Source organism: Oryzias latipes, chromosome 5 (genome assembly GCF_002234675.1).
Source record: "Oryzias latipes chromosome 5, ASM223467v1".
In the NCBI taxonomy this organism is placed as follows: domain Eukaryota; kingdom Metazoa; phylum Chordata; class Actinopteri; order Beloniformes; family Adrianichthyidae; genus Oryzias; species Oryzias latipes.
This window is the reverse complement of record NC_019863.2, coordinates 11,325,183-11,466,694: the sequence shown is the minus strand read 5'-3', so window position 1 is coordinate 11,466,694 and position 141,512 is coordinate 11,325,183. Positions and strand designations below refer to the sequence as shown.

Sequence of the window (141,512 nt, the reverse complement as noted above, 5' to 3'; positions counted from 1 at the left end):
CAGACAATGAAAATCTCAATGTTCCATGATGTAACCCTTGTGCTATTCTAGGCACTTTCACATTGGGAGTTGGGTCATCTAGACCCACTAGACAGTGCGCTGAACCTTTATTCTTCAATGATTTGTGATCTTCACTGGTGTCCATGGATTACATGAAATCTTTCCACCTTTATCCATCTTTGTCATGGTAGGGAGAACAGGTCAATGTGAGGGTGGGGTCATCTAAGATAGCACAAGGGTTTTAATGAAAGCCCCACGGCTGAAGTCCTTCTCTCGGTTTGATGGATTTTATTTGTAATATGTTGGCTACCGGAAAGGAGGAAAACAGAGCGTTTTACTCTGATGAGATGCAGCCAAGTTGACCAGCATAGACGTGTATGTTAACTGAGTTAATGTCATTAAGTGGCGCAGTATCCTCGTACACTGGAGAATAAACTGCCGTTAACAAAACAGAAGAAAAAAAACATTGGTAGCTCTTGTGTAGTCCATTGCAGGATGATGCAGTCCTCCTTAACACTTAATCTACTCTTTCATTTCCTTTGTTGTGTCAAAGTGCAACTTCAAATTATCCTTCCATAAAGACATTTTATGATTGGAAACTCTAAATAAGGTAATGTAAACATTGTTTTATTTACCTTTACATCCCATTAGGCATTCCGTTTAAAGCCCCTGCTCTGCTTTGTGCGGAGTAAGAAAGTGCACAAAAGTGCCTATGCAAATAATGACTGTTGTTCAGCACATTTAACGGAGTCCCACTAAAACTAAAAATGGACTTTGAAAGAACAAGAGCACTTAAGTTTGAATAAAATCCTGCTAATTTAAGCCTCTTGCAGCTGCGTCCATAAAAGCAGAGTGGCTGGGTTAAAAGTGGAATTACTCCTGCATGTAAATGACTGGGACCGGTTTGTGTGCTCTGTGAATGCAGTCGATGTGGCGGCCTTCGCCCCACACAGAGCTCCATTCAGAGCATTCAATTGACCACGTCATTTGTAAATGAATGCGTGTGCCAAACAGCAGATACAGGATGTGCACATGCTGTATTTTATTGCCGTTTATGATGCTGTTTTGATGGAATATGCAAAAAAATCATGTTTTTGTCAAATCTCATCTACTGAAACAGGTTTGACATAACAAAAGCTCACCTGTCCTGGACTCTGTTAAGAGAGGCAGTCCCATGTTTATCCATTTCTAGCTTGAGTGTTCAAAAGGACATTTTACAAGTGCGGAAGTAATGCAGCTGCTCACTCCTATAAAAATGAGTGTACCAATGCACATACAGACCAACTCTGACAACTACTGTTCCCACTACATGGGCTTTGGGACCCCCTTTTCCAGGGGATACAGTGGCATTTCCAGGTTAGCTGAAATACATCTTTGAAGCGTGTCCTGCGTTTGCTTTAGGGCCTCCTCATATATTCGACATCCTGGTAACGCCTCATTAGGAGGCATCTGGGTTACATTCTGAGCAGATTTCAGACTCACATCCACTGGCTCCTCTCCATAAAACACGTAAACCGGATTTATTGTTTATTTACTTGTGGATTCTAAGTTAATCCATAGACGTTTAAACAAAGGCAAAACAGAGAAAGGTCCCTGTCTTTCTAATGTTCCAAAGATCAGTCCTCTGAGAAGGAATGTAAACAAACTGGGGGGAAAACTGCTTCAAACTGTTTTTTTTTTTTTTTGGTAAAACAATCTCAGCCTTTATCCTGCAGCTGACATTGATCTGCACAATATGAGCATGAAAAAGGAAACGAAGCGCTGATTAGAAAGGCTGAGGTTGGGGGTTCAAACACCAGGCGCTTTTGAGCTGTCAGAATCTAACGATTTATGTTTGATCAATTGGATGTTATCAGTCATTTTAGTTGTGCATTCTCCAACTCTGTTCACAGCAGAAGGTGTTCGTAGACCCGCGTGACGTCTTTGTTATGGCAACCTCAACGTTTTGCTCGGTCAACATTGGCCTAAATATGTAAACAGACTGGAAGTGTGCTTGGAGAGGAGGGGGAAAAAACGAAAAGTTTTAAAAAAATTACAAACCTGGTGGTTCAGCAACACTAAATCCAAACAGTAAATAGCAGAAGTGACTAAAAGCGTTCTCTCTGTGCTGCATTTGAATTATGAACCTTTAGGACTTGCATTTGTGCCATTCACATGTTACATTTAAAAACCGTGCCTTACTGCAAACACAAAGGTGTGGTAGTAAAAGAAGGCAGGCTGATTTCCTTTTTAAAGCCCCCCATGACAATTTTTCTCAGGAAAACATTCCCAGTTGTGTTTTAATTATGATTATGAAGTTTTTAACCAAAATCCCACAACCTAAATGTCTTAAAAAGCCATATTTTATGTCTATCTGAAGCCTCCGTTTCCAAAATCTCCTCTACATAGGCGTGGCCGTTGGTGCTGAGCTGAGTAGCCCCGCCTTTGATCCCACTGCTTAGAATGACATTATAATTTAGGCTACATTGCACTGGTTGTGGCTCAGAACTGATTTGGTGCTAGCGCATGAAAATGATTGAATTCACTTGCACAGCAAATAAAATGAAATGCCAGAAAGAAAGTGTGTATTCACACATAATTTTCCAAATATGTGCAGCCAGTGTGGAAGTTTTTTCTTGGACCCAGAGGAAAGGTTAAGTTGACATTTGTTCTCTTTCAAAAAGGAAAATGCCACACGTACATGTCAAAAACTCAAAAATCATGCTTTTCATCGTAGGGGGACTTTAATGCAAAGCTGGTAGACATCTGAGCAGCTAACAGAAGGTTTAGCAGAAGCACTTCATGCTTGGGATCAGTCAGTACACTAAAGTGTAAATATGACTGTGCTTTACAGAAGTGATGATGACGTGTTGCAGAACTGTTGGCAGGATGGAAAGGTATTTGTTCCCTAGAAGGAATCAATTACAAGGGAAGAACACCATCACAATGCGTGGTTCAAAGCTGCAACAGCTTCAGGGGAACAAATCATTCCTGAATTCCTCCTATTTTCACAGGCCACTGATCTCTAAAGCTAAATGCAGTCATGTGTTTTTGCAGATCTCTAATGAAATAACAGCTGATGGAAGAGAAAAGCCATTCATGACAAAATGGCAATGTTCACTTTTTCGTTTAAAAATGAAGCAAATATAACTTTGACCTGGTTCTAGTACTAAGAAACAATCAGATGCTGCAAAAACTTAAATATCTGATATTCCAGGAGTTTTCAAACTGTTCACATGCAGATAAAATATCTGATTCCTAGTTTAAAGCAAGATCCAGCATTTCTGTGTTAGGAAAGCTGGATTGTTCCAAACATGCACAAGTTTCATGAAATAAAAACACTTTAATAATTAAAGCTAAAGCCCAAGAAATATGAAATAACGTTTAAATCTTTGAAAAACAGAGTTTACTGACATTTTTGTAATAAATATTAAAATATCAACTGTGGAAGGATACATTAGGTTTAAATATAGGAATATTCCTAGTTTTGGAAGACTAAAAGACAAAACAAATTATAAATACAATAAATACAATATTTTTCCAAAGAATTTTCTATTTTATCTGAAACATTAATAAGAGAAATTTAAAAAGAAATTGTTTTTAAAGATACAACCACATTGTGAACATTTGATAGTAAATTAGGTCATAAAGGATTGATTTCTGTTTAGAAATATTTGTTAATCAAAGAGAGCGTGCCTGGTTTCACATTTTCTGATCTGTTCTCCTTTAGCATGTCTACGAACTGTTTTAGGGAAGTAATGAAATGAAAAAAAGTCTAGTTAGAGAGTATTTATAGCTCCTCTGACTTCTGAGAAACTGCAAGGATGGACCAAGATTTCCTCAGATATTTGAAGCTGCTGGAACTTGATGAGGTTCAAACATTATAATTGCAGAAAACACATGAGTGTTTAAAATTAAAAAGGCTAAAAAAAAAAGGCTTTCTTGGCCTCTGTGCACATTTTAAGAATGTGTTAAACATGTCATAAAAAAAGAAAATGTACTGGCAGACTAGATATAGAAGTGCAACCGTCTATTAAATTCACGCGTTCCTGAATGTGTGGATCTGTAGATCGGATAAATCAGGTTCAGATAAGATCATCGACTAAGTTACGCTGCCTTAAAAACTCTGCTGTTCCCTTTTAATCTCTACAGGGGGGGCTCTTTTGAGTGTTGTTGATAAACCGTTACACAATCTAAGCCCGCACTCACCTGGCTCAGATCTGCTGCTGGGGTTGGAGGGGGGTGTTTAAAGCAGGACACAGTTGGATTTCTTTTTTGCCTTCTTTTTTTCCACGGGCGTTTTCCTATTTATCTGCCTTACCAGGTCATAGAAGATCTAGAGCGTCAAACAAACAAGGACATGTTCAAGCATTCCAATTCATCTAGAAAGCATGGTGGAAAAATTACACTGAAGAAAAACTCTAGGCTGGGGGAAAATTCTAACAATCCCTACATTTCCTTTGACTTGTAAAAATGTAGACAAAAGCATTACTACAGTAATAACAGGGATATAAAAACAAAATATTTGGGGCTATAGAGGGAGGAAAAGCAAGGGAATCTGTAATTTAGTCCATCCATGATTTAAGGACTTTAATTAAAAAATAAAAAAAAGGTGATTGCAACAACTCCTGAAGCATTTGCCTGCTTTTCAATGATTTGGACCTCCAGGTTCGTGCTTTTAAGTGGACTCACATCAAGGACGTTGATCTTTGACTTAGCAGATGACTCTAAAAAGGCACAGTTGTTCCACTGTCTGGCCAGGTTCTGGCCCTGCTCCTTCCCCACCACACGCTCATCTTCTAAGTCACACTTGTTCCCTACCAGGATCATCGGCACCTGCAACAACAAAAAAAACAGTAGAAAACAGGCAAGACTGCATGTTAATCTTTTTTTTTTTACTTTGTTAGCCTAAAAACTATCGGTGCACTGAACTGTTTCAGCAAACAGAGAGTGTTTCAAGCACATTACATCATCTTCACTGAAGGTTGTTTGGATTGCATTAATCTAACATAGGTAAACCCAAGTCTTTCATCGGATTGTTATGACATTATGGGTTTTTCATAGTTACTCTGTTCTGCATGTGTTAGTCCAGGCTCTCATCCAACATATGCTAAGCATGAAAACAGCCCAAACATCCATCTGTGACTGCAGTTCAAGGCAAAAGACCACATGTTATGGGACGACTTAAATCCTGAAAGTAGTTTACCATTTAATGATAAAACTTTACTAGTCGATAACTGACTAAACACCCACAACAACGTCATCCATGTTAATCTTCATTTAACCCTGACTAGTGCAGAAAAAAGCCCCGCTCCAACCTGGATGGGAGCAGACTTTGCTAAAGCTTCTTTAGCACTTAGAGAAAATAGAACTGGCAGGTCTGTGTCACAAGGGAGACCCATTTTCCCAGAGGGTCAAAGGTTTCCCTTTTTCAGCTGTCTTACACTTTAAAGTCTTAAAAAATATTCTAATGAAGAAAAAAGAAAAAACAGAATGAATAAAAACAATTATAATGTATTCCAGGTATGCATGAGGATCAATAAGGGATTCAAAAATGAAGAAAAAAAGAAAACCATATCTGCTTTAACCCCGAATCAACTCATCACAATACAAATTTCCACAATCATTTTAATATTATGGAACAAAAACAGGGAGTGGCATACCCAGCTGTGCAAAGGACAGAACACAAACTTTTCCTATTTTGTTTAGGCATTCTTAAATGTCAGACAGAAAGCTGAATACATGAAGTGATGAAGAGGCCTCCATAAGATTTGAAGGTGAAACTGCTGCACAGAATCTTTCAAGTCTTGTCTTTTTATCAAAGCTAACAAGTCACTGTTCAAACTTTTCACCTTAGAATGAGATTCTGTCGACGTGACATTCAATCACATACATTCCACACAAATGGAAAACCTTTTTTTTTTTTTTTACAGCTTTCAGCCATCCAAAAGACATACGTAGCTACATGCAACTGGAAACTGAACAAGTTTAGACTGATCTGCCACATGCTTCCTCCAGGACAGCAAAGGGGCTTTCTATCCATCCTATCAACTCCAATGGTGTGACAAAAGGCAGACAGTTAGAGAAGGCTTATAAAATGTAAAATTACCAGCTGACTAATCAAAAATGACCAGAAACTGCTGAGAAAACTTTGGTTTGTCTTTAATAGAGACGTTTCTAAAGAAAGCTGACAGAGTGCTGATCTGTGGTTACTGGATCTCTTTAAACAGACAGCACTTCTCCTTTTGTTTATTAACACGTTTACAGTAAGAAGCAGGACAAATAAAAAGGTGGAGCAGGACGGAAACCTTTAGTCCAGTTTAGGGCTTCCCTATTACAATCTGCAAACACAGAGCAGTGAGGGTTGTCGGGATGCGTCTCATCCTGTCTGCCGTTTCCTGACTAACTATCTTGGGAGAATGCTGGCTCGTAGGAAGTCATGGCGGCCCCGCCCAGCCGGGATAACATTGCTTTCCTTCCTGAATGTTCTCCAACATTTCAGCTGTATTCCATGCTTCAGCTGCTCAGTGGAATTAGATGATGGTGTGTGATTGTGCAGTGTGTGACATTTTTGTGTGTTTAACAGTTTAGTTTACTTGGGAAATGTGAGGAGGGGGGGTAAAAGAAGCGAGGCATCAATGTTTGTCACAGTTCACAAGACGTTTCCATTTTTGCCACTGGCCTCCAACAAACAAACAATTACCTAATGGAAACTTTTACAGCACAACAGCCATCAATAAAATATCAGCCAGGAGAAATCTATTTGTGGTTGGCCTCCAGTAGAAAAAAAACATGAATTTACGCTCAGAAAGTCGCATCTTTATTACCTTCTTCTCTTCCAGAAGTTATATCTAGGATTGTCTTGTTGATTAAAAAAACACTTGTTTTTTTGTTAAGCGATTACTGTCTTTGAGACAAAAAAAGCATAGAATACATTTCTAGAAAAGTTTTCTCTCTGCATTCCTGCATTTGAGAATCGTGACAGGAAACAGACGTGTATACAGTGAGCCTACAGAGGTGCCTGCTTGATGTTTGATATCCAAACAATCCTTCACTGAACTGCTGAGCAACACTTCTGTATGGGCTGCTAGCAAAGCAATGGAGTGCACTGCAAGCACGAGCACTCAGCCAAGCCGGGACAAGAAACAAGGATGGAAAGACAGGAATGCAGAGATGGGGGAAAAATAAGGTTTGTCAGCAGGACATAAGGAAGCATTACCGTAATTAAAGAATCCCCATTTTCATTAGATTGAATTAAAATGTCATTTACATTTAGGAGGAGGTCCCACAAAAATGCACAACATCAAAGTATAGAATGAGTAACGAGCCATTTTGTCTGAGTGACTCACAAACACAGAGATAATACAATGATGGACACGGGCAGAAATAGCAAAGTCATAGGATCTCTTACATAAGAACTGTGGAAGGAAGTAAAGGAAGAAGGATTTTTAATGCTGATTATTATTATTTTTACTCCCAATGCCGTCCGTCAGGAGACACATATGGTGGTGTGGGCAAATAAAAAAAATAAAACCTGAATGATCTGTTTTAACTTTGCAATGGTCTAGAGACTAAACCCAAATAAGCAATGGGTCTTTACAGATGATTAAAAGAAAATATGCTTAGAAATTCCTCTGGTAGAGCATTCCTGCTAAGACAAAAACAAATGTTCCAGCTGTTTTAGGTGTATTCCCAATTCACGTCCGAGTGGAAAGCTGACAGAGCAGCCAGACAAGCAAAACTGTTGAAAATAAAGTCTTTTTAATAATAACAGAAAAGAACATGTTTTGGTAGAAAAGGTAAATGAAATGCTTTCTTGCACGCCATGGATCCTCCAGCCCACATGTTAGCTTGAGGCCAATGTTGGTTTGTTAACCACAAAGACCGTAATGAAGCACCACAGCTTTACAACCTAGGGTGCTTTTGATGAGCTGAAGCTTTCCTTGCACATCATCCCTGACAGTCCAATCACCCAAACAGAGAGCCAGACCACAGTGAGGCCACAACGAAGACCATAAAAACTGGGCAAGAGCTGGAGAGGCCATTAAAAAATAAACAAACAAAGATGAGAACTAGCAAAGATGCGGTACGAAAGGAGCCAGGAGGACAGAAAGAGTGGAGCAAAACTCAGCCAAGAGAAAAGTTATACTGACGGCTAAAAGGGAAGAGGAAAACGAAGTTAGGAAAGGAAAGGGTAGGGGTTACGGTAACATTCAATCCCTTCAAAGATCGCCAAAAAAGGGCATCTTAGATCCTGCTGACGCATGATCTGCTCCTCCAAAAAGGAGGAAGAAAGTTAGTTGATAGCTACTGAAACAAACATTTGGAAAATACAGAGATGACAGCTGGTTTTCCAAAAATAACATTGCCATAGTTCTGCTTTATTTGAAATTAGGAGCTTACTCAGATGTCACAAGTCAACTGGAGGATATTTTCAAAAGGGACCATCAGGGTTTGTACTTTGTTGAACAATGAACAAAAAAAGCAAACCAAAAATAAGAAGCATCTTATTTAGAGCTGATGCTTAAGAGGAGTACATTTGTTTTCATTGTTGGAAAACTCAAAGTCAATTTACAACTCCTGCCTCACTCTCCAGCATTATGCTGGGTTCAGACTGAATGTGGCTTTTGCATCAAATTGACCTTCTCCCTCTCTGTTTGGCCATGCAGCAAATTTGCTCTTATGGTGTGTAAAAAAGTGTGTTTATAAATCACACAGAAATTCACTTTAGGTCAATATGCATGTGGAAGGAGCTACTGCTATACGTTTTGAAGTGCCTCATTGCTACATTATGGAAGGCATGGATGATGTTGAAAGAGTAGCTTGGATTTATTTGTTTTGGACAGCTTTGCAAATGTGCCAGCAAGCATGTCCCTAAGCTTGGGTTCATGAGATCATTCAACGAAGGTCTCAGTACGTGAGTTTCGCCATGTAGGAGCTGTATCTGAATGACTGACACAACTGTACTTCTCTAAGCCCAGTTTGACGATTTGTCCATGGAAGGAATAAAGTAAAAGAAGAACCTTTTTATTCTTGTCTCAAATATCAATAAAAATAAGAAAAAACATGAAGTTTGGGAGGAGTACAAATAGCAGCGTTGAGCGTCTCCACCATGTCGGTTTCTGACTGATCACAACAACACGTCACTGCCCAGTTTTTTTAAAGCAGAGTTCTTGATTGGTTGACGTGACATAAATATTCCCAAATGTTCAGGTAAAAATTTTTTAACATGCTGGAATTCCACTGCACGACTGTTGCTAAGTTTACATTGACTTAACATTGAAACCAGCCGCCCCCACTCAGTGTAAATGCGGCATAAGATAATGAGAAAACCAACTGGTATACAAAGTAAATTTGTGATTAATGTATCTAAATAATGTTAACAACACTACAATAATCAATACCAAATATTTCAAATGCCTGCTAATTCTGACAAAGTCAGCAGGATACTGGAGGTTATTTTGAGCTGATTGGGAGGAGTTATAAAAGTATGGCAAGTACCCCCCATGAAGAGTACACTCACATCCTCTGTGTCCTTTACTCGAAGAATCTGTTCTCTAAGGTCTTGAAGGTCGTTGAAGGTGGACTGTGCTGTGATGGAGTATACGAGGGCAAAGCCTTGGCCATTTTTCATGTACAAGTCTCTCATCGCTGTGAACTGTTCCTACATTTGAAAAGAAAAAAACAAAGAGGAAGAATTAATTCTGACAATTTCCTTATTGTGTATAAACTCTGGTTATTGCCTGTGTTGGTATCTTGAAACTTGAGATTTGACATTTTGTTTGAGACTTAAGAGATCAAACAAAAATCTATTATATATCCTCCAAATATTATGTAGTACTAATAAAAAGGCTCATCTTGCATGAGTACAGCAGGGGAGGTTTAGTGCCCACTGCACCCAGATGAATAAAAAGGGTAAACAGCAACACTTGGATCATGTTTAAATTCACTTTGTTAGGAGATTATAAGATTTGAGAAAGTTTATTTTCTCTGACATTTTCTGACGTCTGAAAGTGTTTGATAAATGCATTCAGGAGTATGTGAAGAAGAGGGAATATTTACAGAGATGTCAATGAGGTCAGGTTTACTTACTGTGCCGGCTGTATCAAGAATTTCAAGCATACATTGCTGCCCGTCTACCTCCACTTGCTGAAAAGAGGAAAACAAGTGAACATGAAAATATGGCAACAATTCAAACTGTTCACTGTTCAAATGAAATTCAGAAAACTCTAAAAGTCAGTAAAGAATTAAATGAGTGGGATAAACCAGATTATTTTCTAAAAGAAAGCATCGGCAGACAGCTTAATAGCATTTACATCCCATGAGGACACACTCACCTTTCTGTACGAGTCTTCTATTGTAGGGTCATATTTTTCCACAAAGATTCCCTGCACAAACTGAACTGTCTGCAAGAGAAGGCACAGACAAAATCTACCATCAAACAAACATGCAGGTGCCATGTCTGCTGGTACAAACAACAATTCAAGGATTTCTTTAACAAGTCAGGACCTGGAATCAGGAAGCTTGGGGATATATATGGCTGACATTCCTTAAAAAAGGGGAACAAATTGGTAACAATAGCAGCGTTTTAGTGTCTGGTACGACTATAAGTTAATATGAAAGATCATGTATAAACAGTCCTTTCTTAAAAGCACAGTCCTCTGAAGCAAACGTACACATAGGTGTTCTAAATTCATCTGACAGCACCTTAATCCTACTAGCTCAGGGGATAAGCCACACTCTGACACCTGGTAAGTAATTAAAGTAGGGCATCTCTAAGTTTTAGACACATGTCATCTTTAAAGACCTGATTTCAATAACAGCTAGACAATTAATATTCCTGTCATTTGTCCCATGATAACTACAGAACAATCTGAATGTTTTCTTAAGCTGCCTCACTGTATGTTGCTAAGGATACATCAACAAAGATTGCACTGTTAAAAAATGGATTATGAATGTTTTACTCAAAAGTAGAAAGAGACAAAAGAAGGTATATCAATACAAGGTTTTTTAAAAGGATAAAGTAGTTGTTTGGATAAAGGAGTTTCAAATTTGCTAATAGAGCTTTTCCCCCTCGCATTCTGTTTCCAAATATTTGTATTGTCATGCAGAAATTAGTTGTGATACATATTAAACTAGATCAATAAGGCCTCAACTAACATTTTCTTTATATGGTAGTTTATTCAGTTTGAGCGCTGTTTTCTGAACACTGTTCAGCAAGTTGCCAAAACTTCAAATGTTTTGTTGGTTATCCTTCTGGTTATTGTTAGGAAATTAAAACTTAGCTCATGTAGCGATCACTATTTTTGTACCAGAGTTTTTACCAAGAGTTTCCAAGCCTAAAGTTTCAGCAGAACCTCTTGGTGAATATAGATGCATGTGTCCATTTACTTGCAGGAGTCGTTTCTAACGTGTCCACATTCATTTAAACACATACAATTCGTCACATAATTGTAAAAATAAATTTCATAAAAACAACACAATCACATAAACATGTTAACTGGATAACTATAGCAGGCTGGAAGGGTGATCACGAGGGCATACTCACCAGAGCAGACTTGCCCACACCGCCAGAGCCTAACACAACAAGCTTGTATTCACGCATGGTGGGATTGCTTCACTGGACAGCCCAACAATCTGTATGAAAAACAAGGGCGAAATAAAGGAAAATGTGAAAAAAAGGATGAGCTGTTTTAATCATGAAAAATTGTTGTTCCTGCTCAACACAGAAAGGGAATGTCTTGAAGATTTACTGCTAAAAAAAAAAGAAGGATCGCACTCATTTTTAGAAGTAATGAACAAGAGGAGCACAACAATGGAGGGAACACCCATAAGAGGAGCTGCTGCTGGGTGGAGGAGGTGAAGAGTATGTGACCCTTCTCTAACACAAACCAGCTGTTGTGAATGGGAGTAAAAAAGGATGTGATGGGAGAACTATAAAAGAATTTGGCAAATATTCCTTTAAATGACACAATCATCTGATGTTCTCACTTTGAAACACACCCTGCTGTCAGAATTCTTAGTCATTGAGTTCTGGTGTTTAGAATAGACCAAGATGGTGTTTGCCTCTTTCTTAATGAAAGGAAAACAGATGGAGGAAGTGAAAACCCTAGCAGAATTGGGAAATCTACCCTTTTGAGACATTTAGAGACTTAAAACTTATGGGAACTTTACAGTGAAAAGACATATTAGTACTAGTCAAATAGATCCCTTCAAACTAAACTACCGTACACAAGAAACGTGGAGCTTAAGGCTTATTCACAACTGCCCGTATGACTAAATACTGTGTGCAAAAAATGGGCAAACCACCATGTGTAGGTGTACCCAGGTGGCCCACACAAAAATAGCAAAGTCATAAGAGCGCTTGGTGAGCCTGTAGAGCCAAAATGTTCATTCAGATTGTTTTCAACAAGAACAGGTCATAGTGAACCCTTTTACAACATGAAAGGGTACGGTAAGTAAAAGTTAAGTAGGTGAGACACAGGCATGGCATACAAATTTTTAATTTCTTGTCCTACAGGCACCTGCGTATCAACTGAACATGCACATTCACGCAGTCAGTAAGGGGCCAGTACTTGCGTCTTACTAACAACTAGAATGTGGCATAAGGGCACTGTACGGCAGCATTACTTGTATGTCACAAGTGCAAATGACTCATTCACGATGCACTAACCAAATGACCCCCCATAACCCTTGTGCCATCTTATGGGGTCCAGATGACCCCATTGACGTGTTCTCCCTACCATGACAAAGGTGAATAAAGCTGAAGAAGATTACATGTAATCCATGGACACCAGTGAAGATCACAAATCTTTGAAGAAAAAGGGTTCAGCGCACTGTCTTGTGGGGTCCAGATGACCCCACTCCCACCGTTAAAGTGCCTAAGATAGAACAAGGGTTATAGTGGCCATACAAGCCTAAAGGAGTCTGCTAGACATCTGCATTCCTCTTAACAACCCAAAAACCCGCAGCACATGTACAGGTCAACCCCTCATACAGGTGCATGTGACTAAGGCATTACTGGTGCTGACAAAAAGGAATGAACTTGTCAAACGTTTGATACTTTTTCCAGTTTCAAACATTAAATCACAGTATCAGCAAGAAACCTTTAAACAACATATGTGATGTCGCACTATGAGTGAGCCACAACGGCAAACCATTCTACATTTATCCTGTCATGAGTACAAGTTTCAACTATTTATATACTGTTGAAATTTGAAGACCATAAGCTAAAGTTATAACAACTCACAGTCCAGCAACGGGTATAGACTAGTGCTTTGATTAATGGATTAAAAAAAACAAATCACTTTCATTGAGGCTGTATTAATAGATTAATCATTTTAATTTGAAATCAGTTCCCAAGTCTGACCATGTTGCCTCTACCGATAAATCAACCCTTTTTGGAAGCTATTAAAAATGAATCATCAGCTATTTAGAAACAAACATAATTCCGTTCAAGGCTGCATTTTTTTATGGTATACTCCATTGGTCTCCTCAGGAGGATGTTCAAAATACCTACAACCAAAAATATCACTAATCTTAAATAAAAGTTTACACAAATTTAAATGCATAGAAAAGAAGAACAAGACTGGATGAATGTTGTGCTAAGATACATCAAGCTCAGCATCTCAAGATTGTGCACAGTCACGTGTCAACCATGCAAAGTCCCTTTCCGTTTTAGCTTAGAATTAACTTGTCAGTTTTCTACATTAGCCACAAAGGCTGTGGATGGCCAATGGCTGACTGGAGACTCCAAAAGCACACTTTAAAAAGAAGCAGATGACAAAAATGCTCCTAAGGTTACTACAGAGGACACACTGCTCTGTCAAATTCCAAATGGTAATTGTTTTAATATGGATGCTTTATTTAATAAACGTCATTGACACATATGGAGTTCAGTGGCATTGTTTATACCAGTAGTACAAATGTAAAAATTTAAAGAAAACCCTTTGCATTAAAAAAAAAAAAAAAATTTTATCGCCTTTGAGACAGAAATACGTTTATATTTCTGTATAAACTACTTCCTTGCATCTATAGAAATGTGATATTTTCTTAATGATGCAGAAGGGTTGCGGGAATTTTTAAGGTTTAAGCTAAACCAACAAATGTGATAAATTTTGTTTTGAATGAGCAGAAAACCTCAACTATATAACCAAAAGAGGAACTGATAGAAGTGGATCTAGTCGTATAGAAGTGCATACATCAGAATGTAGCAGAGAGCAGGGAGCTTCTGGCCCACCGATTGTAGCGCCGTCACTGCTACAGGGTTTTTCCAAGGCCATCTTTTCATCTGCTCCCCATTTACAACAATACCAATCAAGTAATACTCAGCAATGCAATTTTAAGTTTAAATTTCTTTATATATGTCCTTTATCATGAGAAAAATGCCACAAGAACATGTTTAAAAACACACACAAAAAAAACACAATTTCCATTGGACTGGGTCTTTAAGATGTTACCCTCTGGTAACAAACTTCCATGCTGGGTGAATGAGTGTTCATCCAGCAGAATTGTATGGCCACTGTGCTGTACTTTCTCATCTGCCTGTCAAGAGACTCGCACCATACAAAAACATGCACAAAGCCATTTAAGGACATCAGACTTTACAGCCAAACCACTCTCTCACTTCACTGCACTCAACTACACACTGTCATTTCAAACAAAACAAACACACTGCTACCATTCCACAGCTGGCGTAGTAACACTAGCAAATAAGGAGTGAGGGAAAGCCATGTGACACCGAAAACGTGCTCCCACATGACACCAATGCATCACTCAATGTCTGAAACCAAAGGTCTCCATCTAAGGTTGGATATTGGATAAGGTGGACCTATTGGCAAGACAGCAGCACATTTCTATGTCAAAAACGAAGTAAAACATTTATTAAAGAAAAAACAAGAGGCTTTACAACTCAAGTCCAAACTTCAGGATCTGTCATTTCCTGCTGCCCTGAAAATAATGACAGCAACTGACTCAGCAGCAAGGGATAACTGACAGCGGCCCTCCAAATCAACCAAAACATGCAGATGATGGAAATGCACACATCCGTCTGTCAAAGGAGCTGCAATGATACCAGCTCTTGTATCTATGTAGACCCAGATGCCAAGAAGCAAAGAGTCACACATTACAAGGGCTGCGGTTCACCCTTTTTCAAACAATCAGGCTACAAATGTCTTAAAGACTCAAAGAGATGAAGATAGTATTGGTGGTCACCACCAACCGATTCTTCAAAACAGAAAAAGAAAAGAATTTATAGTTTAAAAAACTCAAGACATAACACAACAATAGCTACACTAATAAACTTTACATTTGTTTTCTTTATTACATTTTTTTTTACATTTAATCTCTTTATAAAACTCATTTTGCCATAACTAACACATTTCCCATATTCTGTTGCACAATGGTATAGGGGAAAAAAGCCTTTGAGTTGAATTAATTAGTCTGAAGCACTGAACTTAACCATCTGTAATTTACTATAATTACTGCCATAGCGCACTTGTAAACTTCCCCAGGAAATTAGGACTTTACAAGCCTGTAAAATACAGCATTACCAACAAAACTTAAGAAAACCTAGCAGATAGCATCAATATATTTTGAAATAATTGCTTTTTGAAGCTATTTCTAATTTTTTAATCGGAGGGAAAAGCTGAGATTTACTGTATTGCAACATATTGTTTAAAAAAAAATGCAGATTTTTTTCAAAGTCTTCATTAAAATCAGATAGTAACGTTCACCTTTTAGCCATGCACTACAACCTCTTTTTAAATTCCAGGTAATGTGCAATCCCGCTTAGTCAATGTAAAACTGCAGCTACAGACCAAAAAAGCTTGGCTGTGAGTAACATATGACAAAGACTTGCAACTGACAAACACTTTGTCAGCCAAAGTGTCTGTCATTTGGGCTTTGACCTGTAACCACATCCTCTTTCCAAAAGCACAAGAAGACTTCATGCTGATAGGATGGAAAAGGAGTCACTAATAACTAAAATAGCCCCCTCCAGACTCTGTTCCTGTTCTACTCCTAACAGCAGACTGGGTTGCTTTGAAGAGAAGGGGAATGTCGAAGGGGGATGGGGTGTTAATAACCTATATTTCATCTTCAGAACGTTAAGTGTAAAGACACTGAGCAGGTGATTATAGCAATGTGCCACATCAGCTTAAAAGACGGTGGGAAATGACCAGCTTTTTGATGAATTTTCAGTCAGCTTGACTTGAGCCAATTTGTGTTAACCATTTAATAATGAAAAACAAACTAAGTCTTAAGAGAGGACGAGAGAAAGTTATTTGTGCTTTTTGGTGTGATTCTACTTAATTTGCTTAAGGCAGAAACATATGCTTATCACTTCAGGTCTTGTTAAGTCCCGGCAATCTGTGACCCAGTACTCAGGCGGCAGCCAAATCAAAGTCGATGTGTAATCGTTCCAACATTTTTAAAACGTGATTCAAATTCAGAGTAGGTCTTAATCCTATTTATAGTTAAACCAATAGAATAACACAGTCCGTAATCCAGACATTTGAGAGTACATCTGCTCACAAACAATCCTGACCAAACCCGGCATCCACTCTAAATACCGTTATGAAGCTAGTTAGCAAATACCGCTAACTAGCTAGCTTAACTGCCAGCTACGGGCGAGCGACACTTCTCGGTACCGTTAGCTGCGGCTCGTTAGCTGCCGTGCTAACTAGCCGACACATTCCTCTCCTCGACGCCTCGCCAAAACATAGCCAGCGCGTCAGAAACATATTACAACCTAGCTCTTTTAATATTCACCTCGTCAAGTAAACACCAAAGGCTTTAAATCACGTCGACGTGTGAAATTTCACGGGGAATCCTCACCCTGTAGCTAACGTTACCTGCCCTTCCGCCTGGCCTTGACTAAACGGGAGTGCACACACCGCTTTTTTTAGTTTGAGGGCAATTCTTCTCATTTACTAGATAAACGATGCGCGTGGTGTGACCCCTGTTGCGCGCGCTCACCACCGCTCACACGTCCGCGCGGCGCCCGCCTCACAAACGACTGTTTTGAGCACCTTTAGCATGCAGTAAAGTTTGGCGTTGCACTCACCGTCTGTGGCTCGCTGTCTCTCGCTGCTCCGCAAGTGTCACTTGGTTAGTTCGCCTCCGGCAGCGTCTGTACGCAGTGGACGTCACTGACTGTTTCTCATTTTTCTTAAAAGGGCATGACACGCGGGACACATCATTTGCATGGCAGAGGGCTGCGCCGAAAAGAAGCGGGTCACCATCCGAATAACCGTCCACCACACCAGTGACAAGGACGTTTTATTATTACTTTAATTTAGAAATTCCCTGAGCCCAAAATAAACAATTTTTTAAACAACACATGACCCACCCCTTTTATTTTTCATTTTTACTGTTAATGTTATTGGCTGTACGTTTTTTAAGGTTGTATTTATATACTAGTTTCTCATGTAGGGTTATTCATTCCTTTATAAAATCTCGTATTTGTGATGTGTTTTTTTTAAATAAAATATTACAGTTAATACTACTTTTTAATGGGTCACAGCCATGAAAATGTATTTACTGTTGCACTAAATGGAATTGTACAGGTAAAAACAAACCCTACATTATAAACTCATGAAGCACCTTAATATTTATAAATGTTTTTAATCACATTTTATTAGGGGTTTAACGATTCATCTGAACGATTCGATTGTGTTTCTTGCAAGATAATCAAGTGTAAATTAAATGTGTACAAACATTGTACCACACTGTACGTCATGTCGCTAAGTGTTTCCACACATTTGACTGGAATGATGGCTCAATTATTTTTTGTGGCCATCAATTTGATTTTAAATCGATTTTATATTGGTTTAAGTTGATTTCATGAACACCTTGCCTCAGACAGATCGAGCTGTTGGATTGTAGGAACATAAATAGAATACTCACTTAAAAAATGATTTTTTTCTCTCCCTTATATTTTATATATCTGGGCTTTGAAATCTGATGATCCATTGAAGTCCCCAACAGACACACAGGGCAAACAATTGCTTTAAGCAAAAACCAAACAGCTGACATGCCACAGAAGTTGCGTGGTCCTGCACTGCAGAATGGATAGCTTTAATGGTGTGTGATACTAACACTGGAGAATGTGGGTGGAAAGCCACTCTTGGTGTTCTCCAAATCTTAAAGAGAAAGCTACAAGATGTGGAGGCTTTAAAACCCAAGTCCCTCTAGTGGAGAAGCACGTTACAGAACAAGACTGTAAAATAAAACCAATTCCTCTTCCTGACTATTTTATTACATAATCCTAAACAGAACAGTAATGCCACATTCATTAATCTCCAGACACACTTTCCATTGTATTTTTTATTTACCATAGAACAATCTGTTACACAGATTTTAAACAATATGCATCAATCCCTTGCTTGAGTTTTACTTTTTATTGTTACCTGCCTGAATCTGCCGCCGTCATTAGCTCCAACCCCCCCACCATCTGTATGTTAAATGTAGAAATCCCTGTTTCATAGAATATGATTTAACTCTATAAATAAATAAATCATTTTAAAACAAACTGGTGCTCTAGGAATGGCAATGTATCGGGCAGACGTCTGCCTCTAGAACTCTTGGGTAAAAAAAAAAATCAAATAAAAGGCCAGGCAAGTGTTGACGGCCAGCACAAGCGTGACTCATGACCAGAAAACGAGGACTATATGTGGTAAGGAGCAGAACGCTTTTACTTTATATACACATAGTAATTCATCACCTATAACTCACAGATTCTTCCAAGATTGAATACTCAGACTGTTGCTTAGGTTTGGACTATGACTGCAGAGTTTGAACCTCATAAGCCCACAAATATCTCAAAACCCTTAAGTCAGTCGTGTCTGTTCTGAGCCGGCGTGGGGTGTCACCGATGCACACGACAAGGCTGAGAATGGCTAAAGGCAGATGTGCACGTTTCTTGAGGGGGAAAATGGAGATGAATTGCATCCACCACATCTCTGATGTAGTCAGATGGTAAACTTGTTTCTCGAGTGCGATGTGATCGGTAGTCTGCACCTCCACTCCTTCACAATAACTTCAGCAAGGAATTCCAAAAGGCCTAGTGGATCATGGGATGTGGTGTCCTTTCACTGGTATTGTCTGTAGTCTCCAAAGGGAGGGGAAGGCATTGGGGCGGGGCCGGGTTCCTCCGCAAACTGAGGTCCTGAAGATGATAGACAGTCAAACACTTAAAAACAGATCTTAAATTATAATAAGATGGTTATTTTAATTGTAGTAAATCATAGAAAATATTTTTTTTTAAGAAATCATCATGTAAAGCAAATGTTTATTTTGACAATAGATTAAAATAATCGACTTCCTTTTATTATTAAAGTTGAAAACCCAATCCCCAAAAATCAAATCAAAAAGACACTTATACAATCAAAACCATAATCAGCTATTTTTTCAGTTTTTTATTTTGCTCTTTAATGTTAACATGAGAATAAAACAAAAAGGTTCGATGGAAAAATGTAAACGTGATAATTTTGTCATTTCAAAATAAAATACACGTTTGTTTTTTTTTATTTGGCTCCACTAAAACAAAGTTACCCATTCTATCTGAGATGTATTATTTGCAGTCCATATCTTTATGTGATTGGCACCTGACTGTTTTTGCAGGAAGCAGCAGGTAACGGTGTGACTAATGCTCCTGGAGTAAACAAGCATGTCAGCCCTGAGGCTCTCAGAGATTAAGCTGCTGCAGCTTTTTTTTTTTTCTACACGTCACCTTTAACCTACAGTCGCTACATTTGATGACTCACTATTCTGTCCAAAAAACAAAAAAAAAAACAACCAAACATTGCCCGTTTGTGTTTGTTTGAGGATGTTTCATCAACCATAAAGTTGGTCAAATTGATTTATAGATTCAGTTTGAATAAAAGAGGACAGCTTCTTGCTGAAGCAGTCATCGTGACTTTGATAACGGTGTGTCTGCATCAGAAACATCACTCACCAGTTGGGATTTGTGAAGAGGCAAACCTTGTAAGCAAGATTCCAGCGCCCTCTATCAATGCCAGCAGAATCCCACCCATAGCAGCAGAGCCAACCATTGCTACAGGCCCATCTACAGAGAAACACACACGTCGCAGCCCACGTCACAAAAATATACAAAAATGGGGAAGTTCTGGTAAAGCTAAATGAAATGCAGCTCTGAAAGCTCAAACACTTGACTTATTCTGACATGATTACTGGCATTATACTTTCCAAATAAAGCTGCAGGCTGCACTTGTGCAGCATCAGCTAACTGAAAAGCACACAACAAAATCGATGATAAGAAAAATTATCGACGATAAGAAAAATTGTTCCACAATAGTTTACTAGGAGCTGTACAGATCTTCTGGATAAAACCAATGTCTTAATTACTTTAAGTTTCTAAAAATGTAAGAAGTCCCTGGAGGTCACATAGTAGTACCGTTAGCGAGAGAATTAGATAAGTTCTGTCCTCACAGAACCCAAAAGTGGAGCTCTGATCAGACAAAAGCCTTTGCAAACAGTAGTGCACACACATCTCACAATTTAAACATCTTAAAAAAGCCGCTGAGAGAAGCCAAAAAAGGAAATTCAAAAGAAACGCAAAGTGGAATGTAACTTTTACAGACCGTTTAAAATAGACGGTCTCTTTCTTGCATTATGTGATGACAGATGGGCCACATATGCTTCTAGAAAACATTTACTAAAGTTTAATAGTTTATTAGATGTAATGCCAGTTTTTTTAAAAATACGTTTCTGTGTGGATTTAGCCACAGTCTACATACAGCACAGAGGACCTCCACCAGTACGTTCCTGTTCATGTGCAAACATGGAATTTCACCAAAGTAAAATGATTCTGGTGTGTCTGACCACCTAGATAGCATTCAATGATTTGAATTGGTGCCAATGTTATATAGTTACTGAAATTCTGTATCACTACATGAGCTCCAAGTTAGATCAAGGCAAAATTTCACCTGAAGTTCTGTCTATTTTCAAAAGGGGAAATTTGTACTTACTTCTTGCAGCGAGAATAGCACCAGTCATGGCACCACTTGTTATTGAATTCCAGGGGTCTTCTTTCCCTCTTACTTTTACTAAACCACAGTCAATCATGGAAAAAAGGCCTCCCCACACCGCAAAGCTACCTGCAACACACACCCACAAATAATTACCAACTAGTAACCATCAGTCATCTTTTTTGACAGTATAGCAGAAAATGTTATAAACCCGTTTATGAATATAACCTTGCAAAAAAAAAAAAGACAACCAAAAGTTTAAACACAGTAATGGTTAACAAGCAACGTAAACCAATGAAGATTTGACCTTTTGGTGAAGTTGACATGACTCAAGGGTATTGTTGTTTACATGGTAAACAACCTGCTACCAGAACAGCAGAATAACCCCATCAAAGTCCCACTCCGATCATTTCTTGATCTATTGTAAAAGTGTCCCCAGTGGACTTTTTACTTATAATTATGCAGATTTGAGCAAAAAAAATAAAAGAACATGTCATTTTCTAGGACATAATTTTTGCAGAACAGCAGGAGTTCATTAAAAATTCACCTCCAAGTTCTGCTGGCAGAGTAAGTCCATCCCCACATCCCATCATCCATCCATTTATAGGCTTTCCTGCTAGCTTACAGTCCCTCACAACCCCAACCTAAAATTACCGCTGCAACTAAAATGGCAAGCAATATTGGAGTTTTCCAGCCGTACAGTTTTGAGCCAGATGCCTTTAATCACACCTACAAGCTTTTTCCAACAACATTTTTGCGTCTGCGCCTGATTCACAAAGATTTCGATGTAGAAATACTCAAAATAGAATTTTGAGCCTAATTTTCTTTATATATCCTCCATCTTGGAGAAAGAAGAAAAGAAAAAAAAACACAACACGCATTGTTGTTGTCGATAGCTTAGCTTTTGTTCTATTGGCACTACGCAGGAGGAAAGACAATCACCTGACCGGACCGGGATCGCTCAGTGGAAATGAGACATAAGTGTCGGCACATGTGGAATTTTTTTTGTCTTACCTCCCAGTTGCGGGGCTCTGGTCTTAATGGCAGTTAAACTACCCCTCATCCTGTGGCTCATTCCCTACAAAAAAGACCAGCACAAACAGATTTAAAAAGTGTGAAGAGCAGATAAACACTATAACACCCATCTCGCTGGAAAATATTTAAAGCTTCCTTGAGCGAGTCATTGAACCAGAAGGCCAAGGCTTTCAAAACACTGGCTCTGCCACTACAGGTAGGAGAAAGATAATCACAGCAAACCCATGTGACGGCACACACGTACAGTTCAAATGTCCAAACTGAACTTACCGAGGGTGCGTTTCTGAAGCCCTTTACCGCCTGGAATATCCCTCCTCCAATAGCTCCCATGGTGAATGCTCCACCACAGTCATCCACAATCCTCCAGGGGCTAAAAAACAAAAAACACAGACAAAGCTTAACCTCATGCTGTACTCATGGAGTGCCAGACAACAGACTACAGAACCTAATACGAGTATTTTTAAAATAAACAGCAGGTATTTGTTCGTTAATGAGTTCCAAATATATGGGGGGGGGGGGGGGGGGGGACAAAAACGAATAAATGCATCAAACTTGAGAGAAAAACAAGTCCACAGTAGACATCAATAATTTAGACTTTTTTATTGTCATAACTGGTTAAGAACTAAATGAAACAACTTAAAACTTGAATTGATTTAATTCTGTCTGTGTGTTGGGGTTGGGGAGTGCATCTGCATGCCAGTAAGCTAGCCCAAGATTTACAACGTCTAATTCTAGGAACTTTAGACATTGTTTCATGCATGGACCAAATACCTCAACACCCAGGTCTTAATACCACTGAGACCTTCAGGATGTGCTACAGGAGACTTCATTACAGTCATGCCTATTATCCAAAATGAAACATATTGCAGACCATTAAAACAATGCCAAGAGGAAATAACATGCTATATGTAGAGGACACAGTGCAACTGTGTGTTAAAGAAAAGCTCAAAACCGTCCAAAAAGATATATTTTGTGGAAATCAAGCAAAATTGCATCAAGTTCCATTGTTTTGTCACATCCTAGTTAAATGAGGTGGGAAAAAGACAACTGGTCATGGATCAGCCAAAATATAACAACTTAGTGTCACACTAATGGCAGTAAGGCCTAAGATGGGTTTTTACAGTCCACCTATAGTTAACACAATTTTACGTAGATATGATGGTTTTTTTTAAGTTGATTACAGGATGTCGAAACAAGTGTTTGGGGAATCTAGTAAAACCGATCACTCACAGGTTCGGGTTGACAGCAGTCAGAGTTACAACAACACGGGTCTCATAACAAGTTATACAAATTTTCTCTGAACAACAATGGTGATGTTGGCTTTTTGGTACTTGATGCAATCCGTGTTCTATTTAGTGCAAAGTCAACTACTGTTTTCAGTGAAGTCAGTAGAGTTACATGTGGACGAAATAGCCGACAAGGTCACCAACGTGATTTCACGACCATGCCGGTATGTCGTTAGCGTCAAGCTACCCATAGATTTCAAGGGAGAAATTAGCATTTCGGCTAACACCACTAACTAGCATGCAAGGTTAAGGACTGATAAAGTCATTACAACTGGTGATCAGAATAGGTACTCAAAGTTAAGGAACAAACATGTCTTGTTTTTTAACCAGACAATTAAGGTGATTTAAAAATAAATAAATAAATAAAAAACTCACCACGGCTCTCTCGCATATTCCTCCATTTTGTTCTTTCACCGTGTTCCCCTGAGCGTCCTGACGTAACCTCTTCTTCTTGACGTCACAGAACGTAAACCAATAGTTGAAAGTAATGAGTACCGCCATCTATCGAGCAGACGTGTGGTTGCAGTTTTCTGTATACATTTTTTCCGCTTTTTTTGGTTATTTATAATTCCAGGGAAATAGAAGACAAAAATAAATAACTTACAAAATCTCCAGTTAATCTGTCACTCGTGGACAAACAAATGCCTCACTATTTTTAAGTAAATACTTCTTAATATAAAATGTTTACGTAGTTAAAAATTATAAAAATTTGATAATATGTGTTTGCTTTTGTTTTTTAATAAAAATCTATACTTAATTTTTCACATAATTTATTTATATTAGCTGATCTATTAGCCAATCCTTGGGTGGTTGATGTGGTTTGTGACAATGCTAACATTTATAAATGTGACTGCAGACAGAGTATGAATGATTGTAGAAATTAGTCACAACATCAGAAACATCACAGGTTGGATTTAAAACATGAAGAAGAAGAAAACACTTTGCTGGTGGGAGTAGGATCCTTTCTGAAAATACTCACCAACCCTAACCCTATACATCAAGTGTCCGGGTGTACTCTGTGAGAGCTCAACTACTGAAATGTCAGCTACTTAAAGGCTTTGGAATTGTTTGCCAAAACAAAAAAACAGCCACATGTAGTTCAGAGCAACCAAAAGCTAAACTAAAATAATACACCCAAGATCACACATTGAAAAGCATTTGATTCTTTCAAAGATTAAAACCTTTTCAGACATTCAAGATATTTTACCAGGTTTTAAGTTGTTTGAACTTATTTTTGCTATACACATTCTCAGGAAGAGCAGAGATACAGAAATAAAGAAATAAGTATTAAAATGAATCCAAACTCTTTTGCTCCCTACTCTCGACAAGAGAAAAAACTTGTTTCAAGACTCAAAAAATCTCTAATTACAGTGTCATTTTTGGCTCAATTTTAAAGATTTTATTTTAGAGTTCAATAAATGTTAGACTGGCATTCAGTGTCCTTGTTTTGGAAACTGAGAATTTGATTTACATTCAAACAATTAGAGCTAAATTTTATGAGGATTTGTTCTAAAATGAGTCATTTCTACTTTTTAACTATTTTTTGTCACTGTAATCAAAATGAAATAGAATTAGGTTTATAAAAACTGAAAAAATTAAATCCATTTGCTTAGAACTAGCAAAAAATACTTATTATCGGACCGTACGATATTATTATAAGTTACTCTCTCGAAGTATGCTTATTTTTCTCTTTTTGAATGCTTATGTGGAACAGCTTGTTTCTAGATTTTAACATCTTATAAGTATAAATTACTTGCTGGAGACAATTTTACTAGTTTTTAGTGGTTTTCTTCTCAAGAATAGTGCTCTTTCTGTCTTTTTAGGCTACTTATTTTTGCAGTGCATGAAACTTAATCACTGAAAAGCATCATCTGGGTTCTTTTCCTCCTTTAAATGATATTTTTTACAAAACAGCTTCGATTCTTTTTTCCTCTTTTTTCCCCCCTGGTAAATACCACTGGTGGTCGGGGAGCTGCAGCAGTGCAGAGAGACGGCTGGCATGAAGCCCATTATTAGAAATAGGAAAGGAATGACTTGCAGAGTGAGCTTTCATTGAGAAATGACCAAATATGGGCATTTCATGTGTAAGGACTGAGTTTGGAGACACAACCTGGCCTGCAGCCAGTGCAGCTCCCCTCTCCTCTGTTTCAGGATGACGGCTACCTCGCATGTAGAAACCAACCGTTTCCAAACCGCTTGTGATTTGTTGTCAGCAACAGAAAGAATGCTGCTGTGGATTCAAAGGAGTGGGTCATTTGTACCCAGTGACTGCATCACGTTCTTAATCCAGAAAGGAGGATGATGAATACTTTAAAAATCGAATCTTCTTTTCAAAAAACAGAAATAACTAACTGTAGTCATCTGGTTAAAAAACTCAAAAATGCTTCACAAGAAAGTAAGAGATTCAAGCTTTCCAGCTTAATATTGTCTAAGCCGGTCTCAGGACAGGCTGGGATGCTTGGAGAAACAGAACTCCTCGATATCCAGACAGGACAGGGCGGTATTGTGTACAAAAGAGAGGCGAATGAAGCAGTTCTTGACGTGAAAACGAGCCAAACGAACGCGGACACAGGCCTTCATGCTCCTTGCAGTCACGTCAGACTCTTTTATTTTGGACAATCTGATAAACACAGGTGTGATAAGGCAGGTGTACAACCCTTCGAGTCCCTCTCATCCCAGTTTTTAATGACACGGCACTATAATGAGGAGGATGGTCTTCAAATGTCCCACCCAACTTAAGACACAAAGCGGAATTAGCATCCAGATAAAAACATCAAACAGTTAAGCTGAAACAGCTCTGAATAAAATATCATATCAGACACTAAAGGGCAGTAGTTTGCTGTTTAAAACGGCATTCTGTCATCCGTTCAGGCTGTTTGAAAGCAGATTCTGTGAATCACAATCAAAGGGATAGTTGAATTTTTTTGTAAACACTTTTTGTTTTTTCTGAAATTCTGACATTTGCATTGCAGAGTCAAAATAAAATGCTTCCTCACCAATAAATAAGAAATGATCAAATTAACATTATTAAAGCTAATGATTTGAACTGAAGCTTGTCACACAGTCAGGTGATTAAAGTCAATCGGTTCTATGATCAGCTTAGAATCTTTTAGTGCAAAAAATAAAAAGCCTCAGAAAAGACACAGACAGCCGAACCTCGTGTCACGCAGGACCCCACACCCCCCATTCTCCCAAGAGTCCTTTTGGTCCAGTTTTTGAGGGGAGAACTCAGAAGGAGGGCGGGTCATCCGACCATCTCCTTCTCGTCCTGTCCGTCGCATTGTTCAGCTCTCCAGCCAGCTGCAGGAATGTGGAGTTTATCGACTTATAAAAAACAAAAAACTTCAGAGTGAGATGTCTGTTCTCCTTCAGAGTTATTTCAGCCACTTTGGCACTGGCACCTGCACAGAAAATCAAACATGGAGGGTTTGAAAAGCAGCTTCAGCTCTCTGGAAAGAAAAATTCTCCTGCCTCTGCTTACCTTCTTAAGATGCTTGATGTTGGTTCCTCGGATGGAGGCCAGCAGTTGGTCCCTTGAGCTCCTGCCTGAATGGCCTCCGTCCATCATGGGAGGTGGAGGAGGTGGGGGCCCACCCCCAGGAGGAGGTGGAGGAGGAGGTGGTGGTGGAGCTGGACCCCTGGCTCCTTTTCTTGGAGTTAACTTTGGTGAAGGCATAGGAGAATGGATGGGAGATGGTTTGGGAGAGGACTTCGGGGAGCTCCTCAGAGATCCTCCACCTCCAATGATCTTGGGCACCTCCAGCGCCCCCTTCTTCTCGCCGTTGCCCTGAGCCTGCTTCTGCTCCTGCAGGCGCCTCTGCCTCTGTCGGTCCATGTTGCGACTCAGGATGTTGGTCATGGTCATCCTGGGTCCCTGTAACTCAAAGTGGTAGCCCAGCTTGAGCAGAGTGGTGTTTTCTTTGAGGATCTTGACCATCTCCATCTCCGTCTTCCCCCCGCAGATGTGGCGCTGGTTCTGAAAGCGGAGCTCGGTCAGCGTGGAGTTGTGCTGCAGTGACTGGATGAGAGAGAGGATGCCTTTGCCAGTGAGATGGTTGGAGTCCAGGTTGATGCTGGTGATGGTCTTGTTGCGGCGCAGCATGCCGGCGATGGCGTACGCCACGTGGTCATCTGCACGGCAGTTGGCAAGCGCAAAGATCTTGACTTGGGTGTTGTCGTGCAGAGCCTCCGTGAACTCCATCAGCGTTTTGGCCTTGATGACCTCAGAGTTGTTGACATTGAGCTCGGTCAGGGAGGGGTCGTTGCTTCGAACCTGCTGCATCAGTTCATCGAACATGCTTGAGTCTTCGTCCTCTTCCTCCTCTTGCTTCACCTTTGGGCTGTTCTTTATCGCACACTCACCAGGTTTCTCCTTCTCCTCAGCTTTTCCACCCCTGCCTCCTCCGCCGTCTGCTTTCCTCCTCATGTTGGTCTTTGGAGCTTCCTCTTCTCCATCATCTCTATGGTTACTCATGAATTCCCCATCCACACAATTCGGTTCCACCTGCAGCTCGTCCTTCACAGATGGTTGGCGCTGGAGTTGGTTTCTGACTTCTGCATCATTTTCTTCTGCTTTTGGATTCTTGCTCCCCTGGGTCTCCCTTTCCGGTGGCTTGCTCTGCTTCTCAACCATTTTTGAGACAAGCCCCTGAGTTCTGATGCTCTCGGATCTTCTCTCTTTCTCTCTTCCCGCGTCCTTCTCGCTTTTCTCTCGAAGCTTCGAGATAATGTCCTTGGTTTTGCTGTCATCTCTTTTCCTGAGGTCATCCCTCCTGTCCTTTTCTTTGCCGTCTTCCTTTTTCTCCTGCAACTTGGAGACCATGTCCTTCGTTTTGCTGCCTGTGCTCTCCCTGTTTTCTGTCCTGCTTCTTAACCTGCTGTCTTCGTGTTTCCCTTTTTCCTTTTCCGCGTCCTCGTTCACAGAGCTCTCTCTGCTCTCCCTTCTCCTGCTTCGACTCGAGCTCCAGCTGAGCTCCTCTTTATAAGCGTCTGCACCTTTTCTGTTGTTGTTTTCTGTTTTGTTGGAGACGCTGGGCTGTCTCCTCACTCCTGCTTTTGTGTCTCCGTTCTCCTCCTGGCTGAGGCCCATTTTCCTCAGGTATTCCTGCTTCCGGCTCTCTCTTCTTAGGTCCCTCTACAGGAAGACAAAGTGGGAATTGTCACAGATGAAAAGACCTTCATTTATCCAGGATTATTTACTTGAAAACCCTCCTCCCAAGGAGATTTGTGTTTATCCCAGTGGTTGACAAATGTGTATTTCTTCCCTGTAAGGATTCACAGCATCAGGCTTTGAGTGGCCTGAGTGTTTGCAGACAGCAGACGGACCAGCGATGCCGTCTTAAAAGCGCAGGAAAAGATTTGCGGCGAGTAGCTTTCTAAGTGTTTGATTTGTGCTTCTCCATCTGTTTGACAGTGCAAGGCCGTGGCCCCGGCAGATGTATCCTTAAAAGGCAGCCGGCGTGGGAGCGATCAGCCGAGGAATTCCATTAGGCCAGGATTAAGACGACTTCTGCTCCATCCTCTGGAGTGCGTCGCTTTGAACTCACAAACTCTGAGCTGAGGGCATCTCATAGCTTTTGAGTAGATTAAAATGATGATTGAAATGACCCTGTGAGTTTCTGATAAACTGTTTTTGTGTGGAGCATCCAGGAGAAAGAGGTGGAAGTAAAACCCCTCAGTGGGGAAAGTACAGATTCAGTAACTCTGGAGGATTGCTGCGCTTTAATCTGATGCAATGTGGGAGCAGGAGGGCATAGATGCATTCATGTATACATTCAGAGAGATGAGGTCTTGTTCACCGACATAAGAAGCTCGAATGGAAAGTTTTTCACTCACCTCAGACGACTTCTCCCTCTGACTGAGCTTCCCTCCGCCGTCCCTGACGTCGCCGCTCGGATGCGGCTGTGCAGCCTGGCAGTCACCTGGGACGGGGATCTTCCCATCCTCCAGGTTGACGTCCGGTACATTCTTCAAGTCCTTATTCAGCTCCAAAATTTCCTCAGGGGAGAGGGTGGACAGCAGATTGTCCAGGTCCGGATCCTCGCTGACCTGACGGCCGGTTTGGGTCAGGCCCTTCACTTTTCGCCTGGACATGTGTAAGCTGGACGTGAAACTGAATCCAGGATCTGAAGGACTTTCTGGTGGAATGGATTGAGATTTCAGATACGCAGAGGCTGAGCCGTCCTGCAGTGTCCCATCAACGCAGAAGCATCAGAGATATCAATCCCGGAGCAAAAGGCTTTGAACTCACAGATTTGAAGTGAGGGGTACCAGTGACGAACTGGAAGAGGCTGGTTTCATCAAAGAGCGCTGTGAGGCTGGGACATTCCTGGAAATCCTGTTAAAGTGCATGTCCATATTTAGTTCAGGGTCTGTGCTCCTTTCATGGTAATGGGAAGGGCTGAAGTTTATAAAGCAGACATCCCATTACCTAATTTATGTTTACAGAAGAGACTGCTCATAATTTATTTTATGGATCTTTTTAAAAATGTTCCCTAGTCTAATAAAAAATTACTTTTGTGAACCTTTTTTTTTTTGGATAAAAAACCTAAAGAAACTCTTAAAAAAAGAAGTTAAAAATGAGTTGGAAAGCTCATTTAGGTGGAAACAGAAAAACTAGAACAGAAACATTTCTACTACAACATCTATTCAGGGTGAAGGAACAAAACCAGCATTAAAAGGTAAAACCAAAACATTTTCAATATGGAAGCGATTTGGAAAGTAGAAGTCACAATCATTGAAAAAAAATTAGTAATTTTTTTTAACGGAAACATTGATTAACAACCAAATAAATGTATGTACGTAAAAACAACAAAAAAAAAAAATCAAAATTAGTTTAAAGTTGTGACTTTTTTAGAAACTGTTACAGACTGCTTTGAAAACTTGTTTTACTTTGGAGGAAAAAAAAGATTAGGCTCTAAAATCATTTCTAGTCCCTGAATGGCATCAGTTTATTTATTTAACAAATAAACTTCTGCAAATCAAAGTTTTTCAATCAGTTCTATTTAAAAAGCTGGGTACATTTAAAATATGCCGATATGGAAGAATAAACATTTCATGACTGCAGCGGCTGCATTTGTTATCATTTGCATCAATTTTCTACTTTAAAAAGTTTTCTGTGCTGCTGAGAATGTTGCTTCCAATTTTACCAGTTTACAAAATGTTCCCAATAAAATGCAAATTTTTAAATAAATCTATTAAGAAAATGAGGGAAATTCTGAGGATCAGACTTTAAATAAATGGCTTCTAAAGAATGAAGTCCAGTCTTCACATTGCCATCCATTACCTACGGTGGTCGAGAGGTGCAAGACACGTTCACAGCAAATCCCAGTACAAATGAACAAATACTGAAACACAACAGTAAACGTGTCTAGCACCTCTCGACCACCGTAATTACCTGCTTTAGCTTTTTAAATACCAACTTCTTCCTTTTATAAAAATTCTGTTGTTGAAAGTTTTCCATTTGTCTCTTTTACTGACACCAACAGACTAAAAGCATTGACATTAAAATGTTTTCCTTCCACAGCATAACACCAAGTTCATTCATTTGATGTATATTAAAAACAAACATACTTGTATTTATGTAACTGAAACAAATCAGTTGCTTAAGAATTGCATTATATTAAAAGATTATTGAAAGATAAAAATGATTAAACTACAAAGAAAAGAATTCCTGCTCATCTCTTTAGCTTAATATTACATTACTCATTTAAAATTAGAAAAATATCCAAACTAATCTGGTAATATTTAAATTCTAATATTTAATAATATTACATTTCGAATCATATTTAATATCTAAGATTTTTTTGAACAGCAAAATTTCCAATATAGACCATTTTAATTAAAATATATACTATTTTAATTTTTTTAAATATATTTTTACTGTCCATTTGTATTTTGTGTGGCCAGAAACAGGCTCTTCACAGCGACATCTAGTGGTCAAATTTATAGAAGGCGCTTTTAAGTTTTACAACTTAAAAGCGCCATTTGGTCCATTTCCTTACTAACCAAAACACACGCAAAGCCCCACATAAAAACACTTTTTTTCAGTTTTTATGGCCATTCATTTATAAAATGTAGCTTTTGAATAATGCTAGTAAATTAGTGATAGCTGTGTTTTATTTGTCTGTACATGACAAATTTAACTTTTGATATCAGCACAGACGTTCCTGTTAAAATAAAAGTCCCCTCTTGTCAATAAGATCCTCCTTCTGCAGCAGATTTACTTGAATTTAAAAGTCCAGTCAAACATTTTGACTTTGATGTGCCTTCATCTATTTTTCCCCCTTTCATTGTGGAACATAAATATGACAATTTATGTTAATGCAATTATATGCTGTCAGAGTATTTGCCTCTAAACAGCAACTAAACTCTGTAGTTCAGCAGTAGATATCAATATGAGCTTTAATCTTATTCTAAAAATCCAATCTGACAATAAATTCAACTTTTTACTGTATTATTTTTCATTTATCTGACATGTTAAAAATCTACACACAAATCTTAATGACCTAAAACAAATGAACCTAAACTACAAAGTCATTTTTCACATCTGCAGCAGTTTTTCTCAAAAACCAAAGAGTCATACTAAAGGGATAAAAGAGCCACAACTGGATCTGGAGCCCAAATTTCATGTGTTTACTTGCAAGAGACTAAACAAACAAATAAATAAAGAGCACACAAAAGTTGTATTTTACATCCAAAAATTAGACTTTATGTTAATACAAATATTACACCCCCTTCACCCAGCATATATTAAAATGTCATATCATCCATATGACAACAGACAACAGCCACATGCAGACAAACGTTCCTCTAGATCTCCCTAAACCATCTTTTAAAGGTGGTTTAAGCAAACGTCGGTGAGCAAATCTACATCTGAAAACTTCATATTGTATGTTTGTGTTATTCTTGTGCGTTACAAAGTCTGCATCCGTGTCTAAACAGTCATCCTGTGCAGGGTTTGACCTGATAAGAACATCACGTTTCATCAAACTCATGCAATGTTTTGCTGGAACACAAACTGCAGCGGTAGGTTTCTCAGCCAACACTCTCCCCGATCACATGGATCATTGAAACCTGACTAAACCTAAGGTTACGGCTCAGAACATTTGGAAACAAAAGCATTTTCATTTAGGTTTTCGGCTAAAAGAAAGCTTTGAGATGGAAGGAAATCCATTTAGGGGCTTTCTTTTATAGGAAATCAAAGATGATGGGCTAAATGACGGTAATAGAGAAAAACGTACTATTTTTTCAAATGCTCCGCTTCACTATTGCATTTTGGGGGGGGGAGGGGGGGGGTTCTAAACAGCAAAGAAAAGTGTCAAAGTGTTTGCATAGGGAGCTGGATTTAGCTTTCCATTAACTTGTTGGTATAAAGACAGCAGAACTTGGTCTCTGTCCTGCACAAAGACCAAAACTGGCTTTTTTTCATGAGACAATTTCCTTTGATTAATGAAGGATTAAGACACATTTATAGTCAATTATTTCCCATGTTAGAGGTTCTAGTGGCTTCTTTTCAGAATTCTAAAATTGGGAAAGAAAAAAATTGAAGGGATTCAAAGTTCCTGGAGTTAAAATAGTAAACGTCTGCACTTAAATCTCACCCATCTGCTTCACGTCCATGTAATTGTCGGGTACATGTTACCTTTGAACCATTGTGCCTTCGATGATTTGTCAACAACTATGTTTGTATTGCATTTGTATCTAAAACTGAATCCATCTCAGCGATTCTTCAAACAAACACTGAGATGAGCAGTCAGTGGAAAGCAACGGGAATGGATTTCTGAGAAACGTCAAAGAATCCTGGGAAGTCTCCAACTGTGCTGAATTTAGGATTTGTAGCTTAGTCGATACGGAGAGAAATCCTTCACAGTAAGAATAAATAAATACTCAGTAGGAGGACGTCAAAACATGTTACAGAACAATACACATTGTTACAGCATCATCAACGGAAGAAAGGATTTACAAAAAATTCAAAAGTTCATCTATTTTTTTCTTAAATAGTTATTGTAAGAAGAGACGTTTTCTTTTCATTATTCAGAAAGTCCTACAACTTCTCCTTTGACCTCGGTGAGCGACAAGAGACGAGCCTAAAGCGGCGCACGGCCAACATGAAAGTTGGATTGTAGTGTTGAGACTAGTTCCTAAAGAATGTGAGAAGGAGCAGAAGACAACAGGAGACCGGCAGGAGGAGGCTGAAGGTGAAAAGGGAGCCAGCACGAGTTCAATGAGTGATTACAGCTTTTCACCTAAACAACTTCAAAATACTGGGGAAAAAAAAAATCAAAAAATGGCTTTAATTTGGTCTGAAAATGTGAATTACGTAACCATAAATGGTCATATAAGGTAAATTTGTTATACAGGGAGGTGAGAAAAACACTTTTGGTCAATTCTGTCAGGTTACTACCCATCAGTGTTAAGTTTGTGTTTTTTAAGGGTAACAGAAATAGTTTATTCTGCCTTAAAAACACCCTCCTAATTATTATTGAACTGTTGCTTCCGTCTATTCCATTTATATTTGAATTATGACCTTTATTGTTCTACTTTTATTTGTTTTTTTTGCTTTAATCAGATCTTTAAGTTTTCTGCAGGTGTATGCTTTTATTTTGAAGGATTGTGGTTATACAAAGCCTCAAAAAAAAATCATGCAGTTATTTAGATCAAAAGGGATTCAGTTGAAATTGAATTATTTGTTTCTATACTCTCTAAATATGTGCTATACTCTATAAAGCTGATGAGAAATGCTTTAAAAAAGTAGAGCGGAGTGCAGGCGGAAATGTCCTCATGTTGATCGTCTGTCTTTTAAGCTCAGAGAAATGTCTCAACTTAATGGGTTAGCAATAGAAAAACCCCTAAATATGGATCCGAAATGACCTGGAATGTTGCCACTAGTTCTTAAAAATGACTTCAAATTGAATAGGAGTCCAGAAGAAATGTTCTTTACTTCAAATATATATATATTGACCGGTTGTCTTTTTACATGGCAGCCTGTCACTGAGATGAGCGAGTCAAAAGTAGAATGATCAAGATGTAAATCCTCCTTAAAAGATGATGTAGCGCCTGCTGCCAAACACGTCAGAGCGGCAGGAGAGAATCTGATCTACAGCGATCACGAGGGAAAGTAGGACAAAGCTGGAAAACATCAAGAAAACGAAACAGAACAACAGAACAAACCTTAAAGTGCTTTCTGTTCTCCTCTGCAGGAAAACCTTTGCTAGTCGAGCTGTAGCTTTTATTAGAGTGTTAGACTGCGTGGAGGAGCGTGGCTGCCGTCTGAATTCCTTTTTTTTTTTTTTGGAACAGTCTTTTGCTTCAGACGAGCCGTTTCTCCAACGCCGTCCGTCTTGAGAGGAGCCCATCAGTGGCCGGGATACTGAGGTGGAGAGTAAGGGGGTGGAGCTGGGGGAAGAAAACACAAGTGTCAAAAACATGTGCACTAACTCCCAAATCAAAGGTTTTTTATTTCTTATTTATAATCAGCAACTATTTAGCAGCTTGGATCAGTCAGATTCACTGTCAAATCAAACAGATAAAGACCCACTCCCATGAAAATGGTGTTTCTAGCATCTTCTTGTGCCGTTTTTCAGACGATGGAGGACATAAGAGAACATTTAGCTTTAAATTGTATTTCTGAGTTATTCTTTATTCAAATCACCGTGAATCAGGTGCAGTTGAACGAATGATATTTGAAAAGGCTTGCAGGTGTGACGAAGGGGCTACGATCAGAGGCTAAAGGCTCTCCACTCCATTCTGATGCATCCACTTAGACAGATAGATCCATGTTCGTCTCTGTTTTCCTCCTCTGAGCTGAATGTCTGAATGGAAACTGTACAGCTGGATAGCTCCAATATTGATCACCATTTTTGCTGCCACAGTACTGTTTGGTTGGGGGTGTGAGGGGCTGGAAGCTAGTGTAAACGGATGGGTGATGGGAAGGGGGGGGGCGAGCTTGATCGATGTCAACAGTCCCGCCCACAACTCAGAGGTGAATTTCTAATAAACTCCTGCCGCTCTGCAGAAACCATTAGCTAGAAAAGGACACAGACTTTTTAAAATTGTGGCTAAAATCTGCAAAATTATAATTATAAAATAGATCAAAGATGATCAGAGTGGGACTTTAACCCTGCAGGACAATCCCATTTCAGTTTTTCATTGTTAACACTTCCTGGAACTTTTAAAATACTATGATTAAACTTTCTCCAGCTACGAGTGAACAAAGCCTCTCCTAACTCCGCTCCATCCGTCACAGGAATCAAAGCCCGCACAGATTTCATCGCTACTCTACAAACACAAGTTGTTAACCTCAAACCCAAAGTTGTGCTGCTTTTACCCTGACTGTAGGAGGGGTCCAGCGGTTGGGGCGGGTATAGCCCTGGTTGCATCACAGGGTACTGTGGGGGCATTCCCGGATACTGCGGTGCCATGGGATAACCCAGGTGTGGATACTCCGACGGTCCCAGCGGCTTTCCATAAGCGTCATACATGTGCTCCACGGGATAGCTGGCCATGGGGATCTGCTGTGCTGCTGGTCAAAGAAAAGTGACCATCAGAATTCAGAATCCTCATCTAATAGTAACTACCCCCCCCCCATAAGGAGCTGAAGTCTCACCATCATAGGGCGTCCTGCCCCTCTGCTGCCTCCTCTGGTAGAGGTAACAGCAGGAACACATGAAGCAGCAGACCATCGCCGCAATGACGGCCACGAAGAGGAGGACGGAGGACGCAATGCCGGCCAAAGTGGTGGGGCTGAGCAGTCAGAAAGAGAAGAGCGGAGGAATCAGGTTCCAGAAATTTGTACTTCACACTTTGAAAAAGTAGCTGTGTGCCCAAACTGCCTCAGTTTTATGACAGATGAACTCATGTGAGAGTGCAGAAATCATTACTATTGTTGGTCAATATGTGAGAACTTTTGTTTTTAAATCATATTAGGAGAATTCAACTGTCACGTATTTACTGTAGGACTTTCACAGTATCTCTAAGTATGAATGATCATGATGATCTGATGTTAAATGAAAAAAAAAAACAACTAGTCCTGCACAATTAATCGGAAATTTATCGTTATCGCGATTTCTAGCTGTGCAATATCCATATCGCAAAAGTCAGCGAAAATCCCAATAAATGGTAAACCTTAAATGTGCTAAAACAAACTTATGGCAACTTGAACTATTCAATGAATTGAATAAATCCCTTTATGCATTTGACCAATCAGATGGAGCCCTTCACATTGTTGACCAATCAGGATGGAGCTTTTATGTTAGATGTGACCCGCCTAATTAGACGAGGGTCATTTGGAGAATAATTTAAGGTATTTTGACTCTTATTTAAATAAACTTTTGCAGTGAAATGGAAATGTTTTTGTTGTTTTTGCTACTTGTTCATTTATCTCAAGTCACATCGTCATCACAGTATCAGTTTTCCTGATATCGTGCAGCCCTAAAAACGACTGTGCTGGAGCGTCTGCTCCTACCTGAACTGAAAGAGCATGCAGCGTTTCTGCACCCTTTCTGTGATCATTTTGGAGGCGTCCAGGCAGCAGTAGCGCCGCTGACAGTTGCCACAGCAGAAGGTGATGAGAGGGCAGTCGAAGCCGTTGTGCCAGGTGCCGTTTTTGTCCACATACCACAGACAATCCTCGTTCCCGCCCACTGTAGAACAAGAGCAAAACTGTCTCCACAACGGCAACGAGAAAATGTGATAGATGTTCAGGACGAGTCAAAAAGACCCGTTCTGGAACTAAATCCTTTTTGCTCTTGTGAGAGTTGAACTTTAGACGTTAACCTTTAATACAAGAGCAGACATTAGTGACAAAATGAGACGCCTGCATGGAGAACTTGATGGACCATCATGGTCCCTCTGAAAACAAGAAAGGCTTTCCAAGACAAATACATTTGATCTACAATAAAATTGGATTGAAATTTGATCTATTTTTCAACCTTCAAATCAAAACTAATATATATTTGAAACGAAAACCCACTTTTACAAAACTAGCTATGCTATAGTCCAACTCCAATCTCTTCTAAAAGCCTTCCCAGTGGTCTTTTGATGACGGTTAAGCTGTTTTTAGCTTCAATTCAAAATCTGCCATTTTCTAAGACACTGTTTCTGCAGAGCAGCAGGAATTTTTAAGAAATTTGGCGTGGATTAAGCCCACCCCCCCTTCCCATCATACATCTGCTAACGTGATCCCCTGCTAGCTTGCAGCCCCTAAAGCTAACATTAGCGGTGCAACAAAAATGGTGAGCAGTATCAGAGCTATATCCAGCCGTCCAGTTTAGAGCCAGATGTCAGCTCAGACGAGGGAAAAACAAAGACAAACATGGATCTATTTGTCTACAAGTGGATGCTTCAGTATGGAGATAAAAGGGGAGATTGTGGCTTGCCGTAGTAGTTTCTACGTCACACATACGCTTTTCATCTGCTCACGATTTACCACGATTTAAATTAAGACATACTTTGAAATGCAATTTTAAGTTTAATTGTGTTTATCCTCCACAATAAGAAAAAGGCTACAAGTACATGTTAAAAACACCAAAAACAGCATTTTCATTGGAATGGGTCTTTAACTAAACAAAGATCGAATTTGCAATACAATTGTGATTTTTTTGCATTGAAAACTCACCAACACGAAATTTTACCGAAAAGAATTACCGGTACTTAAAATGATGATCAATTTGAGGATTTGATGAATCAAATTAATATACATGTTCCAGGTTTTGTTCAGTAGCTATCCTTATCTCTGATAATCGACTAAAATGTATTTCATAAAGTAGCTTTCCTATCTTCATTACAATAAAAAAGAAAACATGTTTCATTCCATATTTTCAACTGAAAAACTGAACTTTCTGGTCCTGGTGGGAAAAACAGTTCAGATACTGACGTTTCTGGAGGGAAAAACATACAGAAAGCCTTTCATTAGGTTCAAAAGACCACACACACACACACACATATACACACACACACACACACACACACACACACCCACACACACACACACACACACACACACACACACACACACACACACACACACACACACACACACACACACACACACGACTGTGTTCTGCAACCCACACATTATGGTGACATTTAATTACAGCATCATGGGCTCAACAGTCTGAGCTCAGCCTGTCTCACCAAACCTGGAACTGCTAAATACTGAAAAAGAATGTTTTGTTTTAAAATCATCATTACTGAAAAGGATTTATGATAAGATCAATCATTGTGCAGAAATAATCGACATAGAAATAGCTAGAAAATAATGTTTTCTTGAACTCGCATGACTTTAGTTTACACAGAAATGTTTTAAATGTATTAGAATGACCATAACATAAGCACCAACATGCACATCCACAGGGTTGTTAATGTATCTAAAGTTTACATAAAAGGTATCAAACTCGTCATTTAGAGAAAAGGGAGAAAAATATGAACATTTGTTGAAATGTGTTTTCATTACAAAAGCTTAGCATATAAGTGTTATATATGCTAAGCCCTAACTAAGCACCCCCACAGGTTCGACTTCATATTTTTTGGGAAACAAACAAACATGACAGTTTCACAGATTGTCAACTCCAGCATAATTTTAAATAAATTAGGTAATTCACATAAAATAAATATGACCATATCCTTTAAGAGTAAAATGCTATAATTTTTAAAAATGACTTTTTTCGGATTATCAGTCATTTAGCGAATGTAGTACCGTTAACCAATGACCGGTCTAAAATTAACAACTACAGGCTAGCAGGATATGGAGGATAAACCGAGGCTAAACCCATACCAATTATTTCACAAACCAAGCTAAAGCCGAGCTAACGACGGCAGAGAAGCCCCGCAGTCCAAATGTTAACAGTGGCGGCGGCGCGGCCTGGATCTATTATAGAGGAGCTGGCTATAATCTTACCCGGCGTTGCGCAGAGGACGATAGCGAACAGCGCCAAAGTCGGCCAAATAAATTGCATATTTCCTCCTGAAAAGGCGAGTTCCATCCTAAATCTGAAAGAGTCGTGTTCTGCTCGACTTAACTGTTGAAATGAGAGCGCTTTTTTGCACGAAACCGCGCAACAATCGAGGCTAACACTCGTCCTCGCGCATCCTCTGTTTGGTTGGTGAAACGAGAGAGCTGGGGCGCGCGAGCTGGCAGAGCTACTCAACCCCCTCCCCTCGCTGAAATGACACATCGCGAATGGCCGATAGTGACGCTGCTGCCTTCAGGTACCGCTTTAAATTCACGGAAAATCTAATGTATTCATTTAAAGAAAAAAAAAATCAAACCACATAGACATCGTAAAATGAACTTATTTAATGTCTTTGACAACGATGGTGCCAAGTGTCTCAGAATAATAGGCTTAACTGCAGTCAAAATACTGATAAAGTTTGCAGCTGAAATAAGGTTTATTTTCCATGCAGTCGTAACGAACAAAGGACGAGTGGTTAAAAAAGTTTTGTGAAACATTAATGTTGTTAATGTTTTGTGAAGCATTAACACATCTTAATCTTCTGCCCTGACAGACTAGTTCTGGGCAATCAAACGAGTGTGGTATCGGGTTTACCCTAACTTTAACCCTCACCTTAAATGTGTAAAACTCAAAAAGTGAAAAAGTAAAAATTCTCAACAAAAACTTCAAATGAATGCTGGATTCCCTATCAAATATGTCAAATAAAAAGGTTTGAACGCACAGAGCCGTCCAATAATCTCCTAGCCCATGAGTTTAGAGATATTTGTAGAAGCCCTTTTAGTGGAGACAGCTGAATGCCAGTGTTATTTACTTAGCAACTAAAAATAAAGTTTTGGGCCACATACATACACTAATATCCGATAACACTGAGCTACGTCAAGACAAAACAGGTTGCAGTAAAATTCAAGCATTTAAAGGATCCGAGCCTCTGGATCAGGCATTAAACTCAACTACTTGTAATTTTTTCCTGTAAATTGTGTAAACAGTTTGTGTGCTTCGTATTCAGTGGGAATCCAGTCAAATAAGTGATGATCACTACTTTGATTCTTTCAACTGAAAATAGCAGAGTTTGTATATATTTTCATTTATTAAAGATGCTGTATTTTGTGGACACAAGAAAAAAAAACAATCTAGAAATCCATCTGTTACCCTTTAGGGACCTTTATTTAGAAAATGGTTGATCCTAAATAATAATGGGCTATAAGAACACGGTAAAGCTATGAATTACCATGGTAACTGTGCACTTTCCTACCCACCTCACGGACGACAGCTGGTTTGGGGAGCATTTCTTGTCAGAACCAGCGTTGTCTCTTTAATGTAAGGCCGCAGATGATTCTTTTGCTCTCAAACTGTTTCTCGTTTGCTGGCATTCAAGATTAAAGTCTCTTGGTTCAGATTTTGATGTTCCGTTTCGCATAGTTTGTACAGAAACACACAAAAGACGAGCAAAATACAAACAAGACACGATAGAACCGTCCCTTTTCATCTTATTGGTTCCCCTGCTTTCTTCTGGTGAGGTTTTCATCCATTCATCCAGTTTGAATCAGCTCTGAAACTGAAACGTCTGATCGTCTTCAGGCAGAGACAGGTGCCGTCTCACTGTGGAACCTCCCGTCTGGCATACAAAATAACCAGGAATTCATGAGTACGTGTTTTTCCCCACTGTCAGCGCTCTTCCTCTGTCTTTTTGCCATTTTGTAGATTCATCAAGAGCATAAAGTGATGGCATTGGAGGAACATTTTATGATGCAGGATGAAGGTTGAGTTGGAAGCGGCGGGCGGCGGGCTAGAGGCCTATAGACTGCAGGGTCTGTCTCTCAGCGTTGTTGAGGTGGCTTGAGAACACGCTGTAACATGGCTGCTGGGCAAACTGTGTCAGGAAGTCTGTCAGGTAAGCCTGAGAGGGACAGAGAGGCCAAAGTCAAAATAAGGTTATAATTGTAGAAGCTGGAAATGAAAAATGAAAAGATGTAGTGAATGAGACAAATCTACCAGCTCCAGCAGCTCTTTTATAATCCACCAAATTACTGAATCATCTCTGGTGGGTTTTTTTGTTTGGAACATAAACTAATGCATTTATGTGTTCTGTACCATTTCAAAAACTCTCAAACTAAAACTAGGAAAATATACTACGAGACATTGACTGATCAAATTAAAAGTTCAGGGCATTTACCTGTAGATCAACCTGATATATGGGGTCTTTTAACGCATCTGGGTCGTCTTCCTCATCGTCTTCATAATAGTCATCATCTGTACAATGAAAAATAAACAAGATGATAAAGTGTTGTTACATACAGGGGAAGATAATGCCGAAGCTATCTTCACACCGCACTCTGTAAAGCAGCTTCAAGAGGCCACATTCAATGACAAGTCTATGTAAATGCCTTTTGATCTTCTGTTTTCAAATCTCTTGTATCTATGCGTACCTTTTCATTCACAGAAGTGCCAACTGTTTTAAAATCAATTATAGAGGAGAATTTAATAATGGCGGTTTGAATCCAGGCAGGATTCTATGACATCAAGTCTTTCATACATCGGAATGGAGCTGTGAAAGAAAGCCTGGAGCCAGGTTTGCATTTAGCACCAAGCCTCTTCCAACTGTAGGTGGCGGACATGCGCTAGTGAACAGTAGAAAAAGAAACAGAAGCCCCTCCATGGTTGTCCAGTGTGAACACTATGGGCCTCAAGAATGCACTTTAAGCGTGTTCTTGAATGTGCATCAAATGCCTGGTGTGTCTGTAGCTTTAGACTCTATGGCGGAGTGACTGTACCATATCTGTTAGATGCAATAAGATCAGACAGCAGCTGACCAGCCAGTCCTTCATCCTCGTCATCATCCTCACCCTCTTCGTCGTCTTGTTCTTCCCACATACCACTGGAATCTGAAATAAGCAGTTAGCAGCTTATTCAATTATCAGTCATTTCTGATAGAAAAGGTCAAATCCTTGGGTCAGGGCAGCCAAAATCGAAACTTTTCTTCCTAACCTTGACTCCAGTCTGTTGCATTGAACCGGCTGGCGTTCGCCTCCACCACAGTTGACAGCTCATTGATGATCAGTTTAAAGATCTTTACAAGCAAAGGAATGTTGGTCCAGCGCTCTGGGTCTATTCAAAACAAACACATGGTGAGGACAATAAAAACACAGAAGAGATTGAAACCCCAAATTCCTTGTAAATGTAGACTTTCAAATGCTGCAAACACAATGTAAATTTGTGACTAGGGATGTCGCACTCAGCTTTTTTTCGGCCCCAATACGAGTCCGAGTCATTTGATGACGATTGAGTAGCAATGCGATACTTTTGAAACACATACCAAAAACTTAAACGTTTGATAAACTGATCCAGCTTGTGCCCTGTTTTTATCTTATTCGCCACCTTTTATCATTTAACATGATCGGGGCTGATTTCCGACCACATGGTCAGATTGGCACATCCCCAAAGGTGACTTGTATTAAAGTTCTCCTATGTCAGCAGAGCTCAACAATGTGGATTCATGTAAACAGTTAAGTAAAGCCTCAAAAAGAAATAGTTTCATCCATGATTACAATTTAGCCTGATAAAAAAGACCACATTTTCCTCCAAAATGCCTTTACAGGCACCCAAGTCATTTATCAGATGGAGAAGCGGGACTCATCCCTCCAGAAAAAAAGTGTCTGCTCTGCTCTCAGCTCCAGTTGTGACTCTACTCTACTGCGCAATGCGCCTGGTGACGTGTGGTTTGGATGCAGCTGCTCGGCCACAGAAAATCCTTCCATGAATCTTTCTTCACGCTGTTCTTCAGCAGCTCTAAATGGCCATAAAAAGCTTTGATCAATGGAGCAAGAATGTTAGCCTTCCTTGTGCACCTCAGGATCCACTGACCCCACTGTCAGTTTGTAAGGCCTACCGCTTCATGGCAGAGTGGCTGATGTTTCCTACAGCGTCCACAATGTTTTCACACAGTTAGCTGTGGAGTACTTGGAAGACTCTTGACAATTCTCAGCTGGATTTGTGGTACAGTTTGTGACCCATCACAGTATTACACTGGAGTTTACTGAGCTCCTGAGAGTGACCCTTCTTTCACAAGTGTCTGTAGAAGGAGATTTTTTTATACAAGTAGCCATGAAAGAGAATAGAACTCCTGAATTTTCCAGACATTTGCTCTTCAGGAAAACTAGACTTGCAATGTTTGCTGCTCATTCAGGTAACTTCTTCAGATCTGAAGTTCTCTAGATCAACATTTAGAGTCCAGTTGCTCATGGGATATCATGTACTGGATGACTGACCATTGACAGATAAATCCTGAACTAAATTACTTAAATGGATGAGTACATACTTCTGTAAACGTAGTGCATGTGGTTCAGTTAGTAATGGTTCTAGTCTATGGTCAGATTCTGCACTTTCCTTTTGAAAGTCTAAATTACATTTAGTATGATTTGGAAAACTCAGCATCTTACTCTTGGCAGATTTGGAGCGCGTGCGGATGCCGTCATCAGGGTTGTAGATCTCTTCTCCCTTCACCGCCATGTCTTGGAGACGCTTGTCGTCAGTATTAAGACCGTGTTGCAGCAGCTTGCACAGAGCTACACAGCTGTGAGGGATTACAAGAAGCAGACATCAACATTTGGAGGCGCCTCTGTCCTTTAAACCGCTCATGGTTCTGGCTGAATGACAAATATTTCTGGTGGTTGGTAACACAAAGAGAAGGAAAGACAAATTGGAAAGAAAAATGGGCTGACCTGACTTTGCCCTCATACTGTCCGTAAAAAAGATGCTGCCGGCTCATCCACTCCGTCATGACAAACTCCAGGGCAGGTTTTCCTGTAGGCCCAGGCAGACTGCATAAAAACTCTAGCAGAGGTTCCAGCTGAGAGTGAACCAGATGGGCAAAGACCATGATTAGAGACTGCAGAGAGGGATGAGAAAGAAGATCCAGGGAAGCAAGTTAGACAGAGGAGAAGACTAACATTCTGACTGCAGCCCACCTGCTTCAATCTGTACCTGCATGACGGTCGGAGTCTCAGCTTGTTGCATTTTACTCAGGACGGCTCTGAGGATCTGGTCCAGCTGGTCCCCCAGCTCCGTTCCAGCCTGGGAGATGAGCGTTGACACCAACCGTCCTACGAAGGCGGCCGTGAACTCGGAGGAGCGGGGGTCCAGCAGCTGGTTGATCACCTGCATGACGTACCAGAGGCCGCTGTTTCCCTGCTCGTCCCTCCACTGGGCTATCTGCTCCAGGCTAACAGACACGTACGCCCGCAGGCACTCTCCTCCATTCTGGAAGAAACAAAAGGCTCTAGTTCACATGATTTTCAATATCGATCCAAGAAAGTCTAGCATCAACCCTCAGTAGTCTCTGAGATTGCCGGTGAGTTTGCCGATCACATCACCGGTTTACAATGACGTAGGAATGACACCAACAACCCCCTTTAGTAAGGTTTTCATTTAAGATCTAACATGAAGGTTTGAAAAATGTTTTTAGCTTTAAAGATTTTGGTTTAAAAAAACAATTACGACACAATTGTAAATCGTCTTAGAATAAATCCTTGGAAAAATGTTATTGGAGCTTCTTTTTTTAAAAGACAGTCTTCACATAGTTTTGTCTTTGCTTGGTTTTTGGACTTTGAAATGTATTTTCTTTGACTCTACATGTTTGATCTTTATTATAAAACAGAAAAACAGTTTTATACCAATTTTGGGGATTTTTGCAGTTAAAAAAACATTCAGTTATCAGAATTGATGATTTTGTACAGTTTGAGGTTAATTGTGGAATAATTGTGTAAAATAATAAAAAAACATCAGTAAAAAAAAGAAGCTGGGTTTGGACAAAAACAACAGCATTCAAGTAATGCCATGAAAATGGTTTTAAGAGATAAATAAACAGATCAAATTGTAAAGTCGAAAAAAAAACATTTAAAAAGGCCCCAGACAACTTAGGGTTAACTGGTGTGCTGCATATGAATTAGCGGGTAGGTGTGGTTCAAATTGAAACTTGACATCTCTCATATTTGTGAATGTCACCATATTGTAACAAAACGAGGACAAACAAGCCTGACAGTTGTTAGATCCCACCCAGTAAGGCCACACTTCCTCTGAGAATTTGACGGAACCCTGTCAATCATCTCTGATTGTTCATTTCTTTGGATACAACTTCCAATCAAAAAGAAAAGAAAGTTTGTGTCATCAAAACAAACTGTTCTAAAATTCTATTTATCAAAAACATGCCTGTACAGTGAGGCTTATTTGGTAAACAGACTGAGCATCAGTTTATTTCAAATGGACAGCAATTTTAGCCATTTTCAAGGACATAGTTTCTGTAGAGCGGCAGGAGATCATCCGAAATTCACCTCGAAGTTGTGGACTGTTAGTGTAGAAGTAAGCCTCCACTAATTTCCCATTATCCCTTCCTTTTACAATCTCTCCCGCTAGTTTACGTTTTTCTCAACCCCAACCTAACATTACCGCTGTAACAAAATTGGTGCACAGTATTGGAGCTATCCAGCTGTACAGTTTAGATCAGATGTCAGCTCAGATGAGGAAAACAAAGACGGACATGGATCTATTTGTCTGCAAGTGAATGCATCAGAATGGAGCAGAGCAGAGAGCTTGCGGAGTGTAGTTTGTACCTAACAATTACAAACCTTTTCAAACTGCTTTTTTTTCTCTCTGCTCTTGATTCACAGCATTTTGAATCAAGAAAATTAACAGTTTTAATCCAAATTTGCTACATATAAATACATTTAAAGAGAGAGAAATGTAACGAGAACAAAAAAAAAAACAGGGTTTTCATTTCAGTGGGTCTAAAGTGTGTCTCACCTGCATTATTGTGTTGTCGTCTGTGCGTAAAGTGCACTGCGCTACCACAGGAAAGGCCTGACACACCAACATCTCAGACAGCGGCGGTTTTGTGTTTCGAACCACTGTAGTCAAAATATCTATGGAGGTCTGGAGAGAAGAGCACAGACAGAGACGAATGAGTTCTGAGTGATTTTATTTTGAAAATCAGACACCCCATGTAGATAAAAAAACAAGTGAATGGATTTATGGACAAGACCCTCTATGTGGCCCTTGAGGGCTCCCCTCCATTTAACAATGTTATTTGCTTAAAATGATGGAGAGATGGTTTGAAACTGTCTGTGGAACTAAAGATAATACTACATAACAGAAAGAAATGTTTCTTTCTCAGGATCTGACAAACAATGTGGATCAAGGGAAGGGTGTGTGACACTTGAAACTCATTTCTTACAGCGCACAGTCCAGTGGGGATCTTGTCAGGAGGAGCCTGCATGATGCTGACCAGGGTTGGTATGAGCCGCATCTGCATGGGGCCCTGGCAGCCTTCAATCTGCGCCAGCTCTTTAAAAATGTCCTGAGCTGAAGAAGCCACCACAGGGTCTGAGGAGGAGAGATAGAACACCATCAGAGAAAGCGCGGATCAAAAATGAGGCACTCAAATGTCGGAAAGGTAAACAAACCATTATTATATTTAAGGAAGATAGCAATGGTGAGGGGGCAAATCTTGTTCTCAGCACTGGTGGTGAAGGCTGGGTCCACAGTGCAGACGATGCACAGAGTCTCCATGACCAGTGTGAGCACCTCTGAGCTGAACTGGGCGGCCAGCTGGACCAGACCCTCCAGGATGCTGGGCAGGAAGGGCTGAAGTATGTGTGTGCTTTCTGAGAGCTTCAGCTGGTCACAGTATCTGAGGGGGGAACAGGTCATCTTAGCTATTGGAATGATCAAATCGAGACCATCCTTTCTACAATATAGCTCTTACTCTAAGGCTAAAATATCATTTCTAGTTTACTTGGGTGATACAGTCTAAAGAAGTAAAAATAATGCATTTAAAAAGCCCCATGAGCAGCCTACCCCCATATGGCGCGGACTGCGGAGATGCGGACGGATGGAGGCTGACTGTCGTGAAGGCCGCTGACAGTGGCCTGGAGGAACTGCTGGATGAGTTCAGGAGTCATGGCGGCTGTGAAGCGGCTGGCGGCCCACAGAGCTCGGCCGAGGAGGAATGGGGATGCAGCTGCAAACACGAAACGGAACAACATCTGTGTATTTTAACAAATTTCATGAATGAGCTCAGGCAAAAAAAAGTCAAACTTTTGGAAAAAAAAAATATGTTAAAAATTAACCTTAAAAACAACCACAATTTACGTTTAATATTTCAATCGTTGTTCAAACTTAACTGAGAAAAACAGCCCTTTTTACAGTTTTCTTCTCAATCTAAACCAAGGTGGGCCAACCCCGACCCGGGGGCCATATGCTGCCCTTAAATTATTTAATCTGGCCCGCCAAACTGGAATAAATTATATTGATAATCCTTAATAATATTTTATTTTCATTTTAGATGGTGCACTACAAATACACTGACCTTTTATCAGGTGCAGAAAATATTCTGGTGTTGGAAAATTGGTCCATGTGTTTTTAAGTCTGACAGTCATTTTCTCCATAATTCCAACAGCACACCAATGGAAAATTCCTTTAAATTTACTTTTTTTTTCTTCCAGAGGAACATCAACCGATCGGTGCAAATGGTACTAAAATAAGAACGATAGCCTCAGTTCTGAAATTAAAAACTCCAAAATGTTCTGTTTGAAAATATACTGATTATTTTTCAATCAAAATTAAAGCATGTTTTTGTCCAGATTATAGTTATTTCTTCCTTTTATGAGGTGGATTACAAAAACCCTCCACGCATCAGCTCCTGGGCCGACCTTTCGTTAAATAGTTGGCCACCAGTGATCTCACCTCTGCAAAGTGCAGCTCATTACTGCAGAGTACAGTATAGATGGCATTTGGGAACACAACCCAGATTTGCTCTTAAATAACTTTTCAACCTTTAGTTGTTTTCTAACCGTGGATGAGGCCTCCCACTGTTGTGGTGAAAATGACTTGTGAGATCATTGAAATCTGCTCATCTACTGCAAACCGCTAATGTAGCAGCCGTGGGTCACGATCTAAAAACGTCCCTGCAGGTTTGTGCAACAACATGCCAGAAAAATCCAGAGGACTCAAACTTACACGGCAAGTTCAGATCAGACAAGATGACACCAGCCAGAAATCCGTGCATGTCAAACTGGACGCGGCCGTTCTTTACATTCTCCGTTATGATGGTCTTGACAGAGCCCAGAGCCAACATACACGCTTCGTGAATCTTCCACCTAGTATTGTGACAAACATGCATATACGAGATATTTATCAAATTCTTCTTTGAGTCAAAACAGGAGGTCAGAGTCTGTCCTCACCAGTGCTCATTGCCAGTGTTTTTGGCCTGCTCCGCCTCCTGCAGGTGTCTGGTTGCAGCCGCGGCGAGTGCTGCTGCACTCTCATTCTGAAACTCTGCAGCCACAGTCTGCAGTTGAAATGGTTAGCATCATTACACAGAAAGACAGGAGTCTTTAGTTTTAACAAAACCAAATAGTTTTAACAAAACCAAAGTACTTTCTAATGTCCAAACCGAAGAACTCACCAGCAGCAGGTCCTGAGCGGAGATCCTGACAGAATAAGAAAGGCTGTCATCATCTTCATCTTCTACAAACTGCTGAGGATTTGCCGTCCACACTTTGATCTAAAGACAGAGCAAACCAGCAAAATGAAACATTCCAGGATGTTTGACAGATTCCTTAAGCCGGATCTAGATTTGACTCACCTGGTCTTCTGTGATCTGCATGTATAAGATGATGTAGTAGATGAGTTCGGGCAGCGCTTTCTTCACCGTGCTTTTAAACTTTTTTTTCTCCAGTAGTGTGTGGACAAAGTCGAAGATGCTGAAGACCAGATTCTCAAAGCCCAAGACCTCACCTGGAGAAAGCAAGCATCCAAGACGGCTGTGGCCACACAGACTTTGGTTCCCAAACGTTTCATTGAAGATTCTGCTCACCATCTGAGTCAATGGGGTCATCCACTTCCTCTGTGTAGTTGACTTCTGTTCTAACATAGGTGAGCGACCGCTAAGGAAAATCTCATTTTAGTTGTAACTTTTTTTAAGTATAAAGACTCATTCCAATGAAAAAAAGTGTTTTTGGCATTCTTAATATGTCTTTGTAGCATTTTTCTCATGATGGAAGAAAGACATATATAAAGAAAATTAGGATTAAAGCCAAATTTGTGAATATTTCTTTATTCAAATCGTGGTAAACTGGGAGCAGACCAAAAAAAAGCCTTTTGCGGGAGCAACAATTGGATCCATGTATGTCCTCATTTTCCTCGTCTGAGCTGAGATCTGGTTCAAAACTGTACGGCTGGATGGCTACAATATTTCTCGTCATTTTTGTTGAAGCTGTAATGTTAGGTTGGGGTTGTGAGGACATGTTAGCTAGCGGGAGAGAGTGTAAGATAGTGATGATGAAAAATCATCACGGGCCGTCAGTACCGCCCGCAATTCAGAGGCGAACTTCTAATGAGTTCCTACTGCTATCCTGGAACTATGTCACAGAAAACAACAGATTTCTTTGATTTTGGCTAAAAACAGCAACATTCAGAACACGAACAAACACAAGGACACTTCTGAAATTTGGTTGTGCATGTAACATGTCACAATGACAATAAAGCCTATTCTATTCTATTCTCGTACTTAAAAGACCACTGGGAAAACTTTTACAATAAATCAAAATCTAATTGAATTGGGAATTTAAGCTGATCATAGAAGTTTCACCAATAATGTAACAAATGTGCAGCTTTTTTGGTGAACACTGTGCAAAAATGTATAGTAAAATTTTAAAAAAGAAAGCTTTTTTATTTTCCCAATCTCATAGATATTTGAATGAAGGCTCAGAGACTGATATTTAGGAAAGGAACCTTCAGGTTAAACTACAATATAAAATAGTGACTGCAAAAGCAGCCCTAAAGTGAGTCAGTAAGCCATACAGACATTGTTAGGATATAAAGCTGCACTTTCAGTCAGTGTATCCCACACGATGGGCAATATCTGCTGCATGGAGAACACCATGGGTTTGGGGAAGTTCTTCACCAATGCTGTAACTGCCTGTAGAACCAAACAGGAAAGTCATTGGGTCACATTTTGCCATGGTAACCCCCATTTATCTAGATTAGTGTACAGTACAGACCAAAGGTTTGGACACACCTTCTCATTCAAATGAATGGGATGTTGTGTCCAAACTTTTGGTCTGTACTGTAAATTGCTTAAAAAGTTCCCATTTATCCTCAAAGGTTTTTGTTTTTTCTTATTTAGTTCATAAAACTTCCAACCTTCAGAACCTCCATCTTAAGGCCACTGTCAGAAGAGGGTCCATCAGGCATCCGCAGAGCCTGCACAAACGCTTCTGTAAACTGCTGGACCACTGGGAAGATCAATGCTTTGGCTGCACCCTGAACACAGATGACACGGTTATCCAATCAAACAACCAACTTGAAAGCATCTCTATGACTGTCTTATCTCTGTATGTTTTTAAATAAATAGCTCTATTACCCAGCTCCTAAAAACTGATTTCATCTTTCAGGTGGAAACGTTTACCTCACCTTTTCAAGCTCTTCAATAGCACAGATGAGGTTGGCACAAATGGTGAAAATCTCCACTGCTCTGGCGCGAGTCCGAATACTGTAAACCTGCAAAGCATCAGGATATGAAGGATTTCAAAGAAAGCACAGTGTTTGGATACAAAACTCCATGGTATTTTTAAAAAAATGTTATTACAGTATTCCCTCATTTACTGTGAGGGTTTGAAAAAAAATGCAATAGGTGAAGTCTGCAAAGTAAGACTAGGCTTTATAGATGCTTTAAGGCTGTGAAACCCCTCACTGCATACTTTGTAAACAACCTTTCTCAGACATTTTGATACTTTTCTCTATTGTTTATGTGAATTAAGCAAATTGAATACATTCTGTACAGGAGACACAGCAGGGAGGAGGTCGACTGACAATGGTCTACAGCCAATCAGGACACAGAAAACGGTTCAAAGTGACAACAACAAAAAAGAATTGGAAAACTGCACAGACAAAAAAAACAAAAAAAAATAAAAAATCAGTGAAACAGCAAGACAGGAAAAGTTGAACCGTGATATGGTGAGGGAACACTGTAATGGAAAAAAGCTTCATGTGCTATGCTATAACTAGCAGAAGTGTAGTTGTGGCGCACCTCTGCCATGGTAAAGATCTTGTACATCTCAGGTAAGATGACCGGAGCCACAAGAGGCATCTGTGTATCGGTCACCTCTCGAGTAAACTCTGCACAAGAACACAACAAAGACACGGTTTCCACCTCTGTGGGTGAACTTTGAAAAGCCCTCCAATGCAAAAACATCCATGCAGCGTTTAAATGTCATCCACGTTTGTGAAAAGAAGAAACAATAAGTGGATGTATTAAAGGGCCTATACCATGCAAAAACAATGTTTTGATCCATTCATGATCCGTTCAGGAATCTGTGTGCCAAAGATGATATATGATCATATACATGGATATTGTTTATTGTAAAAAGCATGGTATAGGCCCTTTAATTCAACAGGAGTGCACTTAAACCTCAATTTAACAATTTAACCAGGACTCAAGCTGAAAAAGGGAACTGAAAACAGACTGTATAAACAGAAAAGCTGCTACTATGTCAACCAGCATAAAAGAATCCTTTTTGTTTTGACTAAGTGGAGAAATTTGGGTGCATAATGCCAATGTGCTGAAGCACGTGTGGATTTAAGCACTATTTCTAGGTGAGGCAGGAAGCAGCAAATAATACATTCAGAAAAAGAAACCAGTCAGGTTTAAGAGCTCTTTGCAGTCCAGTTTATGCTTTTAGTTGCAGTTTGTTGTAAGTTTCATAGCTTACATCATATTCTGACAAACCTGTGAGGACCCTCATGGCACCATGTACTGCACTGACATCTCCACTGATCAGCATCTCCATCAGCAGGGTGAAGAGCTGAGGCCACGCCTCGGGCCAGTCCCAGTGGGCGATGGCTGAAACGGCGTACGCCACGCTGGAGCGCACTTTGCTAATGGACTCCCGCAAACCGCTCGGTAGCAGCTCCCTGATGGCAGCCTTAGCCTGCAGGGATACAAGGACAGCTGACTTCAGATCCATCAAGATCCAGTTCAAAGGTCTGAACAATCATCCAAATGAACAGACATTTCTATTCATTTTCCCATAAGCTACATCAGGAGATACTGCAAATCATAAGAAGCACTATCGTCTCATGTAGACTAGCTCTATGCCCAAATAGGCAAACACAACAAATGTCCCTTCTTACTGAATCCACACAGAAGCAGATCATGGTTCTCTCAACCAGTTTCTTCTTTTAAGAGTTAGTGCTTTGCATTCATGAGGAAAAACCTGTAGCCAGGTGTATGAACTTAGTTCTGGACTCTTAACATCCAGGACAAAAAAGTTTAAAAAGAAACCAGATAGACCAACAGAAAAGATGTGAGTTTGATTTTTTAGACTTTCCTACTAACTGAATGATGATGGAAGAAGGAGGTTCATGATCAGGGATATTTGACTTTGCCGCTACCAGGTCCTGATTCAATACTCTTGTAACACACTAAAAAAAATGAACAAACATAAAAGATAGATTTTTCAATTTATTTTATCATTTAACACTTAAAAAATTCACATCTGTAAAGTAGCTTGAACAATCAAGTAAAAAAAATAGTACAACTATGTGTTGTTACTTTTTTTTGGCATATTCCTCCGGGGGTTGCCACGACGAATCACATTTCATTGCACAGGTGGTTTGATGCCCTTCCTGACACAACCCTGTATTTTATCCGGGCTGGAGACCAGCATCCAGACTTGGGACCCCCTTATGACTGCATAGTTAAGCAGGGTTAAGAAGGGTCTTGTCCAAGGATCCACACCGGAGGAAGCTCATCAACCCTGGTAAACAAACCCTGGTTTCCCATGCACCAGTCCTACACCCAGCCAACCTAAATCCCTCCTAACCCACCTAAAATAGTGCAACTATCAAGTAGAAAATGGTTAACTATTAACTAGTAAAAATTAGCGATAAATAGTCTTGCGAGAAGGTTTGGTGACTGTAGCATTATGGTCTTTTGTGATTAATTATGATCAATATTTACTTGAAAAATTCTTAAAAATGAAAGAAGAAGATTTTGTCCTAAAATCTTTTCAGCAGTAGGACAATAAGGCTATACGGTAATTATTCACGAGAGAAACTTTGGTGAATGTGGCTTTAGGATCTTCAGAACAATTGAACATTTTTGATCAGATGTGATTCATAACCTAAAAACAAAAAAAAAACAATGACTTTCATCCAAAATTGATGTTGTAGCAAGAATGTGATGGTGAATTTTCAAGACTAGCTCATATCAGTGTAACCGTTTAACAGTTTCTTTTGTTTTTGACAGATTATGATGTTTTTTGATCATCTTTTCCTTTATAAAATAAATATCCTGTCGCCCATTTATCAAGTACTCGGGATACAACTTTCAACTCCGATCACGTCTAAAACTATGTGATCAGGACCGATTTCGGATCAGGACATCCCTGTGCACTAGTGTAAGCCGTCGTTCGTCCATCGTAATCGATGAGGACCATCTTAGATCATCTGGGTCAGGGAACGTGGGTGCGCAGATGGCTAGTCAGTCCTATCTGCGCACGAAAGGTTCTGGGACAGTGAGGGCAGGGAATGGAGGCTGATGTTTGGGGATTAGCCGCACGGGCCTTCCTCACTTGGCGCTGCAGTTGAGCCGCAGCTGTCCTGTTTGCTTCGCACCATTTTGCGCCTGTTTGGACTTGGGAGCGCCAGGTGTTTTTGTTCATGGCATCATTTTCAAAGCAGGCAGGGTTCAGGTTGAAGGCTTTCAGGGAATATTTAAGAGTGTCCTTGAACCGTTTCTTGGGACATCCCACAACAGTTCACCATACAGGAGTCTCTTTGGCAGCCGGTGGTCTGGCATGCGGACGACGTGGCCAGCCCAACGTAATTGATACTGCATCAGGATGGTATGGATGCTGGGCAGGCCGGCACGGGCAAGGACTTCAGTATCAGGGACCTTGTCTTGCCACCTGATGGCCTGGAGGCGTCTGAGGCATGAGGTGTGGAAATGGTTCAGCTTCCTGGCGTAGCGCTGGTACACTGTCCAGGTCTCGCAGGCATACAGTAGCGTAGGGAGGACGATGGCACGGTACACCTTCAGCTTGGTGGCCAAGCTGATGCCTCTTCTGTTCCAGACATTCCAGTGTGCTTACACTAGTGTAAGCACACTGGATGAAAAACACTGAAATGGACCAACAGAGGAGGACGTTTGCAGACTTTCCTACAAACTGTTTGATAATGTAAGAGGGGTGCTCATGATTTCCATCCAGCCATTTTTGAGAGTTCTTCATGGATATAGAAGTTTTTAACAACAATATGTTCGATTTTGAATTTGGGATAAATGTACACTAACTTTCAAGTCTGATTTCACAATCTGAACACTCAGTGTGGAAGGTTCTGACGTACATTCGAGTACAGAAGGAATTTCAGAAGCATCTGCACATTGTGTTTAGTTTTGAGGACCGTCAGTCTTATAATTTTTAATACAAATAAAAAGGTTCAAAAGCAGCTGAAGTCAGTATGGACGGCTTACCTGGTCTGTAGTTTCTGGAGGCCTGAACTTCTCTGACTGGGAACACCAGTGAGTCTCAACATACTGTTTCAGGATGACTGAGGCCAACTGCAAGCAGATGAACATGTGACAGGGGTAATCAGAGCCACATGGTTTTGTATCCAGGACTGGAGGACCTGCTTTGTTTCTCAGAAATGTACTTTCTGCTCACCTGGCGGATGGCGAGCGCTCCCTGAGGATCCACTGTCAGCTCTGCCAGATGGACGCCAAACTCTAAAGAATATCGACAGCACAGAAAATCAACATCTTAAAGGGCCTATATCATGCAAAAATCAACTTTTTGAGCTGTTAAGTGTATTATAACGTTAATGCCTCACAAAAAACAACCCAAAGCAGTATTTTTGATCCATTCACGCATTTCTGAGAATTCCTCTAAAAACTTCTCTGAGCATCAGCATCACCCAATCCATGAAAACAAGCGGGTTCTCACATTGTGACGTAGATAAGTGAAGAACAGCCCCTTCCAGGAAGAGTCTGTGCTGCCAGCACCACCCCCAGGTCAACACAAACACACTTTCTTCACTGGGCTAGCAGTGTTCGGCAAAAACACTTTGCTTTTATAGACACAATATGCACATCCATCTTTGCAGAAGTTCGGATGATGTTTGTTTTTGTGGGAGAAACTCAGACACGCTGCAGACGCCGACTATAGGTTGATGTCATAAAATGGGCGGAACCCACAAGCAGTGAAAGGCGGGGCCTCAGAGATGAGTCGTCTTACTTCTGGGTAAGAAAATGAGCTAGGAAAATAAATATTTTATTAAAAAATGCTTCTTTAGGTAATATATGATCATATATATGGATATAGTTTACTCCAAAAAGAGTAAACTATATCTCTTATATATGCAAGGAAAGCAAGATAAAGGCACTTTTTTTGTGTTCTTGTGGCATTTTTTTTATAATGGAGGACATATATTAAGAAAGTTGATCTCAAATTGCATGTATGAATTTTTCTATATTCATATCGTAAATCAGGACTATGGAGTGAGTTTTTGTGCCATTTCTACAAGCGCAACATCACTGTTTAAAAATGTTGTGTGCTCAAAAAATTATTTTGCACTTGAAACAGAGAAAAGCACTTGAAACTCAAAAAATACATGCAAACAAAACAATTTGACTCCTGAAACCTAAACAAACGTTTTGCACAAGAGAAATGATCTCTCTTCTGCACTCGAAACAGAGCAGGGCACAAATGCTGCCACAAAAGCAAACTACTGTACATGTATTTTTCTGTTTTAACTTCAAAATACTTTTTTCAGCACACAAGATTTTTAAAGTTTTACCCACAAAACAGTGAGTGTTGCGGTTGGCATCATGGCACAAACATCCCTCCTTACCAGGAGCAGACAAGTAAAAAATGCAATCTTAAAAGGAGCGTATTTGTGAGTGACATAGAAAACACACTGGGTGGGCCACAAGCTCCCAACTCTCAGCAACTGGGAGGGGAAGGGGGGCGGGGTTGCTATATGCCAACAGTCCCGCCCACAACTCAGAGCCAAATTTCTACTAAAGTGCTGCCGCTCTGCAGAAACTATGTCCTGGAAACCGTCTCAGGTTTTTTTGATTTTTGCATAATTAAAAGACCACGGGAACTGCTTTTGCAAAGCATGATTGAAGTGGGTCAATGATGAGACTGAGCCTACATATTTTTGGATATTATAATTAACAGGGGAAGTGCCAAAGATGAAAAAAAACTAGCATGAGTAGCATAAACGGCAGCTTTAACTGTCAAGTTGGGTCATATTCACTTCATAGGATCTATAAAGCCATAACAGTAACAAAAATGGCATGTGTTGATTTCTTTTACTCTTCTGAGAGTCAGCACGCCACAATCAGAGATAACATTAAAATATTTTGGCTAACAGCTATCAATGAACCGGCTGCAAGGCAAGCGGACTCATGCCAGTCGAGAGCAGCAAGCAGGCACAATGTGAGACGGATAACTCTGGATCAGCAGCAACCTCAGTTCTGTCCCTCCAACTGGGTTTTACCAAAAGTGACATCAGGCATCCGAAGACAATGTTAGTGCTGACAGTTCTGCAGAGCAGCTGCCTTAGAGAGGGGCCTGTGGAAAGGGCAGCCGGGACAATAAAAAGTCAGAGGCGGGGCCTGAGCTCCACTCACTGTATTCATTAACTACAGTTGAACTACGACGAGGATCAGGGCAACAATAAAAGAAGAAAAATAAAGATGTGAGAATAAAGTTGTAAAAGTATGAGGAAAAAAGTCAAATATTGTCAAGATTAAAGTTGGAATTTCTCCCAAATATGAGTGACTTTGTCTTCTAAAGAGGCCCAGTTTCCTGTGTGTCCTTAAACTTGTATTGGTTTTTATTTTTTGTTGTTTATATTTTTCTCAGTAAACAGTCTTGCCTCATAAATTTATTAGCTTAATCTAGAAAATTTAAACTTCTGAAGTAACTACTTTGGTAAAATACTTTTCTCTTGCAATTTTACAACTTTATTTTTGTAAAATCTTTACTTTATTCTTATAATTTTACAAAAAAATTTTTTATAAATCGTTGACTTTTTTGACTACTCTCATAATTGTATGACTTCATTCTCGTATATTGTTTACTTTAATCTCATAAATGTATTTATTCATTTAATGGTGACCCAAATACTCTGTCATACTATACTACTAGAAAGTATGTTCCCAATAATAACTCATTTGAGTCACTTCTACTTAATGTGTTCAGGTACTTATCGATGCTAAGTGCTTCTTAAAAGGGAAAACATTGAATTAAATCTGTTATGATTTTAAAGTTTTGAAACTGAAGCACAGAGAACATTCATGTCTTCCCCCCCTGGAGTGTTGCTGATGCAGGAAGCTGCCAGCCCGTTAGGCGGGATCTTCTGGACGAGCCCGGGGTGACGAGGAGCGGGAAAGATGTCAGCGTAACCATGGCGACGAGAAAATTAAGCATGGAGTACTGGAATGACAGCATTTTCAGCCTATTTTTAATGTAAAAATATATAAATATAGTCATTAAGGTCGAGACGATTATGCATTCCGATACACAATCGGCCGTTAAGTGTGTGCGTGAGTTTCTCTCTTTTTAAAGTAGCATTGGCAAAAAGGACGTTACTACTTCAGCAGGTTTTAGGAAACGTAGTAAACAGTTCACCGGGCTGCAGCAGCAGCGCCGGGTTCCACGCATTTTCCCATCCATGTGCTTATCAATTGACCACGGCACGTCCAACACAGAGTGACGCGGTGAACAACATTTTCCTCAAAGTTCGAGCAAAGAAAAAAAGAGCTTAAAAACTGGAGTTTTAACGACTAACGCAATAGTCACCAACTTGTGAAAATGTGGCCTAACGTTAGCTAAACTGACACGGGGGAAGTTCCCCTGCTAACACTTTAGCTGTTAGCTCTGGACCAGTTTCTTTCCCAGATGACAGCAGCTGTCCGTCGGTTGCTAATCTGTGCGGAGGCGCGTGCCATTAGCCGACACCGCGAGACTGGTAATGATCGGACACCGCCGGCCACTCACCTTCCGTCACTTCCAACACTTTGATCTGCTCCTCCGCTGCGGTGCGCACTTCTTGAACCGGTGACAGGATAGCTGTCAGCGTCTCCATCAGAGCCTCCTTCAGCCCTTGCTGGACAGGACCGGCAACCGGACCGGCACGAGCATTCTCCGCCGCACTCATGCCTATCGATGTTGTAGAATCAGTCCACCTGTAGAGGAGCAGAGATCTACAGCCTCACGGAGGTGCAGCGCGCCAATGCATAGAAAAACGGGGGCGGGGTTTAGGGAGAGGAAGCGCGTTCAGTTCACTCCTCCGGCCTGGTTCGAGCCATGTGGGTATTTGGTTGTTGTTTTCTAACTCTCGCTCCCCCTAGTGGAGGGGAGGACATTATTACAACTCGTCTTTCAAATATTACAGTGAGTAATCTTTATACACTGACCAAAAATATAAACGCAACAATGTTGTTATTGCTCCCATTTTTTATGGTATGAACTCAAAGATGTGAAACATTTTCCACATACACAAAATAACCAGTTCTCTGAAATATTGTTCACAAATCTGTCTAAATCTGTGATAGTGAGCACTTCTCCTTTACCAAGACAATCCATCCCACCTCGCAGGTGTGCCATATCAAGATGCTGATTAGACAGCATGAAAATTGCACAGGTGTGCCTTAGACTGGCCACAAGAAAAGGCCACTCTGAAATCTTCAGTTTTGTTTTATTGAGGGGGTCAGGGGACCCAGTCAGTATTTGGTGTGACCACCATTTGCCTCATGAAGTGTGATACATCTCCTTCGCATAGAGTTGATCAGGTTGTCTATTGTGGCCTGTGGAATGTTGGTCCACTCTTCTTCAATGGCTGTGCGAAGTTGCTGGATATTGGCGGGAACTGGAACACGCTGTCGTATTCGCTGATCCAGAGCATCCCAAACCTGCTCAATGGGTGACATGTCCGGTGAGTATGCTGGCCATGCAAGAACTGGGATGTTTTCAGCTTCCAAGAATTGTGTACAGATCCTTGCAACATGGGGCTGTGCATTATCATGCTGCAACATGAGGTGATGTTGGATGTACGGCACAACAATGGGCCCCATCATCTCGTCACGGTATCTCTGTGCATTCAAAATGCAATGCAATGAAATGCACCTGTGTTCTTCGCCCATAACATATGCCTGCCCATACCATAACCCCACCACCACCATGGGCTACTCGATCCACAACATTGACATCAGAAAACCGCTCACCCACACGACTCCACACACGCTGTCTGCCATCTGCCCTGAACAGTGTAAACCAGGATTCATCCGTGAAGAGAACACCTCTCCAACGTGCCAGACGCCATCGCATGTGAGCATTTGCCCACTCAAGTCGGTTACGACGACGAACTGGAGTGAGGTCGAGACCTCGATGAGGACGACGAGCATGCAGATGAGCTTAGCTTATGCAAACCGATTGCATAATCGACAGCAGCTGTCCGAGTGGCTGGTCTCAGACGATCTTGGAGGTGGACATGCTGGATGTGGAGGTCTTGGGCTGGTGTGGTTACACGTGGTCTGCGGTTGTGAGGCCGGTTGGATGCGCTGCCAAATTCTCGGAAACACCTTTGGAGACGGCTTATGGTGGAGAAATGGACATTCAATTCCCTAGCAACAGCTCTGGTAGACATTCCTGCTATCAGCATGCCAATTGCACGCTCCCTCCAAACTTGCGACATCTGTGGCATTGTGTATGTTTTGTGTATGTGGAAAATGTTTCACATCTTTGAGTTCATACCATAAAAAATGGGAGCAATAACAAAAGTGTTGCGTTTATATTTTTGGTCAGTGTAGATTCTTTAGCAGAACAATCAACTGGAAAATATTTTTTAAACTGTTCTTGCATATTTACATACCCAGAATTTTCACAAAAGAAGAAGTTAAATGGTTGAGCCCACTGCAGATTTTTTCAAATTTATGTGTAGGCCTATGTAGTTACTTAAGGTTTAAACTTTCTGGAGTTATTTTTAACCACTTGGCCATTCTCATGGTTTTAAAGCTGTCTTGCATTGTATTTAGGTCTGCAATTTTTCCATACATATTTGTAAATGTGACTGAACACGATAAACTATTATTGTAAGGAAATCTAAAATCAGATAACTACCCTACCAGATTAAAAAAATACATCAGATTATCCCGGATTACTTGAAAATTTAGGTTACTTAGGAACTCAAACAATGATCATATTTTTGCTGTGTATGTAAGGCAAGCTCAATGTAGCTCTTCAGGAACAACAAAGTCTTTAAGTTGCACGGCATATGAAACAATCGTCCTATAGTATCACATTCCAGCATAGGAATCAGCATCAGTACATAAAGTCGCGATGCAATAAAAAAAAAAAACTAACCAAAAAAAAAGCGTGATTCATTACCCAATCCTACAGTTTCAACAGTAAAACATTTTTTAAATATTATTTTAAAAAATGACTTGTCTATTTTTAATCTGAATAGCAACATTACTCATTTCAGCCCAATTCTATCATTTATACAGTGAATTTAGAGCTAGCAACCTCTAAGTGCACTGTTAAATCAAAGCTATTGTTTGTAACCTTTAATGCATTTGACACATTAAACTGTGCAGAACCTGAAGATTATCCACTTGTCAAATAACATTTTACAACAAAATAGTGTGTGTTTTGGAGGAAACAGAACGTACTATTGCTGAGAGAAGAATTACAAACATATTATTGCTTGGATAGTGCAGCTCTGTAGTGAGTCGGCTGTAAATCCCACTGTTTCTGTATTTACCATAAGATTTTTAAAGAAAATTTCTGAGTGCAGTGTCCTGTACAAACACGAGAGAAAAAAAACCATTTTCAAGCAAAAATGGAGGGCTGCAGACAGAAATATTTAGTTCAACATTCTGCACAGGGCAGAAGTTGTTTCCTAAAACACAAATCTGTGGGAAAGGCACCGCATATGTCCTTGGTAAAGCCTCAAAGACAAAAGCTGTAATCGACAGGTGTCAAAACAGACCTGATGATGATTTATTTGTTTAGCTGGAAAAAAAACAAAAAAGCTGCATTTTTGAACATGGTCAGCTGGAAAACAAGGTGTGTGATGATTAAAATGCAATCTTAGTTTGTTTCTATATGTTTTTTCTTTTTATAAAAAAAAGTGCATCATTTGCTTTTGGGAAGCTTTTTGCTCCCAGGAACTGAATACTTATGATAATCAATGTAAAAATTGTCTAAATTATGATATGAAAATACTTGGAAGTATCCAAACCACTGAGTTAAATTAGCTCTAAAAGGCATTTAATAAGTTTATATTGTAGCATATGTAGCATATGTAATGTCTCTAGCAGTGCTGATGCAGACGGTCCAATGGGTCTGCAAAGAAACACTAACACAATAATTTTCTCTTTGTAAACAAAAATAATTTGGTTTATGTAAAAAAAACTTTGTTTTGCAACTGGATGTTTGGCTCTGATAAAAGAGTTTAAGCTCAATAATAAAGATGCCTTAACACCCACCACTTTGCACCCAGAACTGCCACCTTTAAAAACATTTGAGGCAGGAAACAAAGAAAATCTGGTTGCAATTATGTGCATAACCTAAAAATGGGTGTTTGTATATTTGACTTCACAGTATCAAGGTGGCATTAAAAAAAATTATAAAAATCAGGGTAGAGTCAAAGCAAAAGGAGTTATTCAAAAAACTAACAAATGTGTGAAAACTGGTAACCAAGCAACAGACAAAACCCCCTGCCCGACCTGACCCGACCCGACTGGACGCTCCTCTGGGCTTGTGGTAGAGGGTCTGACCGTCCTCCGTCCAGCTGTACAGCACAGTGAATCATAACTCGCAAATTAGCTCCTTTTTCTTTTTTTTTTACAAGTACAGTCATGATCAAGGCACAAGGATCTTCTACAAGTTTTTTTTCTTTTCAGTAAAGTTGTACAAAATAATACATTTTACAGTCTGTACAAGAATAATAGTCCAGCAGTAAAAGAAAGAGACATACTCAAAGCCAGGGAAGGAGGTTGTGAGTGGGAGAAGTGGGAGACAAAGACACAAGGTAAGGACAGACGGGACCGATGTGATGAGGGCTGGAGTATCTGTGTTGGTGTTTCTGCTCAAAACGCTGCATTCAGTCGGTTTGTCTTTGACTTCATGCTTCCTCTTTTTGCTAAGCTTTTATTTATTGTGTTAAATGAAAAAAAAAACGTACACTTATTTTTCATATGTCGGCTTGCGGACAGACAGCTGGGAGGAGGGCGGGGATGAGCATCTTTAGTTATTTGTAAGCATGAGTGTGTTAAAGTGGAGTATAAATGGTGCACAAAGGCAGATCACACAGTGTACATTGACAAACAACATGAGATAAAAACTAACAAAAACATAAAAGTTGAACTGCATCATAACAGGAATATATAATTTATACATGTGTGTATATATATATATATATATGTATATATATATCTATATATATATATACACATATATGTTTATATATATATATATAGATAGATAGAGAGATAGATAGATTAAATTTTTTTGCACTGCATGTAGTTCACTGGTGAGCATGAATCAATGCATTTGTTTGATATTTTCCTTTTTTTTTAAATGTTGGTAATATCTGCAGTTAAGCCTTGACTGGTTTTCCTTAAGAGCCATGCGACTTAACGCAGGCGCGCAAACGTCCACAGTCCCTTAGTGAACTAGTCTCTTTGTTTGTAACCAGGAACAACAGCCCTCTTTGTTGCGGTGTACCACCCAGCATGTCCGTTGTTTGTGCCTTTTCTAAAGGAAAACAACAAAAAAAAACAAGACATCTCTCTCTCTCAGAAAATATTGTACTGTCCCTCTAAAAACTGTTATAGTGGGGAAGTGGTTTAAAAATGATGGTGTTTACGACTGCTTTAGTAAAAGATATGCAGAGGTCCGGCAGTCCTATTCCACAGTATTTTTGCGAGTGTATATTTCCTCCACACTGAAGATTCCAGTCGAAACCCCTCTCACTGGGTCAGTGTCAGTCCAAACAGACTGTTGTTGTTGCTCAAACTAAGACAGAAAAGCAAGTTTCCTCTTTACTCTTTGTTCGACGTTGTGTTGCAGGGAAAGCTGTATTTGTGTTTGAGAGGAGAGCGGCTGGTCTCTTGCTTCCTCGTGTTGCGGTGACATGGTAGAACTGGAGGGTGAAGTGGGTCAACCAGTCACGGTAGAGGGGCTTCTGCTTGATCGGTGGGTACATCAGCAGGACACATCACAAGAGCTCGTACTGCCGTAGGTGCATTCTCTGTATGATGTCCCGACAGTCATTGAAGACACGCCGGATGTTTTCCGTGTCGACTGCGCAGGTGAAATGAGGGTAACAGTAGTGTCTTCCATCCCCACTGGCTGTGCTGATCCTCTGAAAAAAAAGATAAAACCTGGTCAAGATTTGTTTACACAACACTGCTTTCTTAACGAGCCCAAACTGTAAATTTGTGATATCTGTGAAGATTTTTTTTACATTCAGTTTATTTATGCATAAAAGGACATGTGTCCATGTCTACTTTTGTATGCAGCATTCTGCAGTATTACTATGAAACACTAGATGATAGTCTAGGATCTTTTGGATACATTTGTAAATGTATCAGCATTTTTTTCTGGAATTTTTGTCTCTGAAAATCATAGAGAGTGTTATTTGGTCATTGTTTTATTTCATAAATAGTGTTATTTATTTTATTAATAGGATAATTAATGAATGAAACTTTATTCATACAGCACTTTCCAACTCCTTGAAGGTACCAAAGGGCTTCACAATAAAAAAGAGATCTAAAATGGGAACAAAAGTTTTAAACTAAAACAAAAAAGAATATTCTGTTTTAGAATATAATTTTCAATCCAAATGTTTCATCTACATTCCATGTTATATCATTCTGACTCCACGCATCTGCTCCTGGTCTGGCCCTTCTATCGAATTTTAGGACCCAATGTGGCCCGCCAGTTAAAACAATTGTCATCCCCTGGTCTACGATGTACCCGAAGAAATATTCCAACTTTTACTCCTTTTATTATTAGTCGGAACCATCTTTTATTCAGAAAAATTTTTTACTTTGAAAAATCGGTTGCTAAATCAGTCCAGTAGGAGAAAAAACAACAGCTGCGTATTCTTGTCTGTCTGTCTGTCTGTCTGTCTGTCTGTCTGTCTGTCTGTCTGTCTGTCTGTCTGTCTGTCTGTCTGTCTGTCTGTCTGTCATTTTGACTTCAAGCCTGATCATGTTTGAACAAAAAAAGATTCTCTTTAATTGGAGGATGTAGACGAGTTTAGTGTTTATTTTTTATTAATGCTGGGAGTTAGTTTCACTTGTGTGGGGTCAGTGAGCTAAAGAGTTAAAAATAAAACTACAAATAAAAAGCATTAAAGCAACAAGCTAAAAAAACAGAGTCAACATGCCACTCATGGTAAAAAAGAAAGACATGGTGAATCTCCATCAACAAATACCAAATCTGTGGTTATTTCTACATTAAATCTCTACATTTCTACATTTACTTAGTAAAAACATAAAGAGAGCCAAAGAAAATCAGAAAAGAGAAAAGTAAAATTCAAAATCTTTTGTTAGTACAAAGCTTTTAGGTTAAAAATCTAAAGTAGAACTTTCAGAGACAAGTGGAGGAAGAGCAAAGCTACCCGTTGGAAAAGTTAGGGTTTTTATTAAGTCAAAAATGAAAATAGGAACCTGATCAAATCCAAACAGGTAAGAGAAGCTTTACCTGCTGGGATTTGATCTTTGTACACACCAGAAACTCATCCCGTATGAAGTACTTGGCCCTGGTAACTCGTGGGTCCTCTCCTGGTTCTGGTATTGCTGTTGGACACGAACAAAACAAAAATTAATTTTCGCTGACAAACAATCATTGAAGTCATTGAAACAAAGTTGTTGTTTTTTTAAATCCCTCCATCCATCCATCTTCCTCCGCTTATCATGGACCGGGTTGCGGGCATTGTCTAAGAAAAGATGCCCAGACTTCCATCTTCCCGCCCACTTCCTCCAGCTCCTCTGTGGAGACCCCGAGGCGTTCCCCAGGCCAGGGGAGAGACGTAGTCTCTCCAGCGTGTCCTGGGTCCTCCCCGGGGCCTCCACCCAGTGGGACATGCCCAGAACACCTCCCCAGGGAGGCGTCCAGGAGGCATTCGGACTAGATCCCGAGCCACCTCATCTGGCTTCTCTCGATTTTTTTTAAATACATAATGAAAATAAAATTATAATTTTCTTTTCTTTTTGAGTGATGTCTGCAAATAGTAATAATTGAATTTTGGGGGGAAAACAACTCAACAGAAATAAATGGTTACATGGTAGGAAAAAAAAACATGTAAAAAAGCAAAGATGAAAAACACAGGATTGTTTTTGTAGTTAATAACATAAATTGTAATCTGATCCTGAAATGAACGTCTTACTCTGGAAAAGTTTCTGGAGTGGAGTTGGTCTTACCATCGTCAGGTGTAGTGTATCGTGAAAACTCTGGAAAATACTCCTCAATTTTGGACTTCCCCGCCAACACCTTCTCTGCTAGTAAGTCTTGTTTGTTCAGGAAAAGGATTACAGAAATGGTCCGTAGCCACCTACAGACAGAGATCAATGAGCTCAAGTGTCTTTAACCGCCGATCTACGTCTTAAAACAAGCACCAGATGAAAAACTTCACACAGATTTGAACAAACAAATCTGTTGAATACCCCATGGATTTTAAATTCCTGAATTAATTTATAGGACATGTATGAGATGGTAGTATGTTCGGCTTGGAGAAAGAGGATTCATTGTTCTGAAATCCTTTTTTAAAAAGTCACGCTTATTCAATATTCTTACCATTGCAGCTAAAGTTGGTTCAAAATAAAACTATATTCCTTTTTCAACACTGCTTTAGCTTGCTAGGTGAGTTTGTTGTGTATTTTTCCGGGTTATGTTTAGCTGTAAACCTGATATCCTGGTGGTAAAAAGGAACAAACTTTTATTTTGATCAAGTATTTTAAGGTATGCATGATTCTGACTTGTAGGATTATGATAATGAGAATTTCTGGACTTTTTAGGCCAATAATTGTTCAAAATACATTTAGATTTTCACTTGGTAAAAAATTGTTTCAAAATGGGAACTAATAACACAATTAGACACAAAAAAAAAGCAGTATAACCTGAAAATGTGAATCTTAAATGTTTTTTTATACCAATTCTATGCTTCAGTTTCTTTATAAAGAACAGAGCAGAGAAACTTGGAATTAAGGACATTTATATTTAATCAACTTTCCCCACATTTTGAATATTTAAGTTTTTGTGTCAACAGCACAAAAGTTGTCTTAATTTATAGTCTTTTAAAGGAGTTTTTCCTTACCAAGAAGGATGGTTTAAGGGCAGGGATGCCCAGTTTAGTTTAGTTTAGTCATATCTATTGGATTCTAAGACCACTATATAAACCCCATTGAAATGACTATTGGTGTAATATTGGGCTATATAAATAAAATTGAATTAAAAAAACAATTCTTTCAAAATAAAAAAATAAAAAAGGGCTTTGATAGGCATGTGCTTCAGCCCAGTCCCTTATGCTTAATGTTAATTATCATTTAAAAGTAGTCAAAGGTACCATCTGAAGAACATGAACTTAAACAACAACAAAAAAAACTAAAATAATACTGACCTGTTGTTCCAAATGTTCTTGAAAAGATTGAGGGCTTCCTGTAGTCTGTTTGTCTGATTGTCTTCTCTGATCACCATGTTGTAGCTGCTACTCGCCACCACAAAGATGATCGCCGTCACATCTGTACCACCAAGAAAAAGCAGGAAAAAAAAGGATCAGCACAGCAAACAAACCACAAGCTCCTGTTCACATGCTTTCAGTTACTAAAGTAAAGCAACATCCAACCGTTAAAACACTGGATCCATTTTCGACGTTCGTCTCTCTGACCTCCAACATCAAACATACTGCAGAAACACGCAAAGGCAGAAAGGATTTCAAAGGAATGACAAAATGTCTGAGGAGCCAAACGGTATTTCATGATAATGGAGAAATAATTAATATTTTCTGACAAGAAAACTTCCAACTAAGTTACTACTTACTGGAAATTAACTTTGTCTATTTGAAATTTCGTCTCGAAGATCCCAGATGTCAGTACTCTGCATCTCAAGAGGTCCTGAAGTGGAGAAGGAAAGAGAGAGCAAAACTGTGAGACAATGTGATGAAGCTATGACTCCAAGTGATCATTTCAGTTTGTTATTATTCCAACATGGCTCCTTAACTATCTGCACTATGTCATTTTTTTGATGTGGTGGTTTAATAAATGTCCCTTTTTTTTCTTATGTGGCTCAGGTCCATCAGCGAGGTCAGATGCGAACATCTGTGGACACTTTCAGGTACCACAGGCTTCCTGTGTGTATAAAGTGTGAGAACTTATCCATCTCATGACATGAGTGACAAGTGGACTAAAACAAAAGGCTGTCTTTGCAGGAAGGTTTAAGGGAAGCAGATGTTGCCACGTTTAGGAGGATGTTGTTGAAGAGTCTCCTCTGGCTCAGCATGCGGCTCAGCATGGACGACAGGGTTTGGATCCTTTCTCCTACTTCTACTTTAGGAGCGTTTTGAAGTTAATGTAGACTGTAAAAACTCTTTCCATGCTGACAAATACAAAAAAGGCGCTCATTTTGAGCACGGATGTACTTATTGCAGATGATGGCACAGGACTTTCCTGCTGCTGCCTCCATCACAAAGAACCGGTCACAGGCCGTGTTCTTCTGTCACTGAATGATTATGGTCCAGAACCAATGACACCATTCTAGATGGGTTTGCTTAGAACTGTGGGAGATGACATTTCTCATGCTTGTTCTTTTGTCGCAATCATTTTTAAATGACATGACTTGTTTAACTGTCAGAAAATGAACTACAGTTGTCAGAACTGAATGCTTTTTAAATATTTAACAATCGTATCTCCATTTGTTTGAAGTGGGCAGATCTCCGTCTTACATTTCTATGAGAGTGGACACCTGAATAATTGCTTGATGGAGTTTGCTTCTTTTAACATCTTTGACACTCTAAATAAAAACAGTCTTAAACGCTGCAACTTTTCATCTGTCGTGCTTTGTTTTGTTTTTTTAAACCACTGGCGTGCACCCCTGCTTACCAGACACGTTTTCTGCATGTGTCCCATCATACATTTAGTTTTCCTTGTATGGAGCGAGTGAAAGAAACATTAAGGTTAAAATAGCTTTTGTTGAGTGTGTGTTGAGAGCCTCACCTGATCCGTGGGCGTGTAGTCGTTTTGTCTGACCACATCAATTCTGTCTAAAAAGCTGCAAACAGAACACACAGTTCAGATCACAGCGGCCTTAACTGAACAGTTTACAGAATGTTTTTTATTTTTTTTATTTAAAGTTTGCAATAAACACATATAACTTCTATAAAAACATTTGGAATGGTTTCCTCTAGATGTAGTTAAGCAACAAACTCTGCATTTAGCATAGAATGGATGTAATAACGGGGACAGGGCACCTGGAATGGCCACAAGAGGGAGCGTGTTTTAATTCTATGTGAGATCAGAGGCAGCCAGTCTGAGTCATCAGCAGCCGTTTGCTCTGTCAGACCAGAGGAGCCTCGTCAATGGAGCCGCTGTAGTAGTACTTGCACAGGAGGAAAGTGTGTTGTCTTTGTCTGCATGTGCCTCTGTGTGTGTGTGTGTGTGTGTGTGTGTGTGTGTGTGTGTGTGTAGGTGAGTTGGTGGGGGGTGGGGGGCTCCAATACATTCAAATCTATGCCCACCCAGTGCATATTTATGGTTCTGCTGAATCCAGGGATGGAGTTCTCCAGAAAGGATGAGGGTTTGAGAGTCACCTGCTGAGTCTGTCTGAACTTCGATCAACTTGTTTCTACTTCTATCCATTCAACATCCCTCCTTTAGCATGGGGGACCAAATGACCCTTTTTTTAAGGGAACAACATGTACTTAAAACAGAATAAAAACAGGAAAACCTGTCGGGATCTTGTCTTCCAGCATTTACCTAAATGTCAACAACAAAAAAATGCCAAAAGAGTCCAATTTCATAGATAGAATTAATAATACAATAATAAAACCATAAACTGACATTGATTTTCGGTGGAAAACTAGAAAAGCTTCAGGACGGTCCAGAAAAATGACTTACTTCAGAACACTTTATTCTCCTTTTTCTCCATTTAGCGATATTATGAGGAAACTTCCCAACATCCATTTTCTGTTACAAAAAGTCTAACTTTTGGACCGATTTTAATGGGAACAATTGATTAAATGTGCGCGCCTTGTATTTAATGTTTTCAGGCCTCAACACTCTTGACTTGCACAAAGTACTGTACATGCCAATGGAAATAAGAGCTAGATTTGACAGAAAATGTGTCTGCTGAGGGACTTGAATCAATAAATAAAGGAAGGCTACAAAGGCCGATGTGTTCATTTCCCATTCCTGCCAGATCAGAGTCCTGTGGTTGCCGTCGACGGCTGACTGTTTGCCCTCCGTTCTTACAACAGGAATGACAGGATGCCTGTTTGAAGCTGCCTCTTGAGAACAGGTATGTAGCCGCCCGCTCCCTCTTCTGAGATAACTAGGAATGTGGCAAGCCGGGGTGAAATGTGACAAGAGGACTGAAGGTAACACACTGAAAAGAGCAGGTGGGGGGTTCAGGATTGCCGAGGTCGACAGCTTGCAGGTCTGACGGAAGAAGACTGCAAGCGCGAGGCGGAAAAATAAGGAAAACAGAAAGCAAATTGCTCTGCATCAATGCAAACTGAGACAGATACTCATATTAAACACACATGGAGGCTATTAAGCAGCAAACCGGTAAGGTACCATTAGCTCTCTGCAGGGTTCAAGTGGCTCAGCTGTTCCCACGCCATAGAGCCTTTGCTGTGCCAGCACACCCACAGCACTCCGAGGAGAGCCGCTCGGAGCCAAACCACCTCACTTCCACTGCGCACACCCGGCCAGCCTCTAACTTTGTCCTCCCTCAACATTCCCCGCGCAAAGCTCCCAAAAATATAAATAATCTGCATGTGACAGGCGCCGAAACCCATGCAGCCCCAGCGCTCACACGCTGAACATGGCTGCCACCGAAGGCCAAACTCCGGTCTGAGGCGCTGACACACCCAGCGCAAACACACGGCACCATTTTTAGCAGTTCTCCCTATTAATAGGAGAAGGGCCAATTATAACCGTCAAACAGAATAATAGTAGCTGCCCCAGTAACAGAGAGGTCCGCGGGGTTGCGGGGAGCCGAGTTTAACCTGCCAGGGTTATTCTGGGCCAACAGACGGCCTGACTTCAACGGGGAAAAACACACAAGACAAAAAAAAGAAGATTATATACAAAAAGATAAAGGGCTACATGTTTTCCATGGTTTTTGCTGATTTGTAGGTAGGGAGGAGAATCACAGAAAACACTAAAAATAAATCTAGTATGTAAAAATGGCTATAAATGTTCCATTTTTCCTAATTTAGGTTTTCTACTATTATTAGACTCTAAGCAGAGGGGTTTATCTTTAAGATCTGAATTGTTTGTCATAATTGGGAAGAATTTATTGATGATAAAAAGTACTTTTATTGTTTCAATTTGAAATAGATTAGATTAGATTTGCTTTATTATCATCGTCCGTTGTACAACGAACGATGATAATAAAGTAAATCTATCAAATCAAAGAACTTTTTTTCATTAATAAGTTCTTCCCACTTATGATAAATAATTCCCTGTCAAAATTGCTTATTATGATCTAAATCTTTAAAAAAATGCTTTAACAGTTTTATTTTGATGTTAACAATGACCTAATATAAATGAAAAAATAAGTTGGAAGAATATTTACATAGAATAGAAAGGAGAAACCTTTTAAAGACTTTCTTACACTTAGACATTGAAATTTGATTAATAGAAATGTAAAAGATTATAAATAAAGAAATACAAAACTACTTTTTAGATTTTTTTAGAAACTCTTGATGATTTTCACTTTGAATAGGCTGCTGTAAAAATATTAAAACATCCAGTGAATGTGGAATAAATATTTCTTTCCATAAACTAAGATCCCAAAAGTGCAAATATTTCAAAAGAAGCAACAGCTGATCAACCTATAACAGCCCTGTAATACAAGCATCGTGTTAAAGTTGTTATAGTATTAGGACAAAGGATTACTCAGATTATGGGCTTGTGTGGATCTTCTGCTCAACATGGGATTAAGCGACTTTGAGTAAATGTTTTGACTTTTCGAGTTTGCACATAAAACAATTCCAAATACTCTAAATACTTTTTTTTAACTTGTTTAACCACTAAGACCATGAAAATTATCATTTAAATAAACATTTTTCCATAGGATACTTTTCATTGCCTTAATTTAAAATATTGAAAGAAAGAAACAGTCAGGATTTATCACCTGCGATCATTTTAGACTCTTTTTTCCCCCCCCCGTAAGCATGCTTTTTGACTTTTAAACGTCTCTCGGGGTTTGTGATTCCACGGAGCGCCTACACAAAACATCTGGAAAGTTTTGCTCTGCATCCAAGCAGTTCTTGTATTCGGCTGTATGACACACAGGCGGGCGAACGCGCACAAACAGATCAGCCGGCAAAGTATCTAAAAAGTCCAGCTCTTTGCCTCTGCAGAGGACCGCTTTGATTAAAAAAAAAATCACAAAATTACACTTTTAAAGGAAACAGAGGAGCTTCAATTTACTTTTAATGCTATTTTCAATGTCCTTAAATTCACTTTTTAACATTTTGCCTTCAAGTTATCTTGTATTTATTCTGTATTTTATAATAATTATTTACCGTTTTTAAGAGATAAAAATACTTCAGCAAAAACGTGTTTTATTTACTTGACATTTTGCGATTTTTATGAAATTCACACATTTGTTTGGTCAAACTAAAAGGATAAAAATTAGAGATAGTTATGTAATAGACTAAAAAAAGAGTCCTAAACATTGAGGTTCTTACAATTTTGTAATGCCAAAAACTGCTTAATTTATATTGTTTATAGTTAAAGTTAAAGAAAATAATTGCTATAGTTTTAAAATGTTCAAAATAGTCAAATACATAGATATATTCAGAATGGAAATATTTTAAATTTACATTTAAGAGTGTGTTACAAGCTGCAACAGTCTCAGAACCTGAGCCAAACAACAGAATAAATAAAATGGTTTTAAGCCACCCTACATAAAAAAAATAAAATAAATAAAAGCTAAAATAGTCAGAGAAGGGTCCTGGAGCCTGAGGATGGACAGTACGGTCTGCAGAGGGGAGCTGATCATGGAGTTCTGCAGCTTCTTTGTTCGTTGACGCTTCGGCCTGTGAGCCGACAGAGCTGAAAGCTTTAGCAGCCAATCCGTCTTCGCGCGCACACACACACACACACACACACACACACACACACACACACACACACACACACACACACACGGGGGGGGGGGAAGAAAAGAGAGAGAAGGCTATGTCTGACATTACAGCGCTGCTCCAAAAATAGCTCCCTGGCGCCCTGGCCTCCAGTTTGGTTGTCATGGTGACAGAACCACAGGCGCTATAAATAGACAATCGGTTCCAAATCTTGTGCTACTGGAGAGAGGCCAGAAAGAGGGAGAGACGGAGTGAGAGGGAAAAAAGAAAGAATGACAAGAAAGGCAGGAGAGAAAGAGCGATAGGAAAGGAGTTGAAACATGCAAAGCAACAAAGAGACACTTAGAAAGCCATGCAGGGAATGAAGTGGGTTAGAAAAAAGCAGAGGAGAAAAAGCTAAACCACTGAGAAGAGAGAAAAGGCAACAACAACAAAAAAAAGACAAAAGAGAACAATTAACATATTGTAGGTTTTGAGAAAGAAAGAAAAAACAGCAGGAGAAAGAAAGGCATGAAAAATGACAAGAAAAAGAACAGCAGTAAAATGCAAGATGGACGAAAGAATATAGCTATAAAAATAAAGCTATTTATTACAAAAAATGAAGAAGATACATGCAAAACTTCAGATGTTTACAAACTGAAATGCTCAAATTAAAGAAAAACTACTAATGAAGGACAAAGTGCTACAAAATTATTTACGTTTTAAAACAACAAAAAGGAAAAAAATGATATAACACTAACAAACATGATAAATAGATTTTTGAAAAAGATAGAAAAACATGATGTTTCCAAAAAGACCAGAGTAAAAAGAGGAAACCTATAAGTGGGCCAAAGGAAAAGAATCCAGGAAAAATACTAACATACATACATACATACCTACATACATGCATGCATAAAATACAGGTTATTTACTGAAAATGAGCAGATTCAAATCCTCCTCATGAACCTGGAGTTTCCTAAAGCAATTGCCTCCGAGCTGACAAACACAACTTTAATAAGATCAAAGCAACTTTGCTGTTTGCACGTCCCTTCATCTCGCCTCAACATCAGCTCCTCGTTCCCTCCCAGCTCACATGAGTCAGAGTCTCAGCCATTTTCTGCCCTCGCCTGAACACCACCGAGCAGACGCAGGTAAAATGAGGGGTGTCCACTGCCCAGCCTCAAAAACAAAAACCAGCAGATAACAAATACAGCCCTTTAGCTAAAATCACAACTGGGAAACATTAGCTCGGTCATAAAGTTTACTTGTTAGGGCACATTTCCCTCCTCACTTTCTCAAATAATTAAACTTTTCCCTAAGCATCCAGGTAAAAGGGAACCCCTATTTATCCAGATTATTCCAATATTGATAAAAACGTAAGGAAGCCGATGAACTCCCAGTATATTAAAAACAAACACTGAAAAATAAAAGTCTGTTACGGTTTACTTAAAATATATTCTCCTTTTTTAAATTAATATATTGTCATTGATAAAAACATTGATAAAAAGGTGTATTATTATTATTATTATTATCATTATTAAAATTTTTATTTTTATGTGTGTTTTGAGTTTTTTTTAAACTCTTTAGGCTTTTTTTCATTTATTTATTTAAAGTGAGTAAAAATATTTGACAAAAAAAAAGAATACCGGTAATCAAAAAAAAATCTAGTACTTATCTTAAAAAAAAAAACTAAATGCCAGTGCAAATACATTGTATAAAGTCCATTTAAGTATTCTAGCTTTATAACTGCTGGCAAAGTAAAAACGTTATCTTAAAATGCTATAATTTAAACTATAATAGATTATAACATGCTATAATCTATTAAACTATAATAGATTATAACATGCTATAATCTATTAAACTATAATAGATTATAACATGCTATAATCTATTATAGTTTCGTTAAGATGAACAATGTTCCTCTAAAAAAGATATTTTTCAATTAAACATTTATTTTAACACAATTTTCTTTTTTAAATGATGCTGACTAAAGAGTGACAGAAAAAGCAAACTAGCCTCTAAATAGGTAACCATCATAATATTGATGTAAAGCATTTCTTTATTGAACAAAACACGATTTTTCAATCATTTTACATTTAAAGTCAAATATAACTATTTTTGTTTGTCGAAAGAAGCATAGGTTATTGTCTAAACAACTTTTACACACATTTATGCTACAGTGCTTGGGAATCAAACCCTAAATCTATATAATGTTTGCAAAAGTCATTACTGTAAAATCAGATAGTAAATGTCTGACCAAATGTATCGTACATGTAAATATTTTTATATAAGTTGAAAATAGCTAACTAAGGAAAAGAGTAGCTTATTAAAAAAGAACTCATTAGGTATTATGTTATGTACCATGTTTTGAATCTATGAGAAATAATATTCTTTTCTTTTTTTCCCACAAAGATGAGATGTAAGCATTTTTATCTTAAGCAGTTATTGGCTGAAATTATTATCTTTTTTTAATCTTAAAGAAACTATAACCTCAAAGTGATTGTACAAAACAAACACATTTCTGAACAAGCTACTACTTTTTGAGGTTTCAACTTCTTGAAGCTCGTTTTTATCGAAAATAGTTACAAACATGAGCCTTTATGGAGGACAAAACGTAAAAAAATAGTTGTTTTTTTCTGATTTGTTTTTAATTTAAATTTTTACAGATAAAAACGCAGACTCATCAGGCTCCGTAGAGGGTTTTTTTTTTGTCCCGTCCACAGAAAAGGCAACTAAAGTTAAACCATCCAAGGACAGAAACCATTCCCGCTAACCTCATCCGTATAAATCGACAGGAAGTGTCTCTAAACAACAACAACAGCACCACAAAGGAAGATGACTGAGCAAAAAAATATATATACATATATCCAGGGAAGCTTGTGCGACTTCTTCTTCATCTCACACAGACAACAGAGCATCATCGCCCGGCCAACTTCTTCTTCCTCTTTTTAGAATGTTTTTAACACGCCATGAACACAATGATGTAATTTAAGCATTAAAATAACGAGTGGCTGAGAGAGCGGTGCCCCCACCCACCCTCCACCCTTGTGCCGATCCAGGGTTGACATTTTCATTTAATGCCAACAACCTTTATCAATAATGCTGAAGCCGTCTCCCTCCTCTAACATACTCGCTCATTCTTTCTCCTTCTGCAGACTGCCGGGTTTATAAATAGCTCTCCTCTCTCTTTTTCTCTGCTTCTACGTTTACATAAGCGCACTGAGGGGGGAGGGGAGCACTTCCGGTCTGGCCACCCAGCCCAGCATCTGATCCATAACACTGGGACTGCTGGGGTTGGTGGAGGAGAAGCCAGTTCTCACAAAGTCGGGGGGAATCATCTGCCTCCATTTCCGTCGTTTCTGGAATTCGATCTGTTGAGACACCTCTACTGTACAAAGTATCCCGCAACACAACATCGATGACAACTGCTAGCTACGACAGGTGTGAAAGTCAAAGTGAATCTGGGTTTATGTCGGAAATGTGGTGCACCCTTTTTCAAAGTTCATTCTTCCAACATTGAAGAACTCAGATTTTAGTCCTCTAAACTTTTATTTGGCACCAGGTGAATCTGAGAAAGTCAGAGGGATCTTCAATCCATGACATCCCAGCTGATTTCAAACCTGGAAACTAGGGCTGCCCGATGTAAAGCAACTCGCGATGTGCAATATTAGTAATCAAAAGTGTGATGACGATATGACCTGCAATACATGAACAAATAGCAAAATACAAAGCAACTAATTAGGGGTGTAACGATTTATTTATATATAACGATTCGATTGTGTTGGGTCTAAACTAAACCAACACTTCTCAACTATATTTGAGCAGGAAGAAAGGGCACGGACTCACTTGAAATCTTATCTCGAGAGAGACAGCAGACAGGAACACACTCATGCAATTCTCAGTTTGCTCTGTCTGACACCTCGTTTTTATTCAAAGTCAGGGTGTTTCCCTACATACAGATGCTTCTAAAAAGGGGGGGGGGGGACAATGCAGCCCACACAGGTCAAGAAACTAATCTAAACCAACATCTTAAAAGAAACATTTGCTGGCTGAAATCCTGATGACAACACATCATCGATTTCCTGGCAACACATATAGATTCATAGAAGAGCCACGACATAAGTGGACAAAGCTTAGAAATAGACAATGCTTAGGAACAATAAAGAGCACCTTTCACGTCGCAGAGGACGGTTGGTCACACTTGTCCTCTCACACACTAGCCACACATCCACCACCAACACCAAACCGACCATCATGGCTGGATCCTTCTATCCCAGAGTAGTATCCACCATATCATTTATTTTCATATACCTAAACGCGTCAATCAAGACAGCCTTGATCTATTATCATATTTCTATTGTTGCGTTAAATCAAATGATTTTCGACGTAGTGCACACATTACTATCATAGGTATGTATTGTGTAGATGTGTCTATTGCTCGTTATCTGCATGTGCTCTTCAGGAAGCGATGGTGCAGCTGCCTTTAAATGCAGATACCAGATCATACCATGTATCAGTCTGATGTGATGGGGAGCTGTCCCGGTTTGTTCTGGGAGTATATTGTGCTGTATTTTGTAGTTTTGATCAAACCTCCTACAGTATAAACCTTGAATAAATGAATCTGAGTATTCACAGATTTGTTTTTTAGAGAAACTTTTAAAGTCCAGTTACCCTAAGAACAGAATCATGAGATAACTTGACCTGAATGACAGAGAAACCTTCACAAACATTCAGGAATCAACAAGTTTCTGCTGGTGTCCCTAGGTGGTTTATATGAATATGAGTAAAAGTCTCAAACTGAGAAAGAATGTTCTTACTGTAACATTACGCTTACATGTAAAATTCTCAGAACACGCACATTGACCTTTATAAACGTAAGTGCTCACTTCAGTTTAGCGTTAAAATATGTGCAGTGGGGAAAAACGTATTTCACAGCCAACCATTATACAAGTTGTCCCACAAGTGAACAGTCTGTAATGTTCATTGAGACAGAAGGATAAAAAAGTATTTAGCTCCTACAAACAAATAAGAATCGTGTCCTTCACAGACCTGTAGGTTCTTTTCTTAAGAAGCTCCTCTATCTTTCACTTGTAACCTGTATTAATGTCTTTGGACTGGTTATCTGTATAAAAGACACCTGTCCACACCCTTAAACAATCAGACCTCTCCACCAATACCAAGACCAGAGAGCTGCCTGAAGCTTCACACCACCCTCTGCAACACACGTTCAAGAACCCACTTCCAACGGCAAGTCTGAGTAGATGTCATAAATCCGTGTTTTAGGCGTCTGCATCCAAAACTCTCGTATTCACGCGGAGCTACGCACATTTTAAGCCCTTTTTCAGCCTCTAAGTACAAAATGCACGGCCACTGAGCATGCATTGCAGGTTAAAAACCAGGTCGAACTTTGAATAATCAGAGATTCTGATTTAGCAGTGATGTATGGAGCACGTCCCTTTTGATTCATGGAAGTACCAGTCGTTTGAAAATGGATCATGGAGGAGAAATGAATAGTTGTGATTTGTGGCCAGCTGGAATTAATTATATGACATCAAGTCTTTCATATCGACATAGAGCTGTGAAAGAAAAAATCCGGAAAAAGAATCGCGACATTTTACACCAAGTCTCTTGCAACTGCAGGTAGCAAACATGCACTTGTAAATAGTAGGAGAGGAAGAAGAAGCCCCTCCCTGCTTGTCCAGTGTGAATACCATGGGCTAAAAAAGCATACATGCCCAGTGTGAGCGTAGCTTAATGGAAACCAGGGACAAGTCTCCAGACCTCAATTCAAAATCCAGAACATCACAGTTCTTGTGTAGATCAGCATGGAAGAATGGATCAAAATAGCAGCTACAGTGTGGGCAAACCTGCTGAAGGCCTACAGGAAACACTTGACCTCTGTCATTGACGACCAGGGTTACAATGCAAAATATTGACATGAACTTTTGCTTTGACCCAATACCCATTTTCTTCACCATTAAAAAACATAATTCTTTAAAAATCAAATAATGCGATTTCCTGGATTTCCTATAATGAACATTACAGAGCTTTCTCATCTTTGTTGGACAACTTGCAGGATGTGTGATTGACAAATACTTTATTGCTCTGTTATAAATATTACAGACTTAACTGAAAAGTTTAGTAATATCAGCAAACCCAACAATCCTTTTTAAAAAGTTCCTAGAAAAACAACCAAACTCATCCACCAGTCCAAAATAATTTATGACAGTTGTCTTTTCTAGATCAAAAACTTTTCTCACAGTGGGAACGTTTCTAGAACCGCCAGATGAGCTGAGTTGAGTCTTAGGGGATGACTTGGTATAATGTTACCACCATTATCACTACAGAAACACTAGAAATTTTAAGTTTTGACAGATCATCATCATCACAAAAGGCCATACGTCCACATGACTAAAGACTTGCAGAGAATGAAGCAGTAAAAGCACACTGGAGACAATTTAGCCTTAAAAAAATAATTGTTTCAAAGCTTGATCAATTGTTTTCTTTTTGAAGAGTGCAGAAAAGCTGACTGAAAACATCTGCAAAGAATACAGAAACTGCTTCGAAACCCATCGACACCAGTGGGATGACTCCTCTAGTTCACAGAACCAGAAGAATCAAGCAGAGCTTCAGCAAAATGCTTCTGCTTTCCAAAGTGGTTGAAAATGTTAATCAGTTAAATTAAATGATCTGTCATCTGCTCTTCATGTGGGGTGTGTCATATGGCAACCTCATCACTTTTATAACCATGGCTACAAGATGTAATATCTGCATTTTGGCTGTTTAAATGAGGCTCTTGCTTTAAGTTTCTTTTCTGACAGCTCCTAAATTTGTGGTCAGCTTGGAATAAATTTCCAAATTTCCCTCTTGTCAAATGTAAAGCTTTTAACAGTGTAGCCCTGTTTTACCTTAGTGATCTTGCAGTTCCCATGAATCTGAAGGACCACTTTAAGTCAACATTTAAGGCATTTTTTTATAAACCTTTTGCATTGAAATCAGCGATTCTGTGTGGTTTTGTTTACTCATTTGATCAAATTGAAGTCTTACGTTTCTTTTTTTTGGTATCTGGACATATCTTTTTAAAGCTCCAACCATCTTTCCAGTCTAAGTAGGTGTATCTTTGAAATTTTGTTAATTCTCCCCCTTCTTCACAACACGCAATTGCCACAAACATTCTTAAACATACTGATAGACAAAATTCAAAGTTTAAAAAAAATTCATTGCTCTGTGATTTTAAAGTTTAAAAAAAAGCGTTGCACACATGTTTACATCACTGCAACCCGTTTGCATTTCTAGCCTTTTTGTTGTCAGTCGCAATTAAGAAAGTTACTGCTTATGGTGTTTTCAAGAAACTTGATGAAACGGATCACATTTGTTGATGTTAAAACCCTGGTACAGAACACATGAAGATTCATAAAAAAAACATCAAATTCAGACTTACTACTGCGCACAGTCAATGAGTTGATATTCATTGGACCTTTCCCAGCATGCCCGCACGCCCTCGTCCTGCCAGAGGATTTTTGTGTGATCATAAAATTCCTGGAAAGACAAGAGATGTGTCTGGATTTTACAAAAAACAATGAAATAACAAGAAATGACTCTCAGGTTCTCAGCTCGGCCCTCTAATGGGAAACTCCAACCTGAAGGAAAGGCAGGAGCTCTGAACGACATGTTGCTTTATTCCCCAAGAAGACGACATGAACTCCAGAGGAAGAAGACGTGAATCATATATTTATATTCTTTGTTCAAACCCATTGATTGGACAGAAAGGTTCAGGCCTGAGAATCTCTGGCTTTCAGCGATACTCCCGAGCTCAGTTTAGAGTTTGGGGCCGGTTCAGAGAGGAGCAGCAGAGGAGGCGGAGCTGGCAGGAAACACAACAGTTCATTGAGTTCATGAAGAAACGGAGAGCTTTGTGCCGAAGAAAGGCTCAACCTTCCTATCTTTTGAATCTTCTGTTGGTCAGTCAAGCAAAAAGCAAGAAACAAACCGTCACAGAAGTCATCTTTATACCCTCAGAACGACTTTCTGCAGCTAAGACGCTTGACTTTGCAATGACTTACTGTATTTAGAACAAAGTATGATTGACTGGATAAACTCACTTAATTGGAAACGTCATGTGATTTTTTTCTTTCGGTTGTTGTTTTTTTTATTCATGAATGTAAAACTGGAGTAAAACAAGTCTCATCCACATCAATATGAATTCCGATCAAGCAGTGAAAAAGATTAAAAACCGACTGAGATCATACAACAAAAACTTAAATTTCAATAAAAGTCATGAAATGTTTGGTATAAAAAATATTTCTCATGTAAAAGGCAATAAAAGTAGTAAGATATGCTTTTGGGGCTTTTCATACAAATATATAATGAAAAATATTGGTTTGGTTGTGTGTTTTAATGATTAAAGAGAGACGCACTTCCCAACATCACAGCCAAGTCATCGAAAACAAAAAACAGCAACAATCTACATATTTTAGTTTCATTTATATTGCATTTTTTATTTTTATTAAGGGTATTCTGTGCTCACTGACCATTAAAGGAAAAATCAACATAATCACAAGACTTTTACTAATTCATAACAGCAGGAAATATGCTAAAATCACATAGCAATTGCATACTTTTATAATAGCCTTGTTTTAGAATTTATTTTTGATGGCTCTTGAATTACATAAAACATGTAGTGGTCAATCCATGTACCAAAAAATGGTACAAATGTTTTGCATCACCTAAAAAGCTAATATTGTATTTTAAAAATAGTGTACTTGAACAGATGTATAAAACTACGTTGGGGTATCGGTCAGACCTATATTTACATTTTTACCTGAATAGTAAATATTAGAAATCTTTACTGTTTTAGACAACAAAAGAACTAAGCCTCTAGTTTTTACGTCAAAAATGTCTGCTAGGTTAGCTTCAATTTTTTCTTTTCTTTTATCATATTTTAATAATATATTTTTAAACTGGCCAAAAAAAAATCAATCTTTGTAAAGTTCTGTAAAGTTACAAGATTTCAACAGAATGTTTTTTTAAATAGAGTTTTGGATCCAAAAGTTTATGTTGTTGTTTCTCTTTCGGCTTTTGCCATCAGGGGTCGCCACAGCGAACGAGTCGCATGGTAAACTTGGCAATGTTTTACGCCGGATGCCCTTCCTGACGCAACCCTCTCAAAGCAACCGGGCTTGGGACCGGCACAGAGGTAGAGAAGGGAACAGGGAGCAGCCCGGAGTCGAACCCTGGTTTCACGGACGGTAGGCGCCGCAAACCAGCACGAGCTAAACCGCCTCCCGCGGAACCAAAAGGTCATGTAAGAAGTGTAAAAAAGTAATAAAATGACCTGAAAAGTTTTCACCTAAAAAGTGGTTCTTATAGTTAAAAGTATTAAAAAAAATATTGCATGTGATACCCTAATTAATATTAATCAATAATAAAACTAAAAGACAATAATATAGGATGTTTGTTTTGGGTAATGGAAAATAAAATCCAGAGAATTCTGCTGCACAGAAAATCAAATCATAGATTTGATTTAACTTGACACCAGATTTCCTGGTCTGTGTTTCCTGCTGGTTGTGCAAAATAAATTCAAGTAATGGTACACTCTGAGTGAAAATGGGATAATAACATAATTCCTAAGACTCTTGAGAGAAAACAAGGCTTCAGCTGAATCATCCTGTGATTCCTAATTCCATCTACAAAAAAAAAAAAATCAGAAAATTCAACAGATATTCAGCGCAGGTTGTTTTGTTTTTCTCTCTTCCTCCTCTGCTGCCAGCAGTGCCAACCAGTCCTACTGGTTTCCAGTCAGCCCAGAGGCAAGGTGAAGCGGAAAGGAAGGTGCAGAAGAACTTGTGGGAACTTTTTTCTTTTGCTAAATTATTATTTCTTGTGTCCTCGAGTCTTGCACAATCTTTAGCAAGAGCGTTGGAATCCACCTCAGAGCATTTGCCATGACGTAGCAGAGGCATCGCCGCCACGAGACGTTTTTGTTTTGCTTACACACAAACGTCATCTCTGGAAGCTCAGCTGGAAATGTCAAAACCTAGATGTTAGAAACAATCGGGTCAACGTGATGGAAAAAGGAAACTCCCACATAACGACAGCCCAGTTAATCATTGGCTTAACGTCTTTACTCAAAAAGAATCTGCAGTTCGATTTAAGTAGGTATTTCATGATTTTAAAGTTATTTTAGTTTAGGATTTGCTGATATGCATCTAAAAACCTTTTGGACTTCCTGTGAGCTTTAAAGGTATTTTGTCAGAAATGAATTTAATTAAATTACAATTAAGAGCATTCTGACCATTTATATACATTTTAGATAGATATATTCCTTTTTATTAATGACTTAACATCACTAAGTGCATTGCATACATATATACACACACACACACCACACACATGCACATATATAGGTACATCTTTAAGACATTGTCATATCAAAAGTAGCTCACATGCTAAAAAAGTGTGAGCACCCCTGATCTAAAGCAACAACTTTAAAAAAGCAGCCTTGTTGGATGTTGTCAGAGTTTAGGTCGCATTTCTTCAGCCTCCAACACTATTGAGTTTAGACCAGGGCACGTCTTTTAACTCATACATAAGTCAAGTTTGCTCAGCCTTCTGGTCGGATCCTCCTGTCTGATGTGAAGAAGTGAATCCTGGTGTTGATTTACTACCTTAAGATTGAACGACCAGAACTTTTCCTAAAAATTTTCTGAAGCCAGAGTTCTGATGAGAATTTAAGCAAGACTGATTTTTAACTGGTCGAGTATTTACAACAGTAGGGAGCAAAGCAGCATGTTTCACACTTACATGAGTGGTCCCCAAACCCAAGACCGGTACCGGTCCGTGGGATAGGTGGTACTGACCTACATTTTTTTTGTTTTATTTATAATCTGATTCTGAAAGATTTATTTTGGAAAACTACTGAATTTTCCCCCGCATCCTATTCAATCTGGACTCGTGTCAAGTCGCTCGGTTACATGTTAAAATTACAAACGCTACTTTCTTAGAGAGCTTGCACCGACCCCTAAATAGGAACCCCCAAGCTAACAAAGTTACCTAAAAAATGTGGAAATTTTTTTTTTTGCAGTCAGAGAAAAGAACAGAAGAAGAGTCTTTGACTTCAAAATAAAAGAAAGCTATATTTAACAAATAAAAACCTTTACTCCAAATATGAGTTTTGAATAAAAACAATGCAAAATATTGAGCAGCTGGCTGTCTAATGATACAAGGACGCTACTAATAAACAGTGGATTTACATTTATTATAAAAAAAAAAAAAATCACTTTTAGGGACCCTTTCTGGGTTTTTTTGTATTTATCCGTCGCACCTTTAAAGTTAGTGTCTGATTTTTTAGCTTCCATTCTGACAGTTATGGGTAAAAAATCAGTTACATTTTTTTGGGTTCTTCACCTTCTTTTTAAATATATTCATGTTAAAGTTTCTTCCTTTTCCAGCAGATGTTCCAGTGTTTTGGGGTTTGTCTTGTCTGATTGCGACTACGACACAAACAAAGAAGATTCATCTCTGAACCAGTGTTTATTTTTTTATTTTTTTTTTTTTTTTATGAACAATAAGCTCTGTCGGCTCCTGCACAGATGATTCCTCCAAAACATGAAAGACGGCCTTAATAAAGTGTGTAGCCTCACATGCATGCAAGAGTCTTGAAGGTGGAAGCCTGAAACATACATTTGAGCATGTTTGCATAGAGTTTGAATTAAAAGTGATCTCTTATACCCACTGTTCAGGTGGGAATGTAGCTTAACTCTTTCTTTCAAACCTGAACAGCGGGTATAAAAAGCAGAATGGGAATGGATTATCTGTATGAAATACTGAATGAAATTATTCACCTATCATTTTGCTTTCATAAGTACTGTAAATACTGATTTTTGAGTAATGGGATTTCAGTAGGAAAACTCATTACTATGTGGTGTAGAGGTGGGGGCCGAGGCAGCGGCCCCACAGGTCGCCAGAAGGTGCCTGCAGCTCAGGGGGATGCCTCCATGTTTCTGTGAGACTGATCCCTCAGGACATATTTAGGTTTATTACAGATAATCAGTGCTAATAGGCTGTGTAGTCCTCTCAGGTACGACTCATTCAATTGTCAGGATCCCAAGCGGAAGACCACCTGCTAATTACCAAAGCTCTGAGCTCCAAGAGGCACTCCGTAACCGACAGCAGCCTCCACACATTTTTATCCGACAATGACTGCTAAAAAACTGAAAATAATCAAAAAGCTTTCATTTTTTTCTTAGCGTTAAAGTAAAAAAATGTTATACAATAAAGAAAAGTAAATTTGATGCAAGTCATTGGTGCAAGAATTCGGATTTGCCAGTAAATATTTCGTAAAAAAAGTAGCGCTGGATCAAAACTGTAGATTAAATATCATCTTAACCTGACAGGTTAATTTTCAAGTATGTAAACTTTTTAATGGGTTTATTCTTTTTCTTGGTCAAAATAAGAATTAATGTGCTGAATTTCAAGTTTAAGTAATCCAGTACATCCCAAACATCGAGTTTAAAAAAAAAAGTTTAAATCTTCATGCCCCAAAGCACATCTGCATAGTTTTTAAAAACAATATCAAAAATGAAAAGAAATAAAAAGTGCAGCTACTTCATATACACAACACATCAGGTGTTCAGAAATGTTAAAGTACTGCTGCAGTCACACAGTAATCTCTCAATGAAATAAAAATAAAAATATCACAAAGTGATGTTTTTTTTCTTGCTCGCAGTAATCCTGATCAGCTGTTTATCTGATGGAGAACCTTTGTGCAAAACTTGCAATATTTAAGAGTCTATGTTAAGATATAAAGAGATTTTAGATTTTTCAAAAATATATTAACCTTATAAAAGTCAATATTAGAGAAAACAAAGGATATTTGCCCTGTTTTTCATTTAACAAACTTTTTTTAATTAATAAAAATATGTTTAATTGAAAGAATTAATTGAAAATGTCAAAATTATTTCCAAATAAAAAAAAGAAATAATGGTTGTGTTTTTTGTTTTTTACTGGTACCAGCAGGTTTTTTTTTATATAAAACACATTTTTTTATTGACAAATGAGTCCTATATGCCCTAATAACACCCCCCCTGCTCTCACATGATTTCCTTCAGCTGATAGAAGCTTTCCTATAAAAATGTCCACACGTGTCGGAGGATATGGAGAGACTTACTTTAGGAAAGTCAAAATCCTTTTGGCTTGCTTGGTTGAGGACGTAGTCGATCCGGAAGCGGTTTGCAGGACAGGCTAGCTGGCATGGAGGCGTGAGTGTAGTCATGGCGGCTACAATCGTCTGGATGGAGAGAGCAAAGAAAAAAACAACAACACTACATTTAATAGTTATATAACTTCATGACAAAACAATATATAACCCTGAATCCCAACCACCATCATGACCAAACACAGTGTACAAAAAACAAACACTGGATCAATTAAACTACAGAGACGAATTTCTTACCTCTATCGCTTCTTTTATGTTATTTTTAATATCATGAATTTTCTGTTTTTTCTCCCTGAGGGAAGCAAAAAGAGAGAAAAAAAGAACAGTTCAGTTATTTCTATGTAAGACAGCAATAAATTAGCATCATCGACGACAGAAGTTAACATGTTTTTACAGGAATAAATTCCTTTCCTTAGATGGTGCTGAAAATTAAATGGTGACAAAAGCTTTTTTTTTTTTTTGTTGGCTTAAAATTCAACCTGTGCATTACAGCTCCATGAAACAGTTCACATAAAAGGTTGAAATTATTTAAAAAAATAATAGAAGTAAGGAATTGTTGTTGGTTTTCTTATTTTTAACTGGTGCCAGCAGGTTTTAAGGGGAATCTTTGTAAAATAAAAGTACCTTTTCTGAGCATATAAGTACCTGATGTGGGTTTTGTGGTTGATAAACAAACATCCTTTTTTCTCACGTAATGAGAGCAAAACTTCAGAATTTTGTGTGCCTTCTGGCTTCAAATGAAAACAGGAGAGTTTGGTTTAATTTCAAAATGACACAGGAACTTCAAGTTTTACTAAACGCAATGACACCCTGCTTCTTTTGACCTCACGTTGTGATCAACATTTCTGCATCCGTACAAAACCCTCCAGCTTTTCTGCAATTGCATCAAAAATTCAGACAAAAAGAACAAAGTTTAGTTATTGGAAATTGGGTTTTATCCTGCCATTTGCAAATATATTTCTATTTTTACAAGGTCAAATAATTGGTCTGCTGTTAGGCTGCTGAAACTCCTGTCAATCAATTGTGTTTTAGCTAAATATCAACAACAAAAATGGTGTAAGGGTTAAAATCACAGATTAACCCATTTGTGTGTGCGACTTTGCAGCAGCTGATTTCTGGAAAACGATTCCCACTCCCGGCATCTTGGACGGTTGCAGTGGGGGTTTTGGAGGGTTGTGGTTGCTCTGTTAGCGGGGTCGGTTGTGTCATATGACATTTTGCTTTTATGGGGCTTTTTTAAATAATAAACACCATAACTTAACACATTCATCAAAATGAACCGAAAAAAAGGGGCATTTATGGCTTTAAAGATTAGCAGAGTAATTGCTATGTTCATGAAATACCAAGCAGCAGTGGATGCAGTTTATATTTCTTAGCCCCAATGTTAAGATTTGGTTTGTTTTGCTATTTTTAGAGGGAAAGTTTGTGTGTAAAATTCCTAAATTAAAACGGAGCTTGGAAAGGTTATGGGTAATCACTGCTGATGAAAAAAAAAACAAATGGCTGCACTCAAATGTCTCATGAAATAAATCCACAACAGAACGTATGTGTAAGATTGCATCTATTTCCAAATGAGCAATCCAAAGAATTCTAAACGGCTGTGCAGCTACAACAAATGACACTAATCAGAGTAACTGAGAAAGTCAAATCTTTTAACGTACTTCCTTGTCATTGCTGCAACATAACCTGAGTCTAGTGGGAAGATTGCAACAACGAAAAAATTAATAGAATGACGAATCCATCATGCCGAGTGCCTGACATACAAACCTGCGGGGGAAGTTTCATGATCTGGGGTTGCTTCAGTCCTGAATTTACAACTACTGTGTCTCCAACTAAAGTAGGTCATATGACTACCTAAACCTATAATCAGTCAATCAAGGCTCTTGCGGGGGGGGGCGATGCCCCTTCCCAGTGCGTAGAGCCGACCAAAAAAACAAGGGTCTTCCAAGCTTTCCGGTCTTGTGCCAAACCTATAAAGTATCTTTTTATCTATTGATGCCTTTGAATTTGGTTGACAGATGGGGGGGGGGGTCAACAGATTTTGTTTTTTCTCAAAAAGGCCGTGGAATAATCCAAGATGAAAAAAGACCTGGACTCAGAAAAGAGTTTTGAGTGTTGGATTGACTTTTAGAGTTGGTATTTTTGTCTCTGAGGCCAATAAATGAATTATAGGCGTAAGCGTCCTTCTTAGTTCCTTCACTACCAAATTACAATTCCTAAATCAATTGATTATACACAAGTAATTTTAACATTACAGAGGTTGGGAAATAGGAATCAGTAGGAGAAAAAACACATTTCTTTGATTTAAAGTCCCACTCTGATCATCTATTCATCTATTTTCAAAGCGTTCCAAGTGGTCTTTTATTATGATGAATCAGTTTTCATCAAAAAACATGTCGTCTTGTAGGAGATAGTTTCTGCAGAGCGGCAGTAGTTCTTAGGAAAGTCACCTCCAAGTTGTGGACAGGACTGTTGTTGTGGAGCAAGCCTTCCTTCACTTCCCATCACCCCTCTGTTAAGACTCTCTCCCGCTAGTTTACACCCCCTCACAACCCCCAACCAAACTTTATGGTTGCAACAAGAATGGCAAGCAATATCGGAGCTATCCAGCCATAATGTTTTGAGCCAGATATCAACTCAGGGGAGAAAAATAAAGATGTACACGGATCTAGTCGTATACTAGTGGATGCATCAGAATGGAAATACTCAAAAATGCTATTTTAATCTTAATTTTATTTATTAATGCCCTCCATCACCAGAAAAATGCCACCAGAATATGCTGAAAACAAACTTTAAGTCAGAACTGATGATTATTTATAGTTCATGAGATCATGAAGCCCTTCACTCCTATCAGTGGTCATTATAGCTCAAAATAGATATTTATTTTGTAAATTAGTGTAGACACTCAACAGATTAAATGAAGTCACAGTTCCATTGTGATCCAGTTTTAAATGAAGGTTGCCAAAAGTAGAAAAACGGTCAGGGGTCAGTGTTTTTGTCCAGTGAAGAGAGACTCCCTGCTGGTGTCTCCTAATCTCTTACATCTGGAACTCCACAAACAAAAATAACAAACAGTGGCCTCTTTTCCAGCAGAGTCATCCTGCTCTGCTCAAGCATCTCTGCTTCGTTACCACCTCACTCAGCAGCAGCAGCACCTTCCTTTTGACTGGCACTGCCCCGCATCCCGATCGGAAGCCTGCAGGATCCCAAAGGGGAAAACGAACCCTGGAACTAAATTCAACTGGGAGTCACAGCTGACTGACTGCAGGTTTGTCATCGCACCGGGGCGTCTGGACGCCACCCAAAAATAAACACATGACGCCGTGCCGACCCCAAAAACCCATTCTAGGAAACGGATGATCCAGAATAGAAAAATGTGACTTTGGTTTCCATTGCATCATCTTGGGATCCAGTTTTAGGAGAATTTATAAGAAAGGGTGGCTGTTTTGACCCCCCCAGGGGGGGGGTATTTTTTTTAAATGCAAATCTGACAAAGATAAAACCTTTGAACATTTTGAAAAGGAACGTTTTTTTACCGTTCCACAGTTAGACATTTTCCTAAAATAAACTGTGTTTAATAGCCGTAAAGGACAATTTTAATGCATTGGCTGAAAGTCACACATTTTAGAGACACTAAAAAAACTATTTGGGAGTTTTTAAAGTATTGTGTTCCCCAAAAGAGGGCAGTTAGTTGTTTTCGTTTCATCTGTTACATTTTTTGTTACTTATTCAGCAAACAGTGGTCAAAACGAAAGAAATTTTTACATTTAAGTAAAAATCACATCCTTTTGAAACCAGAGAAGCAGAAACAGCTGACAGGACGCTGATTTATGAAATAAAGATTTTTATGCAATAAAGTTTTTAATCATTGCTTCATGTGGCCAAATTCCACAAAGTGAAAAAAGTGGAAAAGGTGAAATAGTTAAAAAAAAACTTTTTATTTTTGAACAAAACATCTAAACCTAAATTATTAGAATAAACTAAGATAAAGTGAATGAAAACATATAATTTTCACATTAAAAGCAATAAAAGAAAAATATTTTTTGTCCACAAACGACTCATTTCTCCAGAAATGTGTAAACTATTTAAAATTCTGACCAGTCTTGATAGATTCATTGATATTGGAAGCACAGTTTTGTCTCAAAATGCTGTTTTTAAAAAGCCAGAAGTTGGTGGTTTCTATCCTCAGGGAGGACCTGAGGACCCGTTTCCATCCCTGGTGGACGGACGGTGCTGTGAGGACAAGTTTCAGATGTGTGCAGACCCAAACCAAAGAGACAGGAGCCACACTTACTCTGCGTTGAATCCGTTCACGTGCAATATTCGCATCTGTTTGACTATCGTACTTTTCCCAGACTCGCCGGCCCCTAAAACCAAAAAAAAGGGGAGAAAGGAGCGGCCATTAAAACATCTCGAGTCCAAACCTGCATCAAAAGATAACCACGAAATCCAGGATGGATCACTAAATGTCCAAGACCTTTAGGATTGTTTCCCTTAAATTGCAGGAAATAATGTATAAACGGATAAAAAAAAGAACCAAATCCTGAAAATTAAATCAATATTTACTCAGAAATTCAATATTTGTTCAAAATTTCAAAAAATCACAATTTTTTGCCTTTAAAATAAATCTAATTTTCCGGCACAAAAAAAAGCTTTTAGTTATATTTTCCAATGAAAATAACTCTTTTTGTTTAGTTTTAAATGATAAAAACTGCATTAAATAACAAAAAAAAAAAAACATTTTAATGGACGGATCAGGGATCCTTAGTCCTAAATTGGGTCAGAGTTTCAGGTTAAACTCCAATGTTTTTTCCTATGTCCACTAACAAACAAGTTAACTTTTGAACTAAATAGCAGCAACTGTTTTTTTTACACACATTTCACAAAGTCTTAAATGTGTGTGGCAGCCTTCCGAAAATCCGCTCCAAACCAGCTAGAATGAGTTAAAAAGAAATTTACAAATTCATAATTGCGTCCAAATAAAAGCTCATTTATACTATATTAGGATTTCAGCATTAGGCATACCAGTCTAAAAACTGTTAAGAAAGTGTAATCTACTATGAAAGATTTAAAACAAAAAAAGAAGTCCAAATGTTTCTGTCTTGAAAAGTAGTTTTCATTTCATCCGAGCAGGCTATGAATAGCATCCCACCATCCCCAAACACTAACTGGCCAGACAACGCGCCTGCTATTTAGAGGCAGAGAGCAAGTGCTGAAATCTCGGATCCCTTTCGGGTTAGAGTGACCCCGACGAGCATTCAGGAGAAGCCAGTAATCCCTAATGGTAATCCTAATTTGAGATTTAGAGGGTTAGGAGTTTAATGGCTTGGTGAAGCAGCGCTGGGGTGGGTTGTTGTATATGAAAGGGCGACTGTCTGACACCTGGGTCAAGGCGAAGGCATGCAGGATCCAGTCTGCGACCACCACCACCACCTTAAATGAGTGGCCTCTCAGCCTCTGCCTCCCTGCCTGTTCGCTTCATTATAAGAAGTGTCAACTTACAAACTTGATTTCATCATTATTGTAAGAAATTGAATACAGCATAAAAATCCTTTCTTTTTAAAAACAAATGAGTTTAAACTATGTATTTAAATCAGTGGTCCACATAAAAAACTCTAGACTGTAAAAAGAAATCTAATTCTCGCAACTCAACTGAAGTTGTTAGTTGAACTTAATTTCATTAGAAGTTTACCTAACATAAAATGACTAATGGAAAGCGTTGCGTTACATTTTTTTTTTGTTCAGCTGATGTATTCTTTTTTAGAGTGCACATGTTCTGCAATTAAGCTTTCCCCCCTCTAAAAGACCTGAGTCAAGACACTGAGGTGGGGGCGTAGTGACCTCCATCGCTTGCATCACTTGTCACCAGAAGACCTACAAACACCTACCTAACAGTAGTAGCCGGTGAGTTGCCCGGTAGATCTGTTTGTCTTTTTGGAGCTGCTTCTCAATCTTCTTGTTGGCCTCCCTCTGTGCCTTCTCCTCGTTGCGTTGGTCTTCAGTCTTACTGTTGCCCAGACAGCCCATCTTCCCAAAAACCCAGTGTAGGTTAGAGGGGGAAGCAGGGAGGGAGGAAAAAGGGGAGGTGGGGGGTGGTGGTGGAGGTGTTGATGATGAGAAGGAAAATGTTGTTGTTTTTTTTAAATCAATCAATAAAGCTTAAATTCCTGCACTGGCCCGGCAGAAGAACACCTGGCTCAAAATGGGTGACATTTATGCTGCCAGATGTGAGCGATGCCAGGTAATAGACGGTGGCCTCCACCAGGCTTTTGCCAGTCTCTTCCTGGAGGTGGGTGGAGGTATTTGCTGGTGATTGATTTGTTTTAAGTCAGCACTGGATCAGGACACCAGAGCCGGGATGCCGCCCTCTAGAAAAGGTTCGACTCCGATGGTTTTCACTGTAAATCCGCAATGAAGTCATCAACTTCATGAGACTGGATGGAAAAGGTCCGGCTCCTCGTTGCACATGAACGTCAACGGTCCGATTCCCTTCCAAAAAAAAAAAAAAAAAAAAAAAAAAAAGAAGAAGAAAGGAAAAAGAAAAACGTCCTTCGCATTCAATATACTACCCCCCCCGCCCCCCCGGTGATTTTATTCTTCAGAAAAGACTCCTCTGGGGCCCATCTTTCAATCCATTTCCACGCACAGCCACACTTGTATTTTCCCTAGCCTTTTATTTGTCCTTTTTTATTATTATTATCAAAGGCGTCGGATTTATTTTTGATCCAGCCCCAGCACATGGAAGAAAAATGAAATATTTCCTCCTAAAATGACGGCATGTGAAAGAATCATCAGGCTACACCGGGGTTTCTGTCTCGATCTTCATAATCCTTCTTCACATATTTTTTTGTTTCCCTTCTTTTGATCGTTAGGTGACAACAGTCTTCGCAGAATTTTGCTGTTTTGTCAAAAGATGCTGCTGGTGCTTGCTTTTTCGGGAGGGGGGTTGGTGGTGGTGGTGGGGGTAACCAAATCCCAAAAAGAAAAGAAAAAGAGGCCCCCTTGCTGCTTTTCCGTCCTTTTTCCTCTCCGTATCGTTAATTTGCGTTTCTCCTCACATCAGAAACCTTCTTTCTCCAGGCGGGCAGCGGCAGCTCTAGTCGCTGCAGCTGGATGTCCTTGACAATAACGTGATATCCAGGTGATCTTGCTGCAAATCCTCCGTTATTCCCCCGTTTGGCGCAGGTACAGTCCGCTGTCAAGTTCCTCGGCTTTTTGTATTCCCTTTGAATCTGGATGGCAGATTAGGGTTACATGTGCATGATACATGAACATACCGCGGTGCTTTTCAATCACTCATATGATAATGATCCAGCGGCGAGACAGTCATTCTCGGGGCCGATGGGCCACGGCACCTCCGACGAGCTATTCGGGGCAGTGAGATTCGTCCCTTTGCGGTGTTTCTCTGAATTATTTTCACCCCTTATTTTTTCCTCTAAGACTTCTACGTTGAGATAGATAGGGCTGGAGAGGTGGGGTGGGGCAAACGGCTCTCACGGAACCCTGGGAACCAAGTACTTTGGTCAAGTTTTCCTGAGGAACCAACTTTGATTCCGGTTGCAACTTTCAAAATAAAGCGAAACGGAATAAACACGCGCCTCATTTTGGGACTCAGTTTTACGGTTTCTTTTTTTCTCTCTCTCGCTCTCTCTTTTTTTACTTAAATACAGTTTGACACTGTGGAAATATTTACTGATAAAATAATATGAAAAAACAAATAAACATTTTAAATTAACAAAAATTCAAGAAAAGATGCACAGATAGATATAGAATGACCCAGACCCCACAATGGGTAAATTGCTTTATTATTGCCATAGCAAAAAAAAAAAAAAAAAAACGATAATAAATATGAAATGTTATAGTCATTATTATCTATAGACATGAATAATATACCAAGGATCTGCAACCTTTAGAACTAAAAGGGCCATTTGGTCCAGTTTCTTACTGACCAAAACCCAACGAGAGCAACAAAATCCCAATTTACTGGGAAAAAACGCTTTTTTTTGTTGCCATGAAGCCTTTATTTATAAAGTTTTACTTTGAAATATGTACAATAATTGAATTATGATAGTGTATATATATTTCTATATGTATCGCATTTTTAATACTTTTTTATTTATGATAAAGCACATTCAAGTTCCTGTCAAAATAAAATAGATTCTGTGTCAAATATTTAACTAACCTTTTCTTTTTTAAAGCCTTAGCATTTTTCTTTTTACAGCCACAATAGAGGGATAAAACGTATTTCTGGAGCCTAGAGGTTGCAAACACCTTTATAGTCATTAAATACAAGAAGAGAAGGTTGAATATTAATAATCTGAATGGAAAAGAATAGAAGTGTTTTTGTTCTCACAACTGGGAAATTACAGGATTATACAGAAATCATTTATTCAAAATATCCATGTTATTTGATCCACCCAATTAAACTTTGATTAAGCAAAAGCATTTATAGAAAATCAAAATTAAGAAAAGTAAGATTAAAGTTTTAGAATGTTTGTTTTTAATCCTTTTCATAAATTGCATTTGAAGTTTCCATGGCATACTACATAGATCAATGGTAACCAGAAGTACTTTTATATAATGCTGATTTTTTTTTCCTCCAACATTTTCAGTTTAATATTTGTGACTGTGAAATTCAGTGCCACAACTTTCAACAATACCTTGTATTCTTGTTATAAACCTTAAAAACATATTTTAAAAGTAGACATTTGTCAGACCTGGGCCGCACAGTTGCGCAGTGGTTTGAACACTTGCCTTACAGGGAGAAGCACTGGTTCAAATCCCAGCCACGTCCTTTCTGTGTGGTTTGGATGTTCTCCTTGTGCATGCATGGGTTTTCTCTGGGTACTTTGGCTTCCTTCCACAATCCAAAAGCATGCTTCATAGGTGAATTGATTCCTCTAAATTGTCCTTAGGTGTGAATGTGTGGCACTTTGACAGGCTGGTAACCTGCTCAGGCTGTTCCCCACCTTCACCCAACAGCAGCCAGGACAGACTCTGGTGACCCTGAAAAAGCCTTCAGTGGGTTAAGAAAATGGAAGGATGGACAATCTATCCACAATCTGCATATTTCCCTATGGGCCTTTTTTTCCTTTTTTTGTCAACATCAAATTGACAGATATCCCTAGTCAAAGTATCCATATTCAACTATGACGAACAACAATCACCACAACACATACATCTATATTAGCAGCAGATTTAAAATTAATTGACCAAATCAAATCCATTCATTTTCCTTTAAAGCAACTCTTATATTTTTAATAGTTAAAAAATGTTAGGTTTCCTGTTCATCCTTAGAGCTAATAATTTTGTCAATAAATATGAATTAAGTTTAATTTAAAGAACTAGTAGTAGGAAAACATTGTCATTGTCTTTGATCGCTGCATTTGTGATACTTTATGCAAATGTTCTGTCATCTTCAGGCTTTGAAGATGCCTGTCAAATCACTCGGGGATTTTTTACAGCTAATGCACAAAATAAGGCAACACATTACCAGAGCACATTTTAATGAAGTCAGAAGCAACGAATGGGATTTTGCAAAGAAGGGGTCAAGACTTTTAATCTGAAGTGACGATTGCTGTCTTCTCTCTTCCGCTTTGCAGCCACTTGAACATGCCGATGAAGCCGGCTGTGATCACATGACTGCCCGGAGCTTCATGAAACTGAGCAACTGAAGGGAAGAGGCGCCCCCTTTTTAGCAAAATGATAATCAGCAGTCTCACCTTAAAAGTTTCTTTCAGAGACTCCTAAAGCCTGCAGAAATTCTAGCACAGCTCATTTGACCAGTTTCAAATTTTTTGAGATGTGTGTGCAACAGTTTCCCAAAGAAAGTGAAGAAGGAGCATGCACTTCCATAAAGCAAGTTAAGGAATTTGGAAACAGAAGGAAGTTCTGTCTTAACAACTGATCTTCTGGTTTTATTTTAATGTGTAGAACTATTAATAAGCAGAGGTCAGAGATTTCTTCACAAAATATTTAATCCCATTAAATCCCATTACTAAATTATACGTTTGCATTCATACAAACACTACTTCAGACTGTACTGTGCAAAAATAAAACATAATTATAATCTTTTCCAAATGCAGTGTGACTTCTCTGGGCCCAGACGCATCTGGATCGACCGCATCAAATGGGTTTTGTGGTCCAAAACCTTTTTTAAATGAAGAAATGTAGGTCATATGTTCCAGATCAAAGACATAAAAAAACAAAAAAAAACATATAAAATACAGACATGCATGGGCTATGAAGTAAATTACAAACTATAGCCTGTACACAAAGAAGAAAATAGGTAACCCATACATTTGCCTGTCTGCAGTACTGACCCATTCCCAGCTAAAAGTGTGTCAGGAACTTTGAGAGGTGAAACAGCAGCAGCATAAATAAATGAATAAGCAATTAAAACTATTAACTATTAAACTATTACTGGCTTAAAATCCTCAAACTTTTTCAACATATTATTTTATTCTTTCTTTCTTTCTTTCTAACTTGTCCTGTCCAACAGATGAGAGCTGAAGGCATTTATGTGTCGGACATATTTTACTTTTACAACAGGGGTTAATGAATCTTTGGACACACTAGGTGTATATTTGAATAAACCCATTTTGTAAATCAGACTAAACTTTATTCATATTAATTATATTTTTTGGACCGGACGAAAAAGAAAAGGAGGGAAGAAGAGAGAGGGATGTTGGGGGGGGGGGGGGTGTAGAGGGGTGATTATATAAGGGGGGGGGGGGAGTCATGTGAAACATCATCAAGCAACAAGTTGCTGGAAGTTTAAAATCATTACTGTCAGGTTTAGATGTAGACTCAAATGTTACCAACATACCCATGGGCTCCAAATATGTTCACATACAAACATGTCCACATGTACACAGTACAACTATTGTGAAACATTTCATTCAATCACGCAAACTATTTGTGCAAAGGTAAGAAAGCACCTGTACTCGAGTGAGGGTTTCTGTTCTACTAAGGTGGATGAGTCATCCCCACACCAAGACCCCCGCCGCAGCGGCAGCCAGGACCCCCCAACACCCATACGGCATAGCAGATAGTCGAAAAACGCCCACCGGGCAATCACATCCGCCACCCAGGCCAGAGCCAGTAGGACCACCACAGGGGCCCCCAATGCCAGAGAGCAGGGAGGCATAGGGGGACAAGCTCCAGCCAAACCAGAAGAGTAGCCCCCCTGCCGCGCCCGGAGGGCCCAACGCAGGCCCCTGCCCCAGGAGAGCACCCACTGCCCCAGGAGAGCACCCACTGCCCCAAACGAGCACCCCACCACCACCCAGGAGTTCTGAGCATCCCCCAACCCCAAGGACGAGCCAGGGCCCCCAGGGGAGACCCGCCCCACGCACCCATCCAGCCCAGTGTTGGTACAGGAGAGAGCGAGATAGGGGCAAGCCACACCTGCCCAGGAGGAGGACACCCAGGGGAAGTGGGGGTCCACAAGGAGTGTTGTAAGCATGGCCCGACCCGGCTCACCCACAGTTGGAAATTTGGAGAAGGCCGCCGCTCAAGGGCAAGGACCAGAACCCACCCCTCAGGGACACGGACACCTCCAGGCTCAGATGTGATGTGATCCCCGGCTCCTGGTCTTGCCGGAGAACTTAGGGATCCCTCTCCCTGTGTGGAGAGAGGGCCGCCGGGCCAAGGAAGCTAGCACCCAAGGGACACAGCCGCCGTTGCAGACGGTTCCCCCGAACAGGGATGGGGTATGGGACAGAAGATCAGAGGTTTCTCCTTCAGTTATCTTCACTCAAAAAAGTGGATTCTACAACGATGTTGCCATGTTTATGTTCAATAATAAAATGACAAAAATTATAAAGGTGCACCAAAGTCATAATGATGGAAAATGCCATGTTTTGATTTGACTTTCTGGCATTTTTAATTCAAGTAAATCAGCTGCAGCAGGAGGGTCCATTTATACAGATGGTGTATTTTATTTTGAAAGGAACTTATATGCATTTATGTATTTATTTACTTGCAATGTACTTATACTGTATGTTCTGCTGTGAAAAGTAAAATAAGTTAACATTATTATACAAAGAACATTATAATGATTCAATTATTGTAAATATTTAATTAGTACATTTTTTAAATAAATGGCTTAATGGTCACAATAACATAAATAAAATATATCTTTTAAGCAGTGACTTTGCCACTCTTGCTGTATTTTGGTCAGTAAGAAACTGAACCAAATGTCTCTTTTAGCGTTAAAGGTTGACGAGCCCTGATCTAAAGTCTAAACCTAAATTCAGAAAGGTTGTTGTTAAATATAAAAAAATACCAGTTTGTCAATTGAGGGAAAGATTCTCAATAACAGTTGATCCTTCCTGTATTTAAAAGATATTTTGCATTCAGTGTGCAAGCATGTTATACCAAACTCCAGAAATGCATCAAAAGAGAAGTGAAAGAGGTTCAGAGCAAAACACAAAAACCTAACAACATAGTGACAACTACATGCTGAATCCCTTATGAACCCAATGTCAGCCAAAACAAAGTTACACGAGTCACTAATTAGAAGTAACACTTTTTGCTGTCTTGAATTTATCGACAGGAAAATTATATTTATTTCCAATATTTTGCATAAGAAAATTCTGCTTCTTGATCTTCTGGCTATCAGAAAAAATATTCCACAGTCAAACCATTTGACATAAGGAATGCTCCTTTGTCTTCATCACTCTCCTTTTTCAGAGTCAGATGAAGCAATGTCTTCTATTCAGAAGGACGCCTTAGTCACTAAGACTTATCGTTCACTCTGCAAAGACACTGTGTGCAACCTGAAAACATTACAGTTGAGTGGTCATTTCCTCATCCAGGTTTGTATTTTCTATTTTCAGTTGTGTGTGATTTACTTTCTTAAAGAGTGTGATTACATAGAATCACACAAAAGGTTGTGTGGCCAACAGACAGGGCTTTTTAAGCACTGAAAAGTAAGCAAGTAATTGCTGGGAAATGTCTGCTTTGCAGTTGTGTTTCAGAATGCCTCAAGCTAATACAGTTTTCATTTTTTTACATTTCTCAAAACCGGACAAAGAACATGTTTGACTTCACAAATATGTGAATGACTTATTTCTCATCTTTGCTGGATACAACCGTTTTTCTTGTCAAGTTTTGAATATTGTCAGACAATCGTGTCCCTCGTCAGGCTCAAACATGCTTATAAACAAACTCGGTCATCAAATTTAGATCCAAACCCAACAACCATCCAAATATTTGGAATTTTTCTAATTGTTATGAGAATATTTATTTAAGCTAAAAGAAAAAAACACATTTTAAAAATCAGAGTTTTAAATTGTGTTTCTTTTTCTTTTTTTTAAGAAAAATGATATCATATTTTCATAATTTGCGAATTAAGACCTTTCCTACAAAGACAATACTTCTTGATAATTTTGTTGGAGTTCAGAAACCATGAGAAATGACGTCTTCCGAAAATTAATAAAACAAGAACAATAAAAAAAAAACATCATGAAAATTTGATTTAAAATTTAATCCTCGTTTTGTCAAAAATGTAATCAATGTCAGGATGGAAATAACACTTATTTGGAATCACCCGTCCCTGCCTAAATGTATTTCCAGTTATATTTAAAAAAAAAAAAAACTTTTTAGTGTTTTTTCCTGTCAAGGTGATATTAATTAAATGAGGTCCTGGATTAGGCTGCATTCAATGTGAAGGGGTTAAGGAATGTGTGACAATTGACAAACCCACATTTTTGTTTTATTTTATTAATCAAAACAGTCATTTTAAAACAAAAAATAGGTAGTAATTGGTCATTCTTAAAAAAGATGGCAAACCTTTTGACAACTGAAATGATCTGGATTTAATACAAAAGTGAAGAAAGTTCAGCATCTCAAATAACTATTTTTACTTTATTTTCTTCAACCTTTTTGTAAAAGTTGAAATGACAATAAGTAAAAAAAAATCGTGACATGATTCTCATTGTGAATTCCAGATAATTCATTAAAATAAATGTATATAAGATGCAATAAAAACACATTAATGTTCATATTAAATATGTTATACCTGCAACGGTACTCTAGATGGGAGCAGTCTCATTATTTGTGCATTGTATGCCAGGGACTTTATAGTGTGACCAATCATGACGTATTGAACATTTGTGTGGGACTCTTCCTCCACCTCACACTCATAAGGTGAGGGAGCATTGTCTTTGCACAGTCGAAAGGCAATGCTTTCGACTGTGCAAAGTGGTTTTGCTATTCACACAGAGGCTGGACCTGCTGTTATCTGCCACTGGCACGTTCCACTTGTCTGCACTGACCTTCCTTCCTGTTTCTGTTCATTTTTTCCACTCAATTTTTTTTCCAGAACCTGTTTGGTGAATTTTAGGCAGTGCATTACAGACACAAACAAGCCTACCAAACAAAAGATAAATGAAGGTTTGTGTTTGACCCTTTTTTCCTGTAAACAAGAATGCAAAAGTGTGGGTTATTCTTTTTTAAACTCATCTTTTACCCTCAAAATAAATAACTAAATAAATAATAATTCTTGGATGTACTTAGATAATATGTTCTCTCCAAATCATCTTATGTGCTGTTCTTCATAAATGCTTCCTGGAATGCATGACAGTACACTTTTGGTACACTACACCAAAAGGTATTTTGATCTTTTCTGTCCTGAGGACGTTGCCCCTGTGTCTTCTGAATCATCTCACCAAGTATATTGGGTTGTTGGATGGTCCACCTCAGCAGCCTCTGAATCCACAATACAGACGTTGCTCTTGTGCAAACATCTTTTGAAAAATGTCCAATTAAGACAAATGCAACAATCATTGCATCTTTTTTGCAATTTCCGGACGGTTGGTTTCCTCTGTTTTAGCAATAAGAACTCAACTTTTAATTGAGTCCCGTGTGTTCCATACACTGGGGTAACTCCCATGTATCTTCAGTGACATCACTTCTAGACCCCTATAAAATGCGGAGGAAGGCACAGGAGGCTATCTCGGACCTCCAGCTGTTGTGCGGACCGCGGTCTGATCACCATGCGTGAAATAGTACATGTGCAAATTGGACAATGTGGCAACCAGATCGGCTCAAAGGTAATAAAAAATTACATATAGAGAGTTTTTCATTAGACTTTTAAAATGCCTAATTCTGACTATTGCTTTTAATTCTATTCATTTTGTATAACCAGCATTAAAATAGTTGTGTTGTACTCTAATGGTTGCATGTTAACGATAGATTTGTCCCAAAAATAGTTTAGATATATCTGTGAGTTTACTGCCCTTTTTTTGGCTTTTTTTTAAATTATGGTGCACCTTTAGATTTTTCTGGTTTGCTGTGTCACTAACTGTGAGCAACACAGGGTGTTCCCTGTCAAGCACTTAGGGAAAAGATAAGAACCAAAATGAAACTGTCATGGGCCGATCATCTTTATCATGGCTAACACAAAACAAGAAGGGGAAGCAATAGACCTTCAGCAAAAAATGGAACTTTCCAAATATTTAAAACAGTAACAAGCTTAAATTGTCATCTTCAGCTTTATGTTTTTTCATCCAATATGCAATTCTTCATCTCAACAGTGTCAGATAATGATAGTCACTTGCCTCTAAGTTCAAGTTGAGACATGATTGCACTGGAATCTTTTAAATTATGGATTAGATGATAAAGGGATAAGAACATTTGTGAAGTCACAAAACAATCTGTGCTTTAAAAGAAAGCAAGGAATGTTTAGATCTTAGGAGGTCTTGAATGGGATAGCAACAGAGAACTCTCATGCATTTCTTCTTGTTTTTTTTCAACACATTTGAACATCCTTCTGAACATTTTCCTTCTATTATTTCCATTTTTCTAGTTTTGGGAGGTGATCAGTGAAGAACATGGGATCAATGCAACAGGCATTTATGAAGGAGACAGCACCCTGCAGCTGGAAAGGATCAATGTTTACTTCAGTGAGGCTTATGGTATTAGAGAAGTTCATGTACTTTTCAGATATGTTAACTTGTTCTATCAATTTTTTGTTATTTTCAAGTATTTTATTCCATCTTTATTACAATTTTAGACAGTAAATGTGCAGAAAGTTGAATTCGTACTAAAAATCTTCTCAATTCTAGGTGGTAAATATGTGCCCAGGGCTCTTTTGGTGGATTTGGAGCCCGGCACCATGGACAGCATTCGAGGAAGCCGGATCGGAGCCCTTTTCAGACCTGACAACTTCATCCATGGTGAGAAACAAAACAGGACAAGTCAAACATACGCACAAATACTACAAAAATGTACATAATGTGCACTTTCTTTATTGATGAACAAATATTTATAATCAAATTTATAAAGAAACTGCAAAGTGGAATAAATTTGAAAGAGAGTTGAAAGATTGGTCAAGATCTTTGATTTTTATTATTTTCAAACAAAATTTCCCACTCTCCTTTGTCCATCAACTATATTTTTTTTTTGGAGGGGACATCAGGGGCTTTGGACAAACAGAAGCAATAAAAAACCCAAACTTTAACAAGAATTAAAACAGATTTGCCAAAAGCAACACAGGAATATCTAACTTTAGCATACGCATTAACCCTAATGGCCATCACAGAAAAAAAGTCCAGTCAACATTTTTTAAATCCACCCAAAACTACTATTTTTCATTTGTTCTTATGTAGTGTTAAGTTGTGTAAAAATCTTCCAAGACCGAAATCTTTTTAGAATTGTGTTGAAATAAAAAAAAATCTAAAGATGCATTAACCAAAACTAAAGAAATTAAAACGCAATCAAAACAAGAAATAACAGAATTATACATATACTGTTGACTATATTTCTTTTTCAGGTGTTTAGAGTTCTCGTACAGTTTGTGGCTGACATAACCTTCTTTACCTTTGTTTTACAGGGAACTCGGGTGCTGGAAACAATTGGGCCAAGGGCCATTACACAGAGGGAGCAGAGCTGGTGGAGCAGGTTGTTGACAGGGTGAGGCATGAGAGTGAAGGCTGCGATTGCCTGCAGGGCTTCCAGCTCGTTCACTCCCTAGGGGGTGGGACCGGCTCCGGCATGGGGACCCTAATTATCAACAAGATCAAAGAGGAGTTCCCCGACCGCATTATGAACACTTTTAGCATCATGCCATCCCCTAAAGTCTCAGACACCGTAGTGGAGCCCTACAATGCAACGCTTTCAGTACACCAACTTCTAGAGAACGCAGACGCGACTTTCTGCATCGACAATGAGGCCCTTTATGACATCTGTTTCCGCACATTAAAACTAACCACACCAACTTACGGGGACCTCAACCACTTAGTCTGCATGACCATGAGTGGGGTCACAACCTCTCTGAGGTTCCCCGGACAGCTCAACGCTGACCTGAGGAAGCTGGCTGTCAACATGGTGCCCTTCCCTCGTCTCCACTTCTTCATGCCAGGCTTTGCCCCTCTGACAGCCCGTGGCAGCCAACAGTACAGAGCCCTCACTGTACCTGAGCTCACGCAGCAGATGTTTGACGCCCGCAACATGATGACGGCCTGCGATCCAAGGCGAGGCCGCTACCTTACAGTAGCCGGTATCTTCCGCGGTAAGATGTCAACCAAGGAGGTAGACGAACAAATGCTTGCAATCCAGCAGAAAAACAGCACCTATTTTGTTGACTGGATACCCCATAATGTCAAAGTTGCAGTCTGTGACATCCCGCCAAAAGGCCTTAGAATGGCGTCTACGTTCATTGGCAACAACACTGCCATTCAGGAGATCTTCCGCCGGGTGGGTGAGCAGTTCTCCCTGATGTTCAGGCGCAAGGCCTTTCTCCATTGGTATACGGGGGAGGGTATGGATGAAATGGAGTTCACAGAGGCGGAAAGCAACCTCAACGACCTGGTGTCAGAGTACCAGCAGTACCAAGAGGCCACTGCTGATCTTGACTGGGAGCCAGAAGATGAAGAAGAAGAAGAAGCACCCTCAGCTGCAGACACAAGACAGGTTCAGTCTCGAACAGAGGTTAAACTGGAAACAGTGGTAGAAACAACCCAAGAAACTGTAGATTAGGATAAAACACAGGATGTGCACCCATATATATGTCAATTAGCCACGGTTGGTAATCTATTTGTTAGGCTGCGTTCGCACCGAATACGATTGTATCTCTGGGGCGTCCATTTCAGTGTTACGTCGATGTGCAGACATGATCAGAGGTCCTGAGGCACAATTTAAGTGTTGGCCAGCAGTACTATTTGGGTGGCCTGGCATGTCAAGAGTTCAAGAGTTCAAGTATCTGAACTTTGTTAAAAAAGATACGTTATGTAAACCGATCATGGACTCCACTTTGGCCCGTGACGTGTTGATGACGTGATCAGCAGGTGAATCTGATCGTCCTCCTCCTGAACTTTATGATATTTTTCCTGAAAAGGTCCTCCCATTTCATTCTTTTTTACATTTTTTCCCCCTTGGACTAATGCGGAACAGCAAGCCGTCAAACTGCGTTTGGTGTGAACGCAGCATTATACTCTTCTGGAATTTGAGTAAAATTTGTGCTACACGGCTTTCAGCAAATGTTTTAGCTTTGTCCTCACAAAGTGTGACGTTATATCAAAGTACCGCCATCCATTTTCTGAACCTCCTAATCGCTTTCGGGATCAGAGTGTTGCTGGAGCCTATCCCAGTCACTGTTGGACAAAGACTGGGTACAACCTGGATGGTTCACCAGTTCAGGCACAGGGCCACATAATCACAATCACATTCACACCTAGGGACTATTTAGAAACAACAACTCACCAACAATACATATTTTTGGACTGTGTGAAGAAAGGCTTGGTGCCTGGAGAAAACACGCATATGGAGAACATGCAAACTCCTCACAGAAAGGTCAGAGCTGGTTCCAAAGCACCTACAGATGCTTCACATTAATGCAAAGTTTTTTTCCATCCAGTATGCCTTCAGTTTGCATCATCATGTGCATTATTTACATCTAAACTTCCTGGCAGCAGTATCTTTATCCAACTGTGTTCGATGGGCTGTGATACTTGAAACATTTGTGCGTGCAAAGGACATGAATGAGATCCAAGTCGTCAGCGGTATCGGTGTCCACATGTAACAAGTGAGACCTTCTTTAGGTCATTGTATCGGCTTGATGTGTATACAAACATTTTGCAAAGAAGTGGATCTCATCTAAACAACATGATGGAAAAAATGTTCTTAGAAAATTGACAAATCTCTATAGTCAGTTCCTGCTAATGCTATGAAAGCCTAAATATAATCAGTAGCATCTCAAAATGGAAAAAGATCTGATTCTGCTTTTACTAAAATACGCCACTATCCTTTAGTCAGCCTTTTCCTTTTTAACTCTTCAATGTCCAGATATATTTGTGTGCTTATTACCACAATGTCAAGAGCAGGTGTATTTTATTAGAATATTTAAATAACTTTGGCAACATGTCTATTGCACTAAAACAACAGCAACCTTTTTGTACATTTGTTGTTGTTTTTTCCCCCCCACATCTTCGTAGTCACATTTATTCTGTTCCTAACTGCAGTTTTATTAGCATTCAAAAGCTATCAAAACAATTTCAAACACATGCTGCAACCATATTTCTTTTTCAGGTTTATAGGAAATAAACAACCTAAATAAATGTCCCAAACTTTGACATTTACACCTTTTTTTTGTCTTGTAGTGTTTTATGTAATATAGCACAACAAGCTGGATTGTATGATACAAATGTAAAATATTCATGTGCCTTTTTTTTGCCTGGTTCTATACTCTTTGAAAAGTCTGTTTTATTTCTGTCAGAAAATACTAAAAGCAACACATAATGAGATTTTTTTAATTTTTTTTAAATTGTATTTTAAGTTAAGTTCCAGATGCTCAAAGTTGCTTTTTCAGTTTCCTGTTCTCTATATTCCAATGCTTTACAAAAAAATTGCGATGTGTACATTTTTTAGTACTTTGTACAACTTTAACAGCTGAGGTAGTATTAAATAAAAGTTTACAAAACATCACGAGTTGCATCAAGTTTCATCAGTGAAGTTGAAAGACTCTAAGAGCAGGTTTTTGACATGCTAACTGTGAAACTGCTGAAGGCTGTCACACAGTTTCCTCCCTTTCGTGTAAGTCTGGAGCTTTAAGATTACACACGACATGACCAAAGTACGCTGCCTTTGAGATAAGCACACATGATGTGGAGATGCCCCAACACACTGTGATAAAGTTGAGCAAACTCTCTGGGTTAAAAGAGGGTCTAGAAACCATGTCTGGATTTCGGTTACAGTGATAGAGGACATATTACCTCATGAAGGACCACTTCAGGAACAGGTCACAAGGTGACACACAAGACTAGCAATTCATTTTTACTCAGTCTTTACTTTTTTTTTACAATTGTAAGATTTTTTTTAAATCTAAACTATCAAAAATTTAAATGTTCACACAATGTAAATAATGTAGGCAATGTGAAGTTTCTTGATTTTTGACACAATAGATCCTCAAGGAATGAGATAAACACACATTAAAAGAGAGACATTGGTGATTTACAACCTTAGTAATTTGTCATTTAACACTGTATGCTGAACTCCTCACCACAACAATCATATAGCTCCTGACAAATTGTTTTTAAGAAAGTGCAATGATTAGCGTGGACATCAAAGAAGAATATATAAAAACAAATTTTTTACTTAAAAAAAATTCAGCATTCCCTTAGCAAAATATTGTATTTGTTTATTTTATTAAGTATGCTTGAGTATAAGTATGGCGGGTATACTAGACAGTGTAGGAAGTGCAGGCTACCACCAACTAAATATTATAGACTACTTTTTGGTAACGGGAACTATCTAGTTTATGATTTAAAAATAATTCAGGGTCATAGAGCAAGAACGAAACTCTTTCAAATTATATAATTTTAACAGTAATTTATCAATTTTTACAATAGATGGCAAGGTTTAGTCTAAAACAATCTAAAACATTAGCGATTAGACCAAAGTGAAGCTAAATGCCCCGCTGTCGGTGCTGTATTTGGTTTAGAGTGAAGGATTTGACTTGAGACTTGATCCTGCTGCACCAGCCAGGGACATTCTGTAACTGTCATTGAACTGAACGAGAAAGGTTAACTTCATCCTATCGAGTCTACGTGGTGTCCTTACATTACCCAAACCGTTTAAGGTTAAACATTATTACGTTATACTAATGATAATAATAAATCAGAGAATTGAGTAGTTTAAAGCGTTGCCGCTGTGGGGTGGTGTCACGTGGTCTGTGTCTGACAGGCGGAAGTGCGTAACAGGCTCGTCATGTGACTCCTTCAAGTACGGAGGCGAGGTTACTGCGGCTGGATAAACGTGTTACCGTGGTTCGGATATCCGTGACCGGCTTTTACAGTCCCCTCGCTGCTGTTCTCGCCTGGACCGGTCACCGACTAAAATAATGAAGGTTTGGACCTCCGAACACGTATTTAAGTGAGTACAAGTTTAAAGGGATTTCATTCTGGGTTGGTCTGGGTCGGGCTTTTTAACTTAAGTCCTTGCATCGATCAGGCTTTACATTTTATCCAGGACAGCTGAATGTAAGCTCTGATCTAAACGCCACAAGGCGACCTTAAAGCCTTATGCTTCACGTCCTATCAATCAATTCCTTTTCTGTAACGACAGTTTTCCCTCTTTCTCTATGTTTCTTTCTCGTTTTTTTCACAGTAAGAATCTAAATAACTACAATTAAAAAACAAAAAGAATAGACGCAATTGAGACTAAAATTTGCTGAATTTTCTAATATTTGCTTGTTTTGTACATTACGCAATCTGCCGGTAGAGTCCAGCCCCTGCACGCGACCTTTCCTCCACATTCCGTCGTCACTCCGTCATGGACAGCGTGCTCACGCGTTACCATGGCAACTGTTCAAGACTGGGTTTCGCGCGGCTTTGGCTTGGAACTTATAATAGTATATTTTATTATTTTTTAATGGGAAAGAACAGTCATTTGTTGCCCTAGTTTAAAAGAACAGCTTTATTTATTTAAAAAAGGGTTAAAATCAGTTGATTTAAAATCAGTTGATATATATATATATATATATATATATATATATATATATATATATATATATATATATATATATATATATATATATATATATATATATATATATATATATATAAAAAAAATTCTAACAGCATCTGCTACATGTGAAGTTATTGATTTTTATAGAAATTGTGATACTTTTTTATGACACAAAAAACACGCCTATCTGTTCATTCATCCACAAACAAAAACAAAATGTTCTCACATTCCTATTTAGCATATGCAGTCTCTGTGCTTTTAGAGTTACACACATTCCAGTAAATGAGTCAGTCTGTGTGGATCAGTCCACCCAAGGACATCCAATCACGTGCAGTCATGAGACCATAGATCAAACAACTAATCTGCAACTATAGCCACCATAGAATGATAATAAAACAAACAGAAATTCTATTGTTTAATACAAATGTCTTGGCAATTTTTTGCACACTATGATTTTTGTCATATTATTTAAAAAGTGTTTTTTTGTTTGCCACCCTTGCAGCCATCCTTGGGAAACGGTGACCAAGGCTGCAATGCAGAAGTATCCCAACCCCATGAACCCAAGTGTGATTGGAGTGGATGTTCTAGACAGACGCGTGGACCACCGGGGTCGCCTCCACAGTAAAAGACTTCTCAGCACAGAGTGGGGTCTTCCATCCATAGTGAAATCTGTAAGTGTCCAAACCTTTTTGGTCTTTATGAACTGTATGTGTCCAGCTCTGGTTTATGGTTGTTTTTTTAAAAAGAAGAAAAAGGCAGATGAAATATTTTCCAAGTCAGACATCAACGCAATGGAAAAATCCACATGTAGCCTGAAATACACCACAGCTTTCCGTTGAGGACAAACCTGTCTTCAGCATGTGAGGTTGTTTCTGTCGGGCAGTCCTGATTGCTGACTGCAGCCGGGGACGAGTTCAGGGCAGTGTGCCATAGCTCGTGCTCCACAGGACATATCGTGCAAGTCCACGGTGTCAGATGTAATCCATGACGCTGTGTGATGTAACTTTCCATCTGGGTGTCAGGTCACTTACAACCAAAGGCCCAAGGCCATTGAAATTATGCAACATGTCCTTTCATGCTGCATTGACTAGAACCCTGATAATGCTGCAGAAAATTACAATCCTTGCCAAGTGGTCTTTTGTAAATGTGTAGTATTCAATTCCTTTGCTTTTTAGATATGAAGACGGGGATGCTACAAAACTTTACGACAGCATCTTTTTCAGTGAGATTGTTTCAGAGACCCTGAGGCTGGTGTTGAGACAAAAGGATGGCATGAAACTCTGTCAGGAGCTGCGCCTAAAACAAAAATGTTCTGGTCAAACTTGAAAAACAAAGCGTTATACTTTCTGCACACTCTGAGGATCAGATGATGCCTCAAAAATGTCCTGTAAGAGTGTCTCTTCTGTTGATCGTGAACCCTTTCTTGATCTGCTGACAGCTCATCGGAAGTTCAAGGACATACACCTACATTCAGGAAAACTCTGTGGTGGACCCCAAAGAGAAAACTTTTGAACTTCAATCTGCAAATGTGAGTAAAGACGGTCTTTTCAGAGGAAAGGTAGAGCAAATACTTGCTGCCTGGTTGTTTTTATGACACAGATTTTAAAAACTTTTTAAATGTTCACTAAAGGTTTTATTCGGATGAAAATGGCAGATGTGTTTTATTCTGGGTTTGTCGATCCTGAACAACCACACCAAGTTAAAAAAAAAGCTTTAAGTGAGTTTGTGTGATTTCACATCCAAATTTAAGGTGAATCAGTGAAAAGCTGTAATCAAGGTGAAGTCTTGCTTGTGTAGTTTTGACATTGCTGCTTCAGACTGGTGTGGTTGTCCTCATTTCAGGGATTGATATTTCGCCTGATGTATAATACTGTAGTCCTGCATGCTAACTAATTATCTGTACTATTTTTGGTTTTAGATAACGTTCACAAACATGGTGTCTGTGGATGAGCGGTTAACCTACAAACCACATCCAGAAGATCCAGAGAAGTATGTTGTTGTTTTTTTTTTATACAGTTTTATTTGTAAAATTGTCAGGTTGCTAACGTGTGATTTCTTTCCAAACCCTGCTCTGTGTAGAACAATACTGACTCAAGAAGCCATCATTTCTGTGAAAGGGGTTAGCCTTAGCAGTTACCTGGAAGGAGTTATGGCCAGTACCATCTCTAATAATGCTGGAAAGGTAAGCCTCTCTTTCAAACACCTCATCATTAGTTTAGTCCAACTACAATTAATAACTTTTTACCTAATTATGTTGCTAGAAGTCAGATAAATGATCAATGAACTTTTGTTGTATACAATTTGAATAGACTTTAATGGGACGGATGATCTTTACAACAAAATAATTTTATAAAACTGTACTGAGACTGTTGCAGACATAGAAACATTTTTTAAAAGGTCAAAGGAGAGGACAGAGTTTTGTCTTTTCCTCTACTTTATCTCATCATTTCTTCTGCTTCTGTCATCAGTGAACTCTTTATTTTTTTTTTCTCATCTAGGGCCGTGAAGCCATGGAGTGGGTGATCAGGCAACTCAATGCAGAGATCGAGGAGCTGGCAGCCACAGCGCGTGGGACCTTACGGGCCCCGATGGCTGCAGCAGTCACAGAGAAATGACACACACTTCCTGTTTTGTTTTTGTTAGTTCCGTCTAAGTTGCACTGCTTATCTATACAACCAGTCCTTCGTTGGGCTGCTCTGGTGCTCTTGGTTTTCTGTATTACTCGAGCGGCACACTTTGCCATCTATATTCTATCTATTCAGTGAGATGACAGTGATTTTAGGATCAAGTGGATGTGACGCGCTCAGGAAAGATGGAAACACTACCTGTCTTTGTGTGCTCAGAGTTTGACTTTAAAGGCACCAGATATGGAAGAAAAGTGCCAAAGTTGAGACGGTTGTACTTTCAGATCTCATGTTCTGTTAAAAAAAAAAAAAAAACTGTTCCTCAACACAGCCGACTGCACTCACACTAACTTAGGAAGGTAGATGTATAAATGTAAGCAGTTCAAAGGAAACAGGTGGAGAACTCTACTCCATCTATCTAAGCGATCCGAACTTTCAGGGCCAGTTTGATTTCTTTATTAGAACTATTTCTGTAATGTTTCTCTGCGGGACCTCAGCAATACCAACACTGTCTCTTTATTTTTGTTTTTTAGGCAAAGCCTGAATGAATGTACTGTTGTATAAAGACTTATTGTATTATTTAAGTTAAAAGAAGGGATCAATGTTCTCGCCATATTTATATTTTTATAGTAAGACCTTGTCAGATTCTGCCTTTCTGTCAATGTAAATGTGTCGTCTGTCAACTTTAAGTTAAATGCAGAAATTGAACGTTTAACATCCAGTCGGCGGTCTTTCAGTTTAAAGGTCGCTGCAGGTGCTGCACAATGAAGCCGCTGTAACTGTATGAACTGTTCTATGGTATTGTAGACGCCTTCTTTGATACAATATTTCTAAAACTTTAAAGAATGTATTTATTTAGAAAAACTGTTTATTTCTTGCTAGTCTTTACATCAAAAAAGAATGTACAACTAAAGAAATGTTACCTGTGAACAGGAGAAAAAAAATGAATATAAGAATAAAAGTAAAATATTTTAACTTAAAAGCTTCCCCTCAATATTTTATTTTCCATGAGAGTTCTGTGGGTTTTGCTTTAAATATTTTCATAATAAAATATAACTGAGAAAACAAACACTTGGGACTAAAAATTTTAACCACTTATTGAAAGACGTTTTCTATTATGGAAAAGAGAGACTAAACTAATAGAGACTAAACTAATTTTTGTGAGCTAGTTGGGTACTTTTGAATTAAAAATCAAATTATATTCGTTCATCTGAAGGCCTCAAGAATGGGGGAGATGTAGTTACTCATTATAAACACAAGGGGCCGCAAGTGTCTTAAAAAACAAAATAAAAAAGTATTTAGTTAGCCCATGCGTCATCATTATCCTAATCAATTTTATGTGAGTAACCAAAGAAAACCTTGGACGGGTGTTGAATTATAACCCCCCCCCCCCCTCCCTTTTTTTTGGCGCAGAATGAGCTTGACCAACCATTTACTTTGGTCTGTTAAACTTCTCCCCTCGTGTTTTTTTCTTTCTAAATAGCTATTACCGTTTTGAGATAGTTTTAATTTTATCTTTTTTGCGTTTATTTGTTTGTTTTCGTAAATTGTTTAAACTGACCGAACTGAACCTGCGCTCTGCCATCTAGTGCTTTGGAACTCCAATTACCCATGACGTTCCTGCCGCCCATTCGATACATTGTATTAGCCAATAGGAAACCGAAATTGGGCATTCTGTCAGCCAATCAGACCAGCTGATTTTTTTTAAAGGTTAAAACAGGGACGTTTGAAATTTCTAATCAGCGTTTCAGGAAAAGAATCGTGTGGTCACAGACATCTCTGTAGTTTAAACCTTTTAGGTGTTTTGAACTAGTTTTGCCGCATATATTTATTTGCTTTCAGTCCAAACAAGTTGTCTGTTCGTAACGTTTCACTGGACTTTGCGTTTATATTTAGACAAAAGGAATTATCTTTCGTTAGCTAGCTTTCGTAGCATCTACGTGGGCATGGTTTTTTTCTTCTTGAATGTATTGGACTGATTAATTCTGGATATTTTAACGTGCCGTGGTTGCTGTATATCATTGTGCAGTAGTACATTTGGGTAAGTTATGTCAGACGTTGCATTAAAAATAGTTTGTATGATAGTTGCTAAGCTAACAGAAGCACTTGTTCATTAACGTTAGCTAGCCTCTGGAGAAGAGAACATCAGCTCTTTTAACTTGACTTAAAGTATTTACTTTTATAAATGTTTTACCTTTACGTGCATAGTTTGTTCACTAAGATTATATTTGATCATTGTCTGTGTAAGTACTACAGTTAGCATTGCGGACCTAAGCCTATAATTTCCTCGTGTTTTCATCTGATACGCTATTTGAATTATATACTTATAATAATATAAACTTTTTCCTTCAGGAAATGGATCCTTCTCCCTCACTCAAGGTGACAAAGAGTGTGAAACTGCAAAAGCCTGAAATAAAGCAGGTGAAGTCAGACTGATTTTCTTTTTTTAAGTTTAAATGTCTAACTTTTTTATGCCCTTCACTGCATTTTCATATATAGTATAGTAATTAGGGATTGATTTATATTCAATGTTGGAAAATACCATTTGGATTGAGAAATATAAATGACCAAGTGACATCACAGCGGACAACGCACGTGATCAAGCCATCATTACAAAATGTGTGGAAACACTTTGGATTTAGCAAAAACATGATTATACGGTGTGATAGAACCTTCTAATACTGTTCCATATATATTATTTTTATGTGTATCTCTGAGTCACACTGGTTGAATTTTGGTTAAAGATGTCTGGGATCCATTGTAGGTCAGTGAAACAGATCGAATCATTCAAATCAAACAAGAATGAACTATGAATCTACAACCCCTAATGGTAATATAGGTTAGAAAGTAATACTGATGTAGCAATATGTAAAGCTGCATTTCCTTGAATTAAATGTTAAAATTTCTATTTGCTGGTCTCTTAATTGCAGTCCGGCAGTGATGGACCACGACGAATTCCTGTGTCTCAACAGCATCAAATGGTTCCCAAGGCAATAGTCACACCCACCTCGCATCAGCGAGTTCTCAGTGTGTCAAATGGACCTCAGCGTATCCAGCGACCTGTTAGTCATCAGAAACCGGTATCTCAAGTCGCTTTTACCAACAAGTCCTCACATTCTGGCGATCAGAATGTGAATCCAGCTACTCTGAATGCACATCATGCTCCACCGTCTAAACCTACGTCCCAGCAAAACCAACCAAAGACTCAGGTTCTCGGTGCAAATCCAGATTTGGCCAAGCCACCGTCGGAACCCATAAAAGCAGACAAGCAACAGAGTAGGTTATGCCACTGAATTAAACACATTTCTCACGTTTAAAAATAAGTTATTTATACATATATATTATATTTTATCAGGCAAGCTCTCAAGAACTGAGCAGGGCTCTACATCCAAGTATGTCAAGTACAGACTATTTTTTATCATGCATGTATAAGCCTGAAAATGTTCTCTGGAAGGCTGTAACCAGACTGTTGTGCTCATACAGGAAGCGATGGAGCCTAGAAGACTTTGACATTGGTCGTCCTTTAGGAAAGGGAAAGTTCGGCAACGTCTACCTCGCCCGAGAGCGACAGACCAAGTTCATCTTGGCTCTGAAGGTTCTTTTCAAGAAGCAACTGGAGAGGGCTGGGGTGGAGCATCAGTTGAGACGAGAGGTGGAAATCCAGTCACATCTCAGGTAATTCTGGCTAACCTGATCTCATCCCAAACAAGTATTTGCAGACACAAATCTCAACCTGATTATGATTTTGGGGCTGATCCCATCTAGTGTTTGTACCTTACAATCATTGACTGACAAACTCCAGTACAGCAAACAGATTCACAGTCAAAATTGCAAAAACAATATTGCTGTCATTTACATAACTGTTTATAGAGAAAGCTTATACAATGTGGGGGTGACGCAAAATCCAATACTACTCATTCAGGAGATTCCGACTTTGAGAGAGAACTTTTTAAAATGGGTTATGATGGCGTTACTATGGAAGCTTGTTAGATTTAAAAAAAAAAAAAACAGGAGATCTTCGTTCCAAGTCTTTTCGTGCTTTTTGTTCTACATAAGCAAAGAAGTCTAAGCAGCCCGGGCTCTAACCTCATCTGCTCATGAAAACTATAGGATGAGCTGCAATTAGAAGTAGAAAAAGTCTCATAGACATGATCTGTTTGTGTTTGTCACAATATCACCAGTCTGTTTTCTTCTTCCTACTTATTCACAAATGTTACAAAGCAAAATGTTGGGTAAGTTTCAAATATTAACCAGTAGGAACTGTTTGTTTCTTTTGTTTGAGTCAATCTCAACGACAATAATAGGCGCAAAGCCCGTGGTTGACCTGCTGGAGGCTCCCGTTGTGGGTGTGGTCGACTTCACCATAATTCTTATGATTTTTGCTATGAGTTTTGTTTCAGAATTTGCTCTTAATATTTTTCTGAACTACTGGTATAACAGTTGTAGTCCTAAAGCGAGGAGCTAAGGACGCGTCTACGACTGACATTAGGGATTTTAGTGAAGGTTGTTTAAACAATAATGTGTTCTTGTGATGTTTTTGAGATTATTGAGGGTGAGTTGTGAGAAATTGATTTTCGGGGTCGTTTTCGTGTACTTCATTGACGGTCCCTGCCGGACTTTGCTTCCATGTGAAGCTGAAGGCTGCAATTTTAACAGCAAGGCAGGAGAACTTGGATGTATCCATGTGTGTTCTTGGTTTGAGTTGGCGGCACCGACTGCAATAGTTACCGAAATGTGTTTATTTTTAGTTTTGGAAATTCTGTGAAAAGTTATGGATAAAGCATTGCTAAAAAAAAAAAGTGTACAATCCCTGAAAATCAGAGCCATCCAGCTGTAAGCAGGATCCAGCTCAGAGGAGGAAAAGGAAGACGGTAATGTATCCATTTGTCTGCAAGCGGATGCATCAGAATGGAGTGAACAAGTAGACTGGTAAAAACCCATTTCAGTTGCTGCGTCACAACTGAGTTTTTTTGCTGCACCTGAAAAAAGAAATGCTCAGGAATTCAGTTTTCTTTCCAACTTCCTGAATATATGTTCTCCAACATGAGAAGAATCCTACAAGAACATGTTAAAAAGCATGATTTTTTTTATTGGAGTGGGTCTTTAAATCAACAGTGCAGAGCAGTAAATGTCACAATGAGATTATGTTGTTGTGAATAAGCATGTTTAAGACGTAGATCATTTGTTTTAATGCAGATCTATAAACTCAAACGTGGAACTTTTATAAAAACGATTTATTTCTACACTTTGGTCAAAAGTTTTATTTCCAGAAAAAATACAAAAAAATTACCTGATTCCCTTTTTTCTGTCTTATAAACTTCAAGCTCCCCCCTTAGTTTCTCTGAGGTATTTAGAAGATTTCATTTTACTTTATCTCTGCCGGAATATTTGCTTAATCTTGTTCTGTATCTTTTTTAATTTTTATTCTCTTCTGTGTTCTGCAGGCACCCTAACATTCTGCGTCTGTACGGCTACTTCCACGATGCGTCTCGCGTTTACCTCATTCTTGAGTTCGCACCCAAAGGAGAGCTGTACGGCGAGCTGCAGCGCTGTGGGAGTTTCCCCGAGGACAGAAGCGCCACAGTGAGTGTGACCACTGAGGAGCTTTCTTCAACCCAGATTTAGAAAACACTTGGAACATTGTTTAATACGTTTATGACATTGTTTAAACGGAAGCGGTAATTGCTGTTGCATTTTTTTCACCATTGCGTATACAATATAGACCAAAGGTATGGACACACCTTCCCATTCTACTGAATGGGAAGGTGTGTCCAAACTTTTGGTCTGTACTGTAAATGCATATATTTGTCTTGCTTTTGTCACTTTTATGCATTGAAATTTGCAGCCAACTCGATTCAGACTTTGTTTTATTTGCCTTTGAAGTACATCATGGAACTGGCTGATGCCCTCCACTACTGCCACACAAAGAAGGTGATCCACAGGGACATCAAGCCTGAAAACTTGTTATTGGGAGCCAACGGGGAGCTCAAGATAGCTGATTTTGGCTGGTCTGTTCACACGCCTTCATCAAGGTACCAGCATTCTGCATTTGAATGCAGTATTTATGCATGCCTGTACTTTATAGTCAAATCTGTTTTTTTATTTCCTCATCAGGAGGTCGACTCTGTGTGGAACCCTCGACTACTTACCTCCAGAGATGATTGAGGGGAAAACTCACGATGAAAAGGTGGACTTGTGGAGCCTGGGGGTCCTTTGCTATGAATTCCTGGTTGGAAAACCCCCCTTTGAAGCGAAAACCAACGATGAAACATACCGGCGTATTTCAAGGGTACGACTACCAGCTACAGTCACAAGTTCAGAGGCTTCAGTGTGGTATTTTAAATGCCAGATCTTGTTACAGGCAAAGCTACTCCAGCAGTAATTCAGCTTCTCTGTTTCTTACCAATAAACCTTCATTCCTCTTCTAGGTGGAGTACACTTACCCTGCACATGCTGCTATCAGTGATGGAGCTAAAGACTTGGTTGCCAAGCTGCTGAAGCACAATCCCATGCACAGGCTGCCCATCCAGGGGGTCCTGTGTCACCCATGGCTGCTCCAACACTCCACCCGAAAGCCCACCCCCCTTACTGATGAAGAGCAGAGTCAGTGATGCTCCTGAAACGGGATTCTGAATGATCCCGAAACAGCAGATTGTCAGTGTTTTTCTTTTCAGGTGCTTGTTTTTCTCAACCACCACCTCTTCACAACAACCACTTGTTTTTTTGTTCTGCAAACATGTGAAACCTCTGGTTATTTTAACTTTTTATTCCGTTTCCTTTCTTTCAAGTGGCATTCATTTGCCTGTAAATATTTTTCTGTTACTGCTAAATAATGAAAGTTTTATGAAACCTTTTTGTGTTGAAAATGGAAAAATAAATGTTTATGCGCCATCTTTAAATGACACATCAGTGGAAGGCGATTCTGTTTGTGTTGCTCATAGTTCAGTCTGCTGTCTGAGTGATGAGCCGGGTCAACCTGAACTGACGAGGATTCCACTAAACCAGGAAACAAGTCTTAGTCAAATAAAATGTTTTCTAATCTATTAAAATGGTGCACTGCAAATGCATTGTCTGTCTAAAAAACTATTCAAGAGCTGGATTTAATCTTTCATGTTTAATTCATAGCAGTGACTTTACTTTTTGAATCAACTACTTTTTGCACAACTTCGTTAGTTTTTTTTTTAACACAAAGCAGAAATTGTTTTCAGGGAGGGCAATGGTAGCGTGATATTGTGCATACTGAGGGGAATATTTGAGTTTAAAGAAATGTAGCAAAAATTGAAATGTTTGTCAAAAACAGTCTACATTCACAAGGAGGTTAAGTTTGTCCTTTACTGGTGGACTTTTTTTTATTTTGTCTACAAGTAATGAGGTTTTGTGCTGCAAAAACTTCAACCCACCTGTCAGTCATGGTCACGGCAGACTATTGTGTCTCCTGAATGCAGGTGTTGATTAATGTGTTGGTCACTTCAGTGACACCTGACAATTTTTCACATAATTGTCACATTTTTTTGTTGTGATGTTCTGATCCAGATATTCTTCCCTATTCAGACACCAACAGAACTTGCAGGGGGAATGAAAAGTGAAGGAATCTGCTGGTGTGTCTGATTGGCTTCAGTTTCATTCAGTTATCTGGTTGGGGTTTCAACTCTACCTCAGTTTTGTAGCATTGGAGCTCTAAGACACCTGACCAACCAGAACTACTTCTGTAGGACCTTTAACAAAGTGTAAATTGTTAAATCCACAATACCCATTGAAATGCTTGCATGTTGCTCATTTAATCCAGGCCATTACTTTTAATCTTGGGTAAGGACACAGAACAGGCGAGGACTGAGGTGTTTTTGCTCAGTGTTTTTGCAGCCAGGCCTCCTGGAAGATGTGACTTATCACCGATGGAATGTAAACACTCGGTGTGCATAAGATCATGGGACATGTTTGAGGAAACAGAAGACCCGTTGTGATGCTGCTGTATGTCTCCTAACCTCTGCCTGTGAAACTATTAATTCATTAACTGCTTTTTTCATCAACCAACTCAGGGAGACATTCTTGGGGCATGTGGTTAAATACTCTAAAGTTATCATTTTATTTAAACCTCTATAATCCAATCATTTATCTTCTAAACCTGTTTTGTCCTTCGGGGTCACGGGGCTGCCTGCTGGAGCCTGTCCCAGCCACTTATGGGCGAAGGCTGGGGACATCCTGGACAGATCGTCAGTCTGTCGCAGAGCTACAAATCACACACCCATGCCTCTCACATTCTCACCTAGAGACAGTTTAGAGTGACCTATGAAGCATGTTTTTGGATGCAAACTCCACTCAGGTCGGTGTTCTGTTTCAGGTCCCCCAGCCGGGACTTGAACCAGGGGCCTTCTTGCTGTGAGTGAGGCAAGAGTGCTAACCACTATGCCACCATGCAGCATCAATAATCCTGTATACCAAAAATAATCTGGCATTACCTCTTTGTTTTGGTCTATACCAAAGAGTTTACCAAAAAAGAGGTAATGCCAGATTAAGTTTTTTGTCCTTTACCATGAGAATTTGGCTGGAACATGTATTGACACATATACTTACACCCAACTCTTCTGCTATACTTTCACATTTTATTCCAAATGTGGGATTATTTTAACCCTTGTGCTATTTTAGATGACCCCACCCTTACATTGGCGTGTTCTCCCTACCATGACAAAGGTGGATAAAGGTGGAAAGATTTCATGTAATCCATGGACACCAGTGAAGATCACAAATCATTGAAGAAAAAAGGTTAAGCGCACTGTCTAGTGGGTCTAGATGACCCAACTCCTAATGTTAAAATGCCTAGGATAGCACATTTATCATCTGACCATTCATAGATTATATAAAATGAATTCTCAGGAAGCCTCACTACTACAAAGAAATAAGGTTGTATAATTGACTCAATTCAAATGTCCTTAAATTTTGTGCTGTCTGTTTCACAGCTGATAAACTGCGGCTCTAACATTTGTGTCTCTAACGTTGTGTCTCTGTTTTTGCAGCTGTTGGTATTACAATTACACAGATGTGGAATTCCATTAATATTGTTGGGAACATTTTGAGACTAGAGCCAGTATAAACAGATCACAATATAATGTATTTTTTTCTTATAAATTAGAAATAATTTTAAAAAGTAAGATTCTTTACTGTAATAAAGGTTGGCCAGATTGAACATGTTTCTCTTAAAATGCAGTTAGATAACTCTGCCACTAGGTGGCTCCCAACAGTCACGTCCAGTGAAAAATGCAAGGATTGTGATGATGCAGGTACCAAAACCTTCTTTGTGCTTTAAAACTGTTTGTCAATATTAATTAGAATTATGGGCTGAAAAAAAACTAACTACAAAAGAAAATTTTCACTTTTCTTGTTTACAAATCTTTTGAATTGGGTTTTGAGGTTTCTTCCAACACTCCTGAACTCCAGATATGAATTTATTTTTCTCACAAATCTGCAGTATGATGTTTGACTGATTGTGCAGCAGCTGGAGTTAATCCCAAGAGAAGGCCGCTGGGAATGAATCCAGATGTTGGCCGCGTGCGCAGGAAGAGGGGAACAAATCAACAGTGGATGAACAGGTCTGACCAGAAGGCCTGATGCCTGCGCGCCCACAGCAGACAATCTGCCCATAGAAAAAAGCAAATCTAGATGAAACAAACTGTTCTCTCCCACAAAAACACATTTCTCTTTTTCCTGCTTGTTTTAATTTGGCCTCCAGTTCTACTGAAAAAGAAACGCGACTGTATTTTTTCTGTCTTTTATTATAGAGGGGGAGGAAAATACACCATCTTTCCCTTGGTTTTTTCTCTTTTTTTCGTTTTACATAAAACCACACACATTTTTTACAATATAATTTCACTTAATTCTTTATTCTTTAATATTAATTTCACGATATATAATAACGAGTTTGAGATATACATTCCATCTTTTTGAAACCACAAGAACACACTACACTTACGGTTTTGACATTTCCACAGAACCCGTTGGATTGCACAGAATGAAAAATGTCTGAATGCGCAATTTTCCACTTGAGTAATCTTACCTTTTTTTCCTATTCAGACACCGAATTTTCTAGAAGAGAGTCTCTCATGTTGGTTGAAAAGCTGGTCACGTGGTTCTGAATCCATCCTGGTAAATTGGGAGTATAATAGTTCATATTTTGGTCCATATCTGGACAGAATTTGGACTATGTGGGGGAGTGGGGGTTATAGCTAAAAAATAAAATAAAATAAATAAAAAAGCCTATATGAAAGCGTTCACACATCTGAACCAAAATGTGCGTTGTGTTTTATTGTTTCTACTAAATTCTGCTTGAGATATCATACATTCAATGCATAGTTTGTATAGCTGCTATGTTCTGGTGTTTTTCCACTTCATTAAAAAATACCCAAATGTCTCTCTTCTAACAAATCTTTAATTTTTTTTTTGGGGAGGGGGTGACTTTAATCGCATCCAAATTTCACTGCTTTTTATCCCATTGTTTTATACCGTTTTCTTTTGTTGGTTTGTGGTTTTAACACCAATTTTCAAGTCTTTGGGACGATTAACGTGCGATTTTTTTTATCCCTTAGTCTACCCTCAACACAAGCTTTTCTGATCATCATCATTAAATCATAGTGTGTCCAACCATCACAAACTCATGAAGTCTCTGGTGGGGAGGCACCACAAAGATCCACGAAAAGGCAAAATGCCCTTTTTGCAATTTCTTCTACATTGTAAACGGTCACTCCACTGAAAAAAAAAAGTTTTTTTCTTTTAACTCGCATATTTTTTTACAACACGTTTTGTCTGTATGGTGCTCTGTTGATGTTTGAAATTCCATAAGTGCCGCCACGTTTGAGTGTGAATTTTTACGATAGTGCATGAGTGCAAACGCGAGCTCCGTGCGCGCTTTGACGCATGAGTTAAGCGGGGTGAGGGGGGGGGGGGGCAGCGTTTGCCGCGTACCTGTCTTTTAATGTTTTCACTAAATGGTGATTAGCACTTAACACCTAGTTCCGTCGATGACTTGCATCTATTCTTCTATGTTGTATTTGAAAGCCTCTATGAGCCCCTCAACTGAATGGATGAAGCCAGATATGCTGCATATACCGCCTATTACAAAGATGGACACGTCGAAGAAAACCTGGTGCCATAGCAGCTTTCTCCATAAAAGCTTGAGGTGGAAGATACTTGGAAGCAGAAAGCAGAGGCCTGCGCCGGTCAGACTGCCTGTGAGGCCCATGAGAAGGGCGAAATGCGGCACGTAGATGGCCATGAGCAAGGTGAACACAACAAGACTACATCGGAGGGTCAGTCCCCACGATTTTAGGCGTCCATCGCCTCCGTAGCAGTCTGGAAAGAACGCACGTCCCCCATCATGAAAAAATGTTTTCTCAAATACCTCAACGGCAGCGAAAAATGGCAGCGGATAGGAGAGCAAAGCTTTGGCCACAAGGAAAAGGTTGACGACGGCGCGGATTCCCGGGGGCAGGTTGTCTGTGATCACCTCCTTGGTCTCGTCGGCCCAGGTCAAGTAGGCCACTAAGGCGAAGAGGCCCTTGAGGATGCAGGCAGCGATGTGAGTCCATTTCATCATGCAGTGGAACTCGCTGGGTTTCTGCATGTTCCCCTCCAGAGACGGCAGGAAGATCTGCGAGGTGTAGCTGAACACGATAATCCCAATGGAGATGGGGAACTTCTTGACGTCGATGTAAAACTTGACCTTGTCCCAGGCCCAGTCTCTCGCCCTCGAGAGGCAGTAGGCCACCACCAGCACGTTAATGACAAAGTGGGCCAGCGTGCACAGCAGGCTGAACTTGGAGACGGCTTTCAGGTTCTTGAGGAAGGCGCACGGGAGGAGAGCGACGGTGGCGATGATGGCCCACGACTTCTGCGAGATCGGCATGTTTGGGAAGCTGTTGTACATGAGATTACCGCTGACCACCACGTACAGGATGCACGTCATCACAAGCTCGATGATTTGGGCTACATTCACGATATGGCCACCTAAAGTCGGGAATCTGGGCGCGCAGCAAGCGTTGGCAATGTCCACATAAGAGTCCCTCACACGGACGAGCTGCCCGTCTTCGTCCTCCTCGTACAAGCAGGCGATGAGGATTTTCCCGGTGTAACAACACACAACAGCGGCAAAAATAATGAGAAACAGTCCGAGGTATCCTCCGTGCAAGATGGCGTAGGGCAACCCGAGGACAAACATGCCCTAAAAGGAGAAAAAGAAGGACCAAACATTTTGTTCATGTCAGGTTGTTTTTTACATCAATATAATACTACAAATGTTTCTTTTTTTATTATTGTATCTGTATTTGAGCATCCACTTGGTGTGGGGTTGCTCGGTGCTCCTTTTCTACCATTTTTTCATGTTGTGGGTTTTCCACTTGGCTCTGAGCGCATCCACGCGTCTCTGACATCATCACGGCTCAGAGGAGACACGCTTTGACGTCATAGCGGCTGCCGTGACCGCAGCTCCGCTCAGACATAAAAACGAGCTGCGTGGAGAGATCTTTGTCGCATTCAGACGCAGTTTCACAGCAGGAAACAGCTTTGAAAAAGGACTCAATTCCCAGGCGCATGATCACGAGCACAAAAAAGAGCTTCACAAGAGTTTTATTAAATATACTTTTACAAACTTAGGTGCTATAAAGGGGTACAATTTAGCTCCAAAAACAAGTGGAAATTTTGGTTTCATTTAATGTAGAGAAATCGTCGATGCGAGACGGTGGGAGAAAGGCGCAAAGAGCACCAGACTCCCTTTTTGGTAGTTAAAAAATGCAGTTTTATGTTAATTCATATAGAATTAATTTGTTTAAAAATCTTTAAAACCACAAGCGGATGATAAGCATTTGTATATTTTATTAACAAAGCATTTTCATGCATGGATCACAACTGTCACAGTTGCTGTGGCTCACCAGCCAATTAGAACCGAGCGCTTTTCCTGTGCCTCTTTACCTGGATTGCGTTCGTGACGTTCCAGCCCGCCTCCCATGCAGTGATTTTTGGTTTGACTTCGGTCAGCTCGTTGGGCAGTCCTCCGTCCTTTGAGGCAGAGTTTGGAGGACCGGTGCCATCCCTCTGATAGTGGCTGTCCCCCTCCAGTGCGTCCCCGTCTCCGCTCCCTTCTCCTCCAACCTCATCCGATGTCAAAATGTCCATCTGCATGCCTTGTCGGTGGTCGTAGTCCAGGTCATCGCAGGCAACGAAGCCCAGAGCCTCTTCGTCGGTGGCGGCCTGAAAGCCCATCCTGGCGAACATGCCGCTCACCTTTGCCTGGGATTTGTTGGACACAGCATTGGCTGCGTTCGTCAGTTTATTAGAGAGCTTGCCTCTGATTAACGTCGCCATTTCGGTCTTCTGTCGATTCTTTACGGTCTTCTGGTCGATGAATTGATCCAGTCAGTAAAAAACGAGGCTACTTTGGAACACAGCTCCTTGTTCTGTGCGTGAAAAGAAGCCACCAAAACGAGCACAATTGTTGGTTCAAGACACAGATGGTTTTCAGTTGCTATCTCCAATTTTTGTTGGATGTGCGTCCGCTGCTCTGGATTCTCCTCAGGTTCATGTCACCTTCAGACGTCGATGCTCCCGTTTCGCATCCTGACTGCGCTCTGATGCTCGAGGAGAAGCGCTTCCGTTCAGACTCCGAAGCGACGCAGCGGTGTGCGCAAAAGCTTTACGCACGGCGAAAAGGCGGGCAGCGGGTTCCTATAGGGCCGCGCGCCTTTTTTCTTTTCTTCGTTTTTCCTCCAAGGTGGATGATATCTAGAAGCGTTTCCCTGAAGTTCCTTGTCGGTGTTCAGATGCTTCACTAATGCCAATGCGGTACCGTGGCGCACGGCGGGGAGGGAGGTGTGGAAGCAGGGAGGGGACAAGTGTCCTCATCAGCCTGCCAATACAAAGCATGTCTCCAGCCCTGCCAGGGCCTCATCAGAAAAAAAGAAAAACCGAGAGAGATTTGCTGCATTTCTAGGGGAGGTGCTTGAAGTACCCCAACTACCCTTTCCCAACCCATGATCTATAATGCCTCATCCTGGTGTCCAATGGCATTCCGGGGGCCTCAATTCTTGCATAACTTTACTCATATAAAAGAGGGCTGATGTTTGACCAAACCACAAGCGCTTTGGACCAGACTATATGACACCAGAGCAAAAGGATCTGTTGTTTAAAAATGTAATGAAACCATTATCCATTTCAGGAAAGAGGACGTGGAGTATCTGAGAAATTTCCGCTGTAAGGACGTGGATCGGGTTTTAGGGTGCGCGTTGGGGTTGTTTCTCAAGAACCATAAAATATTTTTGTGCACTCTACTGTGGGTAAATTGTGGTAAGATGTTCCACTCGAGAAATTACGGCGTGGTATTTTTATTTTGAGTGAATTAGAATTTTGATCTTCATGTGCTGCATCGGCTCTAGCCTTCACGCGGCGCTCATTGACGAACTCATTCATGGCTGTGACAGTGGGCCATTCCTGGACACGATGTGACATTCTGACCCACAAAAGTGTTTTCAGTGAAGCAAACATGAATTGTTTTTTATTTTTATTTATTTATGTTGATTATAATTATAATTTGACAAAGCTGAAACCTTGACAAAGATTATGTTATAGCGCACGGAAACATATTTCTACTTATATTTGCGCTATTTGCGTATGCAAACAAACGTGGAATTAATATACGTTTTCAGGCAATTAATTTTTTCCGAATTTGTCTTGACGCATTCAGCCACACACTGATATTGCAGTCTGTTAATGATGCAGACGACTGAATAAAAAGCAAAGAGCCACACTGATGCAACCCGCTTGTTTGCATGCCTTGTCAGTAGTACTTTGTGTCTGCCGTGCTCTATGTTTCCTCAGGCTACAGTATCACGGTTCCTTACTACAGAACTGATGCCACGTCGGTTTAAAGCGCGTAATAGCTGGGATTCCCATCAGCAACCTGCACCGTTTTTGTGCATTAAAATTGCGCAATTTTATTGAAATTGAACTAAACAGATTGGTACATGATCGGACGCTTTCTTTGATATGACATCTCAGCAAGCCTCCAACCCACCAAAACAATCTCATCCAAGAGGTGTAATTTATTTATAAAAAATATTTTCACATTAAAATATAAGTCTTCTTCTTACCGATCACAAACGTTAAATGAAAGGCACGCAGAGATCTTATCCAAATTCTGTTGAAATAAACTTTCGATTATATTTATTTTGTATCTTTTGATCAATTGTTATTTGTTCACTGAAAATAATATGCACCGAAGTGATTCCACTCACTAACACGCCGAGAATGCAGGCCGAACACTGTCGGGCCTGTTCCTCAAGTAAAACCGTTAGACCGAGGCGCAAATGCTTTCGTGCTTTTTTGTGCGTAAGTACGTGTTCCCCGTCATTTTATTTTGCTATGTACTCGATGTTGGGAATGAAAAGGGTTGCTCTCTGTGCCCTGAATGAAAGAGTTAATGACAGAGCCTGTTATCAGCGGGCTGCAGACCTGCTCTGATCTGCGCTCTGCGCTGTCTGATGGAGTGAGCCGCAAGATGAAAAGAACAGCCCTGACACTGCAGCCAGCAGGTTAAAGCAGCCTCAGGCCTTCTTTCCCAGCACACCATACAACAACTGAAATAATAATAATAATAATAATAATAATAATAATAATAATAATAATAATAATAATAATAATAATAATAATAATAATAATAATCAGTCGTGTTTTGCCACCGTTTAAGTTTTCACATTTTTTAGATTACAAAAACATTGAAGGCTATGACTTAAAAGCTTTCTGTTAAAGAAAATAAGTATTTGTTATTAAAAGAGATAGATAGATAGATAGATAGATAGATAGATAGATAGATAGATAGATAGATAGATAGATAGATAGATAGATAGATAGATAGATAGATAGATAGATAGATAGATAGATAGATAGATAGATAGATAGATAGATAGATAGATAGATTTCCATCCACAATTCTTTTTCTCAATGCATAGATGCATAGAACTGGAATTAAATTAAAAAGTATGCAATGCAATGAGGTGGAAGTGCTTCATATTGTGCGTATTTTTTTCGAGCGCGCGTGCAAACAATGACTTGTGAGAGCAGCTTATCACCTCCAATCAGACTGTCGCCCCCCAGGAGGATCCTCTTCTCTGTCCACTCTGATATGAACAATTAGAGCTCCTTATCTGTGTCAAATGCGTTTGAACCACATGTCCACTTTTACTGATGGTCACAAAAATACCCCCCCCCCACTCACAAGCCACCCCCCCCCCCAGCATTTGCCCCCCCCTCTCTCCCCTTTTTTTAAATTACACACATGGGTGAGCTGGCACAAGGTTCTCCGTCTCGATGTAACTGCAGGCCACCCCCACCCTGGACTCCATACGCCGACATCAGCACTCCCACCACCAATCCACTATAACAAACGAATACATGCGTGCTAAAATTCATGTTGCATTGAACTGTTATAAAAAATATAGTGCAAAAGAGGACATTTTGTTGGGAAAATGCAACATTCTAGCAGCGGTGCATGTGGAAGTCTGTGCAGCTCAGAGAGAAGAGCCTTACACCAAACATTTCCCAGCTCGACCCAGATAATAGAGCATCTGAGCCACGGAAGCTGAGCGCAAAATTAAACGCTCAATGCTGGCGCCCTATATATGGTTGGGATTTTTTAAAAGCACTCTTCCCTCGGCACATTCTACCATTTAACCCCACGATGCTCCTGCCACCGCGTCTATTCGTCAACCCAGTGAGGCAGAAAATACCATCAACACCCATCAACTGAGAGAGGACAGGAAAAAGGCTCTCCGCGCTCCCCGGGGACTTCAGGAGGGAAATTAGCCCACATCAGACTAATCAGAGGACCTCAGAGCCCATTAACATTTGCATCACAATCAGGCACTACATGGCCTACCTTACGTTTAGACTGCGTGTTTTTGATACAAATATGTCATCTCTATAGCAGGACAGGAGGAAGAGTGGATTTCAGCACTATGGACAGAGATTGGCTGCATTTGCGCAGCGATCTGTACCGAAACTGCCGCGGAATCAAGTCTCTCGTGGTTTGTGTGAATTCATCTAATATCAGGTTACATATTCTTCATCTGAGCATTTCAAATGTCTTTTTGCGAAATAACGAAAGAGTTTGTGAGACAAACATTGTGATTTCCTCCTCTCGGTGCGCTCCAGCCGCCGCCCACTTCCACAGACGTTTAAGGTGGCCCACAGCGGTAAACCAAAAGCCTTTTCATTACTCCTAATGCGTCTGTTTAATGGTTTATTATCGGCTCCCAAGAGACTTTCTCATGGAGAAGGGTTGGAATAAGTCCTGCATGGTGGCTGTGGTATAATGTCCACTAATCTATCCATCCATATTCTGTGGTGAATTTTTTTTTTCTTCACTGCTTCTCTTGTTTTGGATTTGAAACGCTCCCCAGACGCAGTTTGCTGTTAACTCACAGTGACTCCCCGCTCTCCATCAACCCTTGACGCCCCCCACCCTCCCATCTACTCCGCCGTCCGGGATCACTCTCCTGCTGCGACACATTAACATTGTAATTGCCTTTTTTCAGCACAATAAATGGAGCCAGTCCGCCGGGACGCAAGCACGGCCCGAGGCTGCCACAGAGCTGTGGCATCGATTTTTCAGAACCTTTTGGTTGTAGAAGTGCAGGCCTGATCTGGACTTGGATGTTCTTCTTGCTGAGGCTGCTGGGATCAGCTGAACATGTGAGGATAGCCTGAAGGCATGTCAGAGCAATTTTAGAAGAACAAAGACAAACTGCTTTTAAAGGACTAATGCTTAGAAAACAGAAAGTTAGTGCAAATGGCGAAGTCTTCTTTGTTGATCAAGACGTTGTGACCATCATTAGCTGTCACAGTGTGTTCCACGTGTCCCATGGAAGTGACCACGATGTTGTTACTTAAACATGTTTATCTGTGTGTTGACATGGGTGTAAAGTTGCTGTAGTGCTAGTGTGTGTGGCCTTGGAAGTCAATGTCAATAAAGGAGCAGACCTCAGTGGGCCCTCAGCTGACAGATAACAGTTTTGTTCTCATTAAAATTTCATGTCATGGATGCAGCATGGCACTAAAAGAAACTTCCTGGCTAGAATGAGATTTAAAGAATTGCAGACCAATGAGCGACGATAAAAGAGGAAGAACCTGGAGGCACAACATTAAATTATCAGTCCTTACGGTCTCTTATCTGGATGCACATCTATTAATTAAGCCTCCTAATTGATTGTATAGAAAGAAAGAAAGTCTAAATCTACTGGCACATCAATCATGAACATAAAGGCCCGTACACACCGGGACGAATATTCGCCAGGCGTTATTCGCCAGCGTTTTTCGCCACGTTTTTTGTGTTCACACCCAGGCGATTTTCGCTGACGATGAGTGGAGTGAACATGCAATTTCATTCCCTGACATTAGATGGCGCTTAATGTAAACAGAAATACTCCTGTACACAAGGTGGCGCTGCGCAACTTTACGCTTCTTAAAGTCGCTTTTCACTCAGAAGAAGAGAGCAAGTATTTACACGCTTGTCAGAATCAAACAAAGAAAACATGAATATTTCAAGCACCAGTAGCTCCAACTGGTGCTTGGTTCGGGGATATTTTAGAATGTCCGTCATTATTGCTTCGCGGCTGTGTAGACGCTACTTGGCGTCTATCTTCTTCGCTGGTATGTGTGCTCAGCAAGGCAGTTTTGTGTTTGAGCGCCCCCAAGTTGTGTTTTACTGTAACTTCAGAAGCTCCAGACACGTGAGCAAAAGTGCCATTCTCATTGGTCGAGTAGATTTCGACGCGACGCTTTGAAAAAAAAAAAACGAACCCGAGGCGTTTTTTTTTTTGACGCTTTAACGCGTGGCGTTTTTTCGCGTCGGTGTGCACACTCTCGTTGGTGCCCTTTGTTTAGTCACGAGGCGTTAAACGTCGGCGAAAATCGCCGGCGAAATTCGTCTCGGTGTGAACAGGCCTAAAGGCCCGTACACACCGGGACGAATATTCGCCAGGCGTTATTCGCCAGCGTTTTTCGCCACGTTTTTTGTGTTCACACCCAGGCGATTTTCGCTGACGATGAGTGGAGTGAACATGCAATTTCATTCCCTGACACTAGATGGCGCTTAATGTAAAACAGAAATACTCCTGTACACAAGGTGGCGCTGCGCAACTTTACGCTTCTTAAAGTCGCTTTTCACTCGGAAGAAGACAGCAAGTATTTACGCGCTTGTCAGAATCAAACAAAGAAAACATGAATATTTCAAGCACCAGTAGCTCCAACTGGTGCTTGGTTCGGGGATGTTTTAGAATGTCCGTCATTATTGCTTCGCGGCTGTGTAGACGCTACTTGGCGTCTATCTTCTTCGCTGGTATGTGTGCTCAGCAAGGCAGTTTTGTGTTTGAGCGCCCCCAAGTTGTGTTTTACTGTAACTTCAGAAGCTCCAGACACGTGAGCAAAAGCGCCGTTCTCATTGGTCGAGTAGATTTCGACGCGACGCGTCGAAAAAAAAAAACGAACCCGAGGCGTTTTTTTTTTTTTTGACGCTTTAACGCCTGGCGTTTTTTTGGTCGGTGTGCACACTCTCGTTGGTGCCCTTTGTTTAGTCACGAGGCGTTAAACGTCGGCGAAAATCGCAAGTTTTAATAGTTTAACGTAAACTACCGCATGTAGCACAGAGAGATCTTTGTTTTGTACCATGATGACCATGATCAGATTTTTAAGAGCTGGATTCACCAGTTAGAGTTGAACTTGTTCATGTAAATTCACAGCTCTTCTCTTCCAATCATTGACTGTACAAGAAAACAGGACTGAGTGACCCCTCCCCCTTGCATTCCAAACAGGAAGTACCTGCTGGCTCTAAGAAACCAAAATCCCATAGACTTCTATTTAGAAATAAACCACTATGACTCAGTCATTCTTTGTCACAATAACCATTCTTGCTCTGCTACCTTTTTAAAAATGTTCCCACTAATTTTTGAAGATTTTTTTCTTTATTGCAAGTTATTCAAGATATACTCTGACCAATCAGATGCCTCAACAAAGTATGTGATCTCACGTCGAAAATTGATTGACAGATTCTCCCAAGTGGTAGGTGTGTGACGTTCCAAGAAGCTCACAGCTGATTGGCAAGAGTGGTTGCCATAGAAACCTGACCTAATTTTGGAATTCAATCCGACCCCATTTTGTTGGAGCCAGAAGTAAGTCATTTTCTATGGGGACATCACACTTGCTCAGTCCAGTTCCCAGATACAGTCAATGCTTCCCATCGAAAGACTTCCATGTAAGTTGCTCATTGTGGACTCTTCACATTGAGAACTGATGGGTTTTGATCAGAGAATAAAAGATTCCATCCTGAACAAAAATAAAAACAAGAACATGAATAACATCACATTTTCTTATATCTGAAATCCTCATCCATGCAAAACAAGACCACATTACTGGGGCGCTGTGGGGTTGAGTCACCAGGCCATGGCATCCTCTGGGGAATGAAGCTTCAACCTTTATCTTCTACAACCACACACAGTTGTGTAAGTTAAAAAATCTCAGAATGAAAATTTACCTCTGATGAGCCTGATTGTGGAAGATCATTAAGAACTCACAACTTCGAAGTGGAATGGATCCCCTCAAAAAAGCCTCTGTATAACTGCTGCTTATACATTTCCCTCTTAGCATAATGCTAACCTCACGGGAGCATTGGAGATAATACTTACATTTATAAAAACCATTTAGACACAACAATTTTCCAAAACACCATATTAATTTCTTTGCTATACAGTAAAACATGCCTTTATATTTCTAAATATTTGTGCTTTTCAGAAGACGTTTAAAGGCAAAATCAAACAACTGTAGCTGAGAGACACAGAGTCCCTTTTCAAATGAACCGCTTGTGTATTCAAACGCATGGCTGTGTTTTTATTAGTGCGACCCCTCCATTTCCTCTCCTCATCCAGTTTAGAGGATTCATTGAAATGCACATCTTGTTGGCAACTGACTACATTCACAACCTGCTGAAAGCTTTTTGTTCCGTCCCTCTGATGTCGCCGGGTCTTCAAACAGCTCTGATTTAATTGAAAGTCGCTGCATTCACGGAGAGAGCTTGGAGCTTAATAAAAAAGGCAAACCACTGGCCATGTTGGATACAGGTTTGTGAATATAAAGCCATGCGTGCTTAAAAAAAAGGGGGTTTTCCCTTTGCGCCTGCCCATCCCCCCCAGTTGAACCTAGCAGCCACTCTGGGCTGTCATTAACTGCTATTGTCAGCGGTACAATCAAGAGCTGGAGGAGAGAAATACTCCAGCACTTATCATGAGCTCACAGCACCTACATGTACACACATGTGTACAGTGACACACACACAGCACACACCAGGAGAAGAGTTGTTACGATTGATCTGTGGGCTGATGTGTGAGACACCGCACAAACACAGATGCCTGGCAACAAAAGGTGTTTTTGTCTTTGGAGAGCTGTAATTGTGCGGCATCGCCCGGCCAGCGGCTCGTTCGGCGTGATGTGAAGCGGTCAATACAACGGCAAATGACAGAAAAACCAGCACTCCTGGATGGCTTCACCTGCTCATGGCCTCTCATGGATCTGAATAATAGCATCATTATCCAAAACTTCAGGAATTAGCAACAAGGTTAATTTTTTTTTTAAATCTGTGTCAAGCATTTTGTCTTCTCAATACTTATTTAGGAATGAACCAACAAAAAGTTAGAGTAACATGTAAAAAAAACCCTACAGATTCATTGGATAACATGTTTCAGTATTAGTCATATTTAGCCGTATAACAAAAAAGTCACTTTTTCTTTGAAACTGTTACGTCTTTTAAATCTTTTGATGAAATCCACGAATAAATACATTGTTGCTGTTTTAAAGGGCCTATATCATGCTATTCTTAAGAATTTTCTAGTAAACAATATCCATGTATTGTATATGATAATATATTAACTTTGTGACACAAAAGAACAACTTTTTTATAAATATTACTTATTTTCCTGAATTCTTGTTCAATCCAGAAGTAAGACGACTCGACCTCTGAGGCACCGCCTTGTGCTCCTTGTGGGTGCCGCCCATTTCATGACATCATCCATGAGTCGGCCTCAGCAGCGTGTCTGTGATTTGCCCACAAAACCAAACAACATTCAAACTTTTGCAAAGACGGATGTGCATATTGTGCATATAAAAGGAAAGTGATTGTGCCGATCACCACTAGCTCCACTAGCAGAGAAAGTGTGTGTGTGTGTTAGTCTGGGGGCGGTGCTGGCAGCACAGACTCTTCGTGGAAGGGGCTGTTCTTCACTTTGTGACGTCACATTGTGAGAACCCGCTTGTTGTGATCCGATAAGGATCAGCATAGTAAGTGAGAAGAATTGTTGTCAAACTGTAGCTGCAGTATACAGTGTTTTCTGATAAACACGCAATTGTTCCCTGTGTAAGAAAGTTTTTGCTGTATGGTGACTTTTCTGCAAATATATTAACCTCAGAATAGGTTTGAATGGAATTTTGCAGTTGCTAAATCAAAACTCAGTAAAAACACTTTAATTGATCCTTGGAGGCACTTAAGAAGTGAGTCTATCCCATTAGTTTCTGCCTCACTGATGCCACAGCGAGGTAGAGTCCCAGAGGGCAGCTATACGGTAACACATCTCATACAAAGCTATCAATAAGCTCAACACCTGCCTGGAGGCCTCTCCCGACGTGTCGGCAGTCCACTTTCAATTGCTTTCCAAAGTCACTCTTGTACAAGCACAACAAGGAACACATGCATTACTGCAGAGGGCACGCTGGACATGTAAAGAAAACAAACACGGTTCTGAAGGCTGCAACATTATTTTTCTTAGGTGGATTTCACAGATAATGATGATTTACCCCAGGGAAAACCTACACGTGCAAAGAAAGAGGTTGAACTTACCGATTCTTTTGTCCCCTGTGCTCACAACAACTGCTACTGGAGATATGCAAAGCAGGACGTTTGCAATACAGGGCCTATTTTTCTTCTGATGTGCTATCTTTGAGAGCTGATAGAGACACAAATCAGCTTCTGTCAGCAGCTGTCTGCCCACAGCTCCTGGTTATGGTCTACCAAGCTCTTTTGAGTTTATTGTTTCTGGCCAGCATTTGGCCAGAAACAATAAAAATCTATGCAAAGGTGAGACAATCCCTCCAAAAAAAACTACACATTTTTTCCTAATTTTATTAATAGCAAACCAGTTGGATGATTTGAATCACAACATTTTAGCATTCCTGTGATAATTCTTTCAGCCATTTTTGCAGCGGTAGACAGCCAGCTATTAGATCTCAACTCTTCCTTATTCAATCTAAAGTGAAGCGTATCAGAACTCCACAGTAATCTGAAATGCTTCTCGCCCTGCGTTGGGGGAGATAACATCTCCATTGTGCCCTCTGCTTAGTTGAGATAAACAGTAAACAATATTAAATATCTTCATATCTGCACCTTGCTCTTCGTCTCCGTGCTTACATCCACCTTCACTGCTGCCTTATTGCATTTCAGTCCTGCAGGTCTTTTGTGTTTTTTTTTTCGTAGCGCAGTAGAATAGACTCTTCAGTCAAAGTGTGGCATCCAAAACTGTTGTTTGGATCCAAATAAGAATTGGTAATTAGCTCTGACCAGTGAAAATTAACTATATCCTACCATTCAACTCATCATGTTTTGTCCAGGAGAATTTGAGATTTTTCTGCAATCTAAGAATCTGAAAAGACTTGAATTGAAATTTAACAAATGGGTTTGAAAATGATCATCGCTTGATGCTGATTTCACTCATGTGTGGCCAGATTTTAAAATTACACAAAAAACGAGCAAGACACCCCATAAGAACAGCAGAATGTGTTGACATGGGCAAGATTTTCTGGCGTGAACTTGCAAGTCATTAATTTTCCTGTCAGTGCTGTGTGTGTGGTTGTTGGAGCGTAAGCTTCAGAAAGGTCTCAAATGTGACTAGGACCTGCAGAGAAACATGCTTCTTTTCCCTAGATGTTGTTTGTCCAATTTACCAAAAAAGCCATGCAAGTAACTAAGAGTGTTTTCCTTCAACCCTTTCACACTTCAAATTCTTCCTGTGTTAGTGCACAAGTAAGTCTTTTAGGGTTTTTAGGGTTTAAGGATGAGTTCCCCGTTTTTGCCAACCATATAATCACTGATGGGTGTGTATATTGGAGCTGTATGTGTAACTGAAGGAACATCTGCTTAATGTCCACATTTTCTAACAGTATTCTGAATGATCTTGTTCTCCTCTTCCTCTCATCCTCTTTTTTTTTTAAACGTTCTTCCCGACTGTGTCTTCTCTCTGTCTTGTGACTCTACCCCCAACGAGGCACCTCACAGCAGAGAATCACTACTGAAAGAGAGAAAAAAAACCTCAGTTTTCATCTTCAACTACAGCTGCTTCTAAATGTAAATCACTGCACAACAACAGTTGACAAGCAGTTCATCTGTAATTTTCCTGATGCAGCTGAGAATTTCTGAGGGTTCAAGACGTAGATTAAAATGAATTTACTCCTTTTGAATTTGGCCAATAGCAGATTTAAAGACCCACTGCAAGGAAAATGGTGTTTTCAACATGATCCTATGACATTTTTTCATAATGGAGGATATTTGTACAAAAAATCAAGCTTAAAATTGCATTTCTGAGTGTATCTTTCTTCAAATCCTTTTATTCATTTATTTTTTTTGCGTGTCCTGTCCAAAATCTGAGCACACAGATAGGAGCTGAAGGCCTTTGTGTTAGATATATTTTACTGTTACAACAGGGGGGTTGTGGATTGCTGATCTCCTGACACACAGGCTGTGTATTTGAATAAACCCCTTTTGTAATTTAGGATAAACTTTGTTTATATTGATTACATTTGTATCCTTTTATTTGTTGGGCCGGACAGAAAGAAGAAAAGCAAAGAAGGGAAGGATGTAGGACACAGAAGAAAGGGGGAAAAGGGGAGTTGAGGAAATCTGCAGGATGATTACAAGATGCTGGAGGATTTTCATCATTACTGTCTGGTGTCTAGTGCCAGAGAACAGTCCCCTCCTGCTTCGAGACCACTACCATTGTTCCCTTCCCCAAGAAGAGCCCTCCCACCTGCCTGAATGACTACAGACCAGTGGCACTCACTCCACTCATTATGAAGTGCTTTGAGAGAATGATGCTGACCCAAATTCAAAGCAGCATTCCAGACACACTACACCCCCTGCAGTATGCACACTGGCCCAACAGGTCCATCTCAGATAACATTGCCGCAGCACTGCACACCTCCCTCTCACACCTGGAGAATAAAGACTCCTACAATTGGATGCTCTTTATCGCGTCGTTCCTCACAAGCTCACCCACAAACTGTTCTCCCTTGGAATACACCCCATCATCTGTGACTGGCTCCTGGACTTTTTTTCAGAATAGGGAACAGGACTTCAGCCAGCATCATCACGAACATTGGCACACCACAGGGCTGTGTTCTCAGCCCCATCCTCTACACCCTGTTCCCCCATGACTGTGTGGCCTCTCACAAGGACAACTTCATCCTGAAGTTCACTGACGACACCGCTGTGATAGGACGCATCACTGGCTGGGACGAAGCAGCCTACAGGAGGGAGGTGGCCAGTCTGGTGACATGGTGTGAGAACTACAACTTTACCCTCAACACAGACAAGACAAAGGAGATGATAGTGGACATGAGGAAGGAGAGGAGGAACCCTCATCAGCTGCTTCTTATCTGGGGTCTGGAAGTGGAGAGAGTGAGCAGCTTCAAATACCTGGGGGTCCACCTCAGCCAGGACCTCACCTGGACACTCAACACCACACAGCTGGTGAAGAAAGCTCATCAGCCGCTGTACTTCCTGAGGAGGTTGAGGAAGTTCGGCATGTCCCCAAAGATCCTCAGCAACTTCTACAGCTGCATGGTTGAGTCAATCCTCACCAGCTGCATCACAGTGTCGCACGGCAGCTCTACCGCCATGGACCGCAAACGCCTGCAGAGAGTGGTGAAGACTGCGTCCAAGATCACCAGGACTCCTTTGCCGTCACTGCAGAGCATTTACAAGCGTAGGATCCGTTGGAGAGCGACTCCATCATCAAAGACCCCACCCACCCGCAACAAGGTCTGTTTACTCTCCTCCCCTCAGGACGGAGGTACAGGAGTGTGAAGTGCAGGACCACCAGACTCAGGAACTCTTTCTTTCCCTCTGCCATTAGACGCCTTAACAGCTGACCGGAGTCTGGAACAACAAACTGCACCTTGCACACCCTTGCACTTCCTCATTGCTCGCTAATGTTAATTATCACTGTTTTTGCACATTTAGAATTTGCACGACATCTTGGGTTTTTGTTTGAATGTTTGTGTGAATTTTCAGTTTCACAAACTTGTGTTTTGGGATAAACACAAAGAAATGTGAACCTTCAGATTTATCCCTTGTGCTATTTTAGATGACCCCACCCTTGCATTGATGTGTTATTCCTACCATGACAAAGGTGGATAAAGGTGGAACGATTTCATGTGATCCATGGACACCAGTGAAGATCACAAATATTTGAAGAAAAGAGGTTCAGAGCACTGTCTAGTGGGGTCTAGATGACCCAATTCCCAATGTTAAAATGTCTAGGATAGCGAAAGGGTTACAGTAACAACATTGAACTACCAGAAAAAATACTTTAAATGCTGTATACTTGTATAACGTTTTTCTACCTTCCTCAAAGGCCCAAAGCGCTGGACAGTCACAGTCACAGTCCTATTTACACATTCACACACACACTGAGGGCGATGTCGCTGCCTAACACTGGCATCAACCTTCCACCAGAGGCAAGGTGGGGTTTAGTGTCTTGCCCAAGCACACTTCGACATATGAGTGTGGAAGGCGGGAATCGAACCTGCAATCTTCAGATCAGCAGCCCCACTTTAATAAATTGATAGGAACAAAAAGATGCTTTAGTAGTCAACAGATTCCCCCCTCCATGCAAGACTAACAAAGATATTTCATTTATTTTAAGGAATTTTGTGCTCACACGCTCATGCATTGTAATGAATCTTTCACCTGCATTTCTGTTCAACTTGAGGAAAGTATAATAATAAAAAAAATCAATTCGTTTACCATTCAGTTGTAGTGAGACTTAAATTAAACTAAAAAATATGCATTGAGCCCTCAAGGACAACTGGATTGGAGCTGTATGTGATGCATACTGAAACATTGGACTTCATGGTCTGAGCAACTGCTTTCTCAAAACTGCTGGCCTAAGTTAACCGTGGAGCTCAGTATCCCAATTTTAGCTACAACTACAAATGATTGATGAATTTTTTCACTATATTTTAGCCCCCACCGTCCAATAACATGCTTCATGGGTTAATTGGTTACTCTAAATTGTCCATAGCTGTGAATGTTAGACTGCACGAGTGTGGGATTTGTGTCTCTGCGACAGACTGGCGACCTGTCCAGGATATCCTCTCCCTTCACCCACAAGTGGCCGGTATCTGGCATCGCAGTGACCCCGAAAGGGACAAAACAGGTTTCGATGATGAATACATTTCTGATGGTTAAAATGAAAAATAATTTATTTTAGTGTGATTAACCCTTGTGCTATCCTATGACCCCACCCTTACATTGACGTGTTCTCCCTACCATGACGAAGGTGGATAAAGGTGGAAAGATTTCATGTAATTCATGGACACCAGTGAGGATCACAAATCATTGAAGAAAAAAAGTTCAGCGCACTGTCTAGTGGGTCTAGTGGGTTAATATACCTGGGATAGCACAAGTGTTAAATATGGCAATAAAATGGCTTAAAAAATCTGTCAGAAAGTGAAGGATTTGAATTGAAACACTTTTTGGCCCGAGAAGTTTGTCACTTCTCTTCCAAAATCACGGTGTGTTCAAATCCCAGCACTGATGAACAGATTTAAAAAAAAAAAGGAAAAGCAGCAGATGACTCACTGATGTAAGGGGATTACACAACTGCTGGGATTTTCTTCTGCTTCTGACTGGGAGGGATGGTTGAGTCCCATGATGCACCTGCATCACTCAGCAGGAGAGCAGGAGGAGGGAATGAGCACTGCTTGAAGCGTGCAGCGCAGTCATGCATGCACATCAGCATTTCTCTCACCTCAGTAGTCACAATCTTTCTGTTTTCTGCTTAGCTATGTACATATTACTTTAAAACAACTTTATCCCACTTAAATTTGGGGCATGTTTTTTTCTTTTTCCTTCTTTCCTCATTAATTTAGTAAAGTAAAGTGCCTTTTTTTGTGCAAGTTTACAAAATCCAGTGAAGCAGTTTTTATTCTGACCTTATCCTGGGATATTTACAACAGGTTGGACTCTGGGAGTTTTTTTTAAATTAGTTATAAATGAGAGCTCAGTAGGTGAATATACACAATTTTAATCTATATTCAGAGGTGAAATCAAAACAATTTGAAACAGAAAAACAACAAATACATCAACTAACAGAAAAGATGAGAATGATATATTATTTAAATAACCAACCATGTTCCATGTAAAATCATCTGTTCTGGAGCTGACTTTAGCCTCAGCAGGCAGCATGGCTCTCTGCTCCTCTGTGCGAAGGAGTGTCTGGGGACGTGGGCATGGGGTCACAGGGAGCGCCACATCAGGGCATCAAGCTCCAGCCGAGTGGGAATTTGTGTTGATTTTCATGCTTGACTAAGTCTGTTTTGCCAGCTGCCACTTATGCTCAAACATTTATTCTGTGTGAGTGACTGTAAGTGTGTGTCCTATTTTGTCCTGCATAATATGACATCCATTTGAAAATAGATCCGGTGCTTTACTGTGTGAGCCTCCTCAAACACCAAACTTTGTTTTCTTTTAGTACTAAACAGCAAAAGTCAACACAAAAACAACAGTTGCAGAAATATCTTCTTCCCATAACCTCAAAGCGAGTCCACTGAGAACGTTTTTATCTTCCCCGTGGAACATAATGCAGCTTGGGGTCTAATTCATATTATTACTGAAATTGCCTGAAATTTGTTGCCATGGTTATTTTTTTCCCTCCTTCTCTTTAAAGCTTTGTGTTTCCTCAGCAGCTGATGATTAGAGCCGACGGTGGCTAGAAGGAGATTGGTTGTGGTGAGACTGAATGGGTGTGCGCGTCTGTGTGTGTGTGTGAATGGGAGGACAGATAGGCTGCAAGGCAGTGACCTGGTAATAGTGAATGTATCCACAGGCCATATTCCAAGATAGTTGCCATGGTCACAAAAATTGGAAAGGAGAGCGCTGAGAAGAGGTGACTATAGTTGTGTGTGTGTGTGTGTGTGTGTGTTGAGGAGAATACTGTTGTCTCATGTCTGCAGATGGCCAGGGACAAAGAAAGAATGAGAGAACTGAGGCTGAGTTTGAGAGAAGGAGTTTTAAGGGAACACTGCAGACTAGCCGCAGGAAGCGGTACTACAGATGCTGCTCCTGAATAGCGAATACTTTTTGTACACAAAGACACTCAAAAGATACACACAAAAAAACTCAAATTGGGGTCTTTATACAGTATCAAATATCAAATACATGGTCTGACAAGAGAAAAGAGGTAAATCGGAATTTATTTCCACATTGCCTGAAAAGGCATCTCTTGGCTTGAAACATTTGTCATGACCCAGTGAACAAAAAAAAAATCATTTTTTGTTTTATTGGTGCAGTTTTTTCTCTCTAATATTGTGTTATGTTCATACAACTTTTTCATTGTGAAAAAATTAGTGTATGCAGAAAAGCTTTCTCAGACTTTTTGTGCTCAGTCACAGTCAGACTGCCGCTGAATGAATCTCTTTCACAACAGAGCAGCAGCATCATCCTCTGACACACTAAGACCATTGGGGGAGGTGGTGGTGGTGGTGGTGGGGGGGGGTCCCCTACAGACTGCCTCACACCCACACAGCCACACAGGCTTGGGCTTGACTCACTAACCTCCAGCATCCTACTGTCATCTCCACTATTGTCCACTCACATCTCCTGGTGGTCCCCTGGAGGGAGAGCTGCAGCGAGTGTTTTACAACACACACGCTGTCATCTGCAGAGACAGCCAAGACAATAATCTGGCTGTGAAGGCTGTTGAATTTTTGTGCACGTGCACAGTTGTGCAGCAAGGAGGTATTGGAGAGCTGAGGGCAAACCTGAAGGGGACGCCACTGCAGGTTTCTGTTCTCCAACCTTCTATCACGTTTGATGTCTTTTGTTATTTTTTGGGGGCCTTGTCCTTGTCTGCCACTGAAATCAAACAATAAAAAATAAAAAAACAACACAAGTCAGACCGCGCACATTATTTAGAGTGTGGGTGTTTTAGATGCTTTGCACAACACATTGTGCTGATGTGCGCGCATCACTTAGAGGGTGCAGAAGTCATGAGTCAGGTTGAGGAAGGGAAGCACAGTCCTCCTCCCTTCCTCAGCCTTTGTAAATGAATGCAGCAGCAACATCGGGCCTCAGGCTAAAAGCTCTTCCCTTTGTCGTGGTGTTGTAGCGATAAGGCTTGTGTGTGAGCATCAGCATGTGTGCAGTGGCGAGCGCATGCAAGCGACTTTTCTTCTCTGAAATGTGAAGGCATCGGTTTGTGTCGACATGCAGTCAAGAATTGTACAGCGTGAGATGCGCTGTCAGTCTGAGGTGTCACTGTTTGTCTGTGTGTGTGACCCCGAGTACAAAGCAACTGTCATCGCGTGTGTTTGTGTGTTTCACACACAAACTGCTGTACATCAGTTCCAAAGATGCAGAATTCAGAAGTTATTCTCCTATTCATTTATAACAAAATCAAATGACTGCTCTTGCTTTTTTTTCATTTTTCATTTTTAGTAAAACCCTTTTTGCATTGTTCTCAGTTTGGAAAAAAATCAAGTTTTTCACATATTTGAAACCTTTTTTTGTTGAACTTGGGAATATTCAAATACCAAATAACTTTTTTGGGGCAGAAAAAAAAAAACAATTTTGGACAAAACTGCTTGATGCAAAAAGTATTTTTTTAGAGGCTGTATGGCCAGGCCAAGCATGGTACCTCACTAAATGTGATGACCCGCTAAATCCAAAATGTGAAAAATATTTCAAGAAAAATGGCCAGACGAACAGATGTAAAAATAACTATACAGATGCAGCCCCAAGCCTGGGT

General features: G+C 39.7%; 10 protein-coding genes and 1 long non-coding RNA gene across 18 annotated transcripts in view; 4 read left to right on the top strand and 7 right to left on the bottom strand.

Moving 5' to 3' along the window:
• Positions 1-17,229, bottom strand: part of LOC101167529 (ras-related protein Rap-1A) — an 18,868-nt gene extending 1,639 nt beyond the window's left edge. The window contains exons 1-7 of one of the 4 annotated variants that reach the window (XM_004068702.3): positions 17,045-17,229; positions 11,528-11,616; positions 10,317-10,385; positions 10,072-10,128; positions 9,503-9,643; positions 4,672-4,815; positions 4,189-4,315 (exon numbers count right to left, since the gene is read on the bottom strand). In XM_004068702.3, the coding sequence (XP_004068750.2) occupies positions 4,226-4,315; positions 4,672-4,815; positions 9,503-9,643; positions 10,072-10,128; positions 10,317-10,385; positions 11,528-11,584 (558 nt within the window). In that variant the 5' untranslated portion in view covers positions 11,585-11,616; positions 17,045-17,229 and the 3' untranslated portion in view covers positions 4,189-4,225. Of the gene's footprint in view, positions 1-4,188; positions 4,316-4,671; positions 4,816-9,502; positions 9,644-10,071; positions 10,129-10,316; positions 10,386-11,527; positions 11,617-16,749; positions 16,775-16,815; positions 16,838-16,911; positions 17,017-17,044 lie in introns of those variants that run through there. The other 3 variants (XM_011474911.2, XM_020703196.2, XM_020703197.2) reach the window with 3 other exon arrangements.
• A 1,059-nt stretch (positions 17,230-18,288) lies between these two features.
• On the bottom strand, positions 18,289-23,776 carry timm17a (translocase of inner mitochondrial membrane 17A). The gene is made up of 6 exons (XM_023954908.1): positions 23,666-23,776; positions 22,275-22,374; positions 21,984-22,047; positions 20,970-21,098; positions 19,937-20,047; positions 18,289-19,147 (listed from the first exon to the last, which is right to left on the bottom strand). Exons 1-6 carry the CDS (start codon positions 23,689-23,691, stop codon positions 19,071-19,073), a joined length of 507 nt encoding a protein of 168 aa, XP_023810676.1. The 5' UTR covers positions 23,692-23,776; the 3' UTR covers positions 18,289-19,070.
• A 2,093-nt stretch (positions 23,777-25,869) lies between these two features.
• Positions 25,870-29,973, bottom strand: lmod1 (leiomodin 1). Its single transcript, XM_023954907.1, has 3 exons — positions 29,126-29,973; positions 26,772-28,424; positions 25,870-26,691 (listed from the first exon to the last, which is right to left on the bottom strand). The coding sequence occupies exons 1-3, from the start codon at positions 29,381-29,383 to the stop codon at positions 26,665-26,667; spliced, it is 1,938 nt and encodes a 645-aa protein (XP_023810675.1). The 5' UTR covers positions 29,384-29,973; the 3' UTR covers positions 25,870-26,664.
• Positions 29,974-31,975: 2,002 nt separating this feature from the next.
• On the bottom strand, positions 31,976-39,476 carry shisa4 (shisa family member 4). Of its 2 annotated transcripts, none has more exons than XM_023954906.1 (5): positions 39,189-39,476; positions 36,756-36,933; positions 35,898-36,034; positions 35,619-35,810; positions 31,976-34,687 (listed from the first exon to the last, which is right to left on the bottom strand). In XM_023954906.1, the coding sequence occupies exons 1-5, from the start codon at positions 39,463-39,465 to the stop codon at positions 34,647-34,649; spliced, it is 825 nt and encodes a 274-aa protein (XP_023810674.1). In that variant the 5' UTR covers positions 39,466-39,476; the 3' UTR covers positions 31,976-34,646. The 2 variants fall into 2 exon arrangements, with proteins under 2 accessions (XP_023810674.1, XP_023810673.1); XM_023954905.1 differs by having other exon boundaries at positions 35,619-35,813; positions 39,189-39,469.
• An 898-nt stretch (positions 39,477-40,374) lies between these two features.
• On the bottom strand, positions 40,375-58,595 carry ipo9 (importin 9). Of its 2 annotated transcripts, none has more exons than XM_004068699.4 (24): positions 58,305-58,595; positions 54,960-55,021; positions 54,770-54,856; positions 52,025-52,226; positions 51,326-51,414; positions 50,710-50,796; positions 50,440-50,559; positions 50,115-50,215; positions 49,112-49,170; positions 48,881-49,032; positions 48,701-48,799; positions 48,477-48,583; positions 48,253-48,392; positions 47,092-47,254; positions 46,698-46,924; positions 46,469-46,617; positions 46,039-46,167; positions 44,224-44,499; positions 43,962-44,128; positions 43,680-43,813; positions 42,229-42,348; positions 42,015-42,125; positions 41,417-41,493; positions 40,375-41,140 (listed from the first exon to the last, which is right to left on the bottom strand). In XM_004068699.4, exons 1-24 carry the CDS (start codon positions 58,462-58,464, stop codon positions 41,030-41,032), a joined length of 3,129 nt encoding a protein of 1,042 aa, XP_004068747.1. In that variant the 5' UTR covers positions 58,465-58,595; the 3' UTR covers positions 40,375-41,029. The 2 variants fall into 2 exon arrangements, with proteins under 2 accessions (XP_004068747.1, XP_011473208.1); XM_011474906.3 differs by having other exon boundaries at positions 42,087-42,125; positions 58,305-58,553.
• A 3,536-nt stretch (positions 58,596-62,131) lies between these two features.
• Positions 62,132-92,295, bottom strand: LOC101166373 (guanine nucleotide-binding protein G(s) subunit alpha). 2 transcript variants are annotated; one of them, XM_011474905.3, is made up of 12 exons: positions 91,711-92,295; positions 90,117-90,189; positions 86,060-86,114; positions 85,775-85,894; positions 80,048-80,145; positions 68,528-68,582; positions 67,356-67,429; positions 67,162-67,220; positions 66,937-67,057; positions 65,741-65,871; positions 65,022-65,116; positions 62,132-63,675 (listed from the first exon to the last, which is right to left on the bottom strand). In XM_011474905.3, the coding sequence occupies exons 1-12, from the start codon at positions 91,847-91,849 to the stop codon at positions 63,529-63,531; spliced, it is 1,167 nt and encodes a 388-aa protein (XP_011473207.1). In that variant the 5' UTR covers positions 91,850-92,295; the 3' UTR covers positions 62,132-63,528. The 2 variants fall into 2 exon arrangements, with proteins under 2 accessions (XP_011473207.1, XP_004068745.1); XM_004068697.4 differs by having other exon boundaries at positions 65,049-65,116.
• Positions 67,166-68,318, top strand: LOC110015116. Its single transcript, XR_002290201.2, has 4 exons — positions 67,166-67,285; positions 67,395-67,461; positions 67,606-67,649; positions 67,744-68,318. It is a non-coding gene; the product is annotated as an uncharacterized LOC110015116 (long non-coding RNA).
• Positions 92,296-100,749: 8,454 nt separating the features above from the next.
• Positions 100,750-105,751, top strand: LOC101166121 (tubulin beta-6 chain). 2 transcript variants are annotated; one of them, XM_023954904.1, is made up of 4 exons: positions 100,750-100,881; positions 101,637-101,733; positions 101,896-102,006; positions 102,663-105,751. In XM_023954904.1, the coding sequence occupies exons 1-4, from the start codon at positions 100,825-100,827 to the stop codon at positions 103,805-103,807; spliced, it is 1,410 nt and encodes a 469-aa protein (XP_023810672.1). In that variant the 5' UTR covers positions 100,750-100,824; the 3' UTR covers positions 103,808-105,751. The 2 variants fall into 2 exon arrangements, with proteins under 2 accessions (XP_023810672.1, XP_004068744.3); XM_004068696.4 differs by having other exon boundaries at positions 101,637-101,745.
• A 1,329-nt stretch (positions 105,752-107,080) lies between these two features.
• On the top strand, positions 107,081-111,397 carry LOC101165878 (PRELI domain containing protein 3B). The gene is made up of 6 exons (XM_004068695.4): positions 107,081-107,197; positions 108,294-108,462; positions 109,230-109,319; positions 109,710-109,780; positions 109,871-109,973; positions 110,290-111,397. Exons 1-6 carry the CDS (start codon positions 107,166-107,168, stop codon positions 110,404-110,406), a joined length of 582 nt encoding a protein of 193 aa, XP_004068743.1. The 5' UTR covers positions 107,081-107,165; the 3' UTR covers positions 110,407-111,397.
• Positions 111,398-112,107: 710 nt separating this feature from the next.
• On the top strand, positions 112,108-117,456 carry aurka (aurora kinase A). The gene is made up of 9 exons (XM_004068694.4): positions 112,108-112,456; positions 112,768-112,836; positions 113,346-113,691; positions 113,771-113,807; positions 113,899-114,090; positions 115,860-115,998; positions 116,299-116,447; positions 116,530-116,704; positions 116,844-117,456. Exons 2-9 carry the CDS (start codon positions 112,771-112,773, stop codon positions 117,024-117,026), a joined length of 1,287 nt encoding a protein of 428 aa, XP_004068742.1. The 5' UTR covers positions 112,108-112,456; positions 112,768-112,770; the 3' UTR covers positions 117,027-117,456.
• A 2,710-nt stretch (positions 117,457-120,166) lies between these two features.
• On the bottom strand, positions 120,167-124,345 carry LOC101165386 (vesicular inhibitory amino acid transporter). Its single transcript, XM_004068693.4, has 2 exons — positions 123,370-124,345; positions 120,167-122,623 (listed from the first exon to the last, which is right to left on the bottom strand). The coding sequence occupies exons 1-2, from the start codon at positions 123,760-123,762 to the stop codon at positions 121,436-121,438; spliced, it is 1,581 nt and encodes a 526-aa protein (XP_004068741.1). The 5' UTR covers positions 123,763-124,345; the 3' UTR covers positions 120,167-121,435.
• Positions 124,346-141,512: the final 17,167 nt, after the last annotated feature.

Bases quoted from the DNA above. Each gene is read 5' to 3' on its own strand.
- timm17a (XM_023954908.1), bottom strand. From the start codon at position 23,691: ATGGAGGAATATGCGAGAGAGCCGTG. The intron at 20,048-20,969 runs GTAAGTACAAAT...GTTTCTCTGTAG, and splicing joins TGCTATTCTCGCTGCAAGAA to ATGGGCCTGTAGCAATGGTT. The intron at 19,148-19,936 runs GTGAGTGATGTT...TATCATCTTCAG, and splicing joins CTCTTCACAAATCCCAACTG to GACCTCAGTTTGCGGAGGAA.
- lmod1 (XM_023954907.1), bottom strand. From the start codon at position 29,383: ATGTCCAGGCGAAAAGTGAAGGGCCTGACCCAAACCGGCCGTCAGGTC. The intron at 28,425-29,125 runs GTGAGTGAAAAA...GTCTTCCTGTAG, and splicing joins AGAGGGAGAAGTCGTCTGAG to AGGGACCTAAGAAGAGAGAG. The intron at 26,692-26,771 runs GTAAGCAGAGGC...TTTTCTGTGCAG, and splicing joins ACATCAAGCATCTTAAGAAG to GTGCCAGTGCCAAAGTGGCT.
- shisa4 (XM_023954905.1), bottom strand. From the start codon at position 39,465: ATGTGTCATTTCAGCGAGGGGAGGGGGTTGAGTAGCTCTGCCAGCTCG. The intron at 36,934-39,188 runs GTAAGATTATAG...CTTGTTCTACAG, and splicing joins CGTCCTCTGCGCAACGCCGG to TGGGCGGGAACGAGGATTGT. The intron at 36,035-36,755 runs GTAGGAGCAGAC...CTGACTGCTCAG, and splicing joins TGCATGCTCTTTCAGTTCAG to CCCCACCACTTTGGCCGGCA.
- ipo9 (XM_004068699.4), bottom strand. From the start codon at position 58,464: ATGAGTGCGGCGGAGAATGCTCGTGCCGGTCCGGTTGCCGGTCCTGTC. The intron at 51,415-52,024 runs GTTTGTCAGAAT...GTTCTTGTGCAG, and splicing joins TGCCATGAGGGTCCTCACAG to AGTTTACTCGAGAGGTGACC. The intron at 41,141-41,416 runs GTAAATGCCCTG...TGTCCCTCTCAG, and splicing joins TATATCAGGTTGATCTACAG to GCTTACCTGACAGACTTCCT.
- LOC101166373 (XM_011474905.3), bottom strand. From the start codon at position 91,849: ATGGGCTGTCTGGGCAACAGTAAGACTGAAGACCAACGCAACGAGGAG. The intron at 90,190-91,710 runs GTAGGTGTTTGT...TTTTGGTTTTAG, and splicing joins TCACCGGCTACTACTGTTAG to GGGCCGGCGAGTCTGGGAAA. The intron at 67,430-68,527 runs GTGAGGCTCTCA...TCTCCACTTCAG, and splicing joins ACTACACGCCCACGGATCAG to GACCTCTTGAGATGCAGAGT.
- LOC101166121 (XM_004068696.4), top strand. From the start codon at position 100,825: ATGCGTGAAATAGTACATGTGCAAATTGGACAATGTGGCAACCAGATC. The intron at 100,882-101,636 runs GTAATAAAAAAT...CCATTTTTCTAG, and splicing joins GCAACCAGATCGGCTCAAAG to TTTTGGGAGGTGATCAGTGA. The intron at 102,007-102,662 runs GTGAGAAACAAA...TTTGTTTTACAG, and splicing joins ACCTGACAACTTCATCCATG to GGAACTCGGGTGCTGGAAAC.
- LOC101165878 (XM_004068695.4), top strand. From the start codon at position 107,166: ATGAAGGTTTGGACCTCCGAACACGTATTTAA. The intron at 108,463-109,229 runs GTAAGTGTCCAA...ATCTGCTGACAG, and splicing joins TTCCATCCATAGTGAAATCT to CTCATCGGAAGTTCAAGGAC. The intron at 109,974-110,289 runs GTAAGCCTCTCT...TTTCTCATCTAG, and splicing joins TCTCTAATAATGCTGGAAAG to GGCCGTGAAGCCATGGAGTG.
- aurka (XM_004068694.4), top strand. From the start codon at position 112,771: ATGGATCCTTCTCCCTCACTCAAGGTGACAAAGAGTGTGAAACTGCAA. The intron at 116,448-116,529 runs GTACCAGCATTC...TTTCCTCATCAG, and splicing joins GTTCACACGCCTTCATCAAG to GAGGTCGACTCTGTGTGGAA. The intron at 116,705-116,843 runs GTACGACTACCA...TTCCTCTTCTAG, and splicing joins CATACCGGCGTATTTCAAGG to GTGGAGTACACTTACCCTGC.
- LOC101165386 (XM_004068693.4), bottom strand. From the start codon at position 123,762: ATGGCGACGTTAATCAGAGGCAAGCTCTCTAATAAACTGACGAACGCA. The intron at 122,624-123,369 runs GTAAAGAGGCAC...TTCTCCTTTTAG, and splicing joins ACGTCACGAACGCAATCCAG to GGCATGTTTGTCCTCGGGTT.